The 144179-nt window shown below is 40.3% G+C and overlaps 2 long non-coding RNA genes across 3 annotated transcripts; one reads left to right on the top strand and one right to left on the bottom strand.

Annotated features, from left to right (window-relative positions):
* Positions 1-56324: 56324 nt before the first annotated feature.
* On the bottom strand, positions 56325-125043 carry LOC138110878 (uncharacterized). 2 transcript variants are annotated; one of them, XR_011151135.1, is made up of 3 exons: positions 124855-125043; positions 122327-122546; positions 56325-56522 (listed from the first exon to the last, which is right to left on the bottom strand). It is a non-coding gene; the product is annotated as an uncharacterized lncRNA (long non-coding RNA). The 2 variants fall into 2 exon arrangements; XR_011151134.1 differs by lacking the exon at positions 56325-56522 and having other exon boundaries at positions 122097-122546.
* On the top strand, positions 81327-84974 carry LOC138110877 (uncharacterized). Its single transcript, XR_011151133.1, has 2 exons — positions 81327-81422; positions 84748-84974. It is a non-coding gene; the product is annotated as an uncharacterized lncRNA (long non-coding RNA).
* Positions 125044-144179: the final 19136 nt, after the last annotated feature.

Below are 144179 nucleotides of genomic sequence, written 5' to 3'. Positions count from 1 at the left end.
CATTTGGTTCTGAAAACTGCTCAAGATGGTGAAAGCTTTGGTTTGTGGTTCCCATTATGTGTGAAGGAAAATACATGACACTCAGCTTCTCTGCTAACTTTCCTCAGGTACTAAATACTTCCCATATTGAAATCCCTTTTCTGTTACTCTGTAGAGAGCTCTTCAGCTGAGGTCCTTGTAATGTATTTTTGTTCTGCCTTTGGGTGTTGACATGCTGTGCTCTGCAAGGAAATACAAACAGAGAGAAACACTTCTATTTCACATCTGCTTCAGCTGAATTCAATGAGATTCCACCAGGAGGAAAAGCTGCCTAAGGATAAAATCAGGCATAGACTTTTGGGTCTCTGCAAGGTACCCCTTGAACTCTGTGCTATGGACAAGGATGCCCAGCAGGGAAGGATAAGGACAGAATCACAAATGGTGCTGGGACCCCTTCCCCAAACACCTTCAGTAGGCAGGGAAATACAGTTATGGTTCCCCATCCCCATAGATTGTACTGTCAGTGTCCAGCCACTGATCCACTTTAGGTTTTTCAGCCAACAGGTATTTGTTTTAGAGATCTTGGTCATATAAAGATTTTAGTATGTGACTTGGATTCATAAGTCCTGATAAATCTACTCCAGCATTTATCCCTAGTGTCCCAGGCATTTAAGGTCCCTCTGCTCCCCCTTAGTTCTCTCAAACATGCTGGAATTATTCCTGCCACACACAAATAAGTGTTCCCAAACCAGGGTATGAAAAAGAAATAAAGTTTCCCATTGACAAGCACAGAATTTGCAAAGTGACCTGACTTTTGAGTTATAAAAAGGGTGTAGAGATATATCTGTCCTATTTCCTACTTTCCTTCTCAGATTTATGCATCATGCCTTCTCCCTATTTAAAGCTGCAAAAAGGTCTTTGTGAACCCGAGAAAGTGGCTTGTGCTGCATTTGTGTTCCATATCATGGGTACAACACCTGAGGATCCCTCAAAAACTTTTAAGAGATTTATGGATGGTAGCTAAGAAAAGCAGACTTAAGAGGTTAAATTTACTTTATCTACGGAACAATTACTAAGATTTCCACAAGCTGAAGCAAAGCTGGTGCTCTCTAGTGTGCTAGCTATGAATATTGTGATTTAGGAGAAGGATGTTCAGGAGATGACTGGGGTCTCAGGATGCAGGAGTTTAATTCTAAATTCATTTGCAAGTGAATCAACCTAGTGCCTCAGCTTACCATTCAAAAGTGAAAATGGTACATCTCTTCCCCAAATGACATTCAGAAGACAATTTCACCAATGTTATGAAATGCTCATGTATAGTTTAATGAAAATCCTAGAATATAAACATATCCCCTAGCTACGGCCAAAACTAAATCAAAAAATATATAAATTAGGAAAAAATTACTCTACTTGGAAATAATCAGTGATTTCATTTTTTACACATGACCCATTTATTCAAAACAGAGGAATGCACTATGGAAAGAGAAATACATCAGGTGAAATTTTAATCAAGCTGTCAAGCTTCATTCTAATTCTCAGGCAGTCTACATAGAGGACAGAAAGGCAGAGTAAACATTAAAAACCAATTCTCCTAAAGAGATGGAGAGACAGAGAGCAACAAGCTGTGCTGATATATTAATTATCTATTTATAATATGTAATCTTTTCAACTTCTGTCATGTTAGAATCAACCAAGAATTTAGCTGAAGACAGCCATAAAATGAACTGATTACAGCTTGTGTATAGCAGCGATGAAAGAGCAAATACACACAGCTATGCAAATGTGAAATGGAACATGACAGAAAGCGCAGCCACGGCGAGAGCAGCAGGTAATTCTGGGCTCCACAGCTCTCCAGCCAAACTGCCCCTGTGATAATTCCTTTGTTCTGCAACTGGCACATTTTTGGCAAATAGGAGGGAGGGGAAGGAAGCAAGCTGAGACTGAACTAGTGAATGAAAGCTGGTGCAAATATATGGAGTGCCAGAGCAATGGAAGGGCTGGGTGTCACAGAGCTGAGCCTTCTAGGTACCACCATGCCCAGCAACTGGGAGGAATCTTGTCAAATAACTTCATGCAGACAGTGGTTAGAAGCTGACATTTGCCCTTCTCATTTCACTGGAAATTCTCCATGAAGGCAACACATTGCAGGCCTGATGTAGCTCACTGGATTTAATATGGGAAGATTCCCTTATTCCCATGACACCACTTGGGGTCAGGACCAAGTCTGGAAGCTCTCTGGGTAGCAAATAACACAGATCACTTAATGCATATATTTGCATGCACAGTTGCCCAAAGGTGCACGTCAGCAGTTTCATGACAGTCCGCAGTAGACTTAGGGCAGTGGTGCAAGTCACTTTGCAAAACAAAGTGCCTGAATCCAAAAGATAAGCTTCAAAAGTATTACCCTCCTCTCTGTTTTGGGCCTTGTGTTTCTCAAGCATTAGAACTACACCTGTAACAGTATTTTGCTATCACTTAGCTCAACAAAAGTTAGAAACGAGCCTTCCTGTGCAAGACTGGTGTCTTGTCAGTGAGTCATCACTTTCCTTCACAATCCCCTCTTACCTGCTTCATGCCCTGGGTCCATATCTGGTCCTAAGTCCACACTTCCCATTTGTCATGATCCCCTCACCCTTCTCTGTTCAGTATTAAGCATCTACACAGCATGGGAACTGCTGGGAGCACAATGAAATACAGGTTTGATACCACAACACAGTAAATCCCAAACTTAGCCCTGTGCAATTAAAATTTCTTACTGCCTCAGTAACCTCATTGCATAGAGCTAGACCCAGCATAAATTAACAATGATTTGCAACTTGGATAACTAAACACTAAATGTGTGTCATGGCCTCTCAGAATCATAGAATCATCCTTCAGGCTGGACAAGACCTTTAAGATCATCAGGTCCAACCATTAACCCAACACTGCCATATCTATCACTAAAGCATGTCTCCAAGTGCCATCCCTACACATCTCTTAATTGCCTCCAGGAATGGTGACTTCAACACTTCCCTGGGTAGCCTGTTCCAATGCTTGACAACCCTTTAGATGAAGATATTTTTTGTAGTATCTAACCTCAACCTCCCCTGGCACACTTTGAGACCACTTCTTCTGGTTCTATCGCTTGTTACTGGGGAAAAGATACTGACCCTCAAATGGCTACAGCCTCCATTCAGGGACTTGTAGAAAGCAATAAATTCCCCCCTGAGCCTCCTTTTCTCCAGACTAAACACTCCCAGCTCCCTCAGCTGCTCCTCACAAAACTTGTGCTCCAGACCCTTCCCCAGCTCTGCTGCCCTTCTCTGGACCCACTCCAGCACCTCAGTGTCCTTCCTGAATTGAGGGGCCCAGAACTGGGTGCAGCACTCGAGGCGTGGCCTCACCAGTGCTGCGAACAGCAGGAAGATCAGGCTGCAAACCATATGCTTCTCTGTATTTATAGCTCCTTCAAGTTCATTCTTCTTCAGTGCTTGACTCTCAAATTATCTCCTGTGAGGTGTCTATTATACAATGCAGGTATGAGAGTGTTCCTTACTGTGTTCAGTATGCATATTTTGGTATATATTTTTTTAAGATTTCAGGTTTTGCTCAGGGTTTGCTTATCTTTCCCCTCTTCCATGTTCCAGTGGCTCCAGTGTAGTCAGACACTGCAGCACATGCTGAGCTTTTAGAACATCAGCTAAGCCACTGCCACAGGGTTAGCCTCATGCTCAAAGCTCAGCTTCACTCAAAGAAATTAGTCACAGATTTAACTCTGTATAGTCAAAATAAGGGAATTAACTTCAGTATAACTCATTTTTCCTCTATCATAAAGCTGAACATGTACCCCATGCTTTGGTAGATGGGAAATTTTAGTGGTTTATATAGTAGGAGGGGGTTATTAATTTCTGGGATGAAGGGAGCTCTTTAAGGTTAGGGGGAAAATATTTCCAAATTGGAAGGATAAATTATTAATTTTTTGATATTCAGAAATCTCTGGATTTTTTTCTTTAGCTTTAAGATAGAAAGTTCTATAAGGCAAGGCTAGAGAGTTCTGTTCCTTTGGGACATCCTGAATAAAAGCAGGAGTTGTGTGTTGTGTTTCTGTTACTAGAACTTGCACCCCATCTGGCAGAGTCAGATATCGAACCCAGACTGTCTTTGATTTCAGTGGGAGAAAGTAAGAAGAAAATAGCCTTTGGCAGAGAAATTAGATCTGTAACTTAAATATTTCCCAGAAACATAATGCACAGAATTTCACATCTCCTAGAGAAGGGATGTGAGCTGAGGTTCTGTATATCCCAGACAGATGCAGTAATCTCTGCCCTACAGACAAATGATGGGTGATGAGGAACTGGTTTTAGGGTGATAGATCTTAAATTTTTTTTTTTGAGTATACTTAAACTGATACATTTTTAAAAATTTTTTGTGAATAAATACTGCCCCAAAAAAGTCATTATATCCTGAGCAAACCTTACTGAGATCTAAAAATTCAGAACCTTAATATAGAATATAGTCATTTTTTCAAGTGTTGAAAGCACCACAATATATTATCTGGATTTGCTACTATGTAAATATGTATGTATCAACTTGTTTGTTTCTTTGGTTTCTTTTTTTCTAAATAAATTCCCATATCCACATGGAGAGTGGAAAGGACTTCTGTGGCCATAGCCTGATAGAACAAATCAATTCCTGGTTTCCCCAATTTCAGGAAGTACATATCTCTTTCACAAAAAAATTATTTCTTTTCCACCCAAAATATATGTTTTGCCAGCATTTCTACTCTAGACAGATGGAAACAGGACTCATGTTGCTGCCAGAGGCATCTGCTAGAGGGCTACACTTGGGGTGCAGAACTCAGCTGTTCTGAGATGAAAGATTATTACATCAACCCAGTGGACAGCCTGTAATTGCCTTGCTTTATTTCAGCTGGAAATTTTTATGTCAAATCCTGTCTTTCTATTAGTCTGTTGCAAATAACCCTTCGTTACACAAACATCAGATTAAGATAATGTGAAAGAAACTGATCGATGGCTTGCTGCTTAACTCATTTTGGTTCAAACTCTGTTCTTCTGAACCTTTTCAGACACTGCAAGTCACTCTAACCAGTATCTGCTGAGAACAGCTTTTTACCAAACTTGACTGATCTGACCATTTAATTTTAAAGTACTCACCTGCAAGTTAGCAGAGGGGGATCAGTATGACCTGAGAGTTAATCTTGCATTAGCAGATGTCCTCTGATGGTGCTACCCAGAGAAGGGAGACTGAAATATGGCACTGTCACACCAGACTATCAGTATGGCTCTAAATGTCTGTGGCCAAGGTTGCTAAAGGACTCTCAAGTTCAGCCTATGTCCAAATTCACACATTTTCCTGCATCCTTCACATGCTGCTATTTAACTTTCTTCCTTAAGGGAGGATTTTTCCAGTGCATGGCTTGCAGATGTTTTTCCACTTCCAAACTTCTTCCATGTGTAGGATTTTGTTTTTTCTCAGTATTGACATTTCCATGCTTTCAGGGCTGGCCATACAAGATTTGCAACGTGGGATCAGATGAATTGCTGCTCTTATCAGCATCCTGATTCCTGAAGGAATGAGATGCACTGAGCAGTAACTCAATAATCTCAGAGAAGACAGCCTGTGTGTTTTGTTCTCTGGGGTGGAAAGTAGGGGTGCTGCAAACCTTCTCTCCTCCTGATAGTGACTGACAAACTTGATTCATGTGGCTCACATTGATTTTTATCTAATGACAGTTTTTGGTGTACAAACATATATTGTTCCTGTGGGAGTTTTTTTGTTTGTTTGGGTTATAGTTTGGTTTGGTTTTTGTTTTGTTTCTAATTTGACTTTAACAAAACGAAACAGAGAAAAGGGGCAAACAGACATGTCCTTGAAGATCTGAAAGCTCTTTGAACTAATTTGGCTGACTTTGCATGTTAACAAGGCTCAGCTGTTAAGGAAATATCAAGTAAACAGAAAGCAATAGTATCTTGAATTACTATTTAGTGGGCAAGTGTTTGCACTAAGATAAACCAAGCATCTACCACACAAACTCTTTAAATTCATCCATTTCTCCATCCTGATATTATTATCTGAATCTCAAAGGCTTTCCCCAGCCTTTAGTCCTTCTTAATTTTCACATTTGTTTAAATTTTCTGAATAGACTTTCTGCTTCTCATTTCGTTATAAAAAATGAAAATAAGTATAGACCTTTGAGGAATGAGTAAACTGTCATTAGACATAAGTGGAAAACAAATAGGTTGTTGTAATAACTACTTATAGAGAGCAGATTGCCTAAGTATGCAACAGGAAATGAATTGAAAGATAACAAGATTGTTTGATTGCAAGTGACTTCAAAAATGACATCTGAAGAAAAGGGATCTTCATCAACTTACATTACAACCAAATCACACCTTCATTCCTTCATTTTCAAGTGCTTATCAGCCTATTAAATCATGGGAAGGATATAGATTGCAGAACTATCATGTTACTTCACAGTATTTTTGACCATTTTTCCTAAATTGGGGAATTAGCATTTTATGGGATTCCAGTACGTGCAACTTTCACTTCTGTTAAAAGGCTTAGGGACATAGGTTGTGTGGTGGTTTGACCTGGACTGAATGCCAGGTGCCCTCCAAGGCCGCTCTATCACTCCCCTGCTCAACAGGACAGGAGAGGGAAAATATAATGAAAGCTCATTAATTGAGATAAGGATGAGGAGAGACAACACACCATTTACCATCATGGGCAAAACAGACTCCACTTGGAGAAAGTAATTGAATTTATTACTAATCAAAATCAGAGTAGGATTATGGGAAGTAAAAGCAATCCTAAAAAACACCTTCCAGCTATGCCTCCCTCTTTCCCAGTCTTAAATTTAGTTCTCCACCTCCTGCCCCAAGCAAGAGGATGCAGGGAGAAAGGAATGGGGGTTATGGTCAGTTCATGACATGTTCTTTCTGATGCTGGTCCCCCCTCAGGATGAGAAGCCCTTCCCCTGTGCAGCAGGATGTTCTGCCTAGAATGGAACTCACACAATGTCCTATTTGCAAGGCTGTCAGTGGTGGGCTGAGAGAGGGTGTGTCAGGCTGCTTTGGTGTTGAATTTTGCCAAAACTCATCAACCCCAAAGTTCAACATCCTGGTAGTGAAGTAAAGATGTGGCACATAAGGTAAAATATCCTTATCTAAAAATGCCCAGACGACACAGCTGACCTGGACACATATGATTGACAGTCAATCACTATAAAGTCCGGTCCCACTTTCAAACATCAGGCCCTTCTAACCTATCCCTTCTTGGAGTGTGCATGAAGATTCCTGCCTTGGCTGGGGATGCCCCTCCAGGCCTCTCACCATCTCTGATCATCTCAGCCTTAGCCAGCAGCCAGTCCTGGAGCTTCCTGGCACTGACTCTGTTGGACACGGGCAAAATTCCAGCAGCTTCTCACAGAAGCCAGCCCTGCAGCCCCTCTGACACCAGAACTTGAAATAGAATTTGTGTTCTGACACCAAACTCACATTCTAGGGGAAAAAATCTCCTCTAAGTAGTCAGAAACTGCACATTGTTACATTACTAACACCAGAGTGGTCATGAGCAAGAATATGATTTCTCCAGTTCAAGAGAACAATAGGGACAGAAATAAGCTTATTTTGTACTTTTTTGTTTAGGAAAAGTGAATTTAAAAACCCAAACAGGTTTCTTGTTTCAGTTTCCCTTTCCCAGCTGAGCATCTCAGCTGTGAGCAGATTCCTTCTTCTTTGTTCTCAAAGCCAGGAAAGGCTTTCCAAGATAAAAGCAAGCAATCATCGGGACTGGCACCATGCTCCAGGTCATGAACACAGGAGGACGATCTGGAGAGTAGTGAAGTCAGCCCGTGCCCTGCAGGGTCTGCTCAGGTAGGTGTCCCCCAGCTCCTCAGGCTCAGGAGTGTAAGTTGTGAGTGACTGTCACACGCTGCCCCGCCTTCAGCTGTGAGAGAGTGAGATAACCCAGATCTGAACGTACCCTGCAGGCACCGTTCCTCTTCATTTTGTTATTCCTTATACTTTTAAGTGCATATCATTAAGCAGTGTCTCCAGAGAGCTGTAGTTAGTATTTCTATTTTTTTTTTAATCAAATTATCTCCTAACTGCTGTATCATGAAATTACACAGCGCCACAGAAGAGAGGTAGTTCGTGCAATACACGTTTTTAAGAAAGAAAAATGATTAAGGAAGAAGTAGAGCTGCAATCATTTCCCATCCACCTAATGATGGTGTTGTGCTTTCCCAAGGGCCCTTGTCACCTGTTCTAATTCACTAACTCTGACACTTTGCGTGCAACCACAAACAACTAAAATCAATGGGAAATGGAAATGTCCTGACAAGGCCAAATTGAGCCCACCTAGGCTGTCAATGATTTCTTCACCCTTATTAATGCCATGTGAATGTTCCTGGGTGCACAACGGTCAATCACACAAAAGCAGGGCAATACAGAGCAGTGCAATGTGCCTGCTCTCCAGTGCAGAGCCCTGGAGTTAGATATCCTGCAGTACATCATGGGAGCAAAAGACCTGGGAATGGGATCTAATCAACCAAGAGCTGGACTGCAGAGCTGTCTTGCCATTCAACATGTCACCGAAGACAAGGGTGCACCTTGTACACTATTTGTAAATAACCAGCTAGCCTCTCTCTTTCCACCCTACTCCAAATATTCACTTAAAGCTACTTTAACTTTTCATTGTAGTCTTTTAATGTGTTGATATTTTATGTAGGGTTTTTATGGGGATCCACAACAGAAACAGATATTCATCACTTTATTTTATTCAGGAAAGTCCCAAGTCCTGTGAAATATAGTCATTTAGGAAGGCAGTCCTTGGTCTCCTCTTTACTGTGCCAAATGGAATATCCATATTCATATTTTGGAAAATTTAAAACTTACTAATTTGCCTTTTAGATTTTTCCTAATTAAAAAATAATATGTTTTAAAAATCAGCTCTTTTACACTTCTCTAATTAAATTTCCACAGGATATTTTTGGTGGGAGAATTCAATTAGGTTTTAATTTTAGTAATCAAAAAAGCATTGGTGCTTTGAGTATTTGATTTTTAATTTAAAAATTTGACATGGCATTCCAATTAAAATGTTCAACAGTTGCATTGTAGCATAAAAAGTCTATTACATCTAGTAATCAGGAGAATCCAATGACCATAAAAAGTGCAAACAGTATTTGAAGAACCCTCAGGTAATAACCATATTTAGCAAAGACTAAACACTTCAATTACAGCTGCCTGTAGCAGCTCTGATCACTCAGAACCCATGGCAGCAAGTGGCAGCAGCTCTTTACCTATCACACCTTTGGATGAGGTTGTACCTTGAAAATGCCACCTGAACTCAGGTTCCAGCAAGACAACCAAGCCTGCCAGAGGCAACATCAAAAAAGTGTTTTCACTTCCTCTTGCAAGCTCACATATACCCACAAAAAAAAAACCAACCTTTTTCCATTCTAATATGAAGAATTGATAATTATTAATAGCTAATAATTATTAATTCTAAGAATTCTATTTAAGAATTAAAGCACCTACATGTAAAAAATTAATGCTATTTATGATCCTACATCAAGAGATGCACAACCTTTCAGACAATTGAATTGCAGGAGCTTGATAGTGCCAAATCCACAAAATGAAGAAGGAAAATGGATCATGTCTATTCAAAGTGAATTAGGAATACAAAAATACTGTCCCAGTTTTCAGCAGGTTGATCATTTATATAAAAGATAGACCAGTTCCTTGCCAGTGCCCAGCACAGGCTGGGCTTATAACAATTGTGTACAAAGCAACCCTAACAGTATTTTGGTCCCTTAGGGCTTAGTCATTGTCATAATGGATCAAAATTGGCTCCATCTAGTCTACTGACCTGCCGCTGACAGTGACAAATGCCACTGAAAGAATCCAATATTGTCATTGCTCCCAACAAATTGTATGGCATTTTAGAAGAATTGTATCTGTCTCTCTTGGCTTTTGCTTGTCCTCCACCACTAAATAACATAATATTCCTGTGTTAAATCTTTTCCATTTTCCTTTAAATACCAACTGCACCATGTACTTCTCATCAATCACATGATTATTATACTTTCTTTTTGGAGCTCCTTTGCTACACACGACTGTGCATGACACAGACAGCAAGGCACGAGGTCAGGTGCACCTGCATGCTTAAACACGCTATGGTGCAGTGGGGAAAAAATACAGCCAAAACACTTGTCAAGATGGTCCATTTTTGTTCTTTTTTATAAAGACTGGTGTTATGCACTGAGAAGGGAACTGTGATTCAAACCATGTCAACAGCTGAATTCAGAATCTAACCTTGTACCCGACCAGGATGATGGATAAATGACACCTGCTGTGGGTGTACATGACTTTGCTGAAGACACTGAAGAGGCAGCTGAGAAAAGGTGTTAGATTAGCTCTTTGGTGGTTAATAGAGGAAATTCAAAAGACAACAACAACAACAAAAATAGAGAGGAATTAAGATGAAAATAATAGAAAACACAGAGCCCAGCGGGACTTCTTCTCTGCAGCTCTCTGCAAAACGGTGAACACCACAGGAGCAGACTTGGGAGAAATGGAGAGAAGCAATGATAGCAAGAAGGCAAATTTTACTTTTTTGAGATCTAAAAAGTGTTGGAAATAAAGAGGGGAAAGGTTTTCAGGAAAGCAAACAGATCCAAAGACTGAAAAGATATGAGAGAAGTCAGATAGCAAATCAGAATACATGGAATTTTAATTAAAATAAATACAACATGAATCTAAACAGGCCCTGATGAGGTAGTCAGCCAAGGACAGACAGGCTCAGTGCTTGCTTGAGAGTGCTCAAAGACTGGGATAGTAACTAGTCAGTCCAGTTACAGCAAGGTAGAGTAATTTATAGGGAATGAGAGTCCTTGTCCCTTGCATTACACTGCTGCTGCTCAGTAGGGACGGGAGGACAAGGCAAACAGGCTGCAAAGTCAAAGTGTGATGAGAGCTGAGGAGCCCCCGAGCCTTAGCCCAAGTTTCTGCAGGCCAGGTGACACAGAACACACACTTCACACCCAGCAGCCCCACTGTAACTACAGGTCACCACCCACAAGCACAGCCAGATTAGATCCACCACAGATGCCAGCAGGGAGATGTGGCAGGAATGAGAGCTGAGAGGAAATGTCTGTATGCAAAACCTGCGGTGACATAACTCCCACAGGGCTCCGAGAAGGATGCACAGCCTGAGTGTCACCCACATTTCATACACTAGTGTCTGTTTCTGCTTATTACAGCTACAGCTGCTGTGGGGGTGAAAGGCTAAAGCCCACCCAGCCCCTGCTCCTGGCACCTGAGAAAGCTCCATCAAAATTAACAATCTGTATTATGCTGGAGGAGCAGCCCTGTTTCCCTGCCCTCACACAGTTTCTGTAGTAGACAAAGAGCAGCTGGTGTTTTAAGGAGTGAATATGAAAAGGGATAAGCTTAAAAGTCTAACTCGAAATTTAATAACAAACAAGAAAAAAGCCACCAAGAAGATTAAACAAAAGTTGAAAACAGGCTTAAAAATAAAGGAGCAAGCAAAGGAATCATTTACAAACCAAATGAAGAGGGGACTAGATAAGATAAATTCTGAATATTAATGAGCAATCAGAAGTGGGGGGGGGGGGGGGGGGGAAGAGAAGCTAAAATAGGTCTATTTTACCACAGGCAAAATAATGTAGAATGTTTCAATCTCCCCAGTTAAATTATAGAATGAAAAGGAACCTTAATAAAATATCTGTGTGTAAATCTCTCTCCAAACCACCCACATGCTGACTGCTGCTGGAGATAAATAGGTACAATAACAGGTAGAAGGCAAAATGCCACTGCCACAAATGCAGTCAGGTTGATTGTTTTTCTGTGGACAGTAGAGAAGGTATTTTAATAAACACAAACCAGGAAAATTAGTGCAGCTGAGCTGACCAGCAGAACAATTTTCAAGAAAGTGAGATTACACTGTGCACGAGTCAGACCCTGAGGGGATGGATGTGTAGAAGAGAAGCTAAATAAACTCACTGAAGTGTTTTGATATTTCCAGTCAGGAAGCTCTCTGTTTGCTGATGGCACTGAAGGGTGGTTGATGCATTCAGGGTCCAGCCTAAAAAGCCACCCATTCCTACCTAATTATGGCAGGGAGACTCCTGAGAGAGAATGGGACCAAAAAAATTTTTTTCCTCCTTTCATCATTTTGTTTGGGTTGGGTTACATTATTTAAGGATGTCCTGGGGACTTTTGGGGCTTCTGAGTATTTCCTGCTGTAAACAATGTTTCTCTCTTTTGTTCCGGGGCTGGAGTAAACCTAGAGCTTCACATTTAAGCTGCTCATGAGGCATTCTGCAGTTCTGCTTGTTATATCCTTAGGGCACCACATACACTAATAAGAGAGAGCACGAGAAGAACCCATGTGGAAAGGCTTTGATGTCTTGTGCCGAGACTCCACACACAATCTGATATGTTAATCATGGCATTAGTCATTATGAAGTGAGGAAAAAAGTTATTTCTACTATAATGAATATATAGCTTCCTGGAAGTGGTTGCACGATCCAGGCTTTTCTCCTGGCTCACTCAGTCCTATCAGTGCCATGCTGCTGTAATTTGTCTCACTGGGCAGCCTACTTATTCCTCACTGTGGGGAATCAGGACTCTCCCTCCTCTGCTGGCAGAACAGCACTCTGGAAATAAAAAGAGCGCTGTCAAAGGCTGCTGGCATCTTAAGTTCAAAGATCCTCCTGGTGCAAAAAAATTGCACAGGATTTCTCATTGCCAGCATATCCTTGTCTATTGCCCTGTCTATACCCTATCAGGGACCGGGGAAAGCTTTGAACTTCAGCCTTCTTCTCCTGAGCACAACCTCTGCCTCCTGAACTGAATGAGAGATGACATTGCCTCTGATTTATTTTTTCTCTTGTTGCTTTCCAAAAATAATTCTCATGAAAGGTCACGGGTGAATGTCTAGGAAAAAATACTGTCCAGATCTGCAGTGAAATTTTCCCAGGTTCTGGCAGCCAAGGTCTGGCCCTGGTGAGTTCTGGTGTCCCTCCAGTCCTGGACAGCTGTGAGACTTTCTGGCGTTCAAGGGTATGCCTGTGCTCCCATTGAGAAGTTTAGTCATTTTCTTCTCCTCTGGAATCCTTTTAGCTAACGTAAGAAACAAGATAATAAGAACTCATGAAGATATCCACAGCCTGAAAGTTCACATGTTCAGATGGCTTGTCCCTAAAAACTGAGAGACCTAAATATTGTAATTTCTTGTAGATGGAGCAATACAAGATAAGTAATATAGAAAATAATCCTGCAGAGGATAAGGGACAAATCACTGTATATTGCATAGTGAAAAAGAAATATTTTCATTCTTTTTATCATCCTGAAAATGTCTTTTGAAGACTCCAACTCCAATGAGAGACTGCCTTCTTGCTCAAGGGAATTTCAAATTAGCAGTCAGTTAAACTCAAAGAGTTGTTTCTCCTGGGAATAAACATTTGTTTTGTTTATCTCCAACCAGCAGCTAATAGCACAATAATGATCCAGTCCCCAGATCCCTTTGGCTGGAAACAGATACTTTAATCTCTGCATTGCAAGTCTTATCAGCCTTTGCTCCTATGCAGTTTGAACATTTCCTTAGTATCTTCCATGCCCTCTGCAGTGAAAGACTGTCATAGATTCTGGTTATCTTTACCATGAGTTACCTTTCCCTGACCCCATTCACTTCTTTCTCACAAACATCACCTTTGAACTCTTTTCTTCTGGCCCCTATGTGACTGTTACTGAAGCCCAGTGTTACTGTTAATTTTGCTTAACTTTCTCTGTTGTTCACTATCCCAGTGGAATGGTATTATGTTTGATTCAATGATCAAGACAAACCAGTCCTGCTGTTACCCTGACTTTACCCAGCTGCAATCAACAGCAATGTGTAAAGTAAGCACAAAGTGGATATTTCTTTTGAATCTCAAACCACATTGAACTTCCCCATGCTACCGCTCGGATCCAATACTATTTCAATGAAAGAGAAAATTAACACTCCTGAGGGTGGCCTTCTGGCATCCCTAGGAGGTACCATTTCTTTAGATTAGCAATCCAGACATATTGGGTAAGGATCCAGTATGTTCTAGTCACATTTAGGGAATTCTTAGCAGAACTGAATCAAAATTAAACTTCCTGTCAAGGTTTACTCATCACCCCATCACCTGTATCAAAGCCTGGAAGTAATACTGTGAACAGTGAAATCTCACACAAAATAAAACACACAATTAAAAATGAATACATCTGTTAGAAAATATCTTTCATTCTTCCCTGTGTACAGACCTAAGTACTTATTTATCCTGCACATCTTACACAGCCTCAGCACTACTTTTCTATTTCAAGACCATCCTTCTCTCACTTATGCTCCTTTTGCACCCTCAGTTTTTGCAGCTGTTAGATCTGGTAACGTGATGCATAAGGGATAAACAACATGGGATAAAATAATAACATAATTTTGCCTTCCTCAAGATACCTCACCAGTTTGTTTTACAGACATGCCACTAATTTGGCCATCTAATTAGAGCTGGCTTGTTAGATAAACAAAGGTTACTGATTTTTACTTTACCTCATACACTTCTACTTTACAACACATGGTCATTCAGAAGCTGTTATGCAAATATCACTGATTTTAATGAATAACAAGGATTTTCTTTTCTATCTAAGCTTTGTTTGTTTCTCAGGAGGTTTATATTTTCCCAGTATCTATATCTCAGTAATAAAATTACAGACAGACAGGAAATGTGGCCACATGTATCCCACAGTATGCCATCCTCCCATTTATGTCATATGACTCAAAAAACCTGAAGTCCATTGGAGCCTAATTTTGTCTAAAATAAAGCAGAATGAGAAGAGGCCTCTAATGGAAGCAGAAAGCTTCACAGAGACCATAAATGAGTCACACACTAGACAGTGACATTGCCCAGGAATGCAGATAGCTGCACAATAAAAGGTTGCAGTGCATTCCTCATTGTTTTACCTCAAAAGGAAATGTACTCAGAAATGAGAATCAAGAGCACAGAAACTAGCAATCAAATGCAAAACTAATGCCAGATTTCCTTAAAATGCAAACCAAGCCTAAGCATACCTGACCAGGTAAATGCCATTTCTAGTTACAAGTTTACCTTTTTTATGGTATTCACAAGATCATTAAGGTTGGGACTTTTGGACCAGATAGACCAGATATTTTCCGGTGTTGGAGGAGGAAAAAAAGTGCAAGGGAAAAAGACAATGAGTCTTTTTTTTTTTCTTTGTAAAGTGGAAAAGTAGATCTACCACATTCTCCTTAATTGATTGCACATCAGTTCGCCTGAGGAGAAAGAAGCAAATCTATTGGACCATATAGAGTTTACCTATGCTGTTTGGTACTTTTAAAATTATTTATTTCTGCTTTTGGACAGAAAAAAATATCAAAGTGTGCTGCTAGAAGTCATTTGGTCCAAAATCCTTCATAAAATACAGGAATAGCAAGAATAGTTTGAGAATTTTAACATTCTCAACTCTCCCTTTCTTCTCCTCCTTTTTTTTTCCCTTCCTTACTTGCAGTTATTGCTGGTTTGAGCCCAAGAGCCCAGCAAAGCACCCTGCCTGGAAATCAGCACTGAATAAAAGTGAACCTGACTGTCTATTTCAACAGCCCAGCCTGAGACAATTGCAAACAATATAGAGCAACTCAGCTAATGGAAAATAAATCAGTCGTTTAAAGTCCTTTCTGTTTTAGCAACTGCAAGTGTTACCCGTCAGTGACATGGCTGAGGGCATTTTTTTTAACAGTGCTATGTCCTTGCAGCTGTTTGCCAGATTCTGACGTGATTCTGGGATGGCTCCTTTGCCACACTCAGTGGTTTTCTGCCGTTCACACCTGTGGAACTCTGGCAAACTGGTGGAAAATGCCACCAGCTTCAAGTAGGGAGCAATCCAAACTGGCTCACACACTGGAGAAGAGAGTGTAATGAAGACCTGCCTTGCATTTGTATTTCAAGCCAGCTCAAGATGCTTGGCCTCAGTGGACTTGCTCAGCCCTGTAATGGGATTAAGATCCTATTTACACTGCACACACACTGAGCTTGTGGATATGTGAGGTGGCTCCAAATGAGCTGCCCAAGGGTCAGGCTGACAGAAAGGGGAAAGCAGCCTCTGATGGATGGCCACCAGCTCAGCCTGGCAGGCCCCAGCTCTGCCCCAACCTGTGGGGATGCACAGAGACCCCCTCCCCGCAGAGACCTGGCTTGTCATCTGCAGCTTAAATAGGGCTGGCCTGGAGTCAGGCAGAGGGTCAGTGCAAAAGCCAAACAGCAGATTTCCTGCCTTATCCACATGCCTTTCCTCTCATGGACCACAGCGAGCCCCACTGTGAAGGCATTTTCACTGAAGTGCTTTGCCCCAACCAAATAAGCCCAGCCTGACACATGTTCAGTGGGGGTGTCAGCAGGGAGAGACTCGGGAGGGACACGGTGGGTGGTGGAGGAAATGGAAAAAAAGAGGCAACACGAGGAGAATTTGAGGGCATAAAGATGAAAGTAGACCCAGGGCCCGCTGGGCAGAGTGCGAGGTGCGGTGGGCCCCTGAGGGGTCACGGCAGTCGCGCCACGTTGCCTGACACGCTGGTCCCGTGGTGAGCAGCACTCACTGGGACAATGCAGCTTTGATCAGGAGGGTGCTGCAGTGGCAAAGGAACAAGGAAACATGGGTCAGAGAGATGATGGTCTCTGCTGCTCTCCCATGGAGTACTGCACTGATCTAACAATTGCATGTGTCTCACTTCATGGTGACTGAGAAATTAAAATGTGCTCTACCACATGCATTGTAAAATGCTCACATAGGAATATTGTGCCAGGTTTGGCTGGGGTAGAGTTAATTTTCTTCCCAGTGGCTGGTATGGGGCTGTGTTTTGTATTTGTGCTGAACACAATGATGACAATAGAGGTGTTTTTGTTATCGCTGAGCAGGGCTTACACAGAGCCAAGGCCTTTTCTGCTTTCCATACTGCCATGCTGGTGAGGAGACTGGGGCTGCATGGGAGGCTGGGAGGAGACAGCCAGGACAGGTGACCCAAACTGACCAAAGGGACGTGCTGGACCATATCACATACTCAGTATGTAAGGTGGGGGGAAGAAGGAGGAAGGAAGGGACATTTGTAGTGATGGTGTTTGTCTTCTCAAGTTACTACTACATGAGATAGGATCCTGCTCTCTTGGAGCTGGCTGAACACCTGCCTGCCCATGGGAAGCAATGAATGAATTCCTTGTTTTCCTTTGCTTGTGTGTGCAGCTTTTGCTTTCCCTTTTAAACTTTCTTTATCTCCACCCATGAGTTTTCTACCTTTCACCATTCTGATTCTCTCCCTAATCCCACTGGTGGGGGAATGAGAGCGGCTGTGTGGGGCTTGACTGTTGGCTGGGGTTAAACCATGAAAAAACCAGTCAGAGGAGAGCAGTGGCCTCAATTCCCCTTCACCTGCTGGTCAAGGCCAGGATGGAGCTTAATATCAATGAGAGCTGGTGTAGGAGTATGGAGGCAGGTGGATTAAAATGCCTCAGTCCAGTTAAAGTACTGAATTTGAGCTTTGCCTTAAACTAGTGCAGTTTTTTAGTGAACTCAGCTGTACACATGCCCCTGATCAAGCAGAGAGGGAAAGAAGAGGTCTCTGAAAGTCCACTGTGACTTATTTATAGCAAGGGATGTGCCTGAGCCATGGTAGTTCAGTGGACTCTCCTGCCTCAGTGCCTATGGGCTCCATAGGGGCTCAGTGCAGGGAGGTGGGAAGCACAAAAAAGGCCAGTTTCTCTGCTGATAGACCTGAACAAAGTTCCAGCACAGAGCAAGGAAGTAAAGTGCAGAGTAATACCTTTGCTTTAAAATGAGAGAATGGCTTAAGGGTTCTCTTTCCAAAAGCAGGGAGATTTCTCCCTGAGCTCGTTTGAGCTCTGCATTGCAAGAAAGCAGAAAGGTCTCGTGTGCTACCAACAGGACCTGTCCTGTTTCTGCAGTGCTCTATCTTTGGAATAAAACCTGCCAGAGAGATGATTTATCAGCAGGAACTTTACATTCACTGCTTGGGCACTTGAGCATACAATAAACCATGCCTCTGACTCCTTGAATGAGGGCAACACAGGAGGTCAGATGGTAACTGGAGTGCCTGGACCACATTCCTTCCCCATTTCTGAGACAGTGCAGCTGCTCTGACTGACCTGCCTTGACACTGGCTATATCTTGCAATTCTATCCCAGATCTGTGCTTCTATTCCTGGTATTTGTTGGTTTTGTTTTTTTAATTTCTTTCTGTCAGAACTTACAAAAAAGGTTATCTGCCCATCACTCTGCAGAATCTAACTTTAAATGTGAATTTCTGGAGCATCTTCCCAAATGTGTAGTCCTTCTTTATTGACACAGCCCCCACTAGCTCAGTCAAGCAATTTAGCTATAAATTACAGATTTCTGCAAGCTTCCAACACTGCATCTGCTGGATCAATGTCCTGTGGGAGAAGAATGTCAATAACTAGCATTAAGGTTTGATTTGTAAACACAGCTTTAAAGATGGTTGAAAAATGGGCTTTGGCTGGAATTCCTAAATCTTTCCACCACAACTCATCCCAGAAGCTCAGACTTAAGTTCAAGCACTGAACATTTCTGGGGAAGACTGTTCCTCTCTGAAAATGTGGTACTCTTGCCTTCTTGTTTAAGCGTGACTTTTCCTATATTTCATATGCCACAATGTAATCCCTCTCCTTGGGAGAAGGGAGGCAATAAAGTTGGACAGAAACAGATTTTATTTTGATGGGAACTTGAGCCTGAGGTGGTTATTTGATCTGGACATTTTCCTCCACAGTCCTTCTTTCCTGTGGGACAACATGGTTTGTGATATACCCAAGTCTTTTCTCTTGGGGAAGAAAAGTGATGCATATTCTAATTAAGAAGCATAGCTCAGAGACACAAACGGATCACCAAATAACGGAGAAATTTAATTGTATGCGACAGTAATAATTTCCAAGTAGCCAAATTATCTGGGGCTTTGGATACTTAGCTGTTCAAGAACATTTCAAAAATTTTCATGACAAATAGAAGACTTTCTATATTATTACATGGAAATATAAGCCTAATTTCCATTAGCATTCTAGCCAAAGAAAAAGAAAAGAAAGGAGAAAAATGCTGGCAACCTTAATAGTTTCCTTAGATGGTAAATCAAGAAACAGCTAACTTCTGCACAGGTAAATTGGAAGCATTTTGTGGAGAGACTATTGAAATGCTAATGTTAGGGATACAATAAAAGTGTTGCCTCCCTCAAAACAGAATCTGGCATGAGCAGTGGATAAAAGGGATTATTACACTATAGTTACAAATACAGCCTGTATCACAGTTATTTGCCTCTAGCAGAGAAATTAATTGATACATTGAAATATAGTAATACAGCTCTGAAATGGAATCAGCTCATCCCTCCTAAAGGAGTAACCAAAAATATATCTTTCCTTTATAGAAGCAAAAATGAATCAGAATTAGCCACAAACCATATTCCATTTCTGCTCTGGGATGGTGCAAGGTCAGACTGGGGCCCTCTGGTGCATTTGTTCATTCCTTTACGCCCTGGCCCAGGGCAGGGTGCTGATGGTGCGTCAGACACGCCGCACTGAGCAAAGTGTGATGGCTGCAGATTTTATAGGTGGTGATGCATTAGAGGCAGAGTGAAAACAAATAGGTTTAGAGCACAGAATAACAAATCTTTCCAAGAGTTAGTAAAGGATTTGGTTTTAATGAATTAAAAGTTAGGTGTGACTGAAATTATTTTTGTTTTTAATAAGAACAACAATTTGGGATTAAAGCAAGCACTCTAACAATTTCTTTAACTCTTAATAGAAATTGTCTTTGTTAATGTTTCTTTGTGGCAGCTATAATGGGAGACTTTGAGTACTGAGCTGATTAAAAAAAACTTCTGAGTGAAATTTGTTAGGACCAGGCTGTAAACAGAAGCTGGAGAGACTAATTGCTTTAGTTTCTCAAGCAGAGAAACACCAAACTGTGTTCCTCTGGCCGAGTGAATGGAAAGTAGCAGAAATGGAAAGCTCATTGGAGTTGTCACTGAATAACCCATTCTCTATACCACTGGAAAATAAACTCGATATTCAAGGGCTGTTTTGGTTTTTTAATATATGCTTAAAACAGCATCCCCTGAAAGATCAAAACTACCATTGTGTTCAATCCCAGGTCCAGTTCAGCCTTGGGACTCTGCATTGCAAACACAGATGTGTTTCACTGAAGCAAAGTCAGTGCGACTTAAGTGCTTTGCTGAACTGGAGCCATAACTGTACCTGAGTCAGAGACCCATCAGCCTCACATCCTGGAGCACTTCCACAGCTCATATAAACCCCCTTTCCCAGTGTAACACTACCTGTCCCGGCAGAGAGGTGTGTGAGTCCTGTAGGGACCTCAAATAAAGGTGTTTCCAGGGAGGATCTGTCTTCCCATTTGCGCTGATCATGCATGAAGCTGCTTTTACATTGCTCATGTGCTCTTGTTTCTTTGCGATCTTTCTATCTTGTGAATAAATTATTTGTTTTATGGAGCTGTAGCATATGGCAGCAAAGAATCACACTGTTATGAGGAACTCCCAGGTGACAGAAAGAAAATTAATAACTAATTTCTTGTTGCTATGAATATCTCTGATATTGGGTCCTAGGTCTCATATGAGTGCATTTCACTCCAAAGACAAGAGTGGGGGAAAGAGCTGTCAGACGGCCATAAAATATGAGGCAAAGGACTGGTTGAGTGTGATCACCTGAGAGGTCATTTCTATTGTTCTTCTATGCAATAAGAAGGACCACACTACAAACGGAAATGGAATAAATCATGTAAGCAACCGAGTATCCATCTCCAGATTATTTTGTCCTATTGTGCTACAAATAGAAGACACCAAGTGCAAAGTTCACAACCAGCTGTGGACAGAAGTTTCTGAGGTGGTTCTAGTTTTGTTCTCTGTAGAGGGAAAATCAAAGGACATGAAGTCTGAAATCTCATGCATCTTGAAATCTGCCTTCTCTTTGGACTAATCTTTTACTAGATCTGAACAAAAGGTTTTTGTCTTTCCAGTATATTCACCAGGGATCCATTCTGCATATAAACCAGTCTCACATTTAACCATTAAGTAATGGAACAGATTTCATTAGTTGCACCTAACCAGTGTTTCGGTGTCAGGTTTTTCCTAAGATGCTGATGCAGGTGCTGGGTGGATAACAGTCATAAAAGACAGTGGAAAGTGTTCCTGAGGATATATTACTTGTAACTGGTTATTTTTTAAAAAGTTATTGATGTACATGAACACTTAGTATTTATTTAGTACCAAAAATATGGCACATTAGCAGCAAAGTGTTCCCTGGCCCCAAACCATTACAATCTAACAGAGACGCACAGGGGAGTTATCATATGCTGGAAAACCCAGCTGAAATCTTGTATTAATAGGTTTGATTTTTGGTTTAAAATCCCTACTTGTAAGTCTTGTAGTGCTGCCCTAAGAGTGTCATGAAGGACAGATCATGGTGACTGTCTTTATAATGCCAAATGTCTCATAAAGTGCCGACATGTGATGGAAAAATTCTGAATGAGGGATTGCTTTCCTTCAGCATTAACACTTTAATACGTGGAACATGAGTATGAAAATAGGATCTGGTATTCAGGAACTGCTCACTCCCTCACCCTCACATCTGATGCTTTCCCCAGACACTCAGAGACACAGCAGGAGCTGATGACTCCAAAATTTTGGGCGATTAGACTGTAAGGGGATAAAAGCCCAGGGTTCAGGGTTCCTCCTCAGTAGCACCCAGCTCCAGCTGTTGTTCTGTTGTTGCACCATGGCTAAATTATTTTAAGGATCCAGACGTCTGAGACTGAGGCTCACTGGAGCCACCTGCTGCGACTTTGGGGGCTTTGGTCCTATCTCAGGTGAGCTGAGGTGCCTTTCAGACTTTCTAAACCTAACTTCCAGCTGAAGCTTGCTCTGAAAGAGGATACAAATATAGCAGGGTTTGGATAGAAAGTTTTTCTAGATCTTTGCACAAAATTCAGTTTTGTACATGGAAGGTCATTTTTCATGGAGCTCCTCTGGGCACTCTGTAATTTAAATTGCCATACTCCTCAGGGGGTCTTGGCAGGGAAAATTGAAAAACTGGCAGAGCAGCAATGGTAAAAGTGTTGTAACCATAACAGTGCAAGAACCTGCGATTCTCAACCTCTGCTTCAGTCTCCTGAGACATAAAATAAGGTTCACATGCCTGCAGGAGCATTTGTTGGTTTGTTTGTTTTTCTCCAGCAGGATAATACCTGTGCTTACAACCCTTGCCCTGGCTATTTGACATTCTCACCACAGTGTGCAGAGACAGAAAGTGCTGCCTGCATTCGGTATTAGGCAGACAGATTTAATGGTCTCAAAGGTTGGACCTGTGCTCCTGTGGCCAACTTTACTACAATTTCTGTATTTCAGTGGTTTCCCAGCTCGTTCTGCTCTCTTTCCCTCTGCCTTAGCCATATCACCCTCTGAACCCAGAGAATGTAAGCACATTGCAAAGGTCTCCAGTGCTCAGACCCGACTGCTGCTGTCACAAACATTCAGGACAAGCCTCAGATTCTTGCTATCCAATACACAGATCAGAAGAGAATAGCTTCAAAGGAGATTTTAGTCAAACCAAAAATTGACAGGTGATTTTTCTGTAGTCTCAGTACTATCTATTCCTCTCTAAAAATGCATTTTAAAGTTGCATTTTAGTAGTCTGGGTTTAAGAAGGGACAGGACAAAACTATGGGGGGAAAAAATGTACTGTCTTTCTGTTATTAGCCACATCCTCTCTGCCTCAGGGAGCCTTGGACACAGACCACTGGAAGGACGTCCTGGAGGAGTGCCACTAGGTACTTGTTTTGGTCTTACATGGCTCATTAGGAATCTGCTTGGTTTTGGACACCACATAATGCAGGATACAGACCTGGGATGTCCACAGTGCCTGTTCCTCCACTTCTGTGTAAGGAGGAAAAAGCAACTTGCAACATCAATAGGGTAGAAGTTTTTCTGGTAGGAAAAAAAAAAAGAAAAAGGGGAAAGATGAATTGGATTATAGATTTTGCAAAGAGATTGAAACCTGGAAAGGCTTTATCAGTATAGCAGAACACAAAGACTTGACGAAATACTAAGAAAAAAAGGAAAATAATCAGCAAAAATAGAAAAATGTAGGCCTATGAAAGATTGCCATGATCATTCCTAGTGAAACTATTAGAATAGGGTTTGTGCAGATGCTGAATAATCTCATGCTGGTTGCTCTGAGATATCTGAAGATTGAATTCTGTCAGATCAATATAAGAAATGTGTTTTCAGTACAATGCCAACACTTACTGTAATAGGCAGCAAAATGCTGCATCCACGTCTAGCTCTGTATTGTCATTTCAGATTTGAGTTCAAATATCTAAGACATTTTATGACGTACCACAGGAGAGGGATAGAGTTTCTGCAGCAGAGAGTATTTTCTCTCTTGGACATAATATAACTTACTCCCCCCTTTGCATTTTATTTGCATGTAAGTTTAAAAACCAAAAACCCAGAAAATTTTAAGGCCTTATTTTCCCTGTCTGACATGTAGTGGATTTCAAAAACCCTGAACTAAACTCCTGTAACCCTGCAAGGCCAGAAACAGGCACTGAAAGCCCAGCAAAAAGGGATTCCCTGCCTGCCCAGTGCATTTGTTCTGACAGAAATGGATGGCTCCTCTCTTCAAACCCAGAATGAGAGAAATACTTTCAAAAGAAAGCAAAGATGAACCAAATTAATTTTAAGCTCCAACATTTACAAAGCTATTTTCAAGACAAAAAATGAATAGGTTTCATATGTTGGAAGACTTACTGTCAGTCTGTGTCAGGTTTAGAAGTCTACATCACATCTCTATTAGGTGCCTTAACAAAGTTGCCCCATTCTAAGACCTAGCTTAATCTTAACAGTCCACAAACACTGAAAAGCCCTTATAAGATGGGTTCTACTCTGAAAAATAAAACCAGAATGTCAGCAGGTTTTATTATTATAGCTCTAGGGAACTAAATTGGAATTTTTTAAGGTAAAGGCATCAGACCATTAAAGCGTATCTGTTTATGGTTATAGAAAATGGAATAGAAGATCTTTAGCATATACTGTATTCATAGTGTCATCAAAATGTTCATTTCAGGTCTGGAAGGTTTATTAAGTTGCCTTTATGAGTTGAGGGTGAAGGCGCAGGTTTCAGAAACAAGGTCATTCCAGAAGCCAAACTAACATGTAAGGGAATGGACGCTCTCCAAACCCAGTTTTTAACGTGATATTTACCAGCATTTAATGTTTCTCTTGTCACATATCAGTGGCTCAGAGAGATGGATATAAATTCACACTACTCCCAAATACAGTTAGCATTTTTCAGTAAAGCTCTGCCTTATTCAACAAGGAGCTCATTTATCTTCCTATTCAAAAGAATGAAGTAAGGGGGTCTCACTTTTTTCTCTTTTTTCCTTTTGTTTGAGCCTTCTTATTCTGCATTGGAGACAAGGGAATTATTAGGTCAGGAAATGGAGTCAGAGCGACAGATTAATCAATCATGCCTCGTGTCCTCATATTGCAGCACACAGAGTGATGTCACTGGGGATTGATGAATGCCACATCTGCATGTACAACTCACAGGCAGTGTCGGGAACTCATCCTGCAGCTATTTTGTGGTTACCTTCAACTCTGATTGATACCATCTCCTCACTGCTTCTTTCTGCACTCTCCAAAGCTCTGTGAAGGAAGGGAACTTAGTCCTGAAATTCCAGCCTCACTAAGAGATGGGGATTTTGGCTTTCTCTCCCAAATTCCTTTGAAATTGGGTTCAAGAGGAAAAAAAATATTGACCTTTAAGATCTAAATTGTGCCCCAATTCAGCAGTATTTGCTGAGACAATTTTGATTTGTCCCGTTTCTCCTTTGCTCAGGATACCTAAGAGCTTGCCAGGGTCCACATACCACAGAAGGTGATTAATGCTCTGCTTGCTTTGTCTGAAGAGTGAATGCTTGCTCATCCAATATGAGCAAATCAAGAACAAAGGACCACACGCATGAAACCACCAGACATACTGCTAGACAAGAGTTCACTGCAAAAAAATACCATGTTCAGTTGAGGATTGGGAGGAAAAAAGCAAGAAGCAAAACCAGTTTTCCTAAAATGGCATGCAATCTGAAATTAGGTCAAAAATTAAAATTAAATGGAACAGTTTGTGGAAAAAAAAAAAAATCTGACTAATAATTGTAATTTTCCTTTACCATGATGAATTTTTCTGTCACTTCAGGTGAGAAAAGATCAAATGCTGAAAAAATCTTTCATAATTTTGTAGAAGTTCTTTTCTGCTGAGTGCTACAAGTGGTGACTGAGCACAAAGATGCTGAGAACAGTTAGGCCATGATCCTCTTTTAGCCAGGTTATGCAGACTTCCAGGAGAAAGCTTGGTACCATTGCACTCCAAAGAGGAGACCTTCATCTAGCTACTGAACATGTGCATTAAAATGTAAATTTAAAAATTGGGTTTAAAAATGCAAAATGAAGGTATCCTCATTGTGTGGTGAATTCCATTGAATTCATCCTGCATGAGGCTCAGGGTGCAGGTCAGTTCATGTCATCAGAAGATAATTAGACATCCAGTCACCTGGGAGGGCCCTGGCATACAACACTTTCCATGGCACCACAAGGAAATCAGGGTACAAAAGGCAGGCCCTGAGCTCACAGGGCAATTAATCCAGCAAGCAGCACATTTATTACATGTATCCAAAGGGCTCTCAGGAAAATGGCAATCAGGAGATTGTTCAGAAGTATTAATGAGAAGGGCACCAAATCTCTGAAATCTAAATATTTACTGCTCACCAGCATGTTGTTTTTTGGAATCCAGAGTAGCTTTGGATATGATGGCCAACTCGACAGCAAAATTATGAGACAAGGTTTGAAGAATGGGGAGAGGGGAATCACCTTGGGGAATTGAGCACTGTGACAGGTCTGTGGTTCAGAGCTCACTGAATTTTATGAGAGACAACTAATTTTAATTACTGCTCTTCCAAACTAATTTCAAACATTTCTCCAAAACACACAGTCTGCTACAGAGGCTCATGTGCATAATGAACATCTGTAGTAAAACTGCTTTATTATGGGCTGTTTGATGCTGTTTATTGCATACCCATTGGTTTTTGGAATGGCATTAGTGAGCAGCATTTTGAAGACGGATGCTAAATTTTGCTGTGGCAAATTAGTGTCAACCAAGAACATATTAGCAAATAAAAGAGTGCATCTGCTCCGAACAATGGTTTTTCTTTGCATCATGATGATGATTGAAAGGCTGTAATAAAGAAATGATACATATACTCAATCCCCCAAACTACATTAAAAAGCTGTTGCAGGCAATCAACAGTGCAGCAGGACAGACAACTGTGCTGCTCCTGAGCAGTGGAGGAGCTGATGCAGTTTTCCTTGGTTTATAAGGAGAGCACCATCCTCAGTACCAAAATGCAGCAAAGTGTTTGCTCTCTCCCCTGCCAGCAGCCTTTGTTTCAACTGTCTCCCATCTGTCCTTATTTCCTGGATATCTCTTTGTCTGGGTTTGTCTCCCTTTCCTCCCCTCTAGATTAATATCAATTCCAGGCCAGGGCATGTAAACTCCCTTGATGATCATTACAGTAAAACTTCAAGAAAAGTCTTTCTGAAATATGAAGAGCAACATATGGGGACAGTTTGCTTTATGTCTCATTTTTCATACTAATGTGGTTATTTTATAGGACTGCATCTCATCTCCTGTCTGACTAATGCCTGAGCTGTGTCTCTTTTAAATGAGAGGTTCCTCAGGTTCACTAAAGCACAGGAGGTTTAAAACTTTATCATGCAGCTGATGCTGCAGTGAGTATTCACTTAACATTGCTCAGCAGTGAAAAAGCTCCTCTCTTCAACATCCTGAATTTTGCCCTCTCATAGGCAGTTCAGTCAGAACAGAAGTGCTGTGATACATACATGAATTTATTTTTCCTTAGACAGAAGGAAACTGTGGTTCAAATCGCTCATGCGGTTTAGGTTTCCCTACAGCAACTCTAATGCATGATGCTCACAGTCACTTGGCAGACTCCTTGTGGGTGCCAAAAATGTTCTTGGCTCGAACCAAATGCCTGAGCAAGCACATTTCCTTGAGGGCAGTGGTAGACACAGTAAAAATGTCCTCCAGAGCAACTACTTAAGAGAGATAAACTTTTTAAATGGGGGCTTTGCAATGAAATTTCTGTTTCTAATTACTGGAGCAAAGGGAATTGTGAGGGATGAAGATGGAAGGAGAGGAAATGTCTGTAAGGAATTTAGAAAACAAAGGGTTCTTTTTTCTTTAGAATTCTCACTTTAAATGGCTACATTTTGAAATGTAAGTTCATTTTTAGGAAAAAAACTTTCAGAAGGATAAGTTAGAAATTCAAGGGAAATATCTCAAAACCATTCATGAAATGTTTCAATGACTCACATTTGTATTTGGAGACATGATTTCAGGTTAAGCACATTTACAAGACTTCAGCTTTGTCTTGCCTTGAGTCTGGAAATATTTGTTGTTGGTTTGGTTTTGTTTTGTTTTAAATTTTGTTGGAAGAGGAAACTGGGTTTGTGCCCAAATACATGTCCAAGAAACAGTTAATATTAAAAATATTTCCATGTCCACAGAAAGTGCAGTTTTGTTAGCAAAGCTTCTCTAGGAAATGAGTGTTGGAATGAATGCTAGGGGTATTTCAAGTGTAATTAATGAAGGTCAAATTCAGGGAGTCAATGTATTGTGATTCCTTTCCTCTTAAAAAGTTTGCAGTAGCACTCCAGCAGCTCACATGCGAAGGGATTACAGTTTGGAATTTTTATGTCCTTCCTGCCTGCCAGCTCTGATAACAAGGATAAAGTCTTTGTGGACAGTTGGTGCCTGGCTGGCTCAGCTGGAGGACTCAGGACCAGGAAAGCTGCTTGCCCAGGAACCTGCCACCTCTTAGTCACCACAGGACTGCCTGGTTTCTAGGGGAAGTGACACACCCCGAGATTCAGGCTCTGGTCCATGATGACATTTCAGTGCTCTGAGCAAAACTTAAGAGCAACATTGTCACAACTACCTAGAGCGTGGTGTTTTGGGTGCCTCATCAGGACAGGAGAAGCAGATTTGAATCCCATATTCAAAAAATTTCTGAAGAAGGCAAAGATCCCATATGGCCAAAGAAGACAGAAAATGTGTGTCTCGCTTTTTGACAACTTCTGGAGCAGCAGGTATTAACATAAAGTGTTAAATAGCCCCTCCTCTTTCTGTGACAGTGCTGTAAAGGAAGAGTAAGGCATTCGCCGAAAATTACCAACTTGGCACCTAAAGGGACTGGGTTATACATCCCAGCCTTACATAGATACTGAATTAGTGCCTAGGTATTAGACATCCAAATCCTGGAGAAACACAGGATTTCAGACATTTTATACTGGTTACTAAGGACTCAAGGAACCTCATGTTAGGTAAGGAGAAGGTGAGGGAAAAAAAAAAAAACAATAACTGGATGAAATTATCACTCATGCAGAACAGATGGAGGTCCTCTGTCTCACATGGAATGCACCATGACATTCACTGACGCAGACTGTTGTAGCTGACAAAAGTTTGTATGAATTTAAAATGCATTTGGATAAATTCATTGGTTAGGAGGTACTGAGAAAGTAGATGGCACCACTGATCTGCTGGAAGCTGTGGACTAGATGATTGCATCAGGAACACACCAGTGTATACCTGCCTCATTCTTACATACTTCTCTAAGCATCTGATAGAATACATTGATAGTGACAGGGTCTAGGAAGAGCTTTGACTTGCTGATTTTCCAACTTGCCTGCCCTTCTTGGTCTTATCTTTAAATGCCTCTTCCTTGAATTTAAAACAGAAGACATAATCTTTTCCCACAGACTTCACCTTTCTTTCTGAGCACTGTTGGCTGTGCGTAACAAGGACATCAACTCTTGGACTCAGGAACATAAAAATTTGGTGTGTGCTGTGATGCAGACTTCACTGTCTGAGCAGAACATGACTTAGACCATTGAGTTTATTCTTTCTTTTGAATACAAATTAGCTCATAAAATTACTTGCTCAAGACCTGCTAGTGATTTTAATGACAAAAAGCATTGACAATCCTAAATGCCACTAGTCAATGTCTGTTTTACATACTCAGCTACAAATTGCAATAGAAATAATTCCTTTTTCTCATGCTTCATGTTTCTCATTTCAAAAATGAAAGCTTCTTACAGCCTTCATGTTCCTGTATGTGTGAACCTGGAATTATGTTCAATACAAGCATGAATAATACAAATTTTAGCTACAACATGGAAGCAGCCAGTCAGCTGCTGATTTTTCGTTGTGTGCTGAGTGGTCCCTGATGTGGGATAAGCTTCTCTCCTACTGATAAAGACCTCATTTTCCCTCACAAGATCTTCTCTTGTGAGCGCCCAGTGTATATTTTTTCATTCCTCTCTTTCTTTTTAACCCAGGAGAGCTTGAGAACCAAGATACCATATTTTCTTTAGGTTAGTGAAGCTGACACATCACTAGGGAAGGGTTAAAGAAAAACAAACCCCCCTCAAGATGTTCCTGGAAAACCCAAGCAGATAAACACATGGGAAGCTCAGACAGCCGGCCTTCTGTTAAGTATGTGAGAGAAATTTCCCATCTTGAGGTAAGGAAGACAGAGGCACTGTTAAATTATGTTTCCCGTGAGTGTTACTAAGGCATACTTACACATATTATATGAGGTAGAAAATTAGTACTTTGAATTGTTATGGTTACATTTGCAGTAAAGTGTAAGTGTTTGCAGTTTTTCAGAAGTTTGCCTATGGTTCATCGTGCAGTTCACCCACTGAGAAGAAAATTTACTTGCTGTAAAATAGCGGAACAGATCAACAGCTACAAGAGAACGATTGCAAACTCTTCCCAGAGTCCTGTTTCTGGAAGAGGTGATTATTCTAGAGATGAAAAGACTAAAATGACAGCTCCAGACCTTACATTTATCCACATCTCACCTTTGGAAAGGTTTAGGCCTGATCCTCAGTGCGTGCTTAACAGTGATATTGGAGGAGTTGCACACATTGGCATCAGTCTCTGACCCTGGGGGTGAGAGTCTGCTCATGAATCAAGGCTCAGTGTTACAGCAGAGCTTAAATAAGTTTAGGGTTTCTCTGATAGTGTCAGATGTCTCTAGCAGTGGTAGGAAAGTTTTGGTACCCAGGTCTCAGAATTTTTTAGATACATATGTGTATAACTATCTATGTATATACTTAAATATTTTACGTATGTGTGTCTCTATATTTATGCATTTATATGCAAATGTATATATAATGTATATAGGCTATATAGTTAATTTAGGTAGCCCTAGTACTGTGAGAAGTGGGAATAAGGCTGAGCTCTGGCAGCCCTGGGAAGTGGTGATATGAATTGTTCCCTTTCTCTCTCTTAAATGTAGATAATGGGGCACCTTCTGTAGTCAGGCTGAACACAGCCCAATGGCAATGCAAGGGATTTTGAATTGGATAATCAACTCTCATGCATGCAATAAATTACATGCTTTTCATGTATCTACAGAGCACACATGTCAGGAAGAAAAAAAAAGAAAATAAATTAAGTCAAAATCTCTGACTGAGAGATAGTGTTTCCTAACTTTTAGTCCACGTGGCAGAGACTGGTAACCCCATCTCACCCTGAGACTCATGTGACCAAGGACTAATTCAGGGGAACTAAACATCTCCTGAGGGTTTGGCACTTTGCTGGCACTGAATAAGACACAGCACCTGCTATGATCTGGTTCAAACCCAGGAAAGCAAAGCAAGCTAAGTCTCTGTGCATAAACTGGAAAGAACTTAGAAGGTTCAAAATATTCCCAGAAATGAGATTAAAACCAAACGAGGTTAGATGTTGATGCCAAAAAATGGGTGTCTTTTATTTAATAGTAAAAGAGGCAAAGAGAAGGGAAGAGAAAAGAAAGAGAGAAGGAAATGGAAAAAAAGAAGTGTGCGTGGGGGGACAGGAGAGGTGACAGGGGTTAGGTGGAAGCAGATCACCCATCCCAGGGTCCCAACGACGTCTCATTGCTCCCCTCCATCTGCTCTGCTCATGGTGAGGGTCCCCCATCGCCGCCGTGGCCACGCTGCTACACACCAAAGGGTACAGGATCCCATGGATTAATATCCGCTGTGGGCCAGGTGGGAACGCCCACGTGTCTCCCTTGCAGGGGCCAGCCTGACAGTGTCCCTTGCAACACTGAGGGTCTGCTGCATCAACTCTGGTGCGGGGTCTGGGGACCCCTTTGAGGGGGCCCCTGTGATGGGCCATGTCACCCCTCCTGCTGTGGATGAGCTTCCTCCCCCCGGTGAGGACCCCTCAGCTGGGCTCCTCTGCACACTGGAGGATGGGCAGGCAGTGCATCTCTGACCAGAGGCTTTTCCCAGATACCCAAAGGCTCTCGTCCCCCCACCCTTTGGTTCGAGGGTCTCTGCAAGCCTCGCAGCTGATAGCCCTGGGGCTGTGGTCTCCACCTTGGAGGTGTTAAGCTTGTGCTTTGTGAATGTCCCCAGCCCTGAGTTGTTACTTTATCATATCTTCATCAGCGAGGTGTAAGGCCTTCAGTCAGGGCCCCATTCAGGGTGCGGTAGTCTTCTTTGCAGCTTTTGTAATACAGTTTTAAAAGTCCTTTAAGAAAATGTTTAAGTCATAAACTATAATATTTCAGTCTCTGACAGCACCACAAACTCGTTACAATCCCTACTCTCTTTTCTGCCAAGGAAGGAAAGAAAGCAGAGAAGCTGTCTGGTACCTCTACTGCATGAGCAGTAGCACTCCGTCCCTTTCCTGACTGCTGATCAGCCATAAATGCTGCTATCATTGCACCATAAACTAGGACAAAGCCCAGGAATGGTAAATTAAGGTGTCTAAGGCCACACTGAAGTCTGCATCACAACAGAGCACTTAATTTCTGTGACTCTAAATTCTCCTGACCTGTTCTTCCCCTAATTCCAGTCCTAAGCAAAATCACTTAAATATGTTGGGGTATCAGCTAATGTGCCATCGGTGGGCACACGTGCATGAGAATAAACTGCTATCAAACTCCCACTTTATTTTCAGTGCCCTCACTGTGTGGATGGAGTTTGATGCCACCAGACAGCAGTATATCAAACTATTCCGTGGCAAAAAAAAGACAAAGCAAGAGCTTTGGCCTTCAAATTCTAAAGTCAGTCTGACTTAAAGCAGAGGTCCAACCCTCAGCTCAATCAATCTGTAACTTTGTTGTCTTTTCTAGCAGTGGTTTTGTCCCTGATTATCCTGACTAACCATTTTGGCTAAGCATTCAGAAAATGATTCTTCCCTTTCTGTTGCAATATCCTCTGCAAAGTTACATGCAATTGATTCAAAGGGAAATTTCTTTTCAATGCTCAGTATGAGAACTGAATTCTTAAAACATGTAAGTGCTTTTGTGTGGTAAATCTCTGTCTAGATTTACTCTTTGAAGATGCTCTACACATCCAGTGGCAGGACCAGCTGAGTGTAATCTACTAAACATACAGAGAAAAATCACAAAATACAGCATTAAATTTTGTCAGTGACTCATAAGAGTCTTTGACTTTTAATTTGTAGGTGTAGGGCAAATGTGGAAGTGCTGAATTTGTCTGATTTCTGTTAAACACTTACGCACTCTTTACTGAGTGTCATAAACCATGTATCCCACATCAAATGCTAAAAACATTCAGAACAGTATGCTCTTTGGAGTAAAGTAAAATACAGAAGAGCAAGGTGAGAAGTCGGTACCTTATTTCCACAACTGAAAAAAAATGTCTGGAAATGTGCAGGAAAATGCATTAAGGAGATAACAATGCCTGGGAGCAGAGAGGAGGTTTGAGCATAAGAGGAGGGGGACTGAGCTCCACTGTTACTAAGTATTCAGCAGAAAACGGCCCAAGATTGAACATGTCCTTTTTTGGCAGTGGGACGAGAGCAAATCCATCACAGGGAGAAGGAGCAGAGATGAGGGGAACTGATTTAGTGCGAAGCAGTTTTGCCTTCCTGGCTTTCTTCTTTCCCAACAAGCTACTTGTTTACCTCTAAACTCATCACCTACCACCACAAATGGTCGCCTCATTAAGGCTTCTGCAATAAACACTGATGCTTTAAATTTAATCAGAACTTTTATATACAGCATGAGGAGGTTGCACCATTAGTTAAAAATAAAGGTCACCCTTTTTTCTTTGTTGTCTGCTAATATGATTTTGAATATTACTGCTTCGCAGCTATTACTGTTTACACTGGTTGATTGGCTAGACTCATTAAGTGAATGAATGCCAGGAGATGACATCATTTACATTTAATTGTCTTGTTTCTCAACAAAGTCTATACAGTTGTTTTAATAAAGGGCAGGGGAAGATAAAGGCTACATTTGCATTATCTAAGCAGCTTTTGACAAGGGTCCAGGATGTTGTTGACATTTATTGTTTACAAATGAGATAAATAATGTTTTGTTTTGCAATTGTTGCGCTTTTTTCTGTCTTCAGTAAGTTATAGATTTCATTACTGTTATTACTCCTGAATGTTAATGAACAGATACTCAGTTTCAACTTACCAGCAGACTCTTTCCAGGATTCAGAACTACTGACATATGTTCAGCTTGCTCAAATTCCACTTGTTTGCTCAAATTCCTGATGCACCAACTTCACTATAACTAGAACAAGACTTTAAACATAGCCATAAGCTATGGACTTTTGTGAATTGGGGCATTCCAGCTTCAGAAATCATATGGTCAGTATTTTCTGGGAGAGTTGTCAGTTTTCCTGTCCAAGATTTCCAGACAATACAAATAAAGCATGCAGGATATTGCTGATTATTCATCTTTTTTTTTTTGTCATCCCTTATTTGATTTAAATACAAATGGTGTGAAGGGCTGGTATGTGCAGACGTCATCATCCTTCCTCTTGTGGCCTCACAGTAGCATTATGTCACTCTTGGCTGCCAAATCTCCTGCTCCAAAGCTTCCCCATCATCTCTCAGTCGTGGTTCATTTTTTCCCTCATTTTCTACCCCCAAGTCCCTTGGGGGTGCAGCTGTGCTAACTGCTTTTTGTGTTTACGCATTCAGCCCAAAATACTAACTTCATCCACAACTAAGCCAGGCATGCCATTGCCATCCATGGAGCCTACTCCATATTTGACTTATAATTCTGTCTTCAAGGAGGTGTTCTGTGGTCAAAGATATCTCAGTTTATTTCCCTGTACATACTGAGGAGGGAAGTGCCTGGCCTTCTCCAGAGCAGGTCTGCGGAGTGTTTTGCTTTTTGGTCCACTGTGTGTCCATCTACCTGTCATGTATCTACTCTGATGCTGCTGTTTGGTGAAGAAAGCTGGTATTAGATGCACACAAGAGAAAGAAGAAAATTTCTAAACTATTCAGACAATGACACCAACAGCAGACTCTGGGTTTGTGTGATGTCTGGGCTCCAGATATATAAAGGATGGAGGCTGCCTATTTAACCCTACCCTTTCAGGAGTGAGGATATGGTTGTTGAACACAGATCAGGAGTGGTCCCTGTGAGGTGATTGCAACTCCTCCTTCTCACCATCAGCTGTAATGAGCTGCAGTCCAGAAGCCAGTCTGAACTGCTCACAAATATCTTGGACTTGGGTATCCTAAAAGATGTCTGAGTCAACCTTAGGTTTCCACAGTGGACGGTTTGAGTGAAACCAGTAACTTCTTTGCACCCTTTCCAAACTTCTCAAGTGCTCTCTTTCAACTTCTGATATAATGGAGGAACAGCTTTCTTTCATCCTAAATTAAAAAAAAAACCAAAAAACAAAGGAGTGAAAATTTAAGTCTTATCCAGTCTCTGGAAGGGACCAGTCCAGGATCATCTTGTGCAACAGCCCACAATCATTCTGTGCACTTCAGCCTACAGACTTCATCTGTTCTGCTGAGAAGCCAAGGTTATAACAGAATAACCTGCTGGTTACATCCATGCCTGTACTTAATGTAGGTGAGAATGCACTGGTCAGAAGTACTGCTTATACCAAGAGTATGGATGGCAATTTCTTTGCAGACTTAATTCTCTGCTGCAGCCTTACACTTGTGTAGATTCGGTGAAATTATACTGACTTACAGTCCATGTGAGACAACAAAAATCAATTTTTTCATTTGTAACAAGGGCTAAATTCAATTAGATATGTCATATATTTTTATATTTTTTTTCCCTGTTAAAGAACAAACAAAACACCCCTAACAGAAAGTATTGTGTTTTTTGTAGCTGGTGAGTTAAACCAATTACCAGATTACCAAAGAGCTACTCCCAGTGGACCTCTATATTTGGGGTAATCTTAAAATAACCCACCATTTCTTATCTGGTATTATGAAACAGTGGCAAGAAAAATAAGCAGAGTACTGCTTCACTTTTGTCTAATTACTCTGGCAGACAAAGGTGTGAAATAATTAGCCAGTAACATATGGGCTTGAGCTTGGAGAAGTTCCCAGCAAGATTTCTTTTTATACCAGGCATATTTTGTCATTTAATTTAAGGGCACTAATCCATGGGTGAGCCTCTGCCTGCCTCTCTGTCACTTGCGTTCTCGCGCTTATCAAATGTATTCCTAATCTCAATCGTGTTTTCTTCTGCTTCCTTGCAGTGCAAACAACCCCCTGGCCTGATGCTGATGATACTGATGGGTCAGGAGTTGCATTGGGACGTGAAGCCTGATCTTCACATGACAGCCATAAAACTGAGAATTTACTGTTTGGGTACAATAAGGGGGTTTAACAATGCTGATGGTATCTACCAGTCCCATAATGAAAAGAAGAAGATGCCTTTGCTTTCTCCAAGAAACACATTTTTCAGTGCTGTGAACAGGACTGTGTCAATACTGCTTTTGAGCACTGAAGCAGCATTTCAGCTTGCTAAATATAGGCAGTGTAGGAAGGCACACCCACGCAAGCACCATTTTTCTACTTCTACTTTAGTCACAACATTCCCCAGTTAGTTATATTTAGCTCGTATTGGAGGTGCCCAAAATACTCACATTAAAACAAGTGTGCATCCTCTTCATGCAGCTCGTCGAGGCCACAAACAAGAATTTCATCCCTTGCTGTGATAATGCACAACTTTGCATGTGTTCATTCATTTAATCCCCCAGTACTCTGCTTGTGCTGATGGAAGCTCTGCAGCCAGCACATAACAATGTCAAGAGTAAAGAGACAGGGTTTCAGTTTTCAAACACGGGAAACTTAATCCCTAATCTGGATGCTCCAAATTGCCACTTAGACATGCAAATGTCAATTTTATGCACCTAAGTGCCAATTTGAGTGTCCAAATGCCTGACTTGGACATCTCATTAAGGTACCCATTGGGTTATATTGCTTGTTTTACCTATCTGAGTGCACATTATGCACTGTAAACAATTATGGTCTGTACCATATAAGTAAATCAATTCATTCAAGTGGCTTTAGAGAAGAAAGTGATTTCAGCACAGCAGAAATTATTAGAAACAAGTAGCTCATCATGTGTCAGTGTGACACACACCTAGGTCCCCTCTCCATTCCCCATCATCCAGTGCCTGAGAGCCTCCATTTACTGTAATTTCTAAAAAGTATCTCAGTCTGAGCATGGCCATTTGGGACCCCTGCTCCTGCTGCTGCATTGCAATCTCCCTGCTGTGTTCCTTGAGTTGAGTGAATTATTTGGGGCGATCCTGAGCCATCAAGGTGGGAGCTGAGCTGTGCCTCGTACAGCCGGGGCTGCCGGGGAATCCAGACACTCTTCACTCCACACATTCCAGGGCACTAATGGACATCTTAAAATAGGATTCTGGGTGTTGTTGCATCCATCCTCCCTTTCAAAACAGTGTTTAAGTGGCCTTGAGAAAATGAGACTAGATAATACCCACCATGCTGTTCCCTGAGATGCCTTAAAATGCTGTAGGCAGAAAAGCACAGGCCAAGGCCACTCTACCCCAGCCTTTTCTGAGCAACAATGTCTAATATCTCTTTCACATCACAGCACAGATTGTAAAATGAGGTGCAATTTGCAGCTTTAAGAGGATGAGGAAAAGAGCAGCCAAAAACTGACAGCGCATTCTCTTAACAGAAAAGAACTGTCCAGTGGGTTATCAGTTTATTTTTTTGCCTCTTTGCCTGACCAAAATGACCATTTCGAAATTTCTGAGGCAAGAGAAGAAGCACCTGGAAATCAGTCCTGGAACAAGCCCGTACTCTTTGTCTGGGGATTTGCTCGATTTTAATGGGTAATATCTTTGTCTCAGCTGCTTTCTTCAGGCATGGCATTGTCAAAGCTCTGCTCACACAGTCACCCTCACAAAGAAGATTGACATGGCAAGTGAGAAATATTACCCAGTAGATGCAAGGCTGCTGTCAGTGCCAGGGACTCTCCCTACAAAGCTGTGAGGGTTTGCAGCACAGAAAGCAAACTTCTCCAACTCCTGCAGCTATGGGGCAAGAATATCCTCAGCATGGGCAATAACTTTCAACACCTTCTTGGGGTTTGGGAAGGCTTTAAAGTGGGAGATCCCAGCCCACTGTTGATGCCCCCTGAACTCCCCCAGATGTTTTGAATATCAAACCACATGTGGGCTAAAAGTGCTAAAGGAATTCACTGTGCTGACACCCAGCTTGCTCCTCCTCTCACAAGGTGGACGTAACCAACATTCACCCAATTCTTCTGTGGCATTGTGACTGTGGGTCTGGTCTTGGAAAAGCACTACATGTACTGGAAAGTTACTCCTATTCCAAATGGAATGAGCCAAACAAGAGGCTGGCTGGGCTCCATCTCAGAGAAACCAGCACAGAGACAAAGAATTTGTGTCCACAGTGATGAAAGAAATCTGCAGCCCACAGAATGCAGTAATGATCTCAGTCCATTTTTGGTGAAGGGAACCATGACAATTAGCATCTCTTCATAATATAGTTTCTAGGATTCTTCAGCAAAGTCCAGACAATGACAAGCCCATACATACCAAATTACAGCTGCACATGCATATGTGATTATTTGCTGCATGCAAGCAATATGAGGGAATATAATATATATATTATATAGGGAATATAAGGAACTCAAATTCCATGTCCATGCTTGTCAGCCAATAAGTCTTTACGTCACCTGATTTTTATTTCTTGTTGCATAAACCATAAAGGGAAACATAGTAAGTGAGGTACAATTCCAAGCCCTGTTTTACTTCCTATCCTTCCTCAGAGCTTCAGGGTCTTTGCTCATTAAAATTATTTTCCTAGCATGTGCTCCTCCAGTACACATATGGAATCAATATGATACAAATTATATGACCTATCAGAACAAACAGTTCAAACTCTCATTACCAGATATTTGTGGCAACCGATTTTTGGGTCAATACTCTGTGAAAGAATACTTGAAAAACACTATGCTGAAAAATTGAAGATATTTTAATTTTCTTATGGAAAATTCTTCCAAATATAGAGAGAACATACTTACCTGGGAACCTCTTCTCTAGCCAGCACTCATATTATCTACTAACGTAAAACTCTGGACAGATTCTTCACTACAAGTAAAAATGAGATGATTCATAGGCACTGAAATTACAATGGCAGAACACATTGTGTCTTTATGTCTTTACACTGTCACAGGAAGCATTAGAGAAGTAGAACCCTACTGAGGTATTCTGCCTAACATGAAAAAAAATCAGAAGTCTGTTACTGCTGGGATGGGGAAAGGGGTTCTCCTTCTCTTCAGTATTTTGTATTCAGATGCAGAAAATTAGATGGGGCAGGTTACCAAAGGAAGCTGGCAAAGAACATGCATCTTTTGCCAGCCAAAGTCTTGACTTTCTGTAAATTTGTTACATTTTGGAGGGATAGTGCAGTAAGAAAGCATGGTTCTTCCTTCAAAATAAGGTTTAGTTTAGAGACCAATCTCAGGAGTTTTAACCCCAAACAAATGGCCATAATCCCTCAGAGAGACTTTTACACAAAGTTTTATTATGCTCAGATAACTTTGAACTCTTAAAAATAGAGGTCTGAATTCCTACAAATTTAACTAAGCAGTTCAAGTTTAATTACTAACAAGGTTCATGCTGGCACTTCATGAAGCAATTTAAGCATGTGACACTGACAGATTTTCTTAAGCACTGTGGAGAATTCGGTAGTTGCTGTTATTTCTGCAAGGCTTGGCTGGGGAAACCAGTAGGAAGTGATAATACAAAATTGGTATTATAACAATTTCTAATAATTTTGAGCTAAACAGGCAGCCAGGGCTTTTAGAAGTTAATGTATGTAAAAGAATGAAATTATACATGGAACATATGTGCAGAGGCTTTCAAACATATTTTTCATTTTTCATTCAGTTCAAAATGAATGTCAGTCCATGTCTCAGGGGCTGGAGCCCCTTGTCCCTTTGGAAAAACTGGACTACATGGTAATGTGTTTAAGGCCAAAAATTAGTCATTGGGTAAATTAAATTAAATTCACTTGAAATGGAATTAAAATGATGGAAAAGTGCTGAACATAGTTTTTGTAACAATTAGAGTTGCTCCACAAAAATTAATGAAAAGCTCCATCTTAATCAAGTCATAGTCCTGTCAGCATCCCTCTTTGTCATTCTCTATTGTCATTTAAATAGCTAATCTTCCTCTTTTCCTTGCTACAGTTTCTACCTTTCATATCAGCTAGAGCTGGTTTGCCTCCAAGTTCCATGATAGTTAATTAAAAAGTTAGGAAAACCACCTGATTTAGGCTTCCTGTGGCCGAAGGAAAGCAGATACGCTCATCAAGAAAAGAAAAGATACAAATGAGTTATGCTATTTTTGTATAACTGTGGAAGACAGAGATCAAAACAGCCTCTTAGGTCAAGTAGTTCAACTCTCTGCTAGGGCAGACACATTTCCAACAGGAAGAGTTTAATATTTTAACTAATCTAGTTTGGAAGATCCCAAATAATGAGGATTTCATAACATTGCCAATTTATTCTGATTACTCCTTTCATAAATTGTATCCACAAACTTTTCTCTTTTTTGCTATTTTTTTCTTTTTGTTCTTGTTGCAAATACTATAATATTATTTATACTTTATATTGTTATTATTTTAGCAGGAAACAAACTGTGTGAATTATAAACATTGTGTTGGGTGAAAATATGCTTTCAAATGTGATCACTGGAGATTTCTGAGACATCCATCAGCATATACCACACCTCATAGATTCTTTACCTTTGTCTTCCATGACTGCCATTGATGTATTCAGAGAGAGCTTTGTCAAGACAGAAGAACCAATTGCATAAATGATCCAATTAACGTGGATCTCTCCAGGCTTCTGTAGGAAACTAATCTGTGCTGACCTGCCATGGAGATGCATGGATAAAAGTAAAGCTACACACATGCTGACAACATATAGTCCAAGTTACCTTATCCACAAGCTGGTAAATTGGTGTTCTCTTTCCAGATACAAAAGTAAGGGAAGGATGATGGAAGAAGGGACTGAGTCTTTCCAACAATGTTTTTATAGTTTTTCCCAAAATTTCAAGAAGAAAAAAATGTTTTATCTGCTTTAGCTGAAATTTAATTAAAAATCATAAAACATAAATAATGCACTTCCTAAAATATCCATAATGCGGAAGATGTTTTGATGCTTTGCTGGCAGGGGAGCAGGGCAAAAATGGGACAGGATTCCTAGCAAGAGGTCAGTCTCTCAATGGGGACAGAAGGGACATGACAAGGGCTCTGTAATCTCCACCAGAAAGTGAACCAGACAGAGAGTACTTGCTCTTCATTAACAAATATAGCAGGAAGTAAAAAGAAACAGAGAGCCTGGAGGTGAGATAAGTGCATGGTGAATACAGAGACTGCCCAGACACACACACACCTATCCAGGCTGCCCCTCACAGCGTGGCAATAGCTGCTGGAGGATTCACAACCACTTAGGGAAACACTGGGGGTTTTTTTCTGTAAGCAGCACCCATTTTTCTTACTTGGCACCTGGTTTGTTTATTTAAACTTGGGGCAGAGACTGTTCTTTGCATAGAGCTTAGATGTACTATGTTTGTGTACTGAGTGAGGCAGCACTCCCTGGACATTGTTCTCACACAATTAAAGGATAATGGTAAAACAGAGTTAATATTGCCACAGTCAAATCTCCCAAATAAAAATCCAGCCCTGTCACAGTCCTTGCAGTTTGTCAGAACTGTGGTGTAAGCCTCAAGTCCAGAAGTCATTTTGTTATTGTGAAATAGTATTTTTACTCAGCAATGAAACTGATAAAAGCTTGGCTTCAGGGAAATTCCAAAGTCTCTCCCATCCAAGATAATGTCTACACAATACTCAAAATCAGAAAGGACCAAGTAGATAATTTACACTACTCCTCCTCACTCCACACCAAAGGACACACACTGATGACAACTCCCAGATACACAGACACCATTCAGCAAAAAGTCTTGAGAAGTGAATGTTTTTAATGAGGACTATGTGCCTTTAAATAGATGGTCCAGGTCTTTGAAAGTCACAGGAGTGGGCCAAATTGAACATTCAACTTATAATAAATTATACTTTTCTTAGCCAGAGGATGTAACAGATGTGTTAGAGTGCATTCATTATTGCAATGATTTTCAGCTGAGCACAATCTTGCTTTTTGTAGCCAGGATTTTTCATTTTCAGACACTGAGCCTGCAATTTGCTGCTGTTAGAAATAGCAAATTAATACCTGTTTTCTTTGTACAAACGTTCAGTCAGGACAGATGGAGACAACCCTATGGAGTTATTTTGCTTATTTTCAGTATAAATTCAAAGAAAAGTGCTCAAGGACTTTGGGTCAGGCCCATTTTCAGTTATTTCCATCTTTCCCAGCACTGCACATTATCAGCTCTTTTTCCCTGGTTTGTTTTTTTTTTTTCATTTTTTCCTTCAAACTCTTGCTTCTCTTTTTTATTCGCTGTCTGACCATAAGACTTTTTTCCCTTTTCAGGGTAATCTTACTGAGCACTTGGTCAAATAAAGTTAAAATATAGCTAGTTTTCATCACAGAGTTACAATGGTCCAGAGATCAGACATGCTGTGTAATTGTCTCTCCTAAATGTAGCTCTGATTCTGAAAAAATCTACGTGGGCTTGTGCATTTTGTTCAAATGTATCCTTGTGATTTTTACCCCTAGAACTCTTTTATGCATCCAATTGATTTGTTATGCTCCAAAGATATGATTATAAACCCCTGAAAACTAACCAGTGAATATCAGTAATTTGAATCTGTGAAGCCCATCAGTCAATACATTCACTCTGAAACCCCCACAACATGCTCATAACAATGCTTCATTTTTATCAGCTTACTTCCAGATCAATATTTATAGTATCATTCAAACATTTATTATGATAGAACAGTTATGCTCAGGATTGAAATAAGAAGGGAAAAGAAAGTATTAAATGCAGGGCATGCTTGTAACAGCTTGCAGATCTCTGAGTTTTCACTCATTTGGTTTGCTTGAAGTTCTAACTGGAATGCTCTGGTCCTTTCAACACAAGCTGGCAGAAGAGCTTCCTGAATCAACATAGCAAACTCCTTTCTGATAATTTCAATCACCATGCTCAGGCTGGGCTCCTCTGTGTTGCTGGTGGGTAAGGAGAGGCTGCACAACCACCCAGCTCTGCCCCACCATGTCTGATTTACTGTGACTCTGCCATGGCTCACTCCTGGCCAGGAGGACTGCAAAAACTAGACATCCCTTCCCCTCTAAGCCTAGTTATTCCCTCCTTCCCTGCATTCTCCTACATCTTAGGATCTCAAAGCCATGTTTAACCATGAAAACACTCACCCTACTGACAGTCCTTCTTCATAGCATAAAAATGAGGGGACAGGGACAGCAGTAGGGAGCACAACACACTATGGGACAGGCCTCGATCCTTCCTCATCTCATAACCTCATCACTCCCTCACCCTGCCCTCAGCAGAGCTCTGGCTTCAGTGTAAGTGAGGAAGCTGAACTGCTCTAAACTGACCTTTTTTTTTTTTTCCACACTTTCTGTATGTTAAACTTGGGGCCTGGGAATTTTCCCTAGGAAGGATTAAACGCTGGCAAAGTTGTGAGTATCCAAATGCAGGCTCTAACAAGAGGAAGTGTCAGGCAACATTAATAGGCTTTTGCTACCAGCCTCGCCTATGGCATATCTCTCTGTTTACGGAGGGCTGATGTATAATTATGATGAGTGATGCAGTCTGCTCATTAGCCTGAGCTGTCAGAACTTGGCTGTCTGTACGGTGATGGAAAAAGGATCATAATAACTTCTAAATGTGACTGATAATGTGGTTTACATTTCTCACATTGTTAGCTCATGAACATTGGGATTTCTGGCTGATAGGGAAGAGATAACATTTCTATTACTTTTTGGGCCTGGTTTTATCTCAGTTCTTAACAATTGGTTTGCTTTGGACAAGTGGTTTTAGCAGCATCCTGGCATTCTTTGTGTGCCTGGCACTTTTCTGGTTTTATTCCTGGACACTACACCAAAGATATACACTGGCATGTAGTTTTTACCTTTTACTGAGCCAAGTTAACCCATCAATGTTTGTCTAAAAAGAGATATTGCAATATTCATAGCTGTTGCTGCTAGAGAACCAAGGTAGATGCCAGTGCCCAGAGAGTTTACAGTTATGAGGCAGTGGAAAGAATCTCTTTTATTTGGCCTCTGATGTGCACACAACTGCAAACAAATAGCTTCAACTGTTCATGGAGTCCATAGATCCCATTTTAACAACCTTCCATGGGGAAAGATTGTTTTCAACAGAATTCCTCTGTTTTAAGGCAGCTTAAAACAAAAGAGCTGGTCTTTGGAGTAGTTAGAAGAGTTTCAAAGCTGGTATACCCTTCTCTCTTAACAGAGAAGAGGGATTAGATTTAACTCAGGTAGCCTGTGTTCATTGCTTCTGCTAACAATCTGAACATGACAGGAGACTGGAGAAAAGGCACAATACTTCTTCCTTGCTCTGTCCAAGATGTGTTTTCAAGACTCGTCTTTCAGGACCATCTTTTTGCGGAAAAACGTAGAAACAGACCCAGTTCTTTGCTTAAACTAATTTCCAAGGCAAGTATTTTCTAGATTTGGGGCACTAAATATAAATACTCCTGAAGGATGACTCCTGGAAAGCAATGTGGTGTTTTTTTTAATACACAGACCTGGCAGAGCACAGAAAGACAGGCACATCAGACTGAAAGGGTCCTCAGGGATGCAGTCCCAACATGTCCCACATCATGTGACCCTTTGAAAACCTTAGGTATTCTCTCTGTCTTTAATCAAGAAGCTCTTTCAGAATCTCTTTGCTGAGTTGGTCAGATACTGTCTCCTGATCCCAAAGTGTGTTCCCATGTGGCTTATACCAAGAAGTTCCTTCACCTTGAAATGAAGTTTTCCGTCCTCATGCTGAACCCATAAATGCATCTGCAAGTCAGCCACCACTATTTTTTGTGTCACTAAGACAAACAATCCAGGTGTTTTGGTCTCCTCTTATGAAGTAGATGCTGCTTTTCCCAGCCGTGCTGTCTGCCCTTCCCTGTCCCTATAGCAGTCAGAAATCATCTCTCCTTTTGGTGACCTGACAATGCACAAGGGCTTTGCTCAGCTCTGCTTGTGCTTCCCTCTCACTGCTAGAAACATTTCTGCCCTTACAACTTGAGAGTGAATTTGACCACCCTACTGCAGCATTATGGTAATATTCTGCAGTCTTCTTTTTTGCCCCACAGTCATTTCCAAATTACAAAGTCCTAATGTGCAGCAGAATTACTGTTCCCTTATGCACGACCCTGATTTCAAGTCCTTGAATGTAATTCTGAGGTCAGTCCATTTTCTGTGTGCCAGTTCACTCCTCCTCTGCGCTAACAGTGCCTCCCAGCACCTTGGCATCAGTAACTTGGTTTGATATTAGTTAATTTCCTCATAGTCCTGCCAAGCTCATTAATGAAAATAGTGAGCAGAATTAGTGGCAGATCTTATTCTTGAGGAACTCTGCTAATGACCCTTCTTTGGCCTTATATTTCCCCTTTAACCCTCTCTGTTGCTCTCTCCCTGGAAGCCAGGTCTTACCATTTCTTTTTTTTCCCTATGAATCCGCAACTTGTTAATTAATCCATAGTTCCCACATGATAGTGCAACCAATATCCTTCCCTGATTCAAGATAGAAAAGATCTACAATATTATTTTAACAGACAAAGTCATTGACTAGCCTGGTAGGAGCTGCTGTTTGACAAAATCAATGTGCATTTTAATCCTCTTTTCCTTTGACATCTCCCTTTTAGAGACTTTCAAAATCCATGTTGAAATTATGATCCAGTATTCAGAGTAGATAAACCCAGGTCATTTTCCAATCTCTGTCTCAAAATATCAGCACTACAGGTGCTGCTGGAGACCAGGCACTTGCCAGGTTTGTTTGACTTATTTGCACACAGATAGGAATGCTACACATGAGTTCCAGTTCACTGAGGTGAGATGGAGAATACGTGTATCCTCTGCCTCTCTCTTCCCAAGAACCAGACCTTGACAAATTTATGGCTTCATTTGGAAAAACAATTTTGATTTTGTGGTATTACTTTGTTTATTTATTTCTACTTTTCTGCAGCACAGCCAGATTTTCTTTGTACACAATACTTGCTGTTCTGAACATGACCACCTTATGCATCCTCCCAAGGCCAAGTACAAGCAGTTATATTTCACTGTTAGGAACCTCCTCTGCCTATAATTTTATTTCTGATCCTGTAAGGTCTGAGGGTATCACTCAGAACATTTAAGATAAATTTAGGATTGAGAGTTGTGAAGAGAAGTATGTAAGCAATAGCAGATTTGTTTTAAATGCTTGGTCTCTGTGAAATTGTGTAAGGGGTTGGAAATGCCAGAAACAGTTGCTACAGATGAAAGACTGACAGGTTTCCTGCACCTGGACTGGTTGTAGGAAGAGGCCAAGTGATCTGGGGCTATCTCAGTGCTGGAGGTGGCAAAGCAGCCATGGGGTCGCTGCTCCAAGAGCCAAGAAGAAATAGTCATCTGCTCCTGCCCCTGCTCTCTCAACATTCACAGAAGCAACAATGCTCTTAGAAAAATATCATTAGTTTCTCCACAGTGCTCTAGCACTGCTTCACCTCTTTATCTTCCCAATTTATCCCTTGGTAGAAGAGGCAAGATCCTCTGCTCCAACCTAAAGTTGAAGGTTCAATTTTTCATATGATGTCAGGAAGCCTTCAGCTATGCAGTCATTCTGCTTCCAATTGTCATGTAAATGCAGTGTATCACATAAGAAGCACCCTGATAATTGATACACATACACATATGGGTAAAGAAATAAAACTTTCATTTTTTATGTATAATTACATACACAGAGGTACATATAAATATGTGGTGTTTCTGCTAGTAAAAGGAATTGCTGTAAATTTACTTCAATGCACGTTATTTAAGCGTCTCTTAATCTTCATAGACTAAATCTGCTTCCCACCAGCTCAGAACTCTTTAGTTGTTGTTTTTAAGGAGGAAAAATATCCTAGTAAACACTAATTGGCAATGCCTGTCTTATCAGGAATAAAATAGTCCTATCGGGGAATAATTCTTCTCCAAGAAGTTTTTTATAGTCATGCTAGTAAAAATGAGTTAAATGTAATTTTGACTCATCCATAATAATCTGTTTATTGCTCTGATGGTTATTTCTGTTTTCCACAGAAGCAATCACTTGCTAGATAGAACGGAACCGTAATCTTAACTCATCACATATATTTTTTGCTGGCAGCCAGCGGACTGCAGTAAATATTCCAGTCGGAACAAAGGTGCAAATAATCAATACATCTGTTCCATTTACACCAATAATGGCACATAGTGAGATTTATGGGCCTCACTATAAAGGAAGTGCACTACTCTGCTGATTACTCTTCAATCACTAACACACGTTTGAGTTTCACTTGTGTGTAAATATGACAAGAGACAAACCATTCATAGAAAATGATTGAATGTGCAACCAGCACCCTCTCAGGCAGAGTTTTTTGCTCCTTTTTTTTTTTTTTAATGACATTCTCTTTGTTAAAAAAACTTGTTTCCCTTCCATGGGAGGAGATTTCAATTAGCTGGCTGCCTTCATTCCCACCCCACACCAAAGACAGGCCTCATTTTAATTCAAACCCAGATCTATTATTTGCTACTGTAAGGAATCACGGCTTGTGATAGCAAAATTTGCCTCAGCTGTCTAAAATTGCTCAGAACATTAAGGCTCTATTATCTAAATGCTGATTTGATTATCAATACTTTAATCTGAGAAAAAGAAATACTGTCACTGCTTGGAAGCTGAGTAGGCTGACTGGAGAAAATTTATGATGAAGAGAGCCCTAAGAACAGGGATTTGCTGAAAGGGAATAGAATTAAGAGCTTGTTAATGAAAATACTTTTTATAAACTCTCTTTTGACATCAGCTGCTACATTAAAAACCTATCAAAGTCTCTAAAAATTAGGTCAGTAAGAGACTAAGGCACACTTCAGGGGAATGGAGACCTTGTTCCCCATCTTTTCATGCGCTGTTTTTTTAAGGTGTCAGGTTCAGGAGCATTTTCTTTTTGCCACAGAAAGGTAAAGGGCTGTACAATGAACAGTGATTCAAGGATGACAGGCTGACAAGAAGCCACTGAGCGTTATGTGTTTACATATGCTTTTATTTTGCTAGCAGCTGACAAACTGCAGTAAATAATTGCTGGGACAAGGGTGAAAATGACCAATGCATTTATTCTGTTTAAATCAATAAAATAATTTCTTGTACATCAGGATGACATGATGCACATTGACAAGGTGCTCATGGTGCTCCTCCTTCGTGTCTTCTAAGGGTAAAACTCTACTCGGCATTTTCTGAGGTGAGTTTGCCTTTATTGTTCCTCCACACTTTACCAAATTAAGACGCTCATTATCATTAGCTGACTTTGGAAATCTTGGCCCAAGGCTCAGTACTGATCCCTGGTGCAGAAAGATAAAGCTACATCAAGGTGTGTAGTGGTGTCAGTGACAAAGAGCAGGAGAACAGGAGACAATGCTTTGGGTGAAGTGCAGTTCTGTGTCTCAGTGGCAGAACCAAGTGGTGTGAGGTCTGACTGCCAGGGCTGGAAAAATAATGGAAAGAAGAAATTTAAAGTCTTGTCTTCTCTTTCCATACCCTTGCTGTCTCAGGTCTGCAAATAAGACTTCCAGGTTTCTTCTCTCTTCTCCCTGCCCAACACACGCAGCTCACAAGGTGGGTAGGAGGGAAATAACTGAACAGCACAGCCTGCAGGAAGATGGTTAAGCAGGCAGATGTACTCCAGCAGCAACTGTAGTCAACTCACACCTGTGCTGTCATCAGCAAAACCCCACCAGGTGACATGATATGGCTTGGTGATGCCTTGGGTTACAGTCCTAGGGCAACTCAGGAACCCTCAATATAACCTAACAGTCCACTGAGTAGGAGATAGGTGCCCAAATCTTCCTTTCGTCCAAGCTGTGATACATCTAGATGTGCACAGCAGTAGAACTATAAAGATGTCTCACCCTAGTCCTGAGAGGATAGGGTTCACAGTTCAGGAAAAGGGGGAGACCGATGGTCCAGTCTTCCTGCACCTTCTTTGTACTCAACAGAGAAAAAGAATTGTTCAGCCCTTACTTCATCAGCTCACTATATGATCATTGTTACCAGGGATAGTCTCCCACTGCTTAAAAAAGCTGAATTATATACAGTGGCATATACTCAGAGCTGTGCAAAAGAAGACTAATTTAGATGGCACTCAAACATTAGGAAATGTCAGACTCCTGCGCTCCCACATTTTTTTCCTCTGAATAAAATAGTCTTAATGAAAGCATGTATCATCTCAAAATGAGCATGAGGTTAAAGCTGTATGGGCAACTGGATAATATGCCTTCACTTAAAATTGAAAGCCTTTGATTTTGCAAAAACTGCTTTGAAGACTTGAGAGGGAGACCCTTTATCCTTGATGAATCTGGGCCCTGCCACTGAGTTCCATTCCAAGCAAGTATTCACACACACAGCATACTCAACACTCCCAACGTGAGACTTCACTGAAAACCTGTATTTAAAAGCCCCAATTTAGAATTTACTCAGATTTTTTTCTAAATCCATATCTTCCTGTTTTAACTCTCGGAAGAGTTTGCTTGCATGGAAGTTGCTACTCTGTGTCCCAAAAGCAAAAAATACTTGCATAAAATGTTTGAAAAAAATTTCACCTATAGATATAAAATGAAATAGAGCAGGTTCATCACTTTCCTGGTTCTTTACAGCAGCAATCAATACTGGCCATCCCAGTACAAAAATGGAAGAAAGTAATCCCATGGCATCAGGAAGCCAGAGGCACAGCTTTAGCTCAGTGCTCAGTCCCAATCTGCTATGCTGTTGCCAGAGAGATTAGCCTGCCTCTGATCACAGGTTTGGAAAGCCTGTCATGCCTTTTGAATTAATCAGCTCCCACTGCAGATGTAACAGGCACCAATCAGGCAACAACAAATTATTTTCTGTGAAGTTATGTGCACTTCAGCTGTGGGTCCAGCTTGCTCTGCCAGAGCACTTAGACCTCCTTGGAGAAGACCAGGGCCTGAGCCTAATGTGATCTGTGCTGCCTGTGGAGTTGTAAACCAAATTTCTCTGGGAAGGCACATCTGATGATTGCTATCTGCAGAGTTACATGCTGGCCAGCCTGATTAATATGAATGTAGTGGGATAGAGGAAGAGCCTCCCAACCTTTGAATATATTTATTCCTGAGTGAAGCAGCATGTCTGACAAGAGCTCTCAGAAATGTAAAGGTTTATTGCCTCATAATGGAATAAAAGGATTAATTTAGAATAGGTCTGTAGCCACTTGTAAAATATTTCATTTTAATAATTCATACTAATGGAATATATGATCTAGGGGGGTTCATATGGGTTGCTCCTGGGCAGTTGTTGACAAGGCAAATGTGGCTGGGGAGACCTGGGCTGGACTGTTATTTGCTTGTCCCTGGTGGACCTTTAGGATGGTAAAAAGAGAGAGTAAGAACAAGCAGCAGACAAAGCCTTTAATTCATCTACTCTTCATGTCACTGCAGAGTGCTCATCAGATGACAGAGCTGATCAGCTCAGCAGGTTCCTAAAACATTCACAAGGAGAAAAAACTTAAGCTTTTATCTCTGTAATAAGTAATGAAACCTAATTTCCCTTTCTAATAAGAAAAAAATCAACCTTCTTGTGTGAGCCCAGAAGGGTTCAGTAACAGAAACAATCACAGCTCTGAGAGGCGTGCACAGATTTAGGGGTCACAGATGCTGTTGCAGGTCTGAGTCTCAGAGCTGTGGCTGAAGAAAGAGCTAGATGTGATAGGCAAGAATTGTGCAGTCAGTACAGAAAGAGGGTTGTATCTCTTTCCACACATGTGCCGTAAGTCTGTTATCTCCCTTTATCCATCTGAACTGTGTCTGTGATTGATATTTCTGACATGCAGCCCTGTCCAAAATCTGAGAAAGGACTTCAGGGGCTCAGCATTGCTCAGGGATTCTTAACTGAGAGATTTGCAGAAACTCCTTCGTTCTGTTTCATCTGTCTCATTTTATAAACCTGTCTGCTCTCTGTCAGTATCATGCAGAGCCCAGTGTCTCAGCAAGACATTTCCTTCAACCCTTTCCAGGGACCTCTAAGGGCACCTAAGAAAAGGCATCACATACATATTTTTCATCTTTTTCTATCAGTATCAATAAATCAGAATCAAGAGAACTTGTCCTCATTTCTGTTCTTATTAAAAAAAAAAACAAAAAAACACACACCAAAATTCCTGATTGATTGATTCTGTTTTACCTGACAGTGTAGAAAACCATGGAACTTTGTCCTACCTCTGCCTCATTTTTAAACATCAAAACTTGACCTCTGCTTTCTGCCTACTTCCCCAGCTTTGCTTTTGTCAAGCTGCAAACATTTTTCTTTCATAACAATTTACATATGTAATTACTACAAGTACTTCAGGAATTGTTTGCTAAAGGCTCCATGTAAATACTAATTATCAGTAATTAAAAATCCACAGCTATTAGGAAAATACTGATAGGGAGAAAATACTGCTTAGGAAGCAACTAACATTTGTCTAGGCAAAATTAAACATCAAATAATGTTCTATCTGTGTAATTGTATAATATGACTCATCATCTGCTGCATAAATGGAAGTGCAAATGGGACAAAGGTGTCCTCACACACACTCACATGCACATTCCCCCAGCCTGCTCACAAACTGTGCACCTTCAACACTGCAAACCTGCTCCGTGTTGGGAGCAGAGAACATTCAAAGGTCTCACAGTGCAGTTGCAGAAATGTAACAGCTGTGTTGAATGTTTTCCACGGCATCCTAAAATCAGGTACTTCCAGGCTGATGAAGTGCAAACTTAATTCTCCAGCTTGTAAAATGCACTGGGATTCTCTCTTGTGCTAAGTAAGGGAAATTATCCTGCATAAAGACTACAAATAAAATGCAGGAACAATTGGCATCTGCTCAATTTTTTTACAAAAAACTTTTTTCATCCTCCTTGATGTTTTTTGGTTTGGTTTTTTTGACTGCTAATGAATATGTTTCCTTATTAACTGTGGTTCAGCATCCATGTACTTGAAGTGGAATTTTGGCCTGTCTACAGATGTCAAAGGGCATTTTGTCCTTGTTGTAAGTGAAATTATATTTTCATTTTAGTGATTTATTACAGATTTGAGCAGGCTTTGAATCAACCTTAGTCCATCTAAAATTAATCAACTTTCTGAGCCTGGTGGGAAAAATAACCAGGTAATCTATGTGGGCTATACAGCAATCCCAAAGTTTGCTCACTGCTCCTGATAGCAGGGGAAAAACCCATTAACAAGCAGACAGGCAAAGGGGCAGCAATTTTACAAGGGGTGTAAAAAAGATTTCTGCTCTCTGAGCACGGCTCCATCTCACTCAAACCTGTCACTGTTACGGGGCAGTGGGAATGTGCCTAGAGCACAGGGCTGCTGATGGTGTTCACCTCTGATGAGGAAACAGGGCACCTTTGAGAAAGCCTCTCATCCCATAATAATACTCAGCCTTGGTGCTCTCAGTGCCACGTTGCCAAAGGCAGGGAAAAGCCACGCACAAAGACAGCCAGACTGAGCTGCCTCCAGAATTCATTGTCAAGCTAATTTTTATTCACTTCTGTAGAGTTTATTTTTCCCTTTCTGGCTCTGCCATTTTAGGTTCAGATTCAATTCAGGGAAACACTTCAATTGTCTCTGGATCAGACCCTCAGATTGTATTGTGTCTGAGGCTTTGAAAATTGTTCCTATCAAAGCTATTAGCAGACTTGCCTGTGCTATTTTGAGGGCTTGATTGGACATTGAGCCATCCACAAACCACAAGTCAGGCAAGAATAACAGGACTTTCACTGTCAGGTTTTAACTTTCAGTTTTCAAAAGTGTTTCTCAGCCATCCTGTTCCCTCTTGGTGAGCTGCCCGACCCAAACTCCCCTGAGCCTAAGGCCAAGGTGTGGCAGAAAAAAGCTGATGTTTGTGCAAAGTCTGACTCTGTGTTGGTTTGGTTTGCTTCTGTCAAGAGGACAGCACCAGCTTGGTGCTGGGGCCTTTTCCTTCTTGGGATGTCAGGCTCACACCACACCAGCTCATGGGGCAGCTCCAGTAAAACCCTGGTCTGTCTGCCACCAACTGGTGATGAGAGACAGGAAAAAAAGTGACCAACCCCTGTGGCTCTGCACAAACATCAAGCATGGGAACTCCCTGACATCTGGAAAAGCTTAGCTGCCATGTAGCTCCCTAAAACACAGTTTTCTAGCATGTAAGTAGCAGTGGCTACTTCTACTGGCTTCCTCAAGTCTGCCAGTAACTAATGCTTTTGATCAATAGTTTAATTTATAGCATTTCCTCAGTTGTAACTTGGCATTTTTATTCTTCCCCCTCCTGCTTTCACTTCTCTTTTTTCTCTTTTGCTTCAAAAAAGCATGAAATCATTGTTTGTCAAAAGATAATCTGCCTGCTGCTATTTCTGTTCGTAACTAATAATATTTTCTTCAGTCTTCTAGATTGCTGGGAAGGCATGTAACTGGATTTGGAATCAGTCAACCCCATTGCTGTGCTTACAGTCAGGTACAGGCCAGCGAGACCCTTTTGATCTTATTTTTATTGTTTCACTTCCTGAGAAGGGTAAATGCATCTTCCTAGACAGAGAGAGTCTTCCAGCAGTCCCTCTCCTCTCCAAGCCCAGGCTGGTGCGCTATGGATGGGGAACTGGACAAAAAAAAATATATATATAGTGGCAAACAAGGAACAGTTTAAGATTTTAGTCACCTACCCACCTCTTACTCACCATCTTAGACCTCATCCCAAAATGGATGTGGAGATTCAGATGACAAAGAAGAAGGAGGACTACAAAAGGTAGTATGCTGTTGGGGGTAGAGGGATTTATCTGTGGGGACCAGACAGAAGTACCATCCTCCTCTTGCTCTCTATCTTACAGATTAAAACACCAGCTAAATGCAATGTAGAGGACCTGAGTTCAAAGCTCTCTCCTGTCTAAGGGAATCAGATCCTGCAGCATTCAGTCACAGCTGGGCCATCAGCAGGAGAAGAATTAGAACTTGGAAGGAAGAGCAATATTTAATCAGCCCTGATGAAGTAATTTGTAACAAGTAATTTGAAGTAATTTCATGTAACATAAAAAAACATTCATTACATATGTAAACAATGTATAACTGTGTGTTAGCTGTTAGCATGAGCATAAAAGCTGAGATCTGGAATCCTGTTTCAGTGTACACAATCCAATGGATAGTTATGATTGACTAAAGGGGGAAAAAAGAAAAGCCCCAAGAACAAGAGTGAGATGAAAGTGCTTGTCATCCTTTGGTAAGTGGTGTGTCATTGTAATGGCTTCTGAAAAAGATCATCTCGGAGCTCTGCCTGACACTGTATCACTCAGGACAGCAGAAGGGTGGATTACACAGGAAGAAAGAGAAAAAAAACCCAAAGGTAGCAAGCTCAGAAAGTTTTATAGTGTCATCCATCACACATATTGCTGGAACTGTAATTCTGTCTGGTGAAAAGTTACCAACAAAGCATCCCTTGGAAAGTGGTCAGGTCCAGAGTGGACTGAGTGCTTGTCAGAAGGCCGGGGTGTGGGTTCCTCCTCCAGGACCAAATGTGGGGCCACCTGCACCTGGTAGGGCAGAACATGGTCCAGGTGCTCTTCCCTCCCACCCACTTTCCTTCCTTCATCTGATCCTTTCAGATCACTCAGACAGATCCACAGCCCTCCTCCAAATCACCCCTATTTTATTTTCCTTTGCTCTAATGTGGAAAGAAAACAGGTTTAGAAACCTCAAGAATTGTTTGTTGTCCTCTGATCAGCTTGGGCTGGGATGCCAGTGTATCATTTGCAGAAGTGGGAAGATCAAAAAGGCACCCCAAAATGTAGACTATTTATTCCTGGGCTGTCATTCAGCTCTCTAAGCATTGCTAAAACTAAACTGGAAACACAACAAAAACAGGTTTTCAGACTTTTTTTTTTTTTTTTCCAGCTTATTTCTGGACTTTAGAAACATGAGTTCGGCTTTTCCAGTATCTTCAGATCATGTGCATCTGAGTCTGCCAGAGACTGGCAAATCCCAGTAAGCAAGGGGCCAGAATTAATGAAGCTAAAACTGTTTTCAGTCTGATTTCATATTCAACTCAGGATCAGCTTCCTTTGTTTTGGCAAGAAGCAGTGTATGTGTGCCTCTGTGTGTGTACATTTATATGTGTTTACCTTGTGGTGGTTTCGCTGGTGGTGGGGATTGCAAATGTGCTTGTTCATTCCTCATGGTTTCACTGTACAAGACAAATATAATTGATTTAGAAAGAAAGAGGCTTGCCAAGAACAGTAGTAATGGCTTAGTGCTAAGTAAATTTAATGGAATATGCTTTGGCCAACAGCTGCGTCTTTGAGAAGGAGCGATTCACCTTCTCCCAAAAATAATCATGAGAACTAAAGTAAGTGCCTGAGAAGCTACTTTATGCACACAGAGGTTCAGAGGCCTGCAGTGCTAGCTAATAGAATCCAACAGCTATCAAAAATCATGGCCAGATGAGCTGGTGAGTCCCAGGAGGGTGGAGGAAAAAGCGGGAGAGAGAAAAATTCCTAAGAGTGCTTTTCTGCAGATTGAATATATACTTTTTTTTTATTCTGGGAAAGATGAAATGAAAGTGACAGAGACTACCAGTTTTAGGTATTAAAATATTTAAAGAAAGAGTCATTAATATATTAGTCCAGAAAATATTATTTTATCTAGCAGAGATTAATACATGTCACAGGTTCTAGGGCCAGAAAAAGGCTATTTGGATCACCTAGACTAGGTTTAATATGATTCAGGTTCAGTAATAGATGCAGAGACCTGTTCTGTCAGGCAGACAGCAAAGTGTAAGGTCGTTCCCAAAGTCCTTAAGAAAGATCCAGTCACAGCTCTGCCAACCAATTCTCCAACAGAAGCGAGGAGAGTTTGCTTGGAGACACAGAACCTGAAGCAGTGAGACCAGCTCTGCAGGGCTGTCCTGACCCCGGTGTGATGAGGATCAGAGAGGGGTCAGCTTCCCCGGCAGGCAGCAGCCGTGCTATGCTGTGGAGACCCAGCACCTCGGCCCAGCTCTCTCTGCCGGTGCGCAGGATTCTGTTCTCTCCTCTCTCCCACCCGGCTCCAGGCTGGTTTTTGGATGCGCTGCTGCGGAGCAGAGCCCGCAAGTGCCCCGGGCCAGCTGCTGCCGCCGTCCCCTGCAGACCGCGCAACTCTTCTCCCGCTGACCTCTCCAAGGGGCCGGAGAGCAGCCGGGCTGGCTCTCCCGCAGCTCCTGGAGCAGGCACACGCTAAACCAGCGCGGCAGGGCGGGGGGGTGGTCGGGCTGCAACCTGCGGCTCCTCGCAGGGAGCAGGGAGCGAGCTAAGCGCTCCCAAAGGCGCTTGTGTGGGAAGCTGCCTCGGACGCTGCCCGCTGCACAGATGGGTTGATAGGTAGGCCAGGAGCTCTTCCCTCCCCTGTGCTCCAGCACCTCCCCAGCACTGCTGAGACGCTCCGGGTATTTTTATTTCCACACCAAAATTACACTGCTCACCTCAGGTTCAAGCAGAGGAGTGAGAGCATCTTTCAAATTTACTTTCTGGGTTGCTTGTTTGTTTTCTAAACCTGCCCCTGTTTTGGGAGAATAGAAAAGGCTTTTAAAAACGCAGCGGCTGGGAAAGATGCCCTCAGCAGTAAGTGAAAAGAAGTAAATATAAACCTAAAAAAAAAAAAAAATCACTTTTATTTTCACCACAAAATAAGGTTCAGCTTTTTTTTTTTTTCTGCCCATGAAGTCACTTCATTTACTATAAAGCCTCCTCTTCTTCTAAGGGTGACGAAAGGTTTCTTTGGAAACCTTTTTTTCCATGCTGGCACACTGGTCTGCAGAAGCTGGGCTGGCACGGAGCTGAAGGTACTCCTGGAAGTTTTTCTTCCTTTTGTCTAGGGACAACAGAGAAAGAGAAAAGGAGACAGTGAGGCCACTTCTGAGCTTTATGTGTTTGCATCTCACCCTTGTAAGAGAGCTCAGGTGACTTTGTTCTCCAGCTTCATTCGTATGCTTGTAGCCAATTCTGCACTAGATCTAAAAACCAATCATTCTTATTGATTTCATTGTGAATTTGCCATGTGGAACAACAGTCAGAAGAAAAGATTGCCTTGTAGCTGTAAGCAAAAAAAAAAAAAATCCAAGAAACCACCACCAAAAAAAACCAACAGTGAAAAAAGAACCCAGAACTCTTATTTGCACCAGATAAGCATCTTGGCATATTAAAACCACCCTTGAGCACCTCCAGCTGAAAATTAAAAGAAAAGCTCTGTTTTGTCACAGAAGCTAAATATGTTATTATTAGTTGTGGGCATTGTTGATGTTATTATGTATCTCCTTTCAAATCATAACAGATGAGTGATCTCTAAATTGTTGGTTCAAATGAAATAATACTCCATCATGCTTTCCTTTGCAACACAAATTCACATAACTAGCACAGCATAAATACAGTCACTGACTGGTAGAAAAGCTTCAAATACTATTTTAAATCCTGCAAGTATGGCTGGTGCTCAAACTGACAGTTCAATGCTCTGTCATTTCCCACCACCAATCTCATTATGGAAGTAAACAGCTCTATCTTATTTTATCCTGTTCCATACATGATGCACTTAAAAGGACTTAAAGAATCTAGTAAATGGAAATATATGGTACAATGAACAGTTAAAAATGTCAATTGAATTAGTCATTGTGTAGTATCTTTTCAGCATACAATGTGAACACAGATGCTGCCTTTTATAGAGGTTTATGCATAGGAGAAACGTGAAGTGGAACAAATGAGATTTGAATTTTATTATTCTTTTATGGCGTTGCATTGCAGATAGTTTTTTTTTTAATTAGTTCCTATCTCAACACCTTTGGCAACTCTAAATAATTCAGAGAATCTTGTCTTTTGTTGTTTTTGTTTTTGTGGTTGTTTCTTCCACAGAGAAGTAGCCTTTGCAAGTGGCAGGAAGCTTATCTATCACCTAGTTTAAAAATGGTCCTCCAATTACACAAACAGCACACAAGGAGTGCACTGTGGTCTGCTCAGAGTCTGAAACCCAAATGAGCTGCCAGATGCACAGTGACAAATCTATCTTAAGCCCTAAGAAGTACCAGAATTGCTAAAACTTTGCTTCCCTTTTCATTCAGGTTCCTCCACTCTTCACTAAGAAGAAAAGGCAGTAGAGTTTGATAGGGCAGGGCTCAGGGACCTGGCTCCCCACCAGCCCCTCAGCTCACCTAAGGAGGGACAGGAGGGACCTGGTACCAGTGCACAGCTCCATCAACCTGCTGCTGCCTCCTGGCCTGGTGTCACACCTTTAGCAGTAAAACCCAAGCTCGATATGAAATAGGCGTGAAACCCATCACTCCCAGGACTTCAAAGCAACAGGTGGTATTTTATGTCAATATAAATAAACAAATGCAGCAGACAGAAGCTGATGTTTATGCTACATTGCGTGGTGCAGAGAGGGGGAACAGTCCCACAAGCTCATTTCTAGACAGCACAACTCCACACAACTTCTTTGCTGGAAAACTTCAGGGACATGGTGTCTTATAAGGATTCCCTCGGGCTCCCAGCCTCTCCCTCACTTCACAATGTGTGGGCAGGATACAGCTGTTCAGCTTCACTGCGTGGTCTTCTCATCCAAACTGTTCACATAATGCAAAAATTACATCCCTCAAGGCACTATGGAAATTCACATCCTAACACAGTTTCAAATGCCTATTTATTTCACAGCCTAGTGCAAATATTATGTCTGCTTCAGTATCCACTGTTTCAAATGATACCACAGTGTCTCAGATTAGGTATGTGGGATTTCTCCTGTACCTAAAAGGGACAAGGAATTTTTTATTCTTTGTAGAACAACAGAAAATAATGATTTTTTTTTTTTTTTTTCATTAGAGTAGTGCCCACCCCTGCCCCCTACTATTCCCCTTCCAGGTTCTTTCATGGCAAATTCAAACATCAGGAAATTTCTGAATTGCATAAAAGGTCATTCTGGGAGTGTAGCCCAGCTCAACAGAAAAGAGTATTTTAGGTTGACTATTGCACTATAGCCTGTTCACCTACTCCAGCTGAGTCCCCATTTGCAGGAGAATAAAAAGGTCTCTTCAGCTGTACATCATATAAACAAAACCTGATATTAAATGTTTAAAGACATGGACTTGAGAAGATTCTAACTCACACTTTCAGCAATCAGATTACTTTGAAAAGTTATGTTTTCAGCATCCTTTTCAAGTCTGGGAAGCAAGCACAGAAGGAGGAGCTCAGCTCAGGCAGTCTCGGGAGCCTCTGTCCAATATCAGCCCTGATTGGGCTCCTTGTGCAGCTTCAGGTCAGTCATACAAGGACACATCCCCAAACAAAGAGGCTCACCCATGCTCACACTGAATGCACCACACACTGTGTTGGGGAGGGTTTGGGGTAGAAAAGGTTGTTTGCTGCCAGTTCTGTACATTCTGCCAATCTCTTTTGCTCATGTCAACTTTGAACTTCAGAATTGTTGTTCATACACATCCTTTAGCTCAGTTATGGAAGGAAAGGACATTTGCCAGGTTATACAATAAGGAGTTTGGTATAAAATGCAATTGCAAACCCAGGTTGTATGAAATGGTCAGCAGAGAAGCCTGGCACAGGCACCCTGTGTTAAACCCCAGATTTAATTCAATCCATCAGAATAACAAAAGAAAGAGGATAAGAGGCTGATATTTTGGAAGCATCTGCCTCTTCAGAGGATGGCAGGTGCTGCCAAAATATTAGGCTTTCTGATCTGTTTTCCACATTGTTTTTGTAAAGGAGACGATGTTTAAATTCTACAGTTACAATTGATCTAATGAGCCAAGGCTTCTTCCTGATAATTGATGATTTCCTTGATCTTCTTTCTTTTTGACATGCCCTGACCCAGATGCCCATTATTCCTTCGAATCTCTCTGTGGCCCCTAAGCCTTAATTAGATCTTGCAGGTTCTTTTCCTGTGGTGTGTTCACCACTGCAGGTTTTGTTTCCAGTCCAGGTCTGCCTTTCCTTCAGGCTCCAGCTGTAGTTCAAAGATGCTCTGCTGCTCTTTGCCATCGGCCACTCACCTGAGCTACCCTTTCATAACAGTTGTAGCTGCTGCCCCCATGCTCTGTGCACAGCTGCTGTTCACCTCAGCACTCATCAAGAGGTATTGAAGGCAAAGAGGGAGCATGAAACAGTAACTCTGAGTTACCTAAGGTAGGAACCTGGGCTTCATGATAAAATGCCCCAAGAAACAGGATTCATGGGAAAACATTAGCCAGGTCAGCTGTGGTGTGTGCAAGGAATTACATTTCTCACAGGCAGAAAGACCTTGCCCAGAGCTGAGGTTTGGATATCTCTGTGTCTTAAATCCTTTAATCCTTCTCCTCTTTAAATGTACAAGTCAGGAATTTAAGTGTACAGGATGCAGAATGGATGTCTCAAAACATTTCCTGCCCTGTGATTAAGCCATGGCACGGGATGATAAGCCAGAGGAAACCCAAGCTCAGCACCTGGAGCTAGGGCAAGCAGAGGGGGAGCTGACTTCCAGCTCCTGCTGCCTAAATTTTCTAGAGACTAGGACCAAAGCAGAAGTCTTTGCTCTCCCTTATGACAGCCTTACTCACTTGCCCAGAGTTGTACTTTCCTTTTCTTGCTCTTCAAGGAGCCCCGTAACTGTTTCCTACCCTCCTGCAAAGTTTCCTAGCTTCAGCATATTATGCAAAGGTGGTTTTGAATTGTCAGGTTTCTGTAGCAGAGTGGTAGGTGTGTTTTGAGAATGTTTCGTTGAACTAAGACCTGCAGGGTAGGGTATTTTGGAACTGAGAAGGTTGTGTTTTCATAACTCCTACCAGGCACAGGTAAGAGGTAGATACCATCCTCTTGGCCAAGGTGTCAGTACTTATATACACGCTGGATTATAGCAGAAATAACCTACAAAAGACTTTGCATGAACATTTACACTCTTTTAGTGTGTCTTGGGTTCTGAGCTGTTTAGTTAAGAGATCTTCTGGTTCATCAGGTTTGATTGAGGATGACAAAAGGTCTTCTTCCAGACTACACAGAATATGAGGCTTGGTACACACCTGTGAGGAGGGAGGAGAGGGGGCTCTAGGCAAATATCTCCATGGCAATACTGAATAACAGGTGGCACACTCTGAGGAGGACAGTGCTTAAAGCAAACCAAGTCAGACTTTAGATGCAAAACTTCCCTGTCCTACAAGTCATCAGCCACTTACTAACATCATAAGATAGGGTTTGACACGGCAGCTTCCCTGCTCCAAGCTCCAGCAAGGAGAGCAGTTTTTCTGCTGGCTGAGAGCTGCTTTGGCAGTGCTGGCAGCTTCCCTTTTGGCTTCCTTTCCCTGGTGTACCCTTCCCTGTGGTTTTTGGCACCACAAGTGGTGACTGCAAAGTAAGCAGTGGGAATGAACTTCTAAAAGGTGGGCACATAGCAGCAGCCACATTAGCTCTGACTATTAAAGAGAATTTATTTAAAGAGAGGGCCCTCAGCAACAAAGGACACATTAACAGGTTCAGGGTACATACAGTGAGGAGAGAAAAGCAGCCTGTTCTGTATTTATCAGCTGCCACGCTGGTAACATGGCTTTGGCAGAGTGGCAGACTTAAGTCAGGAGTCCAGGGAACAAAAGAAGCAGATTTCTTTCTGCAGTGTTTAGCTTCTGTATTTGCAGTCTCTCTTGCTAAAAGACACAAAGAGAAGAGAAATTATGGCTGTGATAATCTGTATAGCAATTCAAGGCTTAGGGAAACTGGATTCCAGCTGACCTGGGAGAGGGCAGGCAGTTCCAGAGGGTGTGTGGAGAGCAAATGCAGGGCCAGGTTTTAATGGAAGCACACAGGGTGTGGAGAGGCCATGAATTGTACAGTAGTGACACCTGCTTTAGAGGGGATAGCACTGGAGTATCACAGTGGCAGACTTTTAACAGTGCTCTGGGCACACCCAGCTTTTCTAAATCCATTCAGCACAGCTCCTAACACAATTACCATAGCCACATTTTCAAGCCAGTGTTACGTCAGGAACATTCTCTATATGGAGCTCTTTGGAAAATTGGCTCCTTTTTTTTGGCAGTAATCGACAGCTGAGCTGTTAGGAAAATGGGAGCTCTAAATGCTTGGATGACATTTCTCAGCTTTGCTCACAAATCGGAGAACCTGTAAGCCACAAAGGCAGTGTCATCAGCCATCTTTTAAGGATATCATCATCAGACAGACTATTTTGTCCTGATGAGAGCTATAAGACAAAGTTAGCAATAGCAGAGTGACAGACCGCGACAGCATCCAGGTTAATATATCCCCTGTTTTAATGCACAGCTATTATGTCAACAGAAACAGCACTGATGTGCATGTAGGTAGCAGTAGGTGTAGTGCATAACTGTTCCTTTAAATGAAAGGATCACCAGGCAGTTATCTCCATCAGATTTTATTATGTGACATAGGATGAACAATTACATACTGTGCAATAAGCTAAGTGAGGTTTTAATCGCTGCTGCATTTATGGATGGTTTATCCTGACCTTTCATAGCCTTAGAAACCAGTAACTGAAGCAAAACTAAGTTTACCAGCTCCTCTCAGAAACTAGTCATGTGAGCATAATCAAATCCCAGACATTACTAAAGCCTGGATTCCTGAGCTGATGAGGAACTGAGAGACTTTCCATGTCAGATGGTGCTGGACAAGCCATGTCTTTTCTTTTTGACCAAATCTGAACAAAGGATATGGGGTTTATGGTTAAGGCCAAATCATCACCTGAAGTAAATTACACTGGATTTGCAGCTTTCATTGTCTGCATACTTCTTTTATAGACAATAGTAAACTTCATGATATATTTAATGAAGCATACTTATTCTAAGAAATGTGATGTTTCTAAGAATAGTTATGCAAAATTATGCTAGATAAATGTCACACTAAAAAGCCCTGTCTTACAGAGATACCAATTCTAAGGAAAGATTCTCTTAGGTGTAGAGATTTTTTTGAAATCCACAAGTATGTCAGTAGCAGAGCTGTGAACAAAACCTGCAGTCTCACCTTTTCTCTCTCCCCATTATACCACCATGGTTTCAGGAGAGGTGAATGGGATGACAAGGAATGAGAAATGATATTTAACACAGTTTTCACATTATCACATTTTTGCTAAAGTCCCACAGCAGTCATTAGGGCTCTAATCCAGAATTTTCTCCATTCCAGAAAACTTGAAATAAGAGTTGTCTCTCCTTCATGAGTCTTTTGCATGCCACTGGTTTATTGACTTCCATGCTTCTGGCAATCAAGTGATGCCTTTCAACCTTAATGCATTCAGGAGGCATTTGAAGTAAAAGACTTGAAGAATCACTACCATGAAGCTAACTTTAATGATAATCCCTTTTCACTGTAGCCCTGTTTTTACACACAGGATTGCAAAGCTGCCATATTTCAGCTTATTTCAGACGAAGGAATTAACATACTGTGGTTCTTTTTTCTTTTTCTGAAAGGGAAGGCACACTTGCAAAGTCTGCCTGAAGCAAACCTCCTCTACCTGTGGTCTGCTTCAGAAGAGTGGCTTTTCAAGGCCTCTCACAGGCTGCCTCAATCCAGACTTGGTGACAGAACTGCCTACAGCAATATTTAGCCATTTTTTTTGCCACCCTCAGCTGCAAATGCAAAGGAGCAGACACGCCTCAGATAACACTCACCGCAAACATTCAGAGAAGGCAATCACTCTGATCTGACCCACAAAAGAGAGAGTAACTGCACATATCCGATGACTTTGCAGGCATCCAGGCATTGCTCCTTGCAGCTGCACATCTGTCCTTCACACATGAAAGAAATGGGTCCGGCTACCAAACATCTCTTTCAGCTCTTCCTTCTGTACAGCTCCGTTCAGGTTTCTCCAAACCACAGCCCTGCACAGCACTGCAGCTGCCTGCCCCAAATCCTCAGCAGTTGTAACCCAACCTGGCTCCATGGATTTCAAATGCCTTTTCCACCCACTGGAAAACCCATCGGCAAGTTGAAAGTACTTCCCTCTCCTCCCTCCCCGCCTACCACACAAACACACACAGACACATCCACATACATGGTGAATGGAATGAATCCAAAAAGTTTGTCTCAACTCTGGTAGCAATATTTTTTTTTTTTTCCCCAAACTAGCTTGGAAGGAAAACTTTGAAAGCTTTCCAAAGCAAATGTTCCCGGGGCAAGAGGGATGAGTGTAAAGAATAGCTAGAGCTTGGTTCTGCAAGAACTTCTAACATGGAGACCTACGGCAAACGTCCATTTCTCCTTCTTGCCTTTCCCTCCTGCAGCTAATCTGCATTGTACACACCAGTGCATCCTTCTGTCAGACACTCCTCATGGCTGTCAGGTCGCTGAGGATGTGGCAGCTTCTGCCAGGGAAGTAGAAATGTGCTGGACTTACATTGTTGATACTGACTCTCCCACAGCAAGTTGGGGGAAGATACTCATTTTCCTTAACTTATGTGGTTCACTGAGGAACAGCTGGGACAGTCAAAACAAGCATCTCCCACTTGGGAATAGGTGTGTCAAAACTGCTGGGAAAACCAGAGAGAAAAGTTCCTATCTTGCAGTATTTAGGATAAGAACATAAAAGCAGAGAGATGAAGGAGGTGAAATCTTTGGCCCCTGTTTTTTCCTTTTGTTGGGCCTTGAAGTGGTTAAACCAAAGAGCTTCTGATTTTCAGAATTGTACAATGCCTGCCCTCTCAGATGAGACAATACTATTACAGTGGGAATGATTACATGATAGGATGGGGAGAAAAGGGGTCAAAAGATAACAAATCCTGCTGGTTTGATTTGCTAAAGCGAAGGTAATCACCAGGGTGGGATTTGATCAAGTCAGGTTGGCTAGCTCTACCTTTGTTCTGGAAATAGTGCAGCTTTCCACCAGAGGAATTGCAGTTGGGCTTGTTGAGGTGAACATGCCACACAGAGTTCAGGGAGAGACCACGAACTTTGGTCACTCCATCATCTACTGCAAATTCAGAGCAGTGGTCTCTGGTCACCACCCAGGTATGGGCACAAACAGAGCCTTTTTCTGAGTTTATATGGCTCTGGGGCCAGGATGATCCCATGTTGACACGTAAAATATTCAACAGATGGAGTCTCTCAGTGCTTTTGCAATACAAACCACCATAAGACTATTAATGAGGCACTATCTTTTAAATTAATCTCTCCAGCATAAAGCTGGCGGCGGTGGGCTATTAATATATCTCAGATAACCATATTATCTGAACATCTTCTGGGCAAATCAAACTCTTGCAAAGTTTTTAGCTGATTTCATCATCCCGTAGCCTCTTTTCCTTCTGCAAGGCTTTAACACTTCTTGGCATATTGGCTGCTTCTCTTGCAAAAATTTTGTTGCAGTCAATTTTTTTAATTACGTTTTCAATTGGATTTGAAAGATGCAAGTCTGATGGAGGAAAAAAAGCTCATTTCACCAGATACAGTTGTGTCTAGGTACTAACAATCCCCAAAGACACTTAGATTAATCTTAAATTCATAGATAGGAATTTTGATTATGTTGACTTTTTAGTTTTTAGATTCACACAAAGAATAATACAATGATACTTGTGGAAGATGGCCTGTTGGAAGCTCTGGCCATCTGCAAGGCTGGCTTTATCTGTGACTGATTCCTTTCCTTTGTAAGCAACACTGGGGTTTCCAGATTCAGTAAGTTGTCATCTTTGGTTAAAGCACACACCAAATTTGTAACCTACCATAGGCTGGCTTTATTAGATTAATTAAAGAAACCTATTAATTTACAAGTAAATAAAAAATATTTTTAATCACTGCCTGTGAACCACTTAGCACATTAACTTGTCCCTCTGAAATCATTTACTTAAGTGTGCCCTCAGTTTGCTTAATCCATAACTGGTCAATAGCATATTAATATTACAGTCTCATTTTGGATCTAAGCATGTCTGAGCCTATTAAACTGTCACCCTGGATTTACTTGCAGGGAAAAATTATCTGCATTCAGAGATAGAAGGAGAAAAGTATTAAAGTGAATCGAGCACTATTGAAATTAATCATAATCATAGTAAGTACTTTCAACTGCTGTCACCCAGTGGGAGATGCTGCTACAGGAAAAGTCTTCCAGCTCTATTGTTTTTATGGCTGATCTGTGGAGTTCTCTCAGCTTTTGCTTGTTCCAAAGAGACTGATAAGACTCTGGTGATCATTTAGAATCATTCTTATATTTTTTTTTTAAACTAAGAATCAACCTTAGAGGCAACCTTAAAATACAAGCCACTTCCTGCAAATCTTGTTCTAGTGAACTAGTTTAATGTAGGTCAGACCTACCATAGTTTGTGTTATAATTCAGTCAAACTGTGAGACTCCATCTCTTGCTGTTTACTTTTACTGCACTGCTTGTGAACCTAATATGTATAATTTACAGGTCCAAGACAATAGGAAAGAGCAAGTCAGGAGAAAAATGATCTATGTCCCTGCAGTGTAAGATACATTTAGATATATAGAGCCAGATCCCGAGCTGTGTAAATCAGAATAGGCACATGGTGCACTAAAGCCAATAAAACTATGCAGTTTTATATCAGTGCTGTAAGATCATCCCTTACAGAACTCCTCTTACTTCATGCAAATATTTTATAATCCTTTAATAATACTTGAATTCAAAAATGCCTTTTTCTTTTCCTTCCAGCTGCTGTAGTGACAAGACGCTAATCTGTATCTTGTTTAATACTATGAAACTTTTGAAGGGCTCCACCACATATCTCCTTTGAATTCTTCAGTTGTCGACAAATTCTGGTGTTGTATGGATTAAACATCTGATGAAGAGGAACATGACAATGGGAAAGACGAAAAATAGCAGCAGATCAAAAGAAGTTATCTCTAAAAACAAATTCAGCGCTATCCACAACTAAGTAACATTTGACATTTAAAAAATATTTGATCAGTGTTTTGGCTTACAGAACTGCTTTAGGGGCACTGTGATGTGTAAATTAAATTCAAATGAAGGTTAAATATAGTTCTCTGAGAAAGATTGCACAGTTTAAATTACCTAATTATTTGGACAAAATCTGTTCTCCTGTAATTAAATGTATACAAAAGAATGTGTCTTTTCACCAAGCACATTTTGAGAGGAGATGTTTATCAGCAAATGGTAACTTCCTCTTGAAGATCATAAAGATACTGCCATCACTCACAGCTGTGTGGGGAGGAAAGTTTGTCGGAGCTGAGCTGAAGGGGAGACACAGCATTCCTGTATTTTGCTGTGTGCAGCCTCCAAGTCCTGATCCTGCAAAGCCTTTTAATACAAGCTTTGCTTTAACTCTTTTTCTAGAGTTCATGCCTGTGCAGGAAGGGATACACCCAGCCAATGTGCCCAGGCAGTGCTGTGATCACAAAAAGAGCTGATACTTCATCGAATCCATGCCAGCTGTGATGCCCAGGACTGGATTTTTTGCATCCAGCTCAGATCCTCTCATTCTGCAAGTGTTCCCAGGCTTTGGAAGACTGACTGCTGGAGTGAGTTACAGCCCATGTGAGTAAGGGGGTGAGAGTCTGGATCACTGAGGTTTGTTTAGTCTATTTTTAAATGTGTTGAGCGAGGGGATTTCACCATCTTTCTGTGGGAGACTCCTTCTGAGCCTAGCAGATGTCAACAGCAAGATATTTTCTGCATGATACTGGGTATGAACTTTATCTTCACCTTGTCCATTCCTCTTCTTTTTTTTTTTTTTCACTTGTGTACATCCATCAGTATTTACACCCTGTAATGTTTCTGTTTCTTTCTCCAGAGCCATTGCTCTGTCCCACAGACGGTAGCTCTTTCATTCTATTTTTGGTGTCACTCCATCTGCCTCCTTTCTGCTTTAGGAGGGCACATTTCTCACCCTTTTCTGCTTCTCTGCAGTTTGCCAATTCTGTTCAAATCTGTTGTGTGTGGCTGACAGACAGAAGTGTCAGCCTTGCTTAGGGCTCAGAGCTCTATGCCATCAATCTAATACTGCAGTACAGGTACAATACACTTGGATTGTTCAATTACTGCTCATGAACCAAAATCTCACTCTCCAAAGGGCTGGAAATTAAGTCTGCACAGTATGCCTAAGCTTCACAATGGCATTCCCTATGGTAAAGATGTGATATGCAACAGAGCCGTGGAAAAGAAAATAATAAGCAAGCTCATATTGCTTAAAATTCTGAATTTTCCAATATGTACCTGGAATTATGCAAATTTTCTGTGGTTTCCCAGGTTGGAAGAGTAACATCGCTCTGCATGTCTGGTCCCCAGTTGTAATATCTGTCATAATTATATTAGGGAAGAAATTGCATGCTCATTAGAAAAAGCGCACTGGTGCACAAAACTTTTGTCTGGGGGACCCAGAGCATCTGAACTGCATGTGGGAAGAATGTTTGGATTTCACAAGTGACAAGAAGACATTTTTCAAAATGAGTGGGAAATTAAAGGCAGCTCAACAAACTTTCCTACAAGTCATTGTACAATCCGCTCTTTTCATTCAAATTCATTCTACAGAACATGAGCTTACTTAAAGAAAGAGGAGAAGGAGAAAAAAAAAAGGATTTATTGCTAATAGACATAAAAGGAAACCATAAATCTACCAGGGCCCTGTAGTGAGTCTAATAGTGAGTAAGAACAAATGCAATCAATATGAATGTATTCATTTATTCTCCCTCAGCCACAATCAATATGCATGGTATCTCAATGTTGAATAGGAAGGCAAAGCTTTTGCCCCAGTGAGTTTAAAATAATTCAACAAAATTCCTGCTGAGTTTTGATTGAATAATAAGTTTGGCTCTAGCTAGAGAAAAATGTGCAGACAGGCAATATGCTGACAGGGAGCAAAACTGGGAGCCAGCAATTCTAGGAAAGGGATGGGTTCAGGAAGGCACGGGAAGAACAGAGAGGTAAGGGGTGACTTTGAGGAAGAAAGACAGAAGTGCTGCAGTTATTTCTCTGGGTGGTAGGAAATGTCCCTTTTGAAGAAGAGAAGGGAAGCTGGCCCCAACCTTGGTGCAGCATATTCCCATTATTCATTTACCATGTCATTCTTAATTGTCTCCATAGCTCCTGTCCTACGGGTAGATGTGCCCAGAGGGCATGAAGCAGCACCACCAGAGCTGCCAAAGCAGAGACAGAGGCGACACAGACCCCATGGAAATCTGGAAGTGGCTCCCAGCCTGACACCCCAGGCAAATATCTTTATACAGAGGATGCACAGGCAGGGCAGAGGAGCCCTCCACTTTGCTTCCCACCACTAAGGCTGCTGAGCAAGCAGCCTGTTGCATTCTCCTCTGACTTTAATTTGCAAATAGCCTTAAAGCATTGCAGAAAACAGCATGGGAATTTCTTTTTAATGATGGTAATAAAGGTTAGGCTGTTTGTGTAAAGCCTGCAATGTAATCACTGAACAACCTAAGAGTACACAAGGTGTCATGTAGGAACAAAGAGGTCGCCCTGAGCAGAGGAGGGAATGAAAGCAGAGAGAAGCATTCATATTCACTGAACAAAACCTCTGCACTCTCATGTCTGGACACTGAGCCTACCTGGGCACTAATAAAAATCCAAACAAATAAATAGAATTGTCTCACATCTCTTGAATTTACCTGCCAGAGCAGTGGCTGTGTTCTTTGATCACCCAAACAGGCAGCCTGAAAAACAGTTTGAAAAGCAGTTAGATATCTAACTCTCACTGAAATTCAGGGGTGTTGGCCATTTAGCTACTCTCTGTATTGAAGGCCCAGACAAAAGGATGCCAGACAATGTTTTTCAATGGCCTCTTTCTTTTCCTAAGCAGAATCTGAAAAATGCCTCTTGATGAGCTCTCCAGAACTAATCACCATACACTGCTTGCCTACTCACTTTCCAGGCTGGTGATATTATAGTTATTATGCTGTGTCCTGTCACGCCTTCAGTTTGTTAGACTCCTAATGAGAGGACCTAATTCCTTCCCTGGCTGGTTGGGAGGCTTGGCTAGTGGTGCTGTGTAAATGAAGAAGATGATTATTACTATGATCATGATTATGTTTCATTAGTAATAACAAGGAACTGTGGTCAGGTATGGCATATTTACAGGAAATGAGAGAAAATACCTACTTAACAAGAAGCTTAAAGAAACTGGTGCCTTTCATCAAATGAGAGGAGAGATTTGCATGTGAAACAGAACATGATGAGCTTGGCAAAAAAAATACCTACTATCATTAACTCCAATTTAAAAATTATTTAAATTTGCTATGCATTTTATCCCAAGGAGCACTGTCTTCCTGCAAGCATGCAGGCAAGGTCAGGAGTTCCTCATGGAAATACTTGGAGGAAGGGAAGGGTGAGCACATAAATTGGATGATTCATATTTCAGTGAGAACTCCACCACCCTGAGTGAGAGGAGGGTTCAAGGAGAGAGCTCCTTTCCTGAGCCAGAGGGGCCAATGACTAAGGAAGAAAATAAAAGACTAGGAAAGTTAAGGATGGTTTTTTCCTTACTACAGCTTCACAGCTTTTGGCAGTCAGCAGGTTTTTGGCTCTCTGAAGAGGCCCAGATGGCACCTGGACCCAATAGTGCTGATGATCCCATGAAAGGATCTGCCTCACCCTTGTGATTGCTCATGAGCTGTGGTGTACCAGTGTAGCTGGGCCAGATGCAAATGTATTTCAGACAGCAGAGTACTGGGGGAAAGAGTGGTGCAAGTCCCCTGTCAGGACCATTAGATCGTGTTTAACTGGTGATAGTGATCCAGTTATCTCATCACAAGTGATGTGCTGGCCACAGCTATTTAAAACATGACACAACAAAAACTTTCAAACAGCAGTGATTTGCTCACAGAAGCTTGCTTTCGAAGTAAGAGGTGATGTTTTTCTTCAATGAGTGATTCCTTGCAGCTCATGGACCAAGACTTAAGCCAGAAAAACCTGTTTATGACATGGGAAACCCCTTACCAGGTGCAAGGGGCTGTCTGTAAAGCCGTTTCCAAAGAGCAAGCTACTGAAATCAATGCTCATCAAAGGCCAATCCAGACACTATCCCATTCCTTCAAATGTCCAGCACAGCAACAAGATGTGACTCAGAGAAGTGCTGCTGTGTCCCTTAAACACGGATGGAGAAACCCAGCACAACAAACATGCCAAAACCATTATTACATATATACATATATAAATACATTATACCATGTATTGTATCTGTTTATTGTTTTCTATTCTGACATTGATTCAAAACTCTCATCATGATCCATCTGTGCCCCAAAAACTGTCTGGCTTATTTTTCCAGAGGAAATCAGGAAGCTCATTAACTTCCTTCAGAAGATACAAATCTGCACCTCAACATAAACCTAAAAAACCCCCATATGATATCCTGTACTGGAAGGTAATTTTTTGCAAAAATTTGGAGTAGTTGATGCATCTCCAACATTCTTGTTTGCTCTCAGTCTGTTCATAGGACACCTCAGGTATCTGAACATAACTCTACTTCATGACACCTGCAAAGCCTTGGAGGAAAATCAGGTGAAGTGGAGGAATAGGAAGATAACATTTACAAGGAGTAGCAAGAACAGCATAGGATTTTTTTTTTAATTAGACAGACAAATTAAAACATGAAAGAAACACTAGATACAGTTTCTTCTTGCTTTTTCAACTGGCTATAGCTTTAATCTTAGCAATTCAGAGCTTGTACAATGGCATCTGTACAAACAGCTGTAGTTCCCCTGTGTAAAACACACTGGATACAGCAGTGAATTTGCTTGAACTTGCTTTCATAGGCAGCATGGTCTAACAAAGGAATGGTTAATGATTTCTGCTACATAATAGAAATCTTCAGACACATGGCAGTGCAGGATGCTCCTTACTCTCCCCTTGTCCAGGCACACACCTTAAACCTTACACAACCTAGAATCTAATTTGAGGTGGGGGGTGGTGTGGGGGGTTGGTTTGGGGCCTATATGGGAATGGCAATAAAGAGAAATCTTCATTTACTTTGCCTGGCTGTGGAGTAGACCATGTGGATTACCTTTTTATTCACATTTACTCTTCCATGTTTGTGTTCAAAAAGCCTAATATGCCCTATACCAAAACATTACATGTAATTGGCTTGATGCTCATCAACTTGAAATGCTGGGAGGCATCCCAGTGTATTAAATTGAATTGTTTATATCTAGGGTACCACACAATAAAAGTCCCCCAAAAAACAATAAAGTTGTACATTTTACAATTTCTCTGTTGCCTGTATTTTTTTGGCTTTGTTTCCTCATTGGTTTTTTGTTGTTGTTGGGGTTTTTTTTTTTTGGGTTGGTTGTTTTTGGTTTGTTTTTTTTTTTTTTTAGTGCAGAGAAAAGGTAGAACATTTCTGTACTTGATTAAGATCTGCTAGTGGAGATTTATTGCCAAGGCTTGCACTGTGTATTTGGTATTAACCTCTTAGATCACAGTAAGTGGCTTTTGAAGTTGGCTGGGGACTGAAGATAAGTTCTTCGTCAGGGGAGACACCACGCCTGCCCCGTTCCAAGGGGAGGCTGAGGGCAGAGGGGGCAGTGGGAAGGTCACTCCATTCTGCCTGCAACATCATGCAATATTAACTGGAGATGATTATTGAATACAAAGAGTTCTTACAAGCCTTACAGCTTGTCTGTATCTTGTTAGATAACTAAAGAAAAGCAGGGTTAGGAAAGAATGACTCTGCCAGACGAAATCTCATCTGTTTCATTCCTAGCTGCATTGCAAAGAAAATGAAATTATTTAAGGGCTTTATCTGATTTAGGGCCTTAGTTTTCCCTCCCCTTTTGGTTCCCAGTAGCCCTGTTCCTGGAACCAAACTGCCAGGTCCCCTAACAGCAATAACTGTTTTTTCTCCCTGCTGGAATCAATGCTTTCCCAGTGGGAGTGCAGGGTGATGCCACCTCTGCCAGGAGGGGAAAACAGAGCAACTCCCCTCAGTCCCACCTGCCAGGTGAAAGGAGTGTTGCACACTCTTCCCCACAGGGCAAAACCTGACCACTGCTGCTGGACCTGAAAGAGAAAATTAAGCCTCTGGGGTTTCTATTTCCCTGATTTAATTTCCCTGTTAAAGCAAAAAGAGAAAGAGAAAAGAGAAATGTGTTCAGCAAAAGAGGTTGGAATCAGAGCATAGGCTTCATACCAGAGCACAATCTTTCTAAATAGATCTTCAGCTTTATTTCTACCATTATTAGGTTAAGGGCAAATTGACAAAATTCGCATCTTACTGCAGTTTCAGTAACGAATGTGCTGGAAAATGGGATTTAATTGGCAGCTCTTCTAATTATATTACTTTAAATGCCAGAACAACTAATCAAAGAAACTATTTGTAAGGATCTAGAAGATAAGGAGAAGATGAGTTATAGCCAGCGTGGATTTGTCAAGAACAAATTTTGTCACACCAATGTAATTTCCTTCCCCCACAGGATAATAGACCTTGCAGACATGGAAGAAGAAGTAGATGATATATATCTTGAGCCCAGTAAGTTTTCTGACACTGTCTCATATAACATTCTGATAAATAAGAGAAGAAAATGTGGACTAGGGGAAATCAACTAGAAAGTGAGTGCAAAACTGGTTAGAAAACCATATTGAAGAGAATAATTATTCATGGTTCACTGTCAAAGGCTGCATCAAGTGGGTTCCACAGAGGTCTCTCTTGGCCTGATACCATTCATTGAGAATGAACTGGATGATAGAAGGGATTGTGGCACTATCAAATTGCACATTGTCTGCTCCAGGAAAGGACTAATGTTCCAGAAGAGGAAAAATAGGACGCAAATCAAGCAAAGTAACTGTTATATGATACAGTGACCCAGCAGTAGAAGCTAGGAATAATTGACTTGGTACTGCAGCTTTCTAGGTAAGGATGTGTGTGTTACAGTTAGAAGATAAACAAGAAAACTGAAGAATAACATTTTTTTCCCCTTTACACAACATGTGTAAGCCCTCAGGTCACTTCATCCAATTAGGTTTTGGCCACTTAACTTTAAGGAATATGTAGGCCAATGAGGTCCAAACAAGAGCAACAGAAAAAAAAACCAAAAATCTGGGCATCTGGCAGAAGGAACTGGGCCTGCACAGAGAGAAAAAGATTGATGCAAAACACAGCAGTGGTCTCTGTGAGTGATCATTGTAAAGAGGATAGTCTCTTCCCTGTGACCACAGTGAAGAGGACAAGAAACAAATTTCTCTTCCTAATTTAAGACGAAAGTTTCATTTTAGACATTCAGAAAAAAATTCCGGTGTTAGAGATTTAAACAATGGAATAGGTTCCTTGGGGATGCTGTGGAGTTTCCACCACTGAGACAAGATCCATGTACAACTTGATGTTGTTCTAGAGTAGGGAATGGACTAGATGACCTCTAGAGACTTCCTTCCAATCCACTTTTATATAATCCCATGAATTCTATGAATATCACAATCTAGTCATGTTTAATAAATTAAACTGTAAAGGAGAAAAAAAATCTCCTAAACCCAGAGCTAGGTCTGAAAACACTTAAATGTAGTAATAGGCCATAAATTTACTTTCACCCCCTAAGGAGATTTTATTGTCACAAAGACTAACATACCAGAAACCTCTTCTAATAGTTAAATAACTACAACACACTGGCAGGTTCTTTGATTCATATCCTGGCAGAAGTTGTTTATAGAAAAAAATTGGTTGCATCAGAAATACAGGTTAGGTCAATCTTCTGAGCTTTACATGTCTCCAAAATGTCTCTAAATCCTCATATGCCTTAAAAAGGAACACCCCAACTCCAGACTAGTGCTGAAGGGCACTTTGAGTTATTTTTGCCCTATTCCTGTGCTCGTTGCTTCTCACAATAACATTTAAATACCCTACTACAAGAATGAAGGGAGAGATGATGCAGACAAGTTGCATGTGACCTCATCACTAGCCAGAGAACAATACATACTGTGCCCATTTTCAGTGTCAGACATCCATATCTTATGTAAAGCAGAAAGCACTTTATCTATAAGTTAATGGAAGGGACCCTGAGGGGTTTCCTTTCTATACCATGAGTACAAAAGAGACAAAAAGAAACTTTCTAATTAAAATCTTCCTAAGAATGTGTGGTTTCAAGGAAAGAAATAATTATTGCTATAAAATGTCATACCAGTAAAGCAATCCAAGTTATCAACTAGGGTTTTCATTTTCTCTTTGCATCACTGAGCAGATTCCATAACATATTTTCATGTAAATGCCTAGGTTTCATTCTTTTTCACTTGGTTTCACTGCAGTATTTTAGGGGAGTGAGACCTCTTGCTCTTTTTGATGCGCAAAACCTGGTGGAGGGAAATAAAAGCTACCAACTACTTTCTGTCTGGAGTGAAACTAGGCAATTCACTCAATGAGTTTGAGCTTCAGAGAAAATAAGGTACGAATGAGCAGCCTCTGTCAAAGCCTGTACCCCAGCAGTTCATGGGGTTCACACAAGACACATTTGTTCAGAGCAGTCCCAAGGGGACAATGCAAGCCCTGTTTTACTACCACAGGGAATAAAGTGGTATCAAATAATGAATACGAGTACTTCCCTTCTGAACTCAGCCCAAAGCACTTTAAAAGTTTTCTAATATAAAATAATATACCATGAAGTGGAAATCTTTCTGATATTTTGTCATTTTAAGCTGTGGTAATATATTTTCCCTGGGAAAATATAACTCTGCACTCATTGTGTGCTTTTTTGTTTTCTGTTTAATCTGTGATGCATATCTGAATGGAATTTTTGCCTGTAATTCTATAAAATTTACTCTGAATCACTGCTTATGCTCTGCTGATCACAACTCTGGTTTAAGGATTGGCTCTTATTTTTCAATCTTCTCTTCACAGCCCTTTTGCTCTAGTAGAATGTGAGGAGTTAGAGGGAAAAACTTTGCGCATTTAACTCTTTGTTTCCCATGGTCTGTGGTATCTTGTTATCTCACACGGGCAAACAGGAAATCATACTGCTGGAACGACAGATTTAGTAAAGCTGGTAGACCAACAGAGGTGCATGGATTGATATTTGTGCCCTTCAAAGTTTTTTAGAGTTATCTACTATGTTGCAGATGTGACAGATATGGTAAATGTTATAAAAGAACAAGGACAAGGGGTAATGGTTTTAAACTAAAAGAGGGCAGGTTTAGATTAGATATTAGGAAAAAAATTACTGTGACGGTGATGAAACACTGCCATAGGTTGCTCAGAGAAAGTTGTGGATGCTCCATCCCTGGAAGAATTCAAGGCCAGGTTGCATAGGGCCCTGAACAACTTAGTCTAGTGGAAAGTGTCCCTGCCTTTGGCAGAGGTTTGGAACTAGATGATCTTTAAGCTCCCTTCCAACCAAATGATTCCATGGTTCTATGATTCTATGAAGTAGGACCAGCTTGATCCTCAGCTGGTGCACATTTATTTAACTGTGAAATCCTGAGTTAAGGTTTATACACCTGTATGTCAGGCCAGACTTAATCATGGCTCTTGACCATAAACTTTTGCCACTGCCCTCCAATGGTCACTGTTCTAATGGGTGTTTAAAAATTGCACAGATTGAAGAAGCCTCATGTAATTTAATTCAGCTTCTGCAGGAAAGAGGTTCACCTGTTTTTAGCCCAAATGAAGTCTGACTTCATTTCCAAAAGTGATTTTAAAACAAAAAGCATGACAACTACACGAAGGCAAAATTGGGCCCCGCACTTACAATCACTTAGCATCTCCCCAGGTGGAAAATTACATTATTACATCAGCTGCTAAGAAGACAGTGTTCCTTCTCTAAGTTTATAGTCTGTTGAAGCTACCTCTATTGGGATACTTTAAAAGCTCAAAAATCATAGGGAAAGTCCATGATTCATCCATGCTTGAATAATGTATAGGTGGAGAAACTATGTTTAAAGAATGTCACAGAAGAAGTGACTGGAGTTGTAGCTCCTCTGTTTCTAACAACAGAGCCCCCCTACACAGGCTGCAGTCCTTGCAAGGTGAAGGAAAGAAAGTGCATGAGGTAAAGATTGAGGAGGAAAGAAATGTCAGAAAGAGGTGTGAGCTTTAAGCAGGACATTCAGTGGTCTGGGTTAATGCCTGGGAGCTCCTCTCTACATGGGACAAGAGCAAACCAGACGTCTGAAATACCCTGCCAGAAGCAAACTAAGAATATCTGGAGTCCCTCTGCCTTTGAAGTAAACATGACTTTAAACGTGAATACATAAAACAGAGCACAGCTATTTGTAGGAAATGAAATGTAAATGAAATGGGATGAGCTTCCATGAAATAGCAAGAAAACAAAGAACACCAAGCAAACAAACAGGAATGTAAGGAAAACACAGTCAGCATTTGTAATACATTCATTAACAGTGCTTTTTACTTCTGAATGCCCTTTATTTGCTGGCCTCAGAGTCTGCAAACATTAAGGATTTGTCCACAGAGAGGCTGTGGTAGTAGATGATTTATTTATTCTGCTGTCACTTTTGTCTCTGCTTATCCTTCTGCAGTGTCAAGTCTATTTACACTCTTTATGGATGTAGTGTGCTCTGGTGTGTGTGTAAAGATGTGGAATCAAACCAGGACTGTTCCAGAGCAGGCCTATTCAAAAGCAAACGTGCTCTGTCTGCACAGCTCACACAAGGAGCCCCACACCCAGCACTGGCACAACTGGCAAACCCCACAGACCCAGCAATTACAAATCCCAAGTACTCACCACCAGCACCAACTCCTGCTTCACCCAGATGTCTATTGAGACCATTCCTCACAAGCATCCACCAAGCTGCATGGGAAATCAGGGAAGATCTGCCTAAAACCCTGCCACTGGAAGCTACCAAGTCCTGTAAGTCTTTGGGGTCTTTTGAAAAGTCTGGGCTCGGTGCCTGACATTGTGGCTTTGATATGGTTGGGATACACACCTGGCAAGTTCTCCTAGCTTTTACTTCTCCATTTTAAAGAAAGATATTATTTAAATAACACCTGAGCATTAGCAGCTACCACAAGGATTATTTGTACATAACAGTGGTCTAGAAAAGAAGATTTTTTTAAGTGATACCAAAAAACCCTGCTTCTTTTGTGTTGACATTTTTTTTTCTCCTTTCGTGGGGAGTTCAGTGTCTGTGAGAAGTGCTTGGAAATCCCATTTTCTTAAAAAGCAGGTGGAGGAAATCAAGTGTTGCTGTAGTGGTACAGTCAATCCCAACATGTTGCAAAAGCCTTATCACTTTACATTACACACCCTGATGAGATACAGGTGGAGAGATCTGTGTCTAAATGGTTTCACGGAGGTAAGAGGGTCACACATGAAAGTAGCCCCTCTCCCTGCAAGGCAGCATGTTCTCCCAGGAGATAATCAGGATTTTCTTCCTGAAACAGTTAGTTGTTCTCTCTGTTTAACAGCCCCTAACACACAGGAAAGGCCAGGGACATATTTTTTAGATTTGATTTTCGTGAGAGCTCAGGGAAAATTGTGGGGACTAGGAGACCGGGTGCATGGGAACCAATACTTTGATGTTTCCATTCTGCTACTACCTTTATATTTGTGCTTTCTCTCCAAAATGATGGATTCATTATGCTGCAACACCTGCTTTAGGCATTTTGCAGCTGCCATGGCAGAAAATGTACGTATATTACACTGTCACTGAACTGAGCTGCACTTACTGCTTCCTTCCCACATAGGGGAAGATGACAGACCTGTTTTCCCCAGCATGTTTCTTACACAGAGATGGTGCTTTGTTAATAAGCCAAGCCCAGTATTTTAACTACTGCGAGGTGAAGGGTTGAAGCAGTAATATGCCTTAAGGTCATGTGGCACACGGTCATATTTTAATTACCACTGCCTGAGGCTATCTCCACAGGTATGTTTCCTTCCTGCATAAAACATGAACCTGGGAGAGATTTCAAAACACACTGTCAAATAGTCTGTGACTCCAACAGGATGTACACAGTATCAGACTTTAATCCAAGGGCAAATTTTATTTCAGTGTTTTATCTTGAAGGCTCAGAGAGGTGAGAGAAAAAAAACATTTTTCTATCGGTAAACTAATAATGTTTAGTAACACAAGATGTGTCATATGTTCTAGAGATCTTTCATTTCCTTAATAAATACCCAAGCACAGCAAGTTCTCAACACCAATATCCTTTCAATAAAAGGTAACCTTATATGGTCACTACATGATACATGATTTATAAGATGTCATGTTAAAGTAAACTCAAACTCAACAAACACACTCAGTAAAGGAAATGGTTGTCTGGCTCCATATGGTGTTTTCATGTTTCTATTAAAACCAGACTATTCAAACACTGTGGATACCAGCACAGGTTCTAGCTCTAAAGGAAGGATAAAGAGAGTCTTATCCATACCATCTGTATCAATAGCATAAAAATTGCTGGCAACACATGAATGTGGTTAAAACACTTAGGGTCATCTTACTGTAGGGGATTAAAAGACATTGCTCCCACAGACTGGTTCGCTCAAAGAGCTATCATGAAAGTGGATCAGTGAAACCCTTTGCTAGCCAAATATCACAGAAAAAGGAAGAGGTATAGCTGAACTGGAAAGACCATTTCTTTTGATACAACCTCCTTTAAAGTAGGATGTAGCACTGCAGAAGTTGAAATCTAATCTTCACCATAATACTTGACACTTAAATCCAAGGTCCAGATTTTTGTCAAGTCATGCTATTCTGACTGAAGATCTTACACTGCCTCTGCTAGCACCTTCAATCTACAAATTTATCCTGCACCTTAAATTAATAAAAACTTCCTCATTTATTATGGATGATCAAAAAAAGAAATCTAGGACACTGAAATAATTTTTCACTGGCTGTTCCCCAGTTCTCCCTGCCAGGTGGATCCCAGGGAACACACTCCTACAACAGGCTACTCCAGGGACTCCCAAGCTCAGCCCTTGCCAGGCTCCACCCAGACACCAGCAAAGGAAACCTGATGTAAACAGAAGGTACCTGAATTATAATTTTCCTTCCCTACAGAGGGCAACCCTTCACCACTTCAGTGAGCGAGGGGCTACCATATGTCTCGGTTCAGGCCCAGGAACACACTGCATCCCCTCAGCATAATGAAACCAAAGAGAGGAACAGATTTCAATGCATGTCACAGCAGGTCACTGCATTTGCTCGGTAGTGTGCTGCACAAAGCTCACATAGTTGCTTTTTAAATTATTTTTAAATTCACTGCCAAACCATGCTGCTGCAAAGCCCAGCTGATCTGAGAACCTGCAATAAACTCAGTGATGTACAAGACCTCACAGACTTTGTAGGGGAGGACTCATCCCCTACATTTTCAAGATGCTCTTTTCACTGCACCTTAAGTTACCTTAATGCTTTGAAGCGTTTCTCTCTGCCTGGATATTAATGTATTTACCATGTACTTTTGACTCAAGAGTTTTGGTTCATTCACTTCTATGGTCATTAGCCTTATGCATCTACCACTATTTCTCTTTTATTAACACAAGTGCTTTCAAGAACTTGTGATAATGAGAATGGCAAAGACCCAGAAAACACTCTCAATTCTTTGAACCTCACTCACATCATATTACAAGGCTAATAGTGTCTCTACTCCACTTCAATTTGTAAGTATTACAACCTGTAGAATAAGTAGTACTTAATGACTAACTCCTCCCCTCCCTCTTGTCTCCCTCTGTTAAAAACTACAGCACACAGCAGCTTTTCTTTGAGCTACAAACACCATCCATGGGTCTTGTGTATAATGGTCCAAAGGTTTTCCATTTAACTTTCTATGTACGGGACCCAACCCCTGCTCAGTCAGAGCTACCAATGGAGCCCAGGGGGCAAAAAACCATCTCCTTTATCCCTCCCCTCTACAGGACACAGGCATGAGAGCTGAGTGTGTATTGGTACATGAGGGACTGAGGAACATCTTCCTGACTGCAGCAGGAAGCAGCTGCTTCTTATTAGGTTGAGGAACTTCGATCCAGCTTTTCAGCTCCTACAACTTTCCTGGGCTGTAATTTTGGGGTTGCATGTGGGAAGCTCTGAACCTTGTTGCCACTCTGGGTTTTATCACAGACAGAAGACATGGGCTTCTTCCTGCCAGAACAATATCCTAACCACAAAGCCCACCCTCCCTTTCATCTGGTCAGTAATGTCTATTCCTACATCATGGCAATGCTTACTGCTGTCCTTGTGCTGAGCCAAAGCTGCTGATCCCGGTAGGATCTCAGCCTTCATCAGCTAAAGACTGAAGAACAGCAGGTCCTATTCCCTGCATCATCCCTCTGGTACAGTGCAAAGCAGACATGCCTAATCCACAGAGCAAGGCAAGAGCATGATATGTAGAGGTCTTCAGCCTCATCTGAGACGAGGAAGAGGCTCGGCTCACAGCACACTCATGTTGTGGGTGTTAGAGAAGAGGAAAACAGGGGTTTGGGGGTGCCTCCTGCATGTTTAGTAGAAGGAAAAGTGGTAGAAATTTTTAAGGAGACACTTTCTGCAAGAGAAAACTAGAACAAGCTGAGGAAAGAACCTTTTTCCTATTGTTTCTCTTCAGAATGATGGCATCCTGACTGCCAACATCCTGGCTTCACTCAAGTGGTGGAAATTTGCCACTAGGGAAGATAAGGCCCTTAGTTTTCCTGACAGTGGTTTATGTAAAAGGATGCACCAGGAAGAAGGGCACATACTGCCACATTAACATTGAAGTTTCTACAGCTGGGTGGACCCAGGCCTGCCTCAATTGCCAGCACAATGTCTCAGTTAATTACTGTGACAATGGTGAGGCACTGCATGGGTAGCCCAGAGAAGCTGTGGATGCCCCCTTCCTGGAGATGTTCAGGGTAAGGCTGGATGGAGCTTTGAGCAACCTTGTTTGGTGAAAGGTGTCCCTGACCCTGGCAGGTGAGTTGGAACAAGATGATCTTTGAGGTCCCTTCAAACCCAAACCATTCTGAGATCATATGAGTTAGCTATTCCATGGGCTGACTAACAGGCATGGACATTTTAGGTGGGCATTGTTTTTTCAGGATATTGGTTATGGCTGTTTGCTGCTTTGGAGTGGTTTTGTCTATGGGCTGTTTGTGCAATAGTACTTGGGGCAGGGGAGTTGCTTGTAAAAACAAGTTGCATAAGTGAGACAACAAAAATTTCTACTTGCTACTGACACGGGCCCCTTTATGATTTGTTCATGTCCAAAACTGAGTGTAGTGTGAGCTACACTTGCAACTGTGCTCACCCACCCAGGATTTAAGTTACACTAATACATTTCAGCACAAATTAACGTGTTCATCTGAACTTCAGGCCAATTTCATTGTAGTGGCACAGAAACAAAGTGACTGAAGCATCTGCCAACAGTCTCAAGCACAGGGCAACAGTATGCACAAGCATTTGGAAGAATTTTAAAGAAGAGTATTCTTCCTTAGCTTATTATCTTGCTATTTACTATGTTGGAACCAAGATTAAAATGCTTTAGTGTCTACTGAAGCAGTATATATGGGATCTAACAGCATGTTATTTTGTGCACACTGTTTAACATTCTTTATTGCTCCAACTCATAAGGTTTATTTGAAATCAGTGGAGGAATTCATCCCATCCACCATTTACCCAGCCATTATCAGCTACTGCAAAAGTGCCGTGTGTAGAATAAACACAAGTTATTTATGAGCTTTTGCAAGCGTGCAAACTCCTGATAGAAAATTATGTTTTTAAGATCCATTACTATTTATGGCATCTGTGTGTCACTCTATGCAGCTGCATTCTGTATGGAGGTTGCTCCGCAGGCAAGGTCGCTCCTGGAAAGAACAGTAGCTACCTGGTTTTACTTGACTTTTGAATTGGTTTATGCTTGATTCCAGCCTTCTTTTCTCTCTCTCTCACCCCCCTCCACTCAGGCAAAAGTCCTTGTTCTTTTGCTGGTGTCTATGGTAAGCGTGGAGTTGAGGGAAAATTAAACCCTACCTCATGTTTTGATCAAACCCTAGTCAAGTCGAGGGGAAGTTTTTCTGTCAGAGGGGAAGACTGATGATGGAGTAGGTTTCCCAAACTCCAAGAAATTTCCAACATGGAACCTCCATAAAATGTTAGGCAGAGATTGGCCAGGAATAATTTAGATGGCAGGTACACAGATGTGAAAGAGAGAGTCCAGTTCAGTGGATAATGAACCACTTCTCATGGGAGTATTGTTTGGCTCAATTTGAGTCACAGACCAATGCTCACCTACAGGCAATTCCTGACTGTCAGCTGAGTGGAGGAAACTCCTCTAAATTCTCCAGCTAAATACAATAGAGCACTGTTTTTCCAATATTTCCACTTGTTCCACGTGTTTTGTTTATGTTTGATGCATTAACACAATTTACATTCTCCTCCTCCACCTTTGTGAAATTTTCCCTTGTCTTGCTACTCAGCTAGAGACAGGGGTGCATGTAATAGCTAGTGATTGCTTCAGATGAGCAATTTCAGAGGAAAGGTTTAGTGCAGCTTCATGTTTCATCTTCCCAGAACCTTGGTGACACCTCGTCTGGAATACATGGTTTGCATCACATCTCTCTGTGTGTATTCCCAAGGTTTGATTATCTGAGCTCTTGGAGGAAATAAATGCCAAGAGCTATGTACCTTTGCTAACTAGCATTCTTCTGCTGGTTTTGCATAATCAAGCAGCACCTTTCATCCTACAATATATTTAAAATGTCTTTTAGACAAAGCCCAATCTGATGAGGCTGACTCTGCAGCAGCAGGGAGCGTGCATGGTACATTGGGCTTTAGAGTAATGGTTTAGATCTCTCTACAGCATGTAGCACACATAAGCTTTGAAGCATAAAAATCATAAATGATTAACCTACTTGATTTCACATAAATGATAGAAATATGCTCTTCATGGTTTATTTTATTGTCTAAAAACAAAGGCATTCTGTGATCATGTGATGGTGTCTCTTTATGGTCTTTAGTGATTCTAGTCCATTTTGTTTTAACTGCCAATTTTTCACTGTATTAATTGCTAATTATTATATATTTGTATACATGACACTTCAATTATCATCATGTGAGCATAACTGTTTGGATTGAATATTGTCTCATCTCCATGAACTATTTCCACTACAAGCTAGGAAGCCTTAAAGAAATTGCATCCAAACATTTTTCTTTCTTATTTTTATTAAAAAGATTTTTCAAATAAGAAATAATCTTACTAAAACATCCAGCTTGCAAGAGAACTCAAAGAGTCTTTGTAAGGAAAACTAATCCAGCATTTGTTAACTTTTTAATAAGCAAAATTTCAACTCAAAATTTGAGGGAAGATCTGATACTCTGAAAACAAAAAAGTTAATGCACATCAATATAGACATTTCCAATGCCAATTAAAAAACCAAACAACAATTCCCAAGAGCTTCTCTGAGATCTACAGGTACCTTAAAAATAAAACAGTGTACAATTTTATATTTACCTATCATAAAATTGGGTTCATTACCTCATCTCCTTGCCAAGTGAGAAAAGCAGGTGGAACCTGCTTAAAGAGAGCTGAGACAACCAGGAGATTCTGGAGACAACCCAAAAACATATCCCCAGTGTCACATACACATGAGCCCATCCAGAGAACTAAACATGTTCAGTCGTGCATTGATGTACCTGAGCCTCATCTGGAGGCATGATCTAAAATATGCATCTCTCCTGCAAACTAAGAGGCAAAGATAAATTCCCCCACTTTGTTTGAAACGCTGTTTTCTTGACCTCTGGTATATAGAAAGATTTATATAAATAGAATTTCTCTTTCTGCTTGCTTCCTTGTCCTGGAGAAATATGTATAAATAAGAGATCAAAGATTCTGTACAAACATTCAATATAAAGCTGACAGGCTGCAAAAGCAGAGCTTCTTCCCCTGTGTCTCAGAGAAGAGTGACTCAGGAAACCCCTGGGACTTTGCAGAGCTGCTTCCTCCCCTAGACTATACCCTGCAAGGGAGGTCTTTTTTAATTTCATCTTCATTTCAGTGGTGCCTTTGAAAATGTAAATAAGTCAGAATGATTAGGTGGTAAATGGTTTATATTAGATGCAGCAAGATATTTTTTGAGTACCTTGGATACTTTAGAATTACATGGTGTCATCTGTGCCCTGATCTTGTTCTTCTGGAGGCTGCTGAATTCCCAAGTGGCAGTGAAGATGGAGGACTTGCAAACTTTAGCTTTGTCCAGCCCCTCCAAAGCCCCCAAAAAACTATTTTTTTTTTGTTTTTCAGATAAGATCCTATCAGACAACATGGCATTTCCTGCTTTATCCTTACTTTTTTTTGTTTGAATGTCTCATCAGTTACATCCCATCATCCCAGCCCGCTCTGCAGATTCCACTGAGCAAATAAGGTCCAGCAGGAAGATATTGATGGCTTTATCAGTATGAAATACTCACAATGCATCACCTGCATGCTTAGGAGTGTAATGCTGACAATAAATATGATAATAGTTGTCACACATCAGTGAGAGAAATGTTGTGCTTCCAAAGCACTGAATAAATTGCATTTTCCTTTATTTATTCAGTGCAATAGATGGCACAAAGATGGTAGAACCAACTAACCATTTTGACATGTTTACAAGGCTTTTAAATCATGGAATGGATTATTGTAGTGCTGAAAGTGTTTGGCAAATGCATTTTATGCACAGCACATTCTGCTTGAAGAGGCAGGTTTTTAATTTACATTTGTTAGAAACTCCCATGACAAGGAAGGATTGTGTGTCAAAGAGACCTTTAGTAACAAACACAGTAACCTGCATTGCTGCATCTGATCTGCTTCACATGCAACCACACAACTTAGCAGAGAGGAGGCGTGAGAGTCAGAAGAAATATGCAGGTGCCCATGAATCACCTTACTGGCTGTGTAGCCTGTTATAAACTCAATCCACAGTAAAGTCCAAGCATGGTCAAGCTGTTTCTCTTGAGTGGGTTCACAAAAACACCCAATGGTGAGTTTGTATCCAGAGATCCCAGCTAATGAATCTCCTTTAATGGTCCTTCCCCACCTCCAAAATCTGGGTTTAATAGAACAAATTTATACCCATTTGACCCTGATGTAACAAGGTGCTAAATATTTCCCGCAACAAGTTCCAGACTTATTTTATTTCTCACTGAGTCTCAGGTATAGCCAATATGAATTTAGGACTTCATGACTGAGAAATGATAGGAAACATTCTGGTGGACCAGGCCCATCTTACATAGGGCACACACTTTATCTCACCAAACTTGAATACTCTGAAAGTGAAGTTTTGCTAAGTTCATCCATGGTCCTTGCAAGGAAAGGAAACAGGTTTGTGCAGGAGGGGAATCAGTGCTCTGAGGATCACCATTTTTTTTTTTTTTATCCCTTCCATTTCTGGATCCAGTAAACCAGATCTTCAGCAGCTGTAAGCCAAACCCATTTCAGTTGATTTAGAGCAGTTGATGGTCTGGTCAAAACTTCTAAATCAGCATTTTTAAGGCTTCAATTAACCTTGTCTGCCCCAAAATGGTGTTCAAAGATGGCAGCAGTTAACATAAATGTGAATTGTTTAAGGAATTAAGAAGCAGAAATCAAACCTGGTAAGAAATAAAGGGTACATTGTAAGCTGTTTGAAGCCTTGGTTTTCATTTAGATTGTAGTTACAGGCTAAATAACCATGGCATTCTGCCAGCAGAAGAGCTGCAGCTTTACGAAAATGTGTTGGTTTTATATGGAACAAAAACCCAAAAATGTCAGAGCACCTTGTAACAGGGGGAGATAATGAGATAAAAATGCAATGGAATAAAGAACTGAAATCCTATAAAATTCATTATAAAATGAACCAAGAGAAATTGAATACTAGAGATAGGTCAAAAAATTCGAAAAAATAGCTAGTTCTTTGTTCCCTTCACCAGAAATTAATAGCATGCACATATTTAATGTTCTCAAAGTTTAAACATGGTACTGTTTCCATTGAATTAGGCATGTATACATTATTAACATACATCAAACTACATTAAAGTAACATGAATGGTTTGATTTAAAATCCACAAATGCCTGGCAGTAATGTAGCCTCACATCAGGAAAAGAAGTGATCAGAAACCTTGCTACAAGTTTCTAGTTCTGCTGAGTAGCATTACATCCTTCATATGATTTCAGGGCACATTAAAACTAATTTCTCCTCTAAATATCTGTTGGATTTTGTGTGTTTGCTCACCCTTGGGCTTTAAGGAAAGGAGAAACAGCACCATGAGAAGTACTTGGGGCAATCTTAGAAACCACAGGCCATAGGCAGGACAAACAGCCAAGCAGTGCTAGTGGCTGCTGAAGATCTTTCTTCCCCCAACTCTTGATGCAGCTGAGCAGTGCACATGTAGAAACTCAGAGCTTTGTGCAGTCTGTGTGCTCTGCTGCCTGTGCACAGTGGGCCCTTATGCTAAATGGTCTCAAGAGAACATTATTTGTGTGTGCACTGTGTATCCATTCACATTCGAGCTTTTCTGGGCTACATGAAGGCACATGGAGCAATTTTCTTCTCCCACCCCTTTTCTCCATGCATACCCCATATTAGCATCACTTGCTGCACACACCGTTTCACAGCAGAAAAGACTGCCCTCTTCATGGCTGTACCCTGTCCAAGAGCTATTTTATAAATCATACTGTGCTACCCTTTTGTTGCTGTGGAGCACACATACACGTACCCACACTCTGTTCCTGGAGCTCTCCCCAATTTTCTTGGCTGCATTTGGTACAAGTCAGACACTGTTTAATGCTGCCCTACTTGCCAGGCTGCAGACTCTGAGTTACTATCTTTCTTTAGCCCATTCAGGACTGATCATAAGCAGAAAAACTTCCTTCCATTACGAGAAAAATTTACAGGAGTGTTCTGATAAGGACACTTCCTTCCATTACAAGAAAAATTTACAGGAGTGTTCTGATAAAGAGGGTTTTTTTTCATCTCTAATACAGTGTGCAACAGTGAAGTTCAAGAAACACGGCAGAAAAATCTTCTAAAACCAGAAACGTCATAAAAAACAGAATTACTTTAATCTGATTTCTATAAGAATGGAGGCTTATTTAATTATGCTATCTGCATGTGCATGAATTTGTCTTTTCCCCACATTGACTCAAAATTCCCCTATCAGACTCAAAATTTAAGCAAATTTGCCTAAGGGGTAGGGAATTCAAGAATGTGCTTCCATAAGTATGATGAGAAAAGGTAGACATAAAGAAAGATCCTTTTCATGTATTCACTGAAGAAATGACAGAAATAATAGTTAAATTCTTACTAAACTGTCGAGAATACCGAAGCAAAAATAGCTTGTGGTATTTTCCTACAACAAAGGATTTTTGTCTAGGTGATCATCTGAAAACAGCAAAGAATTCATCATAAAGCTGCAGGAAACCATGCTTTATCACTTCTTCTCAAGAAACTGCTTATTGTCTACTCAGAGAAATGGCAGAAATAAAGGATTCCAGCAAAATAATACATTCCTTATACTAATTTAGAATATTGCACAAGGGAATCATTTTGCAAGTTTCCATCTACTCAAACAATAGCACAGTTGGGAAACACAAAAGCCACAAGCTGCTATTCACAAACTGCTCTTTAACTTTAGTGTTGGCTTGCAGTATCCAGATGTAAAGCTTACCATAGCCCCCGTTGGTGCAAACCAGCACAGCTTCAAGAAGATTGATATAACTCCACTTGACAGTATTGAGCAAGGCCTTTAATCTGAGATATTTCACAAGAAATCCATGGAACAGCATGAGCAGAAGATCCCTGACCTGCTGGAACTCAGTATTAATGACTTCTTTTACTTTAAAAATCATGATTGAAAAACTAAGAACACCCACCCTAAAAATGAAAGCAGGAGGGGAAAAAAAGGAAACAAATAAGAGAATCCCACATTGCTGCAAAAGTATCTAGAAAATATTTTGCATTCTGCTTCTCCTAGTATCTTCCCCTAAGGACAAAGGTAATGGTTGTCCTAAACCTTAGTTTCTCCTCAACAGCTTCTTGCAGCAACTGAGAATCAACTTCTTATGTGCTTTTTCTTCAAGTTTTGATTCAACACAGATGCCCGGTTTTCCATTGTTTTTAAATCTTCTTCCCCCTTTGACACATTTTTCTTTTCTCTGCCTTCTATATCTTGAAGAATTCATTGCTTTTTTATAAGGGTCATTAAACTTTCCCTCCAGCTGCCTACCCAGGCTGATGAGATGGCAGTAACCTCCTGAGGGAGTCTGGATGTGCCTGGTGCTGCCTCAGGAAGGAAGTTGGGGAAGATGTCTTGAGGTTCCTTCTCACTTTACATTTCTGTCATTTCCACTATCTTTCCTTCTTGGTGCTGATTTTTTTTTATTTGGCCATAGATTACAAGATGCCAAATTCAGCAAAACTCTTCAGTGTATGTCCATGTTCATCCTGTCTAGGTTCAGCCTGTCTAGAAAAGTTGTCAGGAATTAACTTGATTCCCACTGGAAGGACTTCTTAAGCACCCAATAAAGGCTTTTGTCTGAATTTTGACTTTTCCTCCTATCCCTTCAGAGTGTCTCTCATCCCAGTATCAGTTTGCATGTCAGACCTTCTGGACAATCTTGTTACCAGTCACTCTCCAGCTCCTCCTTTTCCTCAGATCTGCCCTCTTCATTGTTTACATTGCAGGATTGTTTATTGATCCCTGAACAGCTCCAGCTGTGTTGCACATGTCTAGATCCAGCTGATCCCACACTCAGAGCCTACAGATTGCTGATTAATGCAGCTCTAGCTGATACACCTAGACCAAGCTGTCCTTCTAGCTGTGTTGCTCTTCCACTGCTCCTAAAAACAGGTTTGGTTATTGGTGTCCAAGAGGAAAAGGGAACTTCAACCCAAATGTAAGCAAAGAGTAGGAAGGCCAGGAAAGGGGCAGTAAAAGACTGAGGACCAACAACTGAGTACAGGTTTCCCCCACAGGGATGCAGTGAAATAGGGAGCAGATAGTTACCTCCCTCTGTCTATAGCAATGGGTGGAAATGGTTCAAATACACATAAGGACCAAATCAGCGATTTAACAACTAGATGACTTTTCTGTGAAACATATATGCCAAGAAAACAGGTAGGTTCTTTTGAGGAAGGTCTTGAAAGAAATTTTCTGGTTTGGGTTTTTTGGTTTTATTCTTTCCGAAAAAAATTTAACATGCTAGCAACCCATATAATATTCCTGTCCTGAGATATTACACTATAAGTATGTCACTTAAGTTTTTGTGGTTCTTTTTGAGACACATGGAAATAAGATTTATATTTCAAAAGGTAGGGAGGGAAAGGGCACTATTGATCCTCATTATAATAATCAGGCTTGTGCTTGCAGTTTTAATCTGTTTGTGCTCGGCAACAAAGATTTACTGTAGACGAGCCCATGTCGGTGGCATAAATATAAGGACATTACACTGGCTCTAGAAAAGACTGAAATCTGGAAATAATTTTCAGAATTTGTGGGTTGATTTTACTGCACCTGCGTGTTTAAGTTAAATTATTATAATTAGATTTTTGTATTGTGTGGTTTCTTTGTTTTTCTTTAATATGAGAACAGTTAGAGATCTTTATTGCTAGCAAAATTGGACTCCTAATAGCAAAATATCAGGAAGATGATAACATGTTATACTAAGTGACTGATTTACCCTTCTTCATGCAGGCCAATTCATTGTAATTAAAAGTTGCCACTTCAGCACATGGGTCAAAGACTAGGGCTTGTATAATCATTTTCTAAAGAAACACTGAAGAGATAGAAGAATGAGGTCTCTGCTCCCACCATCATTTGTTCTGCTTTGCATAGTTAGCAAAGCTTGTTGCTGAAATGTCTAATTTCAGCATACAATGTCTAACATACAAGGAAATTAATTTTGATCTCTGTTACAGGCTTGTTATTCCAACCCAGAGCGAATAAAAGCTGTTCTATATAACAAACAGTTGAACTGAGTCCTGAGTGCTGCAAGAGCTTCTTCATGTGCATTTAAATTCAGTTGACCTATTCACATTAAAGAGGACAGTACAGACCAGGTCATATAGAATTGGCTTCACAACTGGTAGAAAAGTCATAAGTATTCTGCTTGGGATCAGTCCTTATCTCTCTGCAGGGTAACTACCTTACCCTGGGTATTCCAAAATTTAGGGCTTGTTGTGGTGAACTCTTTGCTCATAGTATGCTGCTGCTAAGCTGGAGATGGGGCTCTTTTACCCTAATGTACATTTGTACTTGTCCTCCTGATACACATTTTCTTAATTTGAGGTTGTCTTCAGCAATTCTTAGCTTTGCCCGAGGAGCAGTTTAGTGCCAAATTCTGAGAACCAAAATACACTAAACACCAGACAACCAAGTGGGCAGGTGCAGCACTTTCTCTTCTGGAAATAACAATGGTACATGGATTAACTGTGAGACATAATTGATTTTAAGTCAATGGGCAGCTGAACCAAATAAGGCTGCCAAGTTCTTATTTTCCACTTAACACTGAGGAGGATAAAAGGGAAAACAGTGACCTAAAAAATTATATAGGTGGGTTCAAAAATTTGCAGGGCTTAGGGAACATATGAAATATGCAAAGTCTACCTGGAACAGGCAAGCAAAGAAGACAGCATGATTCAGTTTAGGATTAATCTTCAAAATCATCACCTCAGTGTGCTGCAGCAGCCAAAAAATAACAAGCAAATTTTGGACATCATGAAGCAAGTTATTGAGAAAAAGACAAAGGGAGTAATTTTAATGCTACAGCGACCCATGGTGAATGCTCACCAAGTGCGAGGTGACACAACGGATGTAGTCCTGCATCTCCAGAAGGATGTGATGAAGTTAGGGAAAAAGAAACAGATAAATGGTCAAGGGGGAGAAGAAAAAGTCTGGACTTCAGAATTTATGCAGAGGAAAGCTGAGGGGGACATAATCAAGGATTTCAGTCATGAAGGGGGTGGGTAAGCAAAGTGCAGACCCCGTTCACTGATACTGCAGAAGGGCAAGGGGACATTCAGTGAAAATAAGGAATCAGTACCACAGAGGTGAAAGACAGTGCAGACATCTTTGCATTGTGGCAGGGAACTCATCAAACATGCTACAAAGGAGGTTGTGGACACAGAGGTGTCAGCAGGGTCAGAGAGAGATTACAGGAATTTATGGACTACAGACAGGCCCATGAGTGGACACAAAAATGTCTAGGCAAGGACATACTTCCTAATCTCCCTAACAGATTAAATCTGGAAGAGGAGAAATGGGGAAGAATGCAGAATGTGATAGGCTCCAGTGCTCACCCTAACAGAATCTTCAACTGCTGGGGAAACAGCCTCAAGTGAGATAAACTGCAGCTCAGATCTATTTCTTATGTACTTAAAAATCAACTAAAAAGGCACAAGAATAGTCTATGGTGTTGATTTGATCCTACTAGAGAGGGAGTGGTAACGGCCAAAGTCAGTCTGAGTCAGAGCTGGAAATGCAAAGGAAAACAAAATATTCTTGTTATTCCCAACAAAAACAAAACCAAAAACAAACAAACAAACAAAAACAAAACAACAAACAAACAAATAGAAATTAAAAATGCTGCAGCTGGGATTGAGAAATACTGTATCAGCCACAAAAGGGGTAGGACATATAAAGCCTGTATAAAGGACAATATTTCCAGAAGACACAGTGCTACCGTATAAAGCACTGGTGAGACCTACATACAGCTTTCTTCAATCTTAGTCAAAAAAAAGCAACTCTCCAGGGAATGGAGAGTCTAAATTAGGAAGTGAAAGTAAAAAAGTGTGTGCTGGTCAGCCCAGCCAAAGAAAGCCTGAGAAGAAAGACAATTTGTTCTCTGTAAACGTATTAGTGAGGTAAATGTCAGAGGAGGAAGATGAGGTAATTAAGCTAAAGGAAAATGTTGTCACAAGAATTAATGAGCAGAGACTAACCAGAAATGTCCTCGGGGTGGACTTGCTAATTTTCAGAAGATTTCAATTCTGGAAGAGCTTTCTATTGGAGCAGGAGGAGGAAAACAAGTAGTTTTGAGCTGCTCCTTGCTCAGCCTGTAAAAGGAATACCACCTTAATAGCAAAGGACCACACTTGATGACTCAAGACACCTCTTGCTTTGCCGTGTCCCTTGCTCTCAGTGTCCCTTAATCATTGAGCACAGCCATCAAATAAGAGTGGCGAGTCCTGTGGGATTTCTTGTGTCAGGGACCTTGGGCAAGGGGAGGAGCAGCTGCCCATTACTTTTCCTGGCCCACCATCAGGCCAGCAGTACCTCATGATCAGCAGTGTCAAATGGGACATGTGTGAGGCTTTGAAAGGCTCTCCTGTTGCACCCTAAAATGGGTCTCATTAGCAGGGCACTGCAGCACGTGGTGTGGATGGGGATGTCAAAGGCACTGGACATCTCATTGTTCACCTTCTCTCGACCCAAGGTCACAATTATGTTTATTGAAGACCTGCACTTTATTTTCCTCTGGCCACTTCACTGTTGACCTTTCTACTATTTGGAGAGGTTCTTCACTCAAAGCCTGATTTCTGTTCTGTGTTTCGGCTTTTCTTCTTTCTTTATTCTCTTTTGCTTGGACCACTTCCTCCCCCTCCCCTTTTTTTCCCTACTGCTTCTACATCCAGAGGTAAGCAGAGCTGCAGTAAAGCAACTTAACACTGTATCCAGCTTTAGTCACAACTTTCCTAAGCCTTTACATGTCAAGAAACAGAGGGAGAGAAACAGGTGGAGAATCTGCTGGGCATGTTCTTTAAGCTTGCATGGCTAAAAAAAGAAAGCACAATGTGTTGAATATTTTCTTTATTTTTAAATTAGGGTAATTAAGAGTTCACTGCTTTCTCCTGTGTTACCTGGAATGCTGAATAAAACCACCAGGGTTTCAAGCTTTTCCCAATAAAGCTGATTCCTAGCTATTTTAAACACTCTCCAGGCAACAGTTTAACATTGTGTCTCTACCCATGAAGTTTTCATACTTCCGAGTCGCAGATCACAGTCCTGTGATTACTGCTATTTAAATATAGTCTAATGCAGAACATTTAAAATCTACAGGACCATGATCAACTAAACCCACATAACAGTTCTTTGAATAACAGAGAACTAAGGAATAATGGAAAGGCCACAAATATATAACTAAGCTAATATTAGGAGCTTAAGAAATCTGTTTAGTATTACAGCCAAAAGCCTAGAAAACCAAGCTTTCACTGCTGATGTGTCAGCCTTTCCAATATTCCTGCAACCTGTACTCTTACACTGCCAAGAATGACATCTGTACAAGTGTGCCCAAGGTGTCACTTGAAACAGAAGATGTGGAGAAGATATTTCAGCTGACTGGAGAGTGGTCCCCCTGCAGTCTTATCTGCTCTGCCGCTCCAGGGCAGGAAATGAATGGCCCTAAGAGTGATGTAATGTATCTATCACTGATGCAGCTTATCAAAATAAATGGAGGGCTGAAACTTTGCATCTGGGTGCATGTGGTCAGAAAAAAAATGAAGGAGATATTGATGTGCAGACATTGCCAGTCCCCCCAGCCCCCAATAAAAAGTGGTATTAGCATAGGTGTTATCTGATGTATGGATCTAAAAAAAGAAAAACCTTTTACAGTCAGTAAGTAAAGCAGATAATGGAAAATTACCAACGGGGTAGAAAGCCAATTTCTTTTGCCTGACTTCACAGAGGAACAGATCTGTGATGCAGCTGTTTTCAGCTCTCTGTCAAATTGCAAACCTGAAGTTGTCATACCTTTAACAATAAAGAGAATAACAGCCTTTTAAACTCTACTTAAAGTGTCAAGGCCTCACTCCCCACAACCACCCCACCTTTAAATCAACAGTAAAGGGTTCACTGATTTCCAGGGTAATAGGAATTTGCTCTTATTTGAATGTGACATTAACATGGATATACTGTTCTCAGGAGGACTGACTGCTATGGGCCAGAGCTGGACATTGATTTCACACCAAATTCCCCATTGATCGGGCATGGTAGGAAGTCTATTCATTGAATTGATAGCAGGATATAGCTATACAGTATTTGTTTTCCTTTTAATATACAGCTACAACAGCAAGCCATGCATGAATTTAATAAAAGAAGATAATAATCTATCCATTCTATGACCAATAGACTGAACCTGGGTGGTTATCAGACCTGCTGCTATAAATCATGTCAAATAAGAGACCCATTTTAGTTTTACCAATCAAAAGAATTCCTCTGTTTTAAATATACAGAACCTCTGTTTCTCACTCACATTCAGTAAATTGATAATTGTATTCAGTTATGGTTTATCAATGTAAAACCATCAGCAGAAGAGAATCAAACTTATTGTGCTGTTAGAAAACAAGCATTTGAAGGCAACTAAGAAGCTCTAAACAGTGAATTAAAGTATCTGTAGTATCTGTTGCAATTGTCTCTAGTTGTTCAACGTGCTCTTTCAGTGCTGCTTCCTATTCAGGATTGGAGGTTTTGCTAAGGTCACCCCATGAAGCAATGAAAGAAGATGCTTTGCATATGTTAATGCCTTCTGCTGGAAGAAGATGGCAAAATGGGCTGATGTGAATGTCATTGACAACCATTAGGGAAACAGAGTGGGTAGTGCAACTGTAAGCAGAGTGTTGTGTCTGCAGCTCAGTCTGGGAACAGATCCTTAACAATCATTTTCTGCTAGACACTTGATGGTAGATGACACAAGTGAGGCAAAAGGAATTACATGCATAATGCTTTTCAAGTAGAAAATATCTGTACTTCTAAGACATAGGCTGAAAGCTACTTTCTTAGGCACAGAACTGTGTTAAATTCAGCTCTTACTCTTCATTCAGAGAGCATCACTAAAGCCAAGAAAGGGACTCTGAGTGCAGACTACCATAAATAAGATCAAAAGCTGGGCTGGCACGTGTGGAGGTTGGTGTCTCGCAGACACCAATCTTATTTCATGGCACAAAGGAATGGCATGGCTGTTCTTACTACCATAATTAAATCAGTGCTTTGGTAAATTATATAATCTCTTCTTTCCCCTTTGCCAGCTCATGTGGAGAGAATGAAGGGGTTGCTCTCTATCATACCTGACCTAGCAAATGGGACATGGTTTTGTGCAATGAGCCTCTCAGAACAGTGCAGAATGATATCAGATGGTTGCTAAAAGAACTGAGGAGCCTAAGGGCTGCCTGCTTTTATCCCAGGGCATGACACTCCAGCACCTCCACAGTGAAAAAAGTAACATAGAAACCTGATTAAGGTAACAGGCTCTGCTGAGCTATCTAAGGTGACAGGTCAACAAGGTGAAGGAAAATAAATCTTCTACTTTTCTCTTAATCATGGCATTATAGCAATCCTTCATGATCATTTGAGTGATTTAAAATCAAGCAATAGAGTAGGAAATAAAAATATTTGGGAAAGAATTTCAAACTCACTCATAGATTCACTTACCTATGTTTAGCTGATGAGAAAAAAACAGGCTGCTGTTGGTTGCCTGCAGTTCATTCCCCAAACAGCAAAAAAGCATAGAAGATGTTAACAACATAAAAATAAGTAATGACAAGAGATCAGAAGTGCTGCAGGATGGAGGGCACAGAAACAGCAGTAAACTTGCCAATCTTAGCACTATCTATCCTTACCTGGGATAACTCCATAAATAGGAGAGATTTTTGGAAAAGGTGAGGTAGGGCTCTGGGCTTTATTCCATGCTTAATGAGAGATCTAGAAGATTTGTTAAGATACCTTTGGAAAACATGCAATTTAAGGAATCTGAAGGCAGATTCTGAAAGTCCCATCACTGATCCAGAGATGATTAGGTAGGGCAGAGCAGAGATCAGCACTATCATGGGTGCTGGAAGCACCATTCAGAGCTTCATGGGGATCAGGGAACAGTGAGGAAAAGTCCTCTAAATGAAACTCAAGACAGAGAAAACCTTGGAAATAGGGGGGGGGGAAAGTATTTGTTTTCATTGTACAGAACACAAACACAGTTGCTTGTACGAATACAAATGTTTGCTTGAGGCCAACATGTGGCAGCAGCATCTCCTGTTACCTAAGACACAATCAAAAGACAGTTTAAACCTAGCTGTGACCTAACCTACACTGCAGCTTTCATCTGCCCATCTATATGAACTTTTTCACCCAAGATTCACAGTGCTTGAGACTGGAAGGGACCATTACATGGCCTGACCACCCCTACCACTACATTTTATCCAGTTACTAAACCAAACACCTAGTAATTGTCTAAGAAATAGCTAAAACACTGATGCTCAAAGGATCTTTTACCCTGGACTGAAAATCTTGGGGAATGGAGGATGTCTGTCCCAGGAACATATTCTAACATTTAATCTTACTGATAGTTAAAAAAAACTGCATTTAATCTAAATTCATCTCTCTTCAGTTTCCAGCAATTGATTCATTTCTTTTTCATAGGATTTTCTACAATTGGTTGAAGAGCTCTTCAGTACCTTCATTTTCTCCTTGTGAAGGTACTTACACACTGCAGTGAAGTCACTTCTCCCACCTGGTAAGATTCAGCTCGTGAAGATCTATTATTATAAATATGACTGGAAAGATGATCCATGTTCTCTTAGATCTTCCCAAGTCAGGGATATTCTTTTTCCCCACTAAAAAATGAAATGGAATTACTGTAACCTGCAATTCTAAAAGCAATATTTTTTCCTATTTACTCCCAAATTATAGGTGATAAATTTGATGTTTGATAGCATTAAACATACCAGCAATATCTAAATACATAAAAGCTTTCATTTATCATACCTTCCCTTTGATGACTGTCATTCAAGATGAGCTTTCTGAGCACTAAATGGAAACCATTTTTTAGCTATGCAAATAAACATAGCACTCTTCATTTGCTGAATAAAGAGACTGAGGCACAATGTCATAATGCAACAGTGGCAGGAATTTAATAGCAAAACTGCTGTACATGGGGCTTCCTGCAACAAAAGTCCAAATCCCATCCCTGTTACTCCTTCTCCCACCACATTTTGTATCCTAACCTGTACTGTCTTTCACTACTTACGTTTTCCTACAGAATAATTGTAAATTTTTTTCATAGTTAGAGATTATTTCTAAGGAAAAAAAAGAAAAAAGTTTAAGACTAATACAAAAATCTGGAATTTAGTTATGTGTCTTCTATGAACATCATTGGGAATGAATGTAAGGAGATGATTGAAATATCCTGCATTTCCATTTTTCAGCGGTTTGTGGTTTTTTTCCCCAAGACTATGATTTTGCCTCATAAGTACCTCTTTCCATATCTAAAAGGAAGTAGGAGTGCAGAATATTATGTTGTTTCACCAGCTCACAAAATAGTTCGGAAAATTCCCAACAATATATTTTCTGAATTTTCAGAACTCTTGAAAATTCATTCTGCCTCTCAAAATCCCACAGGGAAGCATAAAATCAAATTAGAGAAGCAAAACTCTGTTCTGAACATGGAAATAGACCAAAAGGTAAATTATTTTGGTTTCCAACAACTGCAAACTCCTAATCATTGTTGTCAAATTAAAATACGAGAGCTTTAGAATGACTAAATCCCAAATGACTTCATCATTGACCTTTAAACTACAGTGTAGAATAGGAAATAATACTACACAATAGGAACTGATAAATATCAAAATGTCTCTTTAAAGAAAGAGACATTTTTGCTGTTGATAATTGAGGTGACTTATTATGTGATCTAAACACAAAACCAAGTTAGTGCCTAAAAGCTTTTCCTATTCACTTGGCAAAATAATCCTGAATAATAAACAAGTCATAATATTTTCATTGCTGTGACATTTCAACTGGGGGAAAAAAAGTAAAATATAAACTGTATTAATAGCCATATTTTACATGTAGTGGAAAAATCAGCCAGATTTAGACAGAAGAAATGCTCTTAAACCCAGATCCATACCTAAATGTATCAAGGGATTTCTTCTCTAGTTTTTTTCCCAAACCATCTTAAAAGTAAAACAAAATAACCATATATGTAATATCATAAAAAACCTCATTTGCCCCAATACTCATCTACAGAAGATACACCAGCTAGAAACCACAGTAGCCAGTGACATCAAAGACATAGACAGAAGAAAGATTTCTAGAAAGAAGATACACAAGATTGTCCAAAGGCAGGGAACAGGAGATGAGAAACAGTGGTACCATAGAAAACACAAGACCAGATCCCTGAGATGCTGGGGTCTGGAGCTATTTTCAGGGTATGATGGAGAATGAGCTTGGGACAATGCATTTTACTATTGGATATTTGGGTTCCCTCTCTACTACAAGCCAGGATAAACTTTCATGAGTCATTAAAACCCACAGGAATTACATGACTGAATCTTGAACACTGCTTTTCACTGCTAGATTTCTTTGATCCACTGCTACCTGGCTATGATTAAACCAGGAGGACACAGTCCTGGATCCATGCTGTTGTTGCCTTCAGTTGGTGCATATCCTAACCCAGAAAACCAGAATTTTCCTAGTTCTTTGGAGCCTAAAAAAAGCAGATTGATATTTGCTTCCCTGCCCATGTTAGGGGGGCTGGAACTAGATGATCTTTAAGGTCCCTTCCAACCCAAACAATTCTATGATTCTGTGATTTAAAGCCTACCATATTTGATAGAAGTTTTGCACCTGGGTGCTTATGAATATCATCCTTGACACTTACATATCTTTATATTTCTAAATGTATTTTTAAAACCTGGTCCAAGAAAAAAAAGCAGGCATTTAAATGATCCCTCAAAATGAGTGTGCAGAGGAATCTGTAAATCCCAGAGTACATTTGTTATACAATGTTTTCCAGGTCCTGGGTCATAGTAGCTAACACAAGGACATCTGCTGCTGCCTGACAAGGGTCTTCTGTCCTAAAAACTCTCCCTCTCTGAAGTGATGGAGCTTCAGACGTTAGTTGTGCTTCTGGCAGTTTGTCAACTACTTCTCAAGACAAAGTGAAGTTCTGTGGCAAAGGGCAGTGAGGAACTGCCCTGTACCATTATAGAGAGAGCTCTGCCTCTCCACTTAAAAATCAGAAGCCTTTCCCCAGCTCCAGTCACTTGTAGCTCTGGTACACTTGCAGAGTAGAGCTCATTTCAGCAGGAGTGACTAAAGAGCTGGTATAAAACAGAATCATGGGATCCCTTAAAATAAGAGTAATATATGTTTCCTACTGTGTAGCTATTTTCCTTATAGAAAGTATCATTTTATCAAAATAATTTTCAGATAATACCAACCACTGGCCACATTTCATAGCTCATGGTATATGAACTGAACCTGATTATTCTAGAAGCTCAGAGTTGCACATTATTCATCTTCTATTTCTTGTGTGTTGGTCCATTTTGATGATTAATACATCTCATTCCTCAAAATTTTCTGTATTTTAAAAAACCTTACATTACAGCCCCCTGCTTTCTCCCTGAGAACTTAGTACATTATTATTGCAGGGATGGCTAACATAACTTTTAAATGTCACTGAAGAGGTTGTTCAGGTTTTTGCATCATAAGACCTACAGGATTATGGCTGGATGTAACAAAATCTCATTTCAGTTTTCAGAGATGCTGACTGCAGCCAATGCAAGTAAGTGAGCGGGATGTTCAACTTGTGTGAAAAATTGCCAGAGAGTGGAAGTGCTTAAAAACTTCTGTAAAAGTTATGTGTCTGAACAGCCAGAGTTTCTGAACATCTTCCATTCTATAAATATGGCATGTGAAAACAGGAACATCACTTTTCCAAGTGGCCACCATGCAAAGCTTGTTCTGTATCCAGCTCTGTTCCTCAGCAAAAGTGTCTTGGTCAGACTACACTAATTTAACTGCTAATGAGGGTAGCAGTCAGTGGATCAGTGTGTGCCAAAAGTGCAGAAGAAATGGAGAAAATAAATGAAAAATACTTGAAGAAGGAACTTATCAAACAGTATCTTTTATAGAGCACCTCCTTTTAATTATTCTACAGAAAGCAATCAGGTTTGGACTCATCTTTTGTACTCAACCTATATTAAGTCTTTCATTTTCCTCACTGACTTAAAGCAATGTTCTTTATTCTTCCCACTTCAAATGAAATATCCAGATCATTTGTTAATGCAGGTTGTTGGTTGTCAGAGCTTGTAAGGGTCCTTCAGTTTTGGGCAACTCACAGAGCCTTAGGCTTCAATCCATGAGATGTAATAGGGCAAACTGTAATATACAAGCCATGAACAGACTCATCTATGGAAAAAAGGTTTCACTTTCAAACACTTCTATAGCTCAGGGTAAATTCAACTAAAATCCCGTCTGACATAGCTTGAAAGTAATTCTTATTCATTGGAAATTAGATGGTAGCAGGGAAAAAAATCCACCTTATTTTATATAAATATAAGAATTTCCTCTAAAGTGGTTTTCATTTTTGTCCTGGGGGAAAGGAGTGAAAGGAGTTACAGAGGAATCTTATTCCGTGTTTAGTTCTTTGTGTGCTCATGTTCCTATTTTTTCCCTTGTAATTTAGGGAGGAGAAAAAATGTTTCATAATAAGACTTTAACTTCACTCCCTGATTTCAAAGGATAAACCAGGTATTCATAGTTTCCTGTTCCTGCTTCTACTTTCATGTTACAAATCTAAGAGAAGAGATGTCATGAATGCCAAAGATCCCATACATCCTGACAAACAATTCAGCTCTAAAAGCATTTCTGTGCTATTATTTTTTGTATGTGTTTTTTACCTGTTTTACAAAGAAAGACAAAGTTTGTTCTACACATCCATACTCATGCATAAAGCCATCTCCAAGTTCTCCTACTTAAGTTGAAAAAAATTTCCCATGGTATTAATATTATTATTATTATTATTATTATTATTACTACTACTACTACTACTATTATATATTCCAAGCCATCATGAAGATTTGTCTGGTTACTCAACAAAAAAGGAAATTCCCTGAGAACCAGTTCTTCCCAAATGTCCAAGCAGTGTGGTGCCACCCCATATTGCACCCAACATGAACAAAAGACATACAATACCTTACATTATAGCATATGTAGTAAGATGTGGGTTTATAAAATGAGAAAAAAAGTCTAAGCTTGGGTAAAAGTCCTTATGGTTTTAAACTATCTGTGCAAAAAATCCCAGTGTTTAAATACTGTTGAACTGGGGGAAGAATGAGGTTTCAAGGAGCTAGTTCCAGAGTGTACTGACAGAACTAGTTTCAAAGCATACAGCCAGTAGTAAAACTGGTTGAAAGACATATTAGCAATTACATTTCTAGAAAATTGTCATTTGTTGGAAATGAACCAGTTTTGTTCATGCTCACTTGACTCTAACTGAAATTCTCTGGAAAGAGAATCCTGTCAAAACTAGGATAGCCCAGTCAGTCAAGGATTAACAAAGCAATATGTACAGCAGCATTCCTGGTTTAGAAGTGTGGCTGTGTTAGGAGCAGTCAGTCTCCTGAGCTTTTGCTGGAACCACTCCATTTTGTTATGCATCCTAATATTCAGAGTCCAGAGCCAACAACCCCCTCCGCTGTCTTCTTGTGACAGCACTGGCCTGGGCCAGCAGACATGAACATTTGACTTCACTCCAAATTCAGAAGAGCAGAGATCCTGCCACTTCAGCTCTGTTTGAAAGACTCCTACCACCATCTAAAGACATGCCAAAAGTCAGGTTTTGATTTAGAAAATATTTTTTATCACAGAACAGCATCTCCTGGCCAGCAAACTGAGCTCACAGTCAAGAAGTACACAGAGACATATGTCTGTGTGCTCAGAGCGTGCTCCTCAGTAGTTAGGCACATATGAATCTGTGAAAGACTGTGAATATTCCCCAAAATCAAGTGCTAGAGCAGTGAGAGAGTGGGCTACACCCTGCTAAGTTCATTCACATGAATAATCCCAGGGCTTTTTGTCAGACTGTTTGTGTCAATAAGGCAAACAAGTCTTGGCCTGTCCCAAACATTGTTCATTGCAGATTGCAACAGAGCAAATGTAATTATGTGAGTGAGAGAAAGGCAGCAGGAGCAATTCCTAAAGGCAGGACATCATTAAGATTTCATAATAAGCACATTTTCCCAAGGGATCCAGAGGAAACGAGAGCCATGGATTTCCTGAGGCCAGACTCTGTGTTTGGCTTCATACATCCAAGTGCATTTTTAATTGCAGAATTCACTTGAAAGGCAGAAAGTTCCTTAGGAAGGGAACAGGATTTGAAACAGGTCTTAAAATAATGTCCAGTCTCTCATCTTACACAACATGGAACATGCTCTGGTGAAGAAAAATCCCAGACTTCATGATAGTTTGGCTTTGGAGAATTACCATGTGCAATTTTCTCTGGATAATAGACAAATAAATGTCTGCATTGCAAGGGGAGGCAGTTGCTGTGTGTTTTCACGATCAGGGCATTGTCAGTGAGAAGAAACAAGTTTGTAGGACAGCTTGAAACAAGTCAGAAGCACTAAGAGTATAAGAAATAAAAGATAGCTGAGGAGCTTTGTATATCCACCAGAAATGGGAAGAGGTACTGATTGAACTTGGATTCAGATTCTTTAAAGGATCAAGAGTCAACAAAATTCCTTGCCTTAACATTGCAGCAAACTCTATTACAGGTTGGAAGTAGTGCTCAAAGGTAGCTGGTCACATCTTTTAGTGAGGAAAGCCAACACATACACTCAGCCCAGATTTCTTCAGGTTTTTAGTCTAGAAATTAAGATGCATTAAGAAAAAAATCACACGCCAACTGGATTTAATTAAAAGGGAGTGCTTCAGAAATTACTCCTTGAAGTAGGAAATTTCCTGCTGGAAAAATAAAAACCTTGAGAAAATTGCCCCATTATCTGTCTGTGTTGGAATAACTAAAATCATTCACACATCAGAATATTAACATCACACTGGCACCTGAGCTGATATGCAACAGGGAAAATCAGTCTTCTAGTTGCATATGAAACTGTGCTAAGTAGTTTTATAAACACACACACCCATATACCATAAATATATGGAGACAAATAAGAAGGTCCCAGGACCTACAGCGAAATTCTTATCTGATAAAAAGGGGCCATCTCTACTGGATTTAATGTGGGAGAACCCCTGTGTGTGGATTTTACCAAGCTCTGTTAGGTTGTAGTACTATTTTTGAATTGTTCCACTTCAAAATTTAATCAAATCCACTCCTTTGTGACGATAATACACTGCTTCATAATAATGAAGCTTAATGAACAGAATTAAAAGTTGATTAATTGTAAGCACAGTTAAACCCAGAAATGCTTTGCTTCTTTGCCATAAAATCTGTCTACTGTTAAAAACTCGTCACTTGCTGTCCTCTCTGTCTCAGGAAAAACAGCTTTTATGGGCTTTTCAGTTCCTGCCTGCAATTCAAATCCACCTCTTTTTTGTCCTCCTTGGCCTTTCATTCTCGTGCCCTTCCACTTTCCTTTAGCTAAAGACAAAAAGCCAGATCAAGTTTAGAAAATCTTTGATACTCATCTGACATTGCCACAACCTTTTTATATGGTTTAACAGAACTGGCAGTGTAACAGCACAGGAAGGTGTTGTCCTACATCAGCAGAGATCCAGGCAGAGACACTCCCTCCACCTGCTCATTAGCTGATCTTGTGAGAGTATGGTGCTGCCTTACAAATGGTGAGATCTTAGTTCAATCCTCAGCACATTTCCAACCTCTAAACATCAGGAAAGTAAAAGAAGATGTTTCACATCAGAGGGAGAAAGGAGACAAATAGCTGAGGGAAGTAAAATATTGAAAGGAGAGGATAGAGATTGACTTTGCCCAGGGAAAACAGTGCTGAAAAAAATAACATTGGGAGTTTCATGCAGCATTATGTGCATATTTTTTTGTCTGATTTTGTCTTCATCAGTGACCTTACCTGGATCATGTTTCTCTCTTAGTCTTATAAATGCCAATGCAGACAAGGTTTCCACAGAAATGTATCAAGCCGACAATTCCTTCAAAAATGCTGCTGGAAGACATCCCAATGTGCTTACATGAAGAAGAGTTAAAGACAAATACTGAGTCCTCTTGAACCCTCTGCAAATCCTCATCTGAGATATACTACTTGTTGAATACTAACTGAATTTGGTTAAATTTACATTATATTTTTAGGGTCTCAAATCACTTGGCCAATAAGGAAAGGGACTAGTTTTTCATTATACACAGAAATCAGGAACTATATGTTCTCCTGGCTTTTTTCTAGGAAGGAAACATAATTTTAAAAGTAATTTCAGTCTCCAGGCACCTAAAGAAGTATTAGTTCTAAGGAAGCCATTTTAATTTTCTGCTTATCAGATCTTCACACATATACCAAGATTCAAAAAGACCCAAAAAGTTAATCAGAACTTTGAAATATTTTAGAAGTTTAATATTGTGTATGAAAAATAATAGATTTCTGAGATAATATGCATTGCATATATGTATTTCTCAAAGGTCTAGAAAATAGGCAGATGATACAAAATCTTATCAAAAATATAAATGTAGTGTGTCAAGTGAAAAATAATAGTGATTAGCTTAACAGCATCTTGGGTATGTATCTTTTATAATACATGATGTATTGAGAGTGTGGTTTACTCAGGTTACAAAATTAAAAGACCAGGAGGTCTAATCTGAATTAATATACAGGTTCACTGGGAAATATTGATAGATTTAAGCATGATTTCTTGTAATATGCTGTTTTATACATCTACAGTTTGGTCAATGGGGAAAATGAGCAGCGTGGACTAAAATTACACAGTAGTCTTGAAAGACATTTAAAAGAAGTTTAGAAGGAAGCACAACGCACAAATTGCTTCCATGAATTCAGACCACAGCTCATGTGGCGCATGAAATTGCTGTGATTTCCCTTACTGTGTACTTTATTTTTAAAAGTCTGAGAGGTGCCTGCCACTTTTCAAGACAGATTTGATGATATATGCTGTGCAATCCACTGCAAATTTCCCTTTGTTGCTGTTTTGTTGCTTTTATCACCAAAAAACATTACACATCTCACAACAAGGACAAGCAGACCACAGCAGTGGAAAAGTCAAATTTATCCAACAAGGATCATGCAGCTGCCATGCCAGGGCCTCTGTATGGATTTTGGGCAACTTAAATTCCGCTGGGATGAAACAAATATATAGATACTATGAAAACTGTTGCACTGCTCAATGACCCTCCACCACCACAGGAGGCCACCCAGTGTAGGAGACCCCAGCCAAGTCACTGGTATCTCTTTCCAGAATCACAGAATCATTTAGGTTGGAAAAGATCTTTAAGATCATTGAGTCCAACCTTTGACCTTTCACTAAGTGAAACTATGGCTTCCTGAAACCTCTGTCCAAACCTCCCCTTTCCCTTGCCTCCCTAATGTCTGTAACACACATTTTGCACCTATAAGCCTTCAGAGGATTTAAGTACACAGGTCTGAATGTTGGTAACCTTGAAGGTTGGTTACTTTGCACAGGACGGTGCTGAAACTCTTTCTATCCCAGTGATCCCATTCCTTTCACAGTTCAAATGCAGGATAATAGTACATGCACACTCCTTGGTACTGAATCCCAAAAGGGCTTAAAAATCAGTGACATGACAGCAGGAGTCATTATCCCATAAAAAGCTTTTAATCTTTTGGTAACAAAAGGACATATTGATAGCCATGAGCTCTCATTGGCCCCAGAGTGCCAGGTGACTACACCAAGTTATAGCCAATCTGCAGCTATAGAGAAATACTGAAAATTTGCTCCAGCAAAATGTTCTGCTCAACATCAGAGAGCCTGGCTGAGTGTCTCCTGGTAGCTCCTTATGCTTGTGAGTGCCACTGCTATTTTGTGAGAAAAATGAAAGCCTGTTAAGTGCACAGGTAAAACGACAAGCACCTTACTGTTCTCTAAAAGCCCTCCTGATTGCATATCACTCACTTTAAATCCTGATTAGAAGAAGGCATTGAGAATCCCAGCTGGGAATGCAAAAGGATAAATGGACTTATCATCAGCTAAATGCACAGAGTACCAGGGTGAACAGCATTCATTTCAGAGCAAACTACTAGGACCACCACTATCCAGAGGTGAGCATATGGTCTCACATTGTATCATTTGTAACAAAGTATTGCAAAATTGTTTTAAGAAAACTACCTATCCTGCAAATATAAGTCCTCTATGTAAAACTAATGTTCTTGTCATAGAGCAGTAGAGACAGCTTTATTTATAACCTTGGAGATGGGAAAACAAAAAGGGTAGTCAGTAATGAAGGGCTAAAATCAGGAGGGTATGGTGAGTCCTGTCTTGGCACGACTTTGAAAATATCTTGTTAGATATTAGAATTAGAGGCTAAACCAGAGTGGAGGACAAGCTGGGGACAAAACAGACTAAGGTAGGACATGGTCATGCTAGTAATCAGTGTGAATGGACTACCTGCCATTTTTCATTTTCAGAGGGTTTTCATCAACTATCTGCAGAGACAGAAGAGCAAATCTTCCATGTCTGCATGGAAAAATTTATTAGCCAATATGAGCTGGGGAAAAAAATGAAACCAAGACTGTTACTGAGAAGTGTTGGTAGCGACTAAAGTGGAGGGTAAGAAAAGTAAATACTGGATTCCTACACAAGGTCTTGAAGGTAAGAAGAAATGCAGATTGTCTTCTTAAATTTTCAGAAATTGCAACAGGACTTAACTGTTTTATTAGTCAAGGGTAGAATAATGCTCTCCATGATGCCATTAATTGTTTAGGATATCCTGGAGCAAGTGCTTCTGCATACTCACTCGATCTCAATCTCTTTCTATGCATTATGTTCCTGCACTAACAGCCCAGCTGTATTTGGTGTTCATTGTCATTTTCTGGTAGTGAGCTAATGGCATTGCTATAAAACAGCAAGCAGCTGGTGGCACAGCACAAATAAGTATTATTCAACATGAATTATGAATGGCAAGGAAGAACTAAAAAATCTTTACAGAATACATGTCATATTGTGTCCCGACTCTTCTCCCATCCCCAGCTGCCAACTCCTCTCTGAATGCTGCCTAAGCAAGGGAAGGGGCCAGCACACAGCTCTGGTTTGTTTTGGATGCCTTGCCACAGGTTATTTAGTTGTGTTACTATCACACATACCTGCTTGGGGGTAGCTACAAGTGTTAGGAGAGATCTGGACCTAACACTGTGGAGTCCCTGGGCTATTCTGCAGCAACAAGTGAACCATTCAGGGTTGCCCTACACAAACTGCCCTACCAGGGAAACACTGGGTAGAATGTGAAGCAGTGGTTTTGGCGAAGGATAAAAAGACAAATCTGAATCTACCATCAGCATGGTACAGGCATGGGACATGACAGGCAGGTTGCAGTATAGTCACAATTCATTTCTGAGACTGTGGCTTCAGCAGAGGTTTGGTTTCTATGCTGGGATTCACTGGAAGGCACAAAGCTCGATGTTCAGCTTTAAAAATGATGATGTGAGGAAGGGAAGAGGACTGGCTGTTTTAGTGCTGATAACTGCCATAGGGAGGAGACAAGAAATCCTCGTCTCAATATATTGTTGAAATAAGGATGAAATCATGTCTGTGTCTACCAGTCATATTTGGGGGAAGCTAAATATATAGGACAGCATCTGTAAGGCCAATATACCTGGTGACTTTTTGGAAAGTTCTTATACTTTTATTTTATGAAGAAATACATAAATGAATTAAGATCTCAAGAATTGTATGGTTTGTTTCTGGATAATGGGCTTTTCAAGATACCTAGAGTGTTTGTTTCTTTTTTGAAATGAAATTCTGTTTTAGAAAGATGGTGAGGATTCAGTGTAAAAGCACTGTATTGATACAGTCAGAACACAGCCCTAGTAAATACTTTTAAAAATGGAGCCTTTAAGTTACACACTGTGGCCTTCAGCCTGCAAAGGCTTCATGTAGTTATTTGCATTTAGGCATTGCAGTTAGTCCCACTGATGTCAGTGCACTTGCCTTCATGGATAAACTTATATTCCATGGGTCTCAATAGATCACAGCCTGCAAATACTGTATCACAATATCATTTATATATACAAATGGTAAAGGGATTCCTTGTTCACATATTTAGCTGGCCAACTCTGATGAGCACATATTTTACTTACTTTATTCAACCACAGTCTTATGTGAATAAAGTCTTTTACTCGCACACATCTTCAAAAAACCCTTATTTATAATTGAAGCTGAAAAAAGGACTGTTATTTTATTTGGTAGCCCATAAATGGTTTCGTAGGAGAAGTGAGGGTGGGTTGTTTTCATTTGAACAGGTATGAAATTAGGTCCTGTGAAAATTCTCTCCAACTAAGATCTACCATGGAGCTATAGAGGAGTGGTGCTACCTTCATCAGTAGATGAAGGGGCTTTCTGAATGGAGAACAAAGTATGGGTGCCCTCCATTTCACAAGAGATATCAGTACAAGCTCAGAAACCTTCATAAAACAAAGCAGAACTTGATTGCCACATAGATAGCATGAGGTTCCCACTAATTCTAGCATAGTTTTTGTCATTGTTATTGTACCACTGGGGTACCCTGAAGTCAGGGAATCTCAACACCCACACTGCCTCATTGAATATTAATGCCAGAACCCTTACAATAGTGGCTAATAATGCAGCTTTTCACTGCCGTGTGAATTACACATCAATATTAATGAAGCCTTTGTTAACATTCCGTGTTCTTTCCTTTCTGTTTCTCTGCCAGGATTTTGGACTGGTTTATGCCAACAACGCAGACTTACATGTCAACCCTGAGCAGGTCCCAGACATTTCAGAAAGGGCTTGTTTTTGCAAATGTGCATTTAAATTAGGAAGTATGCCACATCAAGGTTGCTTTCAATTGACGGCTGTTCAGTTCTTCTCCCCTGCACAGGACAGATGTCGCTTTATATGTTTGCATATCCTAAAAGTAACACACAGAGGGCTGTCTTTTATTTCAAAATGTTATTACAGCAGCCTTTGTATAAAAACTAACACAATCATTCACAATTATACATGGTTCTCCTTCCCAGCATCAGAAGCATCAAGAAAAGGCAGTGGTTCTCTGATGGAAAGAGAGAGGAGTAGTTTCTGGTTGTGTAAGAGCCCATGGTACAGTTCACACCAAGTTCTGCTATTCTAAACAGGAAACTGTTCCAGTTTTTGAACCTTCATATGAAATTTAAATGTAATTGCCAGAAGCTTTACCTTATTAATAAGAGTAGAAAAACATCATTACTAATTATTGTGAGCTTAATTTGCATTTTCTAAACATTTATGTTATCTAATCTAACTATGCAACAGCTGCTTGCATGATTTCCAACTAAGCTCTCTTCCAAAATGAATACCCAACACCAGTAAATAATAAGTGTTGCTGTGGACTTCTCCTGTCAAACACAGTGTCTTACTCAAAAAGGAGTTCCATCAGCATAGAAGCAATATATTTTTTAATGAATACTGAACCACTTCATTTCAGCACAGCTGATCATGTTGAATGTTCCGTGAACTGATCCTGTTTCAGAGGTAGGTCCTGCAAGATATCTGCAACAAATTACCTCTTTGAAAGAAGGATTCAATTGGTTTGCACTAACCTAATTTAGAGGAGGCCAGAATAAAATCATACTTGGACTTAATCTCATCTGAATACAAACAGTACAAAAATGCTGTTGATAAGTAGCTGATGTAATGCTCTAACACACCATGGGGCTGATGTACTGATCCCACACCCTTTGAGGAGAGCACTCAGCAATTCCCAGTGCTGTCTCTCGGATTAAGACTTGAAAATGTATGTTTAGCATAGAATATATGGAACTTAATAACACAAGATTAAGAAAGAAAAAAAAAAAAGAAAAGAAAAAGCAGGCTATTCTTTGCAACAGTTGACATTAAATGGAAGTGACCAACTCCTATATAGATCCAATATGCCCACCACGGGACCCTGGTGAGAAAGGGAATCAATATTTTACTTATCACAGTAGAAATGCAAGGCAGCCAACAGAGACCCACACCTGACCAAATCATAGTGTATATCTACTCAGAAAAAAATTTCTTTTTCTAAGCTTACGTTGAAAGTGGTCTGAGATTGCTGCTAGCAATTATCAGAAGCAAGTTCAACCACTGGTAATGTTTTTTCTTCCTTCAAAACAATCATTCCAGATTTTGGTGACTTCAAGAGAAACTGTCATTTTGAGCTGTGCCATCAGGTCTACTGCAGCAAAGAACAGAACCCATTTTACAGGAGAGGATACCCTTAAAAGCCCATATTTAGAATAATTGGTCTTTAAGGCATCACATTTCATTTACAGACACATCTATTTTCTGATTTATGGTGTAGATTTAAGGTAACTCAGCCATTTTACTCTATCTGTAAAATGGTAATGATAATCCATGCCCCATAGGAAGCTTAAGGTTGAATTCACTAATATTTGCAAAACACTCAAGTGCTGCAATTCAGATAGGAATATGAATGTAAAATCTCACTGTGTCATGCCTATTATCTTTAAATTCATTACCTGGAAATATAGGTTTTTTCTAAGGGGAAATACAAAAATTCAAAAATTCTTTCTTATTTGATACCACAGAAATAACTACGTGAACTTGTAGGGAGTAATTTAAAATGAAAATAATTGTAAATTAGGCTAGGAGAACTTAAAACTTGCAATACATTCTGATCATCTTCGACAGGAAACAAAAATAAATGGATGAAAAGAAAACTAGGTACAGAGATACACAACTGAATCAAATTAAGGAAGAAGAAAGGATCTGTGGATCAATGTCAAACCTTACAAAAGTGGTTTGTTGGCAATTGGCCTTCTGGTTATTCACAGTTCTGTTACCTTCACAAAATATGCTAAGAACACAAAATCAGGTAGATGGTTAATATTTGCAAGTCTGGGGATCTCATGTATGAAACCATTGCTCACTAAAATCCTCTTCAGTCTTTGAGCATCCTTATTTCTTAACACCTTTGCAAATAAATGTCTCAGCTGTCATAAGAGAATTTCCATGTTTATATTACTATTTCCCTAAATTAATGTAAAGTTTCCTGTATGATTTGAAATTTTTCTGCCATGTTTCACATCGAATCCCTGGAATGAAGAAAAACTGAAGGTTGGTTCCTCAGGCAACAGGAAGAATGGAAACAAAAACCCTCATCTCTATAGTTCAGAAAGGAAAACCCATAATATTTGTCATTTACTGTAGATGGAATTTAGTGAGCTACCCTCCGTGTGAAGAGAACACGGTTTCTGATAACAGGCACTGTTTTGGCACTAACAGCTGGCCAAACCTACTTCCAGCTACAAGCTCTTTATAAAGGTTCGTCTTCTGGGAGTGCTCAAATCTGAAACCTGTATTTTACCTTCAATTTGATTCCAGTAGCTGTCTGGAAGTATAAACCCAGCAGGCTGACTTCCTATTTTATGCTGATTTCACATATTTAAAATATGCCACTGGAGGAAAAAGGATTCATGGATTAAGGTATTTGCCCTATTTTCATTTTCTATTTTCATGGCCTCAAACAGAAAGCAGAGTTTCATGATAAACAAACCCCAACGTGGGCTAAAACAATTCCCGCTTATTATTCACAGCAGAGGTAAAACAGGATTTCAAAGGCTCAAAGATGCCCTCAATTTGCATCCTGTTTCATTTGTCACTAAATCTGTTTGCTGTTGGGAAGGCGTTTGCCATTCTGTTCTATTAGTCATTCAGTTAAAGAAGACTTGTAATTAACACTTGTGATAATTAGGCATTGGTTTGGTTTGGTTTGGAATCAACCTCTGTGTTTTAATTAAATCTCAGGAATTGACAAAAATGGATATAGGTTTTTGTTTAGCCAAATGATTAAGTGGCTTTTTTTTCCTCATCTTTTTTGTAGAAGCCATGCTATTTTCTACCCTGAGCGAGTAGTAATGTTTCATTGTGGACTTAAGTGAACAGTTTACAAATAATTACTTTTCTGTTTTTAATGTTAATGGAAAATGCATTCAAAAAACAAATCACTGCCCTCACACAGAATGCTTCTCTCTACTGACATATTATCTTTATGACAACACTAGGTCAGCCAAAAGTACCATATATTACACATGGTTTATTCTTTATTGGGAAATGGGGAAAAAACATCCTCATGCTGAGCTCAACCTATCCCAGTAAACCTGTTACACAAACAGTTTGTCCACCAGCAAACAGACAAGCCAACTTGCCATGACAGATTCCAATTATAAGAAAAATATATCTTAAACAAATGAAACCCTTGTGTACCCAATGGAGCAATACAATAATTGCAAAGACTATTGGACCATCTGTGCATCAAATTTACGTCCTTATCACGTACTGTCAGACCTTACCAAAGTAGCTTGTCAGAGGAGCAGGACTTGAAAGGAAAGAGCTGAGTGAGTGTGTGCCTGCTGTTTTAAAGAGCTTGCAAAAATTTGGCAACACTGTTTCGCTGGTCAGAAGGGAAAAATCATAGGTAAAAACTAAGATGAAATTAGGAAGTAATATGCTGAAAACATGTGATACATATTAATGTCTTTTCCTATAGATACATCTTTCCCAAGTAGCAGCTAGTTCAAAAATCTGTATGTTTTAAAAGAGCTAGTGCCCCACAGAAGAGAGCCAGAGCCAGTCAAGCTTTCGCAGCAAGTTCACACTCCCAGGTTCATTACAGAACCTTTTAAGTGACTCTGTGAAGGAAATATGAAGCCACATGGAAATCTGAGGAAAAGATGTGCATCATTTAGAGAGACTGTTCTGTCAGGAAGGAGTCCATTTCCTTCCCTCACCTCTACCCCCAAAAAAAGAGATTTAATGGTATTATTTCATACATATTCAACTGTTCCTTGTCAAGTAGTTTTAACTCAGAAATTATAAATATGCCAATGGATTAAAGAACACACGGGGGACAGCAGAAAAATGGCACAACAAGCTAATCTGTGCACAGAGAAATTCATAAAGACCGTTTAAATTCACAGGAAAAAGATAAAGCAAGCAAAGAGATGTCCTAGCATGTGCTGCAAATAGTTTACAGATAAATAATGAGTATAACTATTACAGGGAAACACAGTTTTAAGATCTTCAGTTGGCTGAGTTTGATGCCAACTCTTTTTACTTCTATCAGTACAGTTATCAATGAAATGGAACTTTAAAAGGTAAGGAAAATGAAGAGACTGTGATAAAAACTGGGGACAGAAGAAAAAGGATAAAACCAAAAAAAAAAAAAAAATAGAAGTGGGGAAAATACAAGAAAGTTAAAATCCTGATAAAATGTACAGGAAAAATAGATACACTAAACTGGAGATAAGAAGAACAGAACTCAGAGTCTGAGATAAAGCACTAAGGGGGGAGAAATAGGCAGAAAATCTGGTTTGAATAAGATAGGAAAAGATACAGAGGACAAAGCATTATATTAACACTGATGGCAGTCCCATGCCCAAAACAGTTCACAATCACTAATTTAAAATCAGTGAAATAGAAGAGGGGAAAAAAAGAAAAAATAATAGTACTCATTTAGCAGGTTTTTTAAATTAATAGAAATCAAGTTACAAACAACATGCCCCATAAATATCATCCTTTCACAGCATGCAATTCCTGTCCTAAGGGAAGTAAGAACATTACTCATTACTGGTTTTCCTTGGCAGACTGAGGCATCAGGCAGTGAGAAGACTTGCCAGTGTCTTGCAGTAGTGAGAAAAATGGGACTTTTGCTAACATGTCCCAGTCCAGATGCCGCCAGCAAGCCTTGGCTGGGACTCAGCAGAGGATATCATTCTTACACAAGCTCTTATCTGGAAGGGAGAGGGACAACCACTAGACACTCTGTGTGAAAGTGATCCCACCCAAAGGTGGAAATTACATAATGCTCTCTAGCATTAGGCTGGTCCCAATTAGGCCTTAATCCCACTTAGGAAGGAGAAATTAAAAAAACACCAATACTGTGGAATGAATAGAACATAATCTTGCTTTCTTGCTTGCCTTCTCCAGCCAAGAAACTGAATTCCAGGCATTTAACTTTGGGCAGTTATTTCTCATTTGTCTTTGTTTCACTTGAGGACTCAGTGCTGGGGACAGATGCTTTTTGACAACTGTTCCTTACTTTCACAGAGCTAGCCTGGATTTCTGAGCTTTCCCTCCCTGAATTAGACAGCCATAGTCTTCTTCATGGATGAGGTCATTTTTTAAATCATTTTTTCTCCCTAAAGAAAAAGCTTGTTTTATTATGTATGAGAAAATGAAGAAACCTTCAAAAACTGTGGGAGGCTGACAGGAGTGGGTGGCTTTTATATTAGATGAAGTCCCACATATAAAATAAACCTCCCAGTGGCTTCATTAGGAGCTGGATTTCAGCTAAGGTTCATCTCTGCTTTACATTTTCTACCTTCCAGTTTCTCCTTACTTGCTGTTTGATACCTGGGCACCCAATTCAGCTAAACTTCAAATGAAGTCTCTGTCCTAAAAGGGCATTGTGAAATATAAACATGGGAAGGGAAGGGAAGGGAAGGGAAGGGAAGGGAAGGGAAGGGAAGGGAAGGGAAGGGAAGGGAAGGGAAGGGAAGGGAAGGGAAGGGAAGGGAAGGGAAGGGAAGGGAAGGGAAGGGAAGGGAAGGGAAGGGAAGGGAAGGGAAGGGAAGGGAAGGGAAGGGAAGGGAAGGGAAGGGAAGGGAAGGGAAGGGAAGGGAAGGGAAGGGAAGGGAAGGGAAGGGAAGGGAAGGGAAGGGAAGGGAAGGGAAGGGAAGGGAAGGGAAGGGAAGGGAAGGGAAGGGAAGGGAAGGGAAGGGAAGGGAAGGGAAAAGAAAAGAAAAGAAAAGAAAAGAAAAGAAAAGAAAAGAAAAGAAAAGAAAAGAAAAGAAAAGAAAAGAAAAGAAAAGAAAAGAAAAGAAAAGAAAAGAAAAGAAAAGACCCTAAACAAAAAAAACCTCATACACATTAGTGAAGTTTTATAGATAGATAGATAGAGTAAGAATTTGTGCATGGTATTCCCAAGGTCCTGCCCAAAAGGTGATGAATTCAATGAGACTTTTTCTCTTGCCATTAAAGCACTTTTGGAGGAGGCCTCAAAAGAGCTGCAACTCTGTCAGCTCTGCATGTCCAATGTAGGTACAGCAAGAGGCAGCATTTTTTTCAGTCTCTGGGCATGACTTAGGTTTCATGAAAGGAGGAGAGGAAGTGATTACAATCATAAAATCAGAGCCTGGGACAGAGTGTCACACACGTCACATGTGCCACCATCCGGGACTTGGAAAACAAAGGCACATGAAGATGGACAGTGGCTGAAATCCTGTCCTTGCATTGAACATTTTCAGTTAAAGCACTAAGCAAAATGTTTTCGGGGATGAAGTTTAGTCTTGGATCTAGCATTGCAAAATCTACTCATTTTATCCTAACTCTTCCAGTATTTTGCAAGTACTTCTCTCTCATAATCATGTTCCTAACCTGTGTTATAGTATGAATTTGAGTTGCTTTAAATAATTTTTTGCACTCCCATTTGGAAAGAAACTTTTGGAAATCTGAGCTAATCATAGCATGCATTTCCAGAACACAAGAAAGCTCTTGAAATGACTAATATTTTAATAGCTCCTTTGTTTCAAATCAGCAGCAAGATTCTTCATGGCTTTAACAATAAATACCAGGGAGGAATAAAAGTCCTTTCCTCCTTTCTATCCTTATAGATTCCAGCCCACAGCTTGTCACCACACAGGCTGCAGAAGTGGGGGCATTTTTTGCTTCCTTGCCTTTACTGACCTCTGGGAAACAAGGACATGGTTGGATTTTGCTATATTCTGAACCACTTTTTATTTTTTTTTCTAAATTACATTTGATTTATTTACCAAAGCAAAAAGTTATTTCAAAGTAAAATCACAAATGTTTTCTTTTCAAAAAGTGTCACACTAGATTAATTGCATGAATTTGGAAAATTCTTTTAAAACAGGATTCTTTCTAGAGTCACTGCTTTCCAATAAGCAAAGAACTGACATTAGAACAATCAAATATAAAAAAAAAACCCTCCACCACAACAAAGAGGTTTTTGCCAGATGAAAAGGGCAGTAAAGAAGGATAGAAGTAAACCCTGCCTCATCTTGGGAAGTAACAAAAGGGAAGGAAGGAAAGAGGGGAGGAGGAATTTCCAAAACTTGCCCCAGTAATGAATTCCAGAGGAAAGGCTAGTAAAGCATGTTAATGAATAGCCAGATGTTCCTAAAGCCAGGAAATCTCCTCTTCCTCTCAACTTCAGACTAGAGTGAACTCCCTTTCTTGCTCTCAATTCTTTGGTACACACTGGATACCCATTCCGATGCTTTTTGTGTGCCTCTTGCAATGCTTATTAAAACTAAGGGAAAAAACCACCCAAATCTTTGCAGCATTTAGGTTTGGAGCAGTCTCCAAGCATAGCTGTCCCGTGGTTAATTTCACACTTCAGTTTGCTCCAAGATGACACCACATTTTCCATTACAAGAAGCTTTCCTTTCTTGTGGCCATTTTAATTATATACAGAATAAACTGTTCTTCTAGTTATTGAGCCAAGTTTTCAAAAGATTTGAGACAGTGTCCAGAATTCAGCCAGCCACTTACTTTTCCAAATTCATGTCAGAAATTTAATCAAATGATCACCCTGTCATTTGGGTTTTGCTTAAGTTCTGTTCAGCAAGCCTGTTCAGCTGAACATGTTTTCAGATCAGAGTCTCCATTTATAGTGAGACAGCAGTCTGAGGAATTAGCATTTCCTCATCCCCTTCTAACATTCAGCAGACAAGATGGGTCTGTAGTATAACATGTCAGAGAACTACAAAGTCCCTTTGGACAAGCCTCTGTGAGAATTAGATCCTCAGGATCATTTGACAAGTGTTGTTCCTTTTTCTTTTGTTCCTCCTGTTGTCCTCCATGGCAGGTAGAAAATGAGCAATTAGAAGGATCTTATGTCTTCCTGTATTCAATAAAAAGAGATGTGGAAGAGGCTGTCATTGTGTCAACCCATTTCTTCATCACTGCCTGAATGATGCTTTCTCATCTCCCATCCCAGCTATTAAAGGGGCAGAAACTAATTTCCTCCACAATTCCTGTGGCCAGGCCTAAGCAGCTTAAAGAGCAGTGGTGAATGTGCTCAGAAAGAAGTTCCACACTTTCTGCTGGGAAAGCAGTTCACATAAATTAGAGCTCGTTGAGCATTATTACAGCTTGTTGCCTATGGTATTTCCTCCCCCCAGGGTAAAGGAAATAATCTTGATTAATGACACCCAAAAAAATCATTTTTCTCTTTAATTCACTAATTGGTTAATCTTTTATGACATCAAAGAAGGCTGCAGCATTAACAAAAAAATAGCCAATGCAAAAGCCAGATTTCCTGTGCATTTGCCATGTGTGCTTTGTTTCCTGATGTAATTCCTAACTGAAAAGGAATGAAAAATTGAAATCTCCAGTTTACATGAGAAATGGCAGTTTTGAGCTCCCTATCAGACACCTCATTTTCTCTACATTAGTCACAATCAGACAGACAAGGCTCTGTCTTGTTGAGCTACATTTAGCAGTCTGTCTGAACTGCAAATTTAGATGACATCCAAATTACACAGACTCAGCCACTAGGTTACACTAATGCAAAGTAGGAGAAAAAGAATCAAGACTATTGATTTTTTTGGCTCTTTCGCTGTCATATTCCCTTAAAGGCATTTACCAAGGCTTTTAAGATCTTCAGCATTTTCACAAAGGAACAAATTACGTGCAAATAAGACTGCATTAATCTATTCTTCCCAGCTTAGATTGTTCCTTCTGTACAGTCATTATGTGTTTTTTACGCTGCTGCTGCAGTTAACTTGATCCACTTTCATGCACCATGTGGTCAATATATATGTTGGAGAGTAACTGTGGAAAAGCACATCACTTGCACCTGCCTATGATAATCAAAACCCTTTTGCTAATTCCCTGCAATCCAAACACATCACACATCTCTCTGCTCTTTCTTGCAGCTGTTTCATCAATTTGATGTCATATTCTGCAGAACGCTCTTCTGATCACATTTCCGTTCTCAGACAACTTGATTTTTGCAATGAATATTTACAGGAGGTTCACAACAATGTTGCTAATATGAAAAGCAAAGACCACAGATTCTACTGACAAACAGAGCTGATTTCCAAAGTACTGAACCTTCACAACTCTGTCAAAGCCTAACATCCCTGTCCATTCTGACTCATGTTAACATGACTCCATTGAAGCCACGAGTAGCTCTATTGAACTCTTGCAGTGAGATAATTGGCCAGTATGAATTTCTAACCACCACTGAAGGCAATAAATGTACACATTATTTTCTGCCTGCCAATCTTTGCAGGAGAGCTACAGCCCCAATCCTGCCCAAAAGTATTTAACTGAATAAGAAACTCTCAGAAAACACATTCCTTGGAGCAGACTGTCACTTCAGTGAAGGTACAACACCTAGCACAGTGGGCCAAAGACTCAAGTTTCTAGATGCTCTGGCCAGTATTAAAAAAATAACAACATCAGAGCTTTCAAGTTCTCCCTTCTTTGAACCAGCTACCCACCAAGTGAACTAGAAAGAGCTTTATCTAGCTGATCTCACTAAGCAGCTGTATAAGCTTTTTTAGGCATAGTTAGCAAACTACAAACTCATTAACCACTACATATGGTACTGTCACTTTCCATGAAATCTGAAACTCACATACTTCCTTCTAGGCTGTGCACATGCTCCCTGTCGGAGTCGAACGTATGTGCCATCAGGCGGTAATGTGCAACTTATGTATTGCCATTTGTGTTTGTTTGATTTTGTTTTTCATAGGCTCCTGGGCTTCTGACATTTCAGCCCTCAAAATTACATGGCCTGGATTTTTCCCCTTTTATGTGTGGAAAGGAACTAATTCATTTGCCCTTGTTTTTGTACTTAGTAGAGGACGCCATCATCCATTTTCTGTTCCACCTCACATGTTATTAATGCAGGAAAAGTGGAGCTTCATGCTGGCTTTTGGCAGGTTTTTCTCCCTGAAAATTGCAGGGTTTGTAGAAGTGACTTCTTACAGGCAGGTAAATTTGACCAAACACTTGCTTAGTCCTTTCTTCCCTCCAGGAAGACAAATCGGTTTGTAAAGCACTAACAAATGTCTCGTTTATCATTCCAAGCCAGGTCAGTACATTTTCTTTCCCCCTCTTGTAAAACACAGAGACATTTCCACCCTTCAGATTTACATTTTCCCCACCATTTTTTTCTTTTTTCTGACCTTTCTGTACTAGAATTTCACTCCAGACCTATCCCTTTACTGACCCTGATGAAGCAGAATTTAAGCAAAGCCTTAGAATCCCTTGAGGTTTATATCTCTTCCTTCCTTCTTTTACTTCCACCTCTCACAGTCTTTTAACTATTTTCCATTCCCACTGCTTTTTTTCTATCTAGACCTCATTCAAATCACAGAAACAGCCTGTTCAAGGTATCTGCAATTTCCTATGCTCCTTTTTAATCAACACTACAAGTTTATAGCCTTGCTATGGGCTTATAACATCATAGAGTCACTGAAAGATAATACCAAGATTGAGTAGCATTTGAATGAGGGCAAAAATTAATTTGAATTACAGAAGCATGGATGTTCATCCTCTGAACATTTCTCTTTTCCAATCAGTTTAGTATGTGTATTTCCATTAAAACAGAATCTGTGTAGCTGAAGAAGACAGATGAAGAGAACAGAGACGTTTTAGGGTCTAGAAATGGAATAAAATGTGACACCTTCAGCAGAAATGACAGAGGTAAAAGAAAAGAATTAAAACAAAGTTTCCTGTATTCAGAGGACTACCGTAAGGCCAGTAGTTTAAGACCCCTTCTTGATTTAAAACATAATTTACAACACTATCACTTGCTACCACCACACCTATAGTCACTTAAATGATGGGAAACAATCCCATTCTGCCACAGTGAAAAGAAAATCAGCTGGCAACAGGAGAGCCTTCATGGGTGGGCAGAAATTTGGAGATGCAGTTTGTCACCCCATGGAGAGATTAGAAGCAAACCTTGCTTGGGTCCATTGCAGGTAGGGGATTCCACACCACTTGCTATGGAGGCAAGTGTCACAAATGGAAGAAAATGCCATTTAAAGAGCTGCTGTTGAGGGTGACAGTATTTTCTAGCACACCATTTTGGGAGAGAGGATAAGCCTCGGGGACGATGGTCAGCAAATTCATTTCACTTCCAGCTTAACACACTGCCAGCCATAGCTGCTGCAGGTGGCTGTAGGGGGACTTCCACCCTACCCTCATCTGCTTAGTGCCAAAGCCACTGATAAACCTCTGCTTCAGTGCCAGAGGCCCACAGTTTAACTCCTGTTGAAGCATGAAAAAATGCCTCCAATTTTCTTTTTTTTTTTCAATAGCTTCTCAGCATTCACAGAACATTCTATTTTATCCTTCCCAAACTCTGAAAAAAATAGGTGTATACCAATATGCATGTTCTCTGGAGATAATTAAATGTTATTTTCCTCTTTTTACCAGCGGAGAAAGCAACACTCAGAAAGTTGAAGTGATTCTCTATATGTCAGAGGTTTCAAAGAGAAAAGCACAGCAGAAGATCCCAGAAAAACTTTAGGTGTATATAACACATCTCCTTCCACAAAACAGTGTGGTATATCTGAATTTTGTGGGACACTTTCAGGAAAAGTGTTGGCCAGAAACAATGTTTCACAATATACTCCTTGATAATTTGAGAGGTTGCATGGACAACTTGGTGCTGGAGCACACATTCACAAATCTTGGTTACCATTCTCCATTTGCAGAGGTAATTATCCTGACATGAAAAATTGGGGGCAGGAAGTACAAAGGATATTCTATTATTATTATATATTGCATATATTATAATATTTTTGTATTATACTTTAGATATCCAAATGTGGAAAGTAAGTCCTCTGATGGCACTAATTAGCTGGCCACAGATCTGTATAAGAGATTCCTACTTCATGGAGAACACAAAGTCTGTGACTGGAGTCAGTCAGCCAAATTAAAATAAGTTCAAAAGAAATATATGATTGATACTATATATACCATGGTATGTACTGTTCTTCACAAAAATAGTAGTTATTTGTATTAACTTTAGGGGAAAAGTACAAGTTTCTCTTATTCTAAAATCACTTTAAAAGTAAACATTCACATTTACATTTGGTGGATGACCTTTAGTATCAAGACGAGGCCACCTGAATCATATCATCCATATTTGAATGGTTATATAGGAATTATTTTACACAGAGGTCCCTAAGGTAATTATTTCATATCAGAGCCAGGAAAGTTTAGTATCTGTATGCAGTATGTATTTACACTTCATGCCGATGCATTAAATAAAATTCCATCACATTCTGTCTTTGTCTTTGTATTCTTTTCTTTTCAAAGACACACAGTACATGATTGGATTGCAAATTCCCTCATAGTCTGAAAGGCTGTCTCCTGCTATTGTTAAAACAGATTTGGCCAAAACTGGAAAAAAAGTCAACAGAGAAGCTGAGATTGGTTTAGAAAAGTGCACAACATCTTTAACAGACCCTCTGTCATAAATGAAAGGCAAAAAAGGTAAAAGAAATGCATTATTATGCTATTAAAGGACACGCATAGGTGCACATGAAAAACAGAAGAACAAAAAACTCTAATGAAAACCTTATTTAGGAGAAACAGTAGACAACCATTTAGCTAAAGGCAAAGTCAAAAACTCTTGGAAGGCAAAAGATAATCTTCAAAATCCTATACAACACACTGAGGTGTGTTCAGCACAAAAAGAGGAGGACATGCAAATTGAAGGTCCTAAAACAGGATTTTAATGGCCTATTAAAGATATTTAAATTCCACAGTTAGAGTTAAAACCAAAAGACCCGAGAACAACCTTGAATCTGGAGTGTTTGAAATCTTGATTTGGATACATCTGATGTCTGTGGCCAGTGTGTACTCAGACCTGTTACCTGAGCTAGTTGAAACCCACAGTTTATAAGGAGGTTGACATAAGAGTCTTTTCAAATTCTTGATACCTGAAAATCCAGAAGCCACGGAGCAAAATGTTCAAAACAAAAGTCAGCTGGTTAAAATATAAGAATCTCTTTCAGAAAGGAATGTTGACATGAATATAACAGTTTCACATTTTCCAAATACTTCCCACGGAAAGTAGTAAAGCGATGATTTGGACATTCCTTCTCCATTCTTTCTGCTCCAGTTTTGTCATCAGTTTCAGAAGTGTCCACGTAAAAATAACTGTTAAAAAAAGCAAATTTTTTTCCAGAGTTTTTATCTCATTTTTCCAAAGGAAATTAATGAGGAAAATAGGAAAGGAGAAAAAAACATTGAAAAAAGACCAACTCTCTTCAAAACAACATATTTTCCTGTTCACAAAAATCCACTGAGCATTGCATGATCACCATCCATTTACATAAATCAGCTTCAGTCCCTTCAAAATTTGGCTAATGTTCAGCAGTCGGGCTGCAGCTCTCCCCAAAGCTGGCCTGGAGGGAAAGGGGCAGTGGGTGTACACGACCTGCAGGGCCTGGTGCAGTTCAGGGGGCTGGGAACAGCCTCCTGCCTGTATCCCCCCTGTAGGATGCAGCATGCATAGCCCCAGTAGAGGTGTTGAGAGGGAAAATGCAAACACTCCTTTGATTAAAAAACTCCAAGCACATGTCCTTCCGTACAACTGTAGAGGTGAGGTCCACATCCCATTCCAACTTCCTGTCTGCTCAAGAAGTCCCTTCCAGGATAACACCATAAGCAGAACTGATCAGCTCCTAATTCAGGCTCATACTGCAGCAAAGGCCGCGAGCTAATGCATAAACCACCCAGTCCTTGTAAAACACAGCCCACCCAAGGACCATACCCAAAAATCCAGTGCTTCCACTGGACAGACAGTAGCTGAAGCAAAGCATCACTTTGGAGTCCAAATGACCTTTCCCACTTCATTCCAGCTGTTGTGTGCTTTGGAAATATAGGAGTCCATCTGGCATGGGACTGGCAGGATCTGTTCCAGAATTGTGGGAAATGGGAACAGAAAAGGTGTTGCAGGTCAGGATGGAGGCATGTTTGCAATGTTGATGTTTGCACAGTGCTTGCCAGCACTGCGCCTCTTTTAAGCCAATACTATTAATCATTCACTAAACTCACTTGAAAAAATTGCAAATAAAGAGAATTAAATAGTGGCAAGGCCTTGTATTTTTATATGACAAGCTTTGACCTTCACATGTATATTACATGCAGACCGTGCCTGCTTAAATAAAGTTCCATAGCAGACAGAACATCTGTTAGGTCCATTTTATATTCATGTTTAAGATGGGATTAGTCTCTAGGCTTTGTCAAATAATGAAGAAAAACAAAAGGGGAGAAAGAAATTAAAATCTTAATTCCCCTTTGATTTTGTGAAACAATTAGAATTTAAGATAATTAATGTAAATGCTTATAGGAAATTCTGTAGGATCCCTGCCTGAAATCTTCCAACCTTTCAGAGATTAACAATGCATCTATAGCATAAGGCCTTTTGCAAATGTAGCACGTGTACAATGCAAGAATTATGAGAAAAGGTACTTTGAAGGGCTTATGTGGATGATGGAGATAACCTTGTTAGACCTGTTTTACACCTGCCTAGGAGCCGTCACCAGCTGCAATGTTTTGTGTGTTTTTCTCTGGTGTGCAGAAAGAGACTGTTTTCCAAAAGCCACTGTGATCAGCACTGATGCCAGGCTACAGCCATCCTCGTTTTAGAGTAATAGCCTCTCCACTCTCATCACTTCAAAATGCTACTCCGTACCAGAATATCCCACTTTGAAGGCTTCACATGACTGAAGATCTACAGCAGAAGAGTATCTGATGTCTCAGTGGGTGTTTCAGCCCAATGAACACTTCAAAGCTGTTTGCAGGAAAACTGAGTGACAGCTGAGTCACTGGAAGCCACTCAGAGCCCACCCACAGGTGACAGAAGCTTGGTCAGGAGCTGAGGAACTGAGGCCCCAGGGAAATTACACAGACTGCGGGGAGTGCAGTATGTGTTGGCAATGCTGGGCTAAAAGGTAGCTCAAGCAGATACTGGCAATTTCCCAGGAAAGGCATTAAGTACCAAAAGCATGAGACCAGGAAAAAAGGCCTCAGAAAAGCAAGAACAACTACACCCAGTGGAGTGGGGAGCTCCTGAATGAGTCCAGAGTCGATCAAGAGAGCTGGAAGGATGGGGGAGTGAGCAGTCACAAGCCATAGATGAATGAAAGGATGAAGTGTGACTCGAAAAGTAGTTATCCACTGTTCCCAGTGTGACTCCTTTTCCCATCAAACTGTGAACCATCCTTCATTTCAGCCCCACAGGGTAAGCAGGGTTGCTGTGTGAGGTTGTTTGCTAAGCTACAAGACAACATAAAATGAACACAAAGCAGGAATGAAAAGAAAGCCATTATTTAAAACCACCCATACCCCACAGGCATCCACCATACTACAGCCCAGAGGTAGTGCCTTTTCCTGGACAAGCACAGATCTACAAATCCAAATATAGTTTTAGTTGTATAAACTTTCAAAAGGCAAGACTTACTTCTTCTGCTGCACACAGTGCACCTGAGTCAAGATCTTTTCCAAGTTCTCCTTTCCTTCCTGAGAACTGGACTCGGTGTTGCCCAGTAATGGCTTTTACAGCAAGCATATGACTGCCAGTTTGGAGGGGTCACTTCACTAGTGGGGAAGCAGATGGGAGTGAGCAATTGCAAAACAGAAAAATACTGCATGCAGATAAATAGCAACTGATGGAATGACACCAGCAGAGTTCTCGTAAGAGCTGATCACTCCCCTTTGCCTTCTAGACTGTGTTGCAAAGGTTCATAAAACAGTGGGTAAAGGGGATGTGGTGGGTGTAATTTACTTGCAGTTTCAAAGGGCTTTCAACAGACTGCCTCACTGGAGATTATCAAAGGGAACAAATAACCATAGGATAAAGAAAAACGTCATGTTAAGGATTAAATCCCAGTTAAATAATAGGAAACAAAGAGTTATAACTAATGTGCTTTTTCTCAGAATAAAGAGAAGTTAATAACAGGACATCACACAAAGCATTACAGAAACTATTATGGCTCAATAAGTTATTTATAAAGAAGGAGCAGGACAGTGAGATCATAGCATATGCCTGGGACAAGGATAACATGGGACCTGATGCCTTTTTTTATCCCCTTCAAAGCCCCCTGTGAAATCTATGAGAAAGTGTGATCATGGTTCATAAAAACCAGCTCCCTCTCCCAGACCTCTGCAAATAGCCAGTCATCCTGGGACAGGATGTAAATTCCTGTAAATCAGTAAAAGGAGCTCCTGAATGCTGCTGCTCTAATAGCTAACAGCTTATCTGTATTTCAAAATATCTCTGGCTAGATAGTGATGAATGGGGTGTCACGGTTGCTTGGGAAAGCAGAGCTGGGACATTATAAACCACAGCGTGAGTTTTACGTCAACACACATGATGCAATAGTTGGACACAACCAGCTTTGATCAATGATCAAACTGAAGAGCAGTCTGGGCTGGGGGGGAGGAGGGGAGATTGTTTGTTTGCTTTTCAATGCATGAGGAGTTGATTATTTAAATTGCAAGAAGTGGTTTGTTTCTCTTTTCTGATCCCACTGACAATGGCTAGGCAGTGCTCTGCAGGGCTTTTGTAACCAGATACATTAGGCAATTGATTTTTTACTTTTTTTTCACATACCTAAAGCTCCTTTGAAGGCACCAGCATCCCTTATTCCCTCCTCCTGCCATTCTCAACCTTCTGCCCTATAGAGACTGAAAAGCTAGAACAGCTGCTTGCCACAAATAAGTTTTCAAGTGCACTAATTTTAGTGTAGAAAGAGAAAAGAAGCTGGGCAGGACAAGCCAGGCATGACCTCAGATGTCACAGGCCATGTCAAGAATAACACCAAAGAACTGTGGTTGCTTCTGCACATCAACCCCTACACATACAATTGTGTATGGGGGATACAATTGCAGATGGGAGAGCACCAAGAGGAAAAGTACAGCTCACAGTCAGGCTGAAAACTAACCTAAATTAGAAGCAGGGAAATGCATTGGTCTATAACCAAGAGAAAATCCAGAAGCGGGTCAGAGCCTTCTGATTTCATCAGCAAAAGGGAACAAAAGAATTTTAACACGAGCATTCCCAGAAGCACTTACTGGTTTCTAATTCCTGTTTACATCAGAGAGAAAAACATCAGCTCCCACCAACCATTTTGAATATCTTGCCCTTGAGATATCATTTATAATGTCCTTGTTATTTAGAAACAACTCTTCCTAGAGAAAATACAGCCCACTTAAACCCACAAGTCTGGGTCAACATTACTGTGTAAATCATTATTGCTTCACTACAGGTCTAATGCACAGCATCTGAAAATTGGGAAAAAATCATGTTTTTGAAGCATTTTCTCTGTCATACTATAAAACTGGGGATAATTCTAGTCTAATTTAATCAAGGAAAGAATGTTTTTAAAGTTTAACTACACGGTTCAGAATAATAGGGAGAGCAATATATTCCTATACATGCCTGTCTTGGATTCAGTGCATATTTTTGAATCAGATTACACTATTTTTGACAGTTATTAATTTTAAATGAAAGTGAGATGGCTTTAGCTTGGAGTGCCTAGAAATTACTACTTGTAGTTTTCTGTTGATTTCTTATATTACAATTTGAACATCTACAGAGAAAAAGGAATTATGATAGTTTGAATTCTGGAAAGCCAGCCAGGGATTATATTTTCAGCTGTGCAAATAAGCTTATGATACTCAAAAAGTTAAAAAAAGTTGTCCCCTTTACAAAATCTTTTCATGTACAGCACCAAAGGTGAAATCAAATTTAACTGACTTTCCCATCTTATATCTTGCTTTCCAATCAACTGTTGGAAATAAGACTGAAAAACAAAATATATTCACCAAAAATTAGAGATTCTGCAAATGGTATGATAAGATTTTATTTTTAACCTTTCAGCAAAAAGTTGTAACAGTAAACTTCCTTTCCTACATCATGTTATATGTTGCTGCTGCTGGCCTTGGTTAGTCCAATTACAAATATTGGGCTGCTGTACTAAATAGGAACCTGGCCTTCACATTAATAATTTACTCACATCACTTCACTAACCATGCAACCATTGCACATACACACATCAGTAGAAGGGTCATGCAGAATTAGGACATGTTTTGTATTGATCAAAACAAAGCCAGCCAAGGTAATTCCAGAATAAATTACCAAGAATGTGCTGCATTCTCAATAAGAACTAAGATCTTCACCTCTACTCAAAAAAACTTGAAATTTTCATTCTTCCTGTTTACTTAAAATATTTTAAATGTGAAAGACTCTGCAAGGTGTTAGCAAAAAAAAAAGCTTCTTTCTGTGGAGTGGATTTAGGTAACTACTATTTCACAAGGGGCTACATTGAAATGGGAAGCTGAAACTGTCTCAAGAAGTAGCTGCAATAGCCCTGGAATATAAAACTGAAATAGCTATTGGAAAGACTGAAAAAATTTAGGAAGTGGAGTTGGAGGCATTAAAAATTCATAGTCTTCAACACTTTACCTCTAATGCATTTGAAGCACTGAAACAGTTAAGGTATTTCACTGAGGCACAAAATAACCTCATTATCATTTCTAATACGGATCAATACTCAACACTGCCCTTTGAAAAACACAGCACTTGCCAGTCCATGTGCTTATTGTGTTCCTCTCACCAGCTCTAGCCCTCTGCCATTAGAGCTTTCACAGAAAAGCTGGCTTCTGAAACGCGCCTTTCCCCCTCCCTATTTGATCAGCATATTCCCATATCAAATTGTAAGAAAAAAAATAAATAATGCAGATCAATATCCAGCATATTGACGTCTTTTCTTTATTTTCTTTTTTCCTTGTGACATTTTGTCAGGTGGGTGTCTCTGCTCCTTGGGGTTGCCTGGTGGCATTAGAGGGCTGCTCCAGTCAAGACTAATGGCACAGGCTCTGTCCCAGGTGGACAACGGGTATTGTTTGCAGTAACTGATTGGTGTGAGAGCCCTCTAGCTCCCTCTCCCCAGCATGTGGTCCAAAGCACAACATATGCTTCCTGCTTGCTAGATTTGTCTCCAATAATAAAAACAGGATTTCTTTTCAATTTTAGTCTTGTGCCCAATTTATCAAGCAAAATAACATCAAGGCTTCAAAAGGCTTGGTCGGTAATCTGGTTCTGCATTGGATTAGTGGGAAGAGGTGTAACACAGTGAATAGAGAATTACCAAGATAATATCTTGTGCTGTACCATGAAAGAAAAAAAAGGACATGTGTACGTGTATGTGGGGTGGGAGTGCATATGAATTCTGACCAGCTACTAGGGCTTCTCCTGCACAGAGCTGGGAATTGCAACTTGCAGCTCCCTAAAATGAGTTAAAAAAAGATAATAATAATGTAGAGGGAGGAGAATTGAAGCCACGGTATTACTGAGATTCTGATATTTGTTCTTTGCATTGCAAACGCTGATAAAATATGTTAGCTCCCTGGGGAGTGGGGGGATGCAATTGTTTGGTGATGTTTCATTCATGCTGCTATAGGGCTTTAAGGGGAAGGGGAAGGAAAAGGGGCCCGGCTTTGTTGTTGGTTTTTGTTTCTTGGTTTTTGTTTGTTGCTTTTTTTTCTTTAGAAGATTGAACCATGAGAATCGAACTCCACCCTCTCAATTAACACAATAGCACAATTTAAAGGATCTTGTCATTGTTTGCTAAAACAGTAATGAACAGTGCTACAGATGAATTTAGTGCTCCTCCTGACAGTACACTGTAATAAATAAAATAAGGCAATAATGGAAACAGCCAACTAAATCATATTAGATTGTAGCGTGCAATATATTTAACTAAGATTTTATTGTGAAACCCAGATTAGTCTTAATAAGCCACTGTTTGTTAAAAACAGTTAAAATTTCTGTGACCAACACAAGTCGTATTCCCTTTCAACAAAGATTTTTACTTGCCTAGAAATCTCTCTAACTACTTTGTATTTAGATCAGGAAAAAAATGAAATAATTTGTCTTTATTGATAGAATAAATCTGGGACTAATTAGACTTCTTTTCCTTCTAGTAGAGCATGCAATTAAATGTATTGCTTCAGGGGAAGTCTTAATGCCGGTTGCACATTAGGTGAGGTAATGCCAAGCCAAACACTTTACAAGCTGCTCAAGGAACAGGCTGACTTCACAGCCACTCAGCTGCAAGAATATCTCAGTATTCCCATACAAACACGTTTGACTGACTGAAGCCTGGAACCAGCCCTAGACACTCAGTAAACTATATTTTAGCATACACATATAGCAGACGTAATTCCTGAAAATTATTAAGATATTCAGTGATTTATGCTTTTGCCATATGCTCTCTGTTTGAATGTCTAATTTACTCTGTATCAATCATAAAACTTCATGATAAAACTATGTCTTCCCTATTGTTCTTACAAAGAGAACTGATCCATGCATGCCCATGCTGAATATACTTTCAAAATGGCTCTATTTACATGGAGATTTGGACTTTCTGCACAAAAGGACTTGGCAAGAATTTGATACAAAATACTAACATTTATACTGCTTCATATTTTCTCTCACAGATTAGAGGGTTTCCTTGTTTTTCTTAAGGGTTTTCTCACCCACATCTGATAAAGAAATGACTGCCAGTTAAATGGTAAAGGTCTTAACTTTGAGCCCATCCATTTTATGTCAACTGAGCACAAACTTCTGAAAGCTCAAGGGTTAATGTTCCTCTCAACACTTCATATTATTTTAAGACTGAGGATAACACTAGGCTGTTTGAAAAACTATGGTGTTGCTATTGCTAAGTTTCAGAAAACTTCCAGAAAAAGTCCAAAGTCTGGATACCTTGGAACATCAGTTTCTTCCCAAGTTAGCTGCAGGGGATTTCAAAAGAGGAGCTCCTCCTAAACACGGCACTAAGCAAAGCAACACAGAGCTGCTGGTTTGTGGCAGTGTCAGGGGAGATGGCAGAGTGAAGAGGACAGGATCCAGCCTACCATACAAAACTATCCCTGGTCCAGGCTGTGGCGGGGTAATACAGAGATATGGGTGGATGTGAATGCGGTTGTGATTGCAGACGGCTCAGTACTGTGCAGCCTCTCACAAAGTGACACGGTGTGATTATATTTCTGTACCATACACAAATAGCTGCAGCTCATCCCAACATGTCTTCTGGGAATGGTAGCAAAAAGTATAAATTTGCAGATACACAATCAGATGGGAATACTGCACACACTGAATATAAATATTCTGCTTTGTTTACATTAAAAAACCAACCCCACCAAGTGAACATTACAGTGGCTGAGTTTTGATCACACCACGTGATACAAGTTCTGCTCAGGGAAGGGATATTTATCACATTAATCTCCAGTGCAAATAGAACAATATAAAGTAACATAACCCAGACTAAAGCAAGAGTGCTTTAGACTCTTGCATTATGTGTCTCCTCAAATCATACATGCATCATGCAGAATCATGCATCACAGATGGGGTCAGAGAGAAATTTTATGGGGGCAACATGATTTATTTGTTCATTTACCATGAAATCTAGAGTATTATGTTAAAACCTATGGGATGCAGCAACTCCACTGGAAACAATTACCACTGCATGATATTTGATATGCATTATATTTAGTTAATATAATTATTTGCTCCTGGAGCATCACCAAGGAGAGACAGAATGATCCCTGCATGAAAGAATTTATGGTACAACAGCTACTTTCTACAATTCTCAGGCACATAAAGTTCCCACTGAGGCCTATGTCTGATAATGCTCTGTGCAGTTAGGATGCACTTAGGGATTCAACACAGGTTTATTACAGGCTGTAATTCTAGGAGTAAGAGTTCTTTTGTGAAGTCTTACAGGCGTTACAGGTTTACATTACCCAGTAGTCAGAATACTCCTATGATAAATGGGCAAGAGTCTATTTACTCAATAGCTTCTTAAAGCATGGTTTAAACACAAGAAAAACGTAATAACTGCTGTGTTTGCATGTCCACACACTTCTCTTTGTATCACAGAAGCTGCAGAAAAAACTCAGCTTGCAGAATGAAAAAGGCCAAAAAAGTGAAAAAAACCCAAAATGATTTAAAACAATAAATAAATAACATCTGTAGACTGAAGGAGCTAAAGAAAGAATGGGCGTTTTTCCAAGTTCAGTCAGGTCACTTTTACGTAGCACTTGACACTGTGATGATTCACAATAATCAATTATCCTTTGTAATGCCATCCTGGAGAAAAGTGAAGAGGTGTACATACTGAGTTATAAGAAAGGAAACAATTTTTGCTATTCCACTTTTCAGGCAGGTGCATTTGCTTGTACATTGGATGAATCTTGCCTCAGAACAATTAATCTGTCAGTGAATAACATTGCACAGATGAAGTTAATAGGGATAACCCAGGTAACCTCCCCCACCAAAAATCCTTGGACATTTGACAATATTTCTTCAGAATAAAAGAAAAACTTCTCTCTCCCCTACCCCCATATTTTAAAAAAAAACAAAAAAAAAGAAGAAATATGTGATTTTATTACACATACAAATCTGCAGCTACACCCCAGAATTCATTAAGAGTTAAGAAGGAAAAAAATATTCTTTCCACCATTCCAAATACTAATAAGCTTTCCTTAATTTCTCAGGGAAAATACTAGGGGAAAAAATGGAATATAAATGTTAATAAGAACAATTGATGTCTCCAAAGCTTTGTTAAACACAATAGCCTGGGAAATTATAATTTATTTTAGATTTGATGAATCTGGTGAACACAAGCACACCAGGGAAAAGTTGCAGTCTTTAACTTGCAAACCACATATTTTGAGCCTGCCTCATCTTTTAAAGGCACAGATGCATGCCTTTCTTTATGTGCAGTGGAAATATTTCCCCAAAGTTTTGCTAATCACAGGAAATATTGAAATTACTGATTTGAATGCTCTAAAGGAAGGCTGTCATTACATAAGGAAGACAGTTCAGCAAATCTTCTGTTAATTTAGCTGTCCTGTTGCTCCTTCAGGACTGGGCTGCGTGACTCCAGCCAGGGGGTGAGAAGCAGGATTGGCAACAGCCCCCCCCCCCCCCCCCCCCAAAAAAAAAGAGCACAAGAAAAATCATCCTCATCTCTGAGAAGAGAAAGACACCTCAGAGGCAGTTTTTCAGCTATTCTTAATTTGTAAGGTTATTTAGCTGAGACAAACAAAAGTATTTCTCCTCACCCTCCCCAAAAGCAGAATCTGAAATCGCTGATTCAAAGGATCAGCTTTCTAGAGCCTCTCAGATATATGTTTTTAAAATATCTCTACTGCTTTACAAGGCTTTTAGCAAAGAGACTAGATCTACTAATTTGAAAAAGAAACATAAAAACAACAAACCACAACCAAGCCCCTTTAATGACTGGTTGTTCTGCTTACAGTATGGCTTGGGTCTTCTCTTCTCTACAGTGAGCAAAGTGCAGCTGGGACTGGTTTGAGATGGGAATTATAACCAATTGCAGATTTTTAATGGATGCCACTTGTTTCCAGCTCTAAGGGAATCAAGATACCACATTAGGGCTCCGTCTGCATCCAATAGTTTTAGGGGTTTGGATGCCTGGTACAGCAGTACCATGCCAAGGGATCCTGGCACCACTTTATTTCCTTCTTCCAAACCCATGGACCGTAACAATCTGTGTGAAATTTTTAAATGAATGTGAAAATCACTTATCATGATCATACAGAAAGCTGTTATTTCTACACATTGCAGCATGAAGAATTAGGGTGTCGTGTGAGATTTGGGCCACCAGAAGTCCCGTAAACACTGGACATCAATGTAAATTATAAACGAATGTCTCTGCCTGTCCTTGTGTCCACAAGCATCTGAAAGCTGGACTACAGATTTGTCTGCACTTCTAAGCAGAGTTGTCTCCATTCACTGTGAAAGAAAAGTAGATCCAAGCAGCTAGGTGTTTTAGTTTAGTCTAGTAATCACAGTTCAGAGATAAAGTAAGGAGAGGGGTGGATAAACCCTTGGGAAGTTCTGATTCATTGGGCATGCTTAGACCAAACTTAGCAAACTTTTTCAGGCTGTATTCAAGACAAACACCCTCATCTAAACACAGATTGCCTTTTTTCAGTTTTTCTCAGAAGACTCTTAAATTGTGTGAGCAGGCTCAGGTGCTGTGGTTGGACTTGATGATCTCAAAGGTCTTTTCCAACCTAGTTCATTCTGTGATTCTGTGAAACACAACTTCTCCCAAACCTTCTCATCAAAACACCCTCAAATACAGCCTAGAGAAACAGACTCTCTTCCTTCCTCTCACTCTTGAACTCTTTCCTGCACAGCTTCAAAAGGATGAGTAGATGTTGTGACCTCAAAGCCAAGTGTATAAAGTGGTAAATAAAGTCCTGTCTGTGCAAGAAAGGCCTTTTTCCCACTGGCAAGTGAACTGCATGGGGTGTCTGCTTCCGTGTAGCTGCATTAAATATCAGGCTTCCTGCCATGGTTCTTTCTCTTTACTTACACTACAAGGAGCATCAAATGCTTAAAATTAGCTCCAGAATCTTCTTCCTAAGGAAACAGAAGTCAGGGAAGAATCTATCTGTTAATTTTCCACTGAAATAGTCATGGTAGCTGTCTCAAATATCCATTTGATTTCTGCAGGCATGACACAGGCTGGTCTGAGCTCAAAGAAATTGGGCTGGCAACAAATCAATTTACTATTCTGTGATAAGATCAGATTTGTTTCTCCAAAGAGAAGCATTTAATTAATGATGTATGAACACATATGCATCCATGAAGGTGCGTGTTCAAGGCAAAGCCAGAGTTAGCTAACACTCCTCACACGAGCTGCAGCTATAGCTACTAGGGATGACAAACCTGAATCAACAGCCAAATGCTTCAGCTCAAAGTTATGGTGCCAAAGTATGAACCATAGCTGATTCCATGGGAACTGTTCAAAGTTAATGTATGGGGGAAAGGTTATGGACTGGAAAGTAGAAGGATTTAAAAGATACTGAGAGATCCACATGGAATATTGCTGAGTCCTGATCAGAGAGGCAGCGCCAACATTTTATGTCAAAATTAGAGAGGACAAAATAGATTTGGGGCCATGATGAAGGAACATGATTGATGAGTGCAAATGTGAGAAGCTAGAGTAATATGGTGAGGTCAGTGAAGTCTTTGCAATGACATCAGTGAGGCCTGGATTTGTTAGCAGCTATAAAGTTGTGTCCACCACAGTGCAAATCACAAGTTATTTATTTTTATCTACTTTTAAAGCCTCAGTTTATATGGAAAAAAACCCCAGCCACTTAAAACCATTCCAAATATAGACAGAAGTTACAGGAATTAAAAAAATACAATGCAGATAGGTACACCAAATTAATTCCAGGTGGAGGTAATGCCTTCTTTGATACTTGACAAGAAAATCAATCACTATTAGGCAGAGAAAAAATAAAAGATGCTGAAGACTTTGGGATCTTCCCGGAATGAAACACAATCAAAGGAAGGAACACACAGAAGAAGAAATCAGAATGGAGATGTGTGCAATCATTAAAAGCATAATCATACCTACATTATTGTCTGTAAACCCTGACCAACAGCTCTACCTTTGCAGAATTATACAGAGACTACGGTCCTATCCCAGTAGTTTGCCATCCACTTAAATAAAGCAAAAGGAGAAACGAATTAAAATTTTATCTTTGTTTGAAAAAATGGAAACTCTCTAGAATTTCTTGCCCTAGATGACATATGAACTTTGCAGAGAAGCTGGGGTTTAATTTCTTCGGCATTCCTCACTTTTTCACACAGCATTCCTCCTTCTCAGATACATGTTCAGAGTCCAAGTTATTGTGGAACTCAAGAATTATAGGAATGGAAGGGACAACAGAAGAACCACTGAATATTTTTATTAGATGTACATCTTCCACATAAACTTATTACAATGCTCGTAGTATTGCCATTCAAAAGTAATTTCTAATGTGTAATCTGAATCTTACCTATTTTCCTCAGTTCAAGAGCATTAGTTCTTGTTTACTGCCATCAGACCAGGAGAAAACCTCATTTCCTTCTTCCCCCCAGCAGCAGTTTTATGTATTTGAAGTCTATTAGCCCTATTCCTGTTAGACTTTTCTTCTGTAGACTAAACAATCCCTATTCATTCAATTTTTCTTTATAACATCTTGATTGGTATTTGCTGGTCTCTGGACTTCTTCCTGTTTATCCCCTTCCTGCCTGTAGTACTGAAGCAGTCAAGCCGAGAGCATCTCCAGGCAACAAACAAAATCATTCAATTCCCTGTCATAATGGAGAAAGCTGCACCATATTCCTGCTTTTAAAGAAATTAGGAAACAAGATCATGTTTTAGGGCTGGCTTTCCTTGCTCAGCTTGCCTACCTTTGTCCCAGGTCAAAGAGGAACTTGGAATAAGCTGGAATTTGAAAACAGCACCAACCCCTTCACTAAGGTGTAAAGCTGAGTACATTGAAATGACACCACACCAACACAGACATGTTCCTTCCAGCACCCTGAAAGAGCTCAGAGCAGTCCTTTGTGCTGTGTAAAGGTGCCAGCATATTGGAGTTGATCTAGGATCTCTACACTACACTTCTGTTTATGAGCTTTAGTGATCTAAAGCTGATACACAACTGATGGAGAGGGAGAGAAGTGAACAAGAGGCTAAATCTTATTCTGGGTTCAGGGAGAAGCTGCAACCTCCAAGCACATGACTCTAATGTCACTGGTAACTCCAAGCCTCATTTGTCACATGTTAAATGTTACAGGTTAAATATTGCTCATTTTTAAGAAACAGAGCAACATTAATGGGACTGGATCATACTTCCAAAGGTTTTGTTACCTTTGGATGTTGTACATTTGTAAGACAGCCTTGCTTTGATCCAGGAAAAACTGTGCAGTATTCACTGTATTTGACAGAAAGGGTCAATAGACCCTTTAATGTAGAGAGGACATCCTAACTAGCAGAGGTCTCCAGTGTCACCTGGCATTTTGGATGGTTACAGAGCTCACCATCAGCCTCCGCTGTGCACTACTCTGGCCTTTCTGTAACTTTCATTTTTAAGCACTGCTCTCTGCTCTGAGCAAAGTTTACAGGCAATAAATGGCCACGTTTTCCATTACCTGGGATTTGGTTCAATATTTAGAGATTTATCCAGAAAGGCAGAAATATATGGGGAATCACTTGGAGGGAAAAAAAAGTCAAGTGGATCATTTCATTGAACCAGTCTCAGCTTCCAGGCAGAGTTCTAGGAGAAAAAGCATTATTCTTGGTTATTGGTCATCTCTTCCTGATTTTAGTTAAAAATGCTTTCCCATGTTCACATGCTGAGCAAAAAACAAATACTTACATGGATAACTAAGATAAACAGAAATCATGGATTTCTGTGTAACATTGCTTTGGTCAATTAGCACAAAATTTAATTTGCAGTAATCAAAGCAGAGGAGTGAATGAAATTAATCTGATATGTTAATTTCATGTGTTGGGGTGCTTCTCTTTTTTCCCCATTTTTTCCTCTTCTGGATGAAAGCAGGTACCTAAATATCCCAGGAACTTTTAACATTTTCAAGCTCTCTGCATAAATATAAAGTTTTGAAAAAGAAAATTTATAAAAGATAGGTCTGCATGTATGCATAAGACTATTATATTTGAGACTATTATGCTAACTAGCTGGCATAAAAAAGATGGCTAGAAAATATACTCATTAAGGTGAATTTTTTTTTAAAGCAAAATCAGGTATTTTCTAAGCAAAAAGCTCCAGTAAATCAATTAGAAAAATTAATCTAGGGTTGCAATCATATTTTTTAACACAGTAGTATAGAAATGTGAAACATTTTGATCTTCCTTGGTTTGGGTTTTCTTCACCAAGCATTGAAAAGCTAAAGCAATACTTTTGTCGTTGTCTGCTCTAAATCTCTGTATATAAAAAACTAGTTCACAATATAAATGTATGGCTCAAAGCCTAAAAGGCTGTTGTGGGTTTAAACACAGCTTATAGGAAGGTCAGACCTCTGTATGGAACAAGGGGTAGCAAAACCAAAGATGGAAGGAAAAAAACAGTGAAAATACTCTTTCCCAGAAGGCAAAATTTCCCTGGTTTTCTTTTTTGCTTGCTACACCAGGCTATGCAATCATGCCATCAACCTGTAGCTGGTTCTCTGGACACTACAGAAGAACAATATCCAGTTTATTTCTAGATTTTCCAAATCTACTTGAACATTAACATAAAACATCTCTTGACTGTGTTATGGCCCCAGAGCCAAGCTGAGCCCTACTTCTCTGTGTGGCTGTGTGGAGGACATTCACCTCCTGGTTCTTCACAGCTTACCAGTGACCCTGGGAAGGTGCAGTGAAAATCTGCTCTCTCTGGCCCCACAAATTTTGATATTTTATGTTTACCTCTATAAACATTGCAGTCACTACATTTCACAAACTCATGAAAACCAAGCCAACTGCCTGCCATCACTCATCAGCTCAGCAGTGACCATGTACAGAATCAGATAATGCAACACGAGATGCTGCTTGTGGAAACCTATTTTCAATTTGGATGTGCCAGTATCCAAACTGGTTGTGACACTGTCCAGTCCAACAAGGGCAACAGCACTATGTGATCACAAGGAATCTCTCTAATGAAGCAGAAGGAGTGAATCTGTCCCACCAAGGAAACCAGATCTGTTTAATGCAGCACAGACATCATGTCTAAAATTATTTTCTATCATCAGCCTAAGTGAATATGTTCAAATAATGAGCGCTGTTCAAGGAAATTGATTTCTTCCTTGTGATATATTTGAGGCATAAAAGTGAGACTAGATTTACTGAACAGATTACTTCTACCTGGTGCATTATTTGTAGTACTTTATTGCTGCTATTTTTCTAATTAAATACGTAAAATCTCAACTTGCCTGTTGTCTTCTGGCATCTAGTTAGTAATCATAATTTCATAGAATCAGAAATACTTAGTATAGGAAAAGAACCTGTAAGTTCATCAAATCCAACCATAAATTTGATTCCTCTATAAAATTAACTATTTTCAATACCTATATTCTTTTCTTATGGAACATTTTGAAAACACACATGTTTTATTTCTTCAGAGCCAGAGAAATAACTCCAGAGTTTCCTTCAGGCACGTTGCAGTAGCCTCTCCTTCAGCCCTTCTGAGCTTCCACATTCGTCGAAGAGCATCAAAGTCTCAATCAAGCAGACTCAAGCAGTAATCAGATGACTGGATAAAAAACTGCATTTGTCTATTGCACAAAACATGGTCACAAGATACACCATCCTGGAATTCATTATCATTGCAGAGAGTCTGGAGGAGCTAGTCACAATTTACACCACAGTAAGTGAGATCAGATCCAGGCCTTTTCTTTCAAGTTATTTTCCTGTTTAAGTAAAAGTTGATTTAGGGATAAGTTTTTTTAAAATACATATTTTTTAAGTAACAGGAAGTGAAAGGAATACCCTGAGCACACATCCAGTTTTGAAGAGGAGTTCCTTAAGGGGGTAGATCTGTACGTATCTGTGCCACTGATGGCGATACCGCATTTTGAATCAACTCCCATTTCCCCTTAATTGTTCTGTCAACCTGTTTGGGATCTCATCTACCTTCCTCATTATGGCCTTCCGAGGGAGGGCTCCTACCACACTGAGAGTCAAGAGCAGATCATGTCCCTCATTTAGACCCAACACATCTTTCCACAGCCCACTAATTGCATGGCAGCTCAGGCTCATTTGTCTTCCCAGATCGTTAAAATTCATCACCATGCTCTGTGAGCTCTCAGTCCTGCCCTTGGATGGGCAGCTGTAGATTATTTAGCCACACCAATCCCTAATGTTTTTAACTAGGAACTGACCCCAGCACCTGAGCACCTGCTGGGCTCTTAGTCTCTGTCATGTTAAAAGAGTGCACAGAAGGACTCAAGTCATCAAAAGCATCCTGCTGCATTACATTAAATATTGATAAAAAATATGCAAATTGTTTATTGATCTTCTCCAGGAAGGGCTGAGATAATGAGAGAGGGACTGTTTGAGATGATGGTTGGGATTTTTAACTTTTTTTTTTTTTTTTACATTAGACTGTTGTTGATAGCTGAAGTTAATGAGGTCTTTTGGTTCACTCAGTATTTCAGACCTTACTACTAGTTTGAAGATAAAAGAAATCAATGCACCTTTATTGTGCATCACTGCCAGCAAGTGCCTTGCAAAGGGCAGGAGTATTTGTACAGGTGCAGTGCCAGCACTCCTTACTAACTTTACCTGTACTGCCCTGGTTAATATTATACTACTCTAAATTGTCTTATCCTGCACTGTATTTGTTTTCCAAGGCTGATATTTATCAGAAGTTGATGCTCACACTGTCTCCAACTTATTAGCAGTTCAGTATATAATTAATACCCAGAGACCAGTTGTTTTTCCATTCCCCTTTGCTGAGAGCATTAACTGCATCACATATGCTTCCTACCCTTTGTGTGATTGACATGTGACAGCTTTTAGCTGTCTTTCTGTGCCTTACTCCTCATGCTGGAAATTTCTTCGCACTCACATCCTGGCTTAATTTTGCTTTCTTTCTTTCTCTTCTGTCTCCTCCTCAATTTTTTGGGTGCTTCATGATGCCTCAGAGGAGTAAGCAACCATAAACCCAAAACAGCTGGAGCAGAGCATTGTTGCCCTCACAATGACCATCCATTTGAAACCACAAATCTGTCACACCTGGTTTATCTGCAGGACATCACTTCTGCACCTCCATGAAGCCATATTCCAGACAAAAACACTGTGGATGTGGCAACAAGAAGTCTCCCTCTGCAACTGGGCCCCCATTAAACAAATTCCTGGGGTGCCTGCATCTTTTCTAGGAAACAGTAAGAGCCAGGTCATGAGGGTTTGCCAACACAGAGTCCAGGTTGTAATGACTGTCATTCCAGCCTAGCACTGACTTGAAACAGAGCCTCCCTTCCCAAAGAAGCCAAAGAATAAACGTCACATTCCCACTATAATTATTAAGTTTTTCTTAGGATTTTGATGAGAACATCAGTGCTGTGTTTGGAAAAAATATAGGTGGAAAATTACTGTCAGGGAAACATCAAAGAGGGGGCAACACCCGAATGGGTGGTCAGACAAAAACTTGGATCTGTCGTGCCCAAATTCAGGTCTTTAGTGTATCAGTTAAAAAGCAGAAATCCAAAACTTTGTTGTAGCTTGGTCCAGGTGCCTAAACCTGAACATACTCATGTTCTCAGTACCCCTGCCACATTACACAATTTTACAAACACTATCAACTGTTCTGGCAATGTGCAATGGGAAAACAGAGACTTCAACACCTTCATATTTTTGTTCAAATTTTCTAAGGGTTTGGATTTAGAAAACATTAAATATAAAATGTCAAGTATTCTATTCCTAGGAAGAGTTACATCCCAGAACTGTTAGGAAAAAATGCAGGAACAAATACTAAAGATATTCTATTTCATGGACTGAATATATTTGTATTTTTTTTATCATTCTACATCAACTAAGACCATGGGAGAAAAGGTATGTTTTCTCAAGGGAAAATACTCCAGTGAGAGCCTGAAAAAGTTAGTTTTCCAGAGAAAAACAGAAAAACATAAACAATTATTCAAAATCGGATGAAAGAACAAAGTGATTGATGGACTGTACTTCCCTGTGTACAATTTCAAGATTGATGTCATACTATTGTGTATGTCAGGGTACAACAGACCTGAATTATTAATTGCTCTGTGATTCCCATTCTCTGAATGATACACTCCCTTAGTGCTTCTCTCAATGTATATTCTGTACATGTAAAGCAAGAGCAAAAACATCACTGCATCCCCAGATAAACAGAAGCACTTTTAGGTTTGACGGTTTTTTCCTGCCTCCACCAGCAGAAAGAACCAACCAATTTAAAATTGCCAAGAAGCAGGAAAAACACTTTTTTCCCCCATCTCTTTCACACCAGAGTATTTAATTATGAATTTATTCAAACAAAAATTTCAGAGATCTCAGTGCTCCAACAGTCTCTTGCCCGAGGTGCTTTCAAGCCCACGACAGCAGAACAGAAGGGGCGGAGTAGAGCCCCAGCATTTCAGACAATCAGCTTTGAAAGCATGTTACAGCCTGTTTAGTTGCATGGTCCTATTCATTTTCTATGTTTCAAACAAGAGTCGTTTGCTTGAACACTTTTTGCTTGAGTTTTTTAAATGTCCATTTATTCCAACAAATGAAAACATATGAAAACAAGAACAAAAGCTAAATGCAAGCAAGAAACAATAGGAGGAAGCAGTTAAATATGACCAATGAAATAATATTTCTTTTGTCTCTATTGGCTGTATCAGAAGTGAAAACAGACAAAGGACCTCTCAGTTACACTTGTGCAGATTGAAAATAAAGTCACTGAAGTCATGGGATCTTAATCTGTTAATGACTGCAGAAAAAACTCAAGGTATCCTTATGTTTCTTTACCATATTAAGTTTGCATTTTTAAAAAAGGTCACTGTAAACACTTCTGAAGATGCAAACAGACCTCAAGGTAGGAATAAAATACATTTGCATCTATCAAATGACCACATTGAACAGCGAGTGGCCCAAAGTAGCCTTCACATCAATAGAATATAGCTCTGAAGTTACAAAAGCAGAAGAATGAAATGACCACATTAATAGTTAGCAAAAACCAATTTGTAAAACCAAATGACTTAAAATAAAGTCTTCCAGACCATCTTGCCATTTGTAGTTTAGGTTGAGGTTTTTCAAGGGATGGTCGTACACCATGCAGCAGGATCTACAGAACTTAAGGAGTACACCAGTTTCACTTCACTTCAGTGTCTGTTTGGGAAGTAGTGATTTCATTGAAAAAGAGATTTCATCATAGAATCATAGAATATGCAGAGTTGGAAGGAACTCACAAGGATCATCCAACTCCTGGCCCTGCACAGGACAAACCCAAGAATCCCTCCATGTGCCTGAGAGCATTTCATCCCAGGTCGAAACAAAGCCTTCAAGCCTGGAAAACAAACAAGTTCCAAATGCATAATCAAGTCAGGCAGTCCCTCCAGGTCACCAAGTGCCACCAGCTCCAGCAATGGCAGAAGCACTTCTCTGGCTATGCAAGCCACGGGCTGGATGGACCCCAGACTATCCGTGTGGTTGGCAATCACACCAGGAGCACTGCACCAGCAGAAACCTCTGGGAACCTGCAGTCTCACGTGGTCTCCCAGAAGCTGTGTGAATCCTAGGAAACACAACTCATAGCAGTCTGTCTAAAAATCTGGTAAGACCTAGGAACTTGGGAGATTCCCAGAGATTTAACTGTTTCTTGACTAGAAGCAAGACATCCTGGAAAAAGGCTAAAAGCCTCTCTTCATCAGGAGTTACAGGGCTTTCAGGATCCCAAATCTTTTCAGTCTCTGGGACAGACATGATCTGCTACCAGGTAAGTATGGGCTGCCCCAGGTAAGTATGGGCTGGCTCACACAGTCTCCATGGCACTTGCTGGGCAGGCACACTAGCAGGAAAAGAAAAGTCATCAAAACTCTTCCTGTGCTCCTCTATCGCCATAGATTACTTTGGATTTGAGACACAGGATTCTTCTGGAAGGAAAAGACTCTCATGGAAAACAGCAAACTGAGCCCAAATTCCACTCCCCTCCAGACAGCACAGCCATCTTCAGAAAACAGAGAACCAGATCCACATGAAAACAGGACAAAATACTACTGAAAAGGTGTTACTTTCACAGGATTCCCACACTGCTAGAATTAGTGAGAAAACAAACCATATATGACAGATATTAATCACATCAATTAATACAAAGCACCAGGTGTGCTGGAGATGAGATGGCAGAAAAATTGATACAGAATAAAATTAATTGTTTTCAACTGTGTTTTTCACACAAGAAAACCCTCTAGGATATATCCCTACTTTTTCAACAGTTATTAGTCATTTTTTCATCAATGAATTGTAAGTTGATATTCTGATGTCAGTCATTCAGAAATAAAAAAATTAGAGTTTTTTCAGAAACAACAAAATTCTGCTCAAAGAAGAGCAATAACAACACACCTGCAATCTACTTTGAAAACTTACCTGAACCCCACAATTAAAGCTCTTGGGAACAGAGCAGAATATCACCAGCATTGTCCTTAGTAGCACACAGCACTTCCATATCAAATGCTTTCTCATCTCACCCTAGCAGCCAAAAAGGAGCATTATTGGTGTCAATCCATACCTGCAGGCTGTGTTTGGGTTACCAACAAGGATGTCAGAAGCCACAGCACAGGATCTGAAATGTCACACATTAGCCCTGCAAAAGCAGAAGATGCTTTGCTGTTGTTATTTCAACACTTCAGTCTAAACAGGTCTGCACAAATTTTAAAAATAACAAAAGTTACAGTGTGAACATTCTTCCCCACAGAGACCTCTCTTGACTCCCTTTCTGAGCCCCAGCCCATCTGTTTGGTTTTGTATTTGCAGGTAAGCATGGCAACAGTCAAAGTGAGGTCACTGAAGAAATGCTTAGGTTAATGTAATCATTTTATCCCTTTGAAATACAGCATGTCTTACCAGCAAGGCCACACACCAAAGAGTCGAGGCATTTAAGAGCAAGAAACCTCTTTCCTCTCTGCATTGTTTTGTCCTAATGCAGCTCAGTTAATTTTTCTGGCATTGTCTGAAGGAGCCTGGTGATGCCAAGATCCAGTAAAATCTATACCACCATTACTGATGATTGAAGAAATGTGCACACACAGGAGAGAAAGCTCTATCACCTCCCCAAACAAGGCTGCCAACAGGAAGGAGCATCAAGTTGGTCCAAACCTTGACGTCCAAGAGCTCCAGAGCAGCATCAGTTATTACTATGACCTGATGCTCCTGTCCATAATCACAAAAGTAGGGTTCC

Source organism: Aphelocoma coerulescens, chromosome 5 (assembly GCF_041296385.1).
Source record: "Aphelocoma coerulescens isolate FSJ_1873_10779 chromosome 5, UR_Acoe_1.0, whole genome shotgun sequence".
In the NCBI taxonomy this organism is placed as follows: domain Eukaryota; kingdom Metazoa; phylum Chordata; class Aves; order Passeriformes; family Corvidae; genus Aphelocoma; species Aphelocoma coerulescens.
The sequence above is the reverse complement of the archived record's forward strand: the minus strand, read 5'-3'. Positions and strand labels throughout refer to the sequence as shown.